Source organism: Eulemur rufifrons, chromosome 8 (assembly GCF_041146395.1).
Source record: "Eulemur rufifrons isolate Redbay chromosome 8, OSU_ERuf_1, whole genome shotgun sequence".
Lineage (NCBI taxonomy): Eukaryota > Metazoa > Chordata > Mammalia > Primates > Lemuridae > Eulemur > Eulemur rufifrons.
This window is the reverse complement of record NC_090990.1, coordinates 41,844,579-41,988,757: the sequence shown is the minus strand read 5'-3', so window position 1 is coordinate 41,988,757 and position 144,179 is coordinate 41,844,579. Positions and strand designations below refer to the sequence as shown.

Here is a 144,179-nt window from a genome sequence, read left to right as displayed (position 1 = left end):
TTTGAGGTTGCAGTGAGCTAGGCTGAGCTATGGGACTCTAGCCCAGGCAACAGAGCAAAACTCTGTCTCAAAACAAAACAAAACTGTTTGCGTATTTTTCTCCCTTTCCCTCCCTACCCCCATACACACACACACACACACACACACACATACACACAAAACTTATCTGTAGAAAAATAGTCCAGGTAGAAAAAGAAAATTGGGAGGAGTGAAGCAAATGCAGTGTGTTAGTTCTCCCATATTATAAATATAAATAGTTTCAGCACTGAAAAAAGAAAAAATAAGAACAACATATTCTGGATTACATATGCATGCCTTCATTTAGTCATTCAACGAACATCGAGTGCCCACTCTGTGTCAGGGATTTTATTAGGCCTTGGGTATGCAAAGATTAAAGATAACGTTCTATCTTCAGAAGTGAAAAATCAGAACGCACAATGACAAATAAAATGATAGAGATAAGTGCAAGGTATGAAGGAAGCCCCAAAGAGGTATGAATATGCTTTCGTATTATACTTTCTTAGATTTAAGTATTGTATTAGATTTCTTTCTCTAAACTTCTACTCAGGCTCCCAAACAATCATGTCCTTTGTAAATAGTGGTGCAAAGAAATATTAAAAATTTACAATGATATTTTAGTATTTAACTTTTTGTAACTCAGGAATATGATTTGACTTTTTAATCTGTAGTCATGGTAGATTGTGTTATTTTTCAGCTAGTATTTACTCTTTTGTCTCCTCCCCTCCTCCCCCACCCCATGTGGAATATACTTCACTACATTGACAAGATGCTTGGCCATATGACTTTCTCATATGAAATATGAGCAAATGTGATATATCACATTCTTCCAGAGGTTTTAAATGTGTCCGTATGATTTGGCTTGGCCTCTTGTTCTCCTGACTTCTGCCAAAAGAAGAGCTTTCCTCAGAGTCCCAGACAGAAAAAACACATAGAGCCCAGCAAAGCTGTAGCCAACTCACAGGCCTCTGACCGTGAAATAAATCTTTATTTGCCAAAGGCACTAAAATTTGGGGATTGTTTGTTACTGCAGCAAAAATTGCATAAGAATAGAGTCAACTTTATAAGCACACTTGTGTGAAAAGTCATAAGCAGTACAAACAAAAGGCAGGATATTTGATTTGACTTTCAAAACAAAAAGAAGCTGTTATACACAGATTGTGGAATATGTTTTATTTACATAATCCTTAACTTGATTGCTTTTTCACCTTTTAGTACCAAAGTGTATGTACGAGATGCAAATATTTAGGAGCCAGGCAATAACCTACAGGTATGTCTATGTGTCTACATGTTTGTGTAACTAATGGGTATGTATCTGTCATGATTCCCCTCATATTATAAAATTTAAAAGGATGAGTCATTTTTTACAATAAAATCTATTGCTGTTATTCTAATTCAATGCAGAAAATTCCATGAGAAAAAAATTTTACCCTAATAAAATAGGGCTTAAGGTTTATTAAATGCTTCAGAAAGCTTTCTTTCTGTACCAATGACCATGAGAAACAAAAGAAAAAAAGTGTCGTATAACTATAGCATTATATAACCACACACCACAGATATATGTGGTAATAAAAAGAATAACAATACCAAACATTAGTAATTTCCTCATTCAAGATTCTAATTCAAACACTGGGAAAGATTTCTTATCCAATACTGTGCATTAGTAGTGGATCCCAAAATTTTAAAAGCATCTATGACTAACACTTGTGTATATTTCTGCTATTCTCACTACACAGTAATTGCAATATTGTAGGTATCTGGCTATCTCAAAGCAATCTCCATGTTTAAAAATTAATTATAATGTCAAAGATTTGTATGTGTGAGTGGTGAGAATGTAACTATGTAAACCAAAATGATATTATGCCATTTCCAGGGTGAGTATTTTTATATACTCTGAAATCATGTAAGAAAGCTTATTTTTATAAATTGAAAACTGTTGTATAAGCACCAGTGGGATATAAACTTCCCTTCACAAAGACATATATTGGCTTATTTCTCAACTATCTGGTATTTGTCATCTAAATGAAAATTATTTTTACAGCTGATTTTTTTGCAACAGGTTTTCACTGTACCCTGCAGATGTATTAAGGTGGTTTTATCATGTTGACATCTTATTATAAACAAATTCATTTTACGTTAAACTTATGGTGTTTCTCCCATTATTATATTAAGAGGAAGTTGGGGACTAATTTGAATCAAGGAAGCATCTGTAAAAGTCCCTCCAGGGGTCCCTATAGACCTTTACCAGCTTGAGACTGAATGTTGGGGGTGGGGGTGGGGTTGGGATACAATCACCTAAAATATAAACAAAAATGTTTTCCTAAAGTTCTCTGAATCAATAAGAAAAAAATATGTTCTGGATACACTACACAGATTTATTTGAATTCCTTTGCCAATTCCAAGTGAACCCACAGCCAAACAAATGAAGCTTATGGTTGCACAGCTGGAGACTTATGGCTTCTTCATTTTATAAAAATAGAACGACAGGTGATTGTGAGCCAGTCGGTCTGAATTTGCACTTATAGAAAACAAGTATGAATTATTTCCTCCACTTTCTCTAGGTACTAAATAGAAGCATTTATCATAAATCCATCATATACTGAATGTATGAGACTGAATATTAAGACTGAAAATACCTTTTTGAAAGGTCATTTTGCCCATTCATTCGTTGATTTGTTCCTTTGTCCTTTTCTTTCTTTATTTATTCATTCATTTAATAATAAATATTTATTGAGCTCTTCCTGGGAAGTAGGCAGTGTGCTAAATTCTGGCAATAAGGTGGTAAATAAGCACAAGAGAAGCTCCGGAGACAATTCCAGATCCTTCTCAAATTTACTCATCCATTTATTCATGTTTACTTCCAACACATAGTACAATGAAAAGAGTCAAAAAGACATGAATTTAATTTGCATTTAACATCTGGGTGATCTTGGGTAAGTTGTTTAAATTCTCAGAGGCTCAGCTTTCCTATCTCCTATCTACCCCCAAGAATGACAGAGTGGATGTAAAGATAACATATAAAACTGCTTGGCATTTTGTTCTTCTCTACCCCCACCTCAAATCTCACTATTTCCCACTTATATTGGGTCCTAGGGGCATGAAATGGATAAAATACAGTTTCTAGCACTGTGCTTAGTTGTAGCTAAAACTATAGAGAAATAGAAAATGTAGTCCCTGCCTTCTGGAAAATTAAATTTAGAGCAATAATGACTAACATTTAATATATACCAAGCACTGTTCCAAGTACTATAAACAGATGAAATCACTTATCCTCACAATAATCTATGAGCTAGGAATTATATGCATCCTATTTTCTGGGTGAGGAAACTGAGGCACAGAAAGAGCAGGTAACTTGGCTAAAATCACACAAATAGTGAGTAGCAAAGTAGAATTCAACCCCAGGCTGCCTGTCTTTGGAAACTGTGTTCTTATACACTATACCTAAGTACCTCTCAAGGAGAGACTACTAAATACTACAAACTAGATGATAACTGTTTTATGACTGGTTCAAGTGGTAAGTGAATGAAGGAGAAAAAATCAAGGGGATTTGGTCCAGAACTTTAAAAATTGGTAACATTTTAATAGAAAGAAATTTAATCATAAACAGAGATACTATGGGCATTTCTGGAAGGTTTTATTTTATCTCTAGAAAATGAACCTTTCATACATCTAACCCAAATATATTATGTTGGAGCATAAACCATTCCATTTAGTGGAGATAGTGAACATCTATTTAGAAAAATAACTTAAAATTTGTATTGTTTCTGATTTACGAAGTACATGCCAATGATAGAAAAATGAATGAAAATAGTAAAGTATAAGGAAAAACATTTTTAAAAATCACCCCTAATTCCATCATCCAAAAAAGATAATCACCTTAATATTTAGATATATTTCCTTTAATTCTCTTTTCTATGCATATTGTATTAAATGTATTTTACATAAAAATTGGCAATGTACTTACATGCAGTTTTCTGTCCTCCTTTTCTCATCTAATGTTTTATCCAGAGCAACAAATGCTATTTATGTATTGATTTATTTATTTACTTATTTATCTAGAGGCAGGGTCTCACTCTGTTGCCCAGGCTGAAGTGCAGTGGCTCAATCACAGCTCACTGCAACCTTAAACTTCTGGGCTGGGCTTAAGTGATCCTCCCACCTCCTCAGCCTCCCGAGTAGCTGGGACTACAGGCATGTGCCACCATGCCTGGCTAATTTTTCTATTTTTTGTAGAGATGGAATTGCTCAGGCTGACAAATGCTATTTTTTCATTAATGCCCCAACAGTCCATATCATCCTTCCCTGATTTACTAATATCTAGTATTTAGTATCTAGTGTTTACTGACACTTATCACTACTTACATACTGAATTTTTTTTGACTTCTTTATTTTATCTCCTCTCCCACCTCCCTTACACATATAAGAAAATAATATATATGAAGGCAAGAATATATTTATTTTGTTCTCTGCTGTATACCACATGCCTCAGGTAGTGCCTGACACATAGTGGGTGCTTTATTTGTTGAATGAATAATCCCAAAGAGGAAGGTATAATAGCACCATCACAGGAGATAATACCCTAATTTAAAAGTTGGTTAGATAATATAAATACTATACTGAATGGATATGAATAATAATGTTCATGCACATTACGTAGCCAATCCTTCTTACCTCTTATACCAAGTACCCATTTCTAGTTATGTCAGCTAATAGGTAATGAGATGGACAGTTCCTCATGAATAATTAATTACAGGGTTGCTGCTTGCAAATATCATTTTTTTGTTTGTTTATTTGTTTTTTTTTTTAATATCCTGAGCCTCCCAGAGTGCTAGGATTACAGGCATGAGCCACCAGGCCCAGCATATACATAGTTTTGTTCTCCTCCAAATTCTCTCTTCCAGGCTTTTCTCTTAGCTTATCATCTCTGTCTTTTCCTTGTGCCTCATGCATTCCCTATAATCCTATATTCCTAGCTTCCCTGTTTTCTAAAAATTTGTGTTTGTTTTCATTGAGAGTCTGTAGTTTGTCATACATGTACACTTTTTCTTTGAACTTGATTTCACTTTGACCAATGTTTTGTTGGTGTGTTCAACTAGGTCTTGTAATACCTAACTACATCTTCAACGAAATTAAGCAATTCCCACCCTGAGCAACATAGCAAGACCCTGTCTTCACAAAAAATAGAAAAATCAGCCAAGCATGGTAACACATGCCTGTAGTTACAGGCTGCTTGGGAAGCTGGGGCAGGGGGATTGCTTGAGCCCAGCCCCAGAGTTTGAGGCTGCAGTGAGCTATGATGATGCCACTGCACTCTAGCCCAGGTGACCAAGTAGATCCTGTCTCAAAAAAAAAAAAAAAAGAAAGAAAGAAAAGAAAAAGAAAGAAAGAGAGAGAGAGAGAGAGAGAAAGAAATTAAGCAATTCTCAACATTACCCAGATGTTAGGTAGTGGGGCATGGACCCATATGAACTCCCATCTTCCTATGTGATTGAAATCTGGAAATGCTTACATTCAATAATTCTCTCATTTTTATCAATGTTTTTATTTTTCCTAGTCTTTTACATATGTACATAACAAGATGCATATAACATTTGCATTTTGGACTCAACTCAATGCTATAAAGTTATTTAAATAAGATAATTATGTGAAAGTGTTTGTTAAGCTTTCAGGCACTGCATATCCATTATGCCAGTGCAACCATCTCAGCTTAGTGGAGTGTGTCACTTACACACACCGTTCTCTGTGTGAAAACCCTTCACATGCTAGAAGGCTATCATCAGCTCCGCATTCTAATTTCCAGTCTGAATAGCCTCGCTTGTTTAAAATTTCCTCCTAAGATCTCTCTCAATCTCTTAATGATCCTTGTATTTTGTTACTTTTCTCTGATCTATTATCTTGCCTATTTTTGTTACCATGATGATCTTACAAGTGAACCTCACTTTATGAAATAAAGCTATGTGAAAATAAGAAATTTATACAAAGTGTGTCGTATTACAAATGTAGTAAGAGTGCTAATGTTGCTTAAGGACACTCTGTAGAGAGGAAAGGGGGATTGGAAAAGGATTTATGTTTATGGAGTACCTCATCCACTGCTGATCTGGTGTGTGTGTGTGTGTGTGTGTGTGTGTGTGTGTGTAGTAGGCTATACCATTTAGTCCACTGCTAATCTCTAATGTGAGCTTGTTACCTAGCTTCTGCAAGCCATAGTGTCATCATCTATAATAGAAGCTAACCATCTACCCCTCCTGCAGCGGCTCTCAATGGTTGAGATGATGGGGCGTATTTGAAAATGTGCGGGAATGGTTTCAGTCCTTCCAATGACTCTGGGTAGATATTGCTATTTATCAAGGAGACTGGGTGTGGGGGATAGTGAAGGGCAGGGATATACATGCCTGGGGCAGTCCCTCATAACTAGAAATTGTCCTGCCATAAAATGTTGGTAGTATTGCCATTGAGAAACAGATAAAGCAATTCCTTACAAATTTCCCTCTGATAAACTCGTGAGCACTAGATGGCAGGACAGAGATGCTTTATGAGTAAAAAGAAAAAAAAAAAAAAAAAAGCATTCAGAATCCATGAGACTCTTCTGCCCTGCTAAGATAATAATTTTAAAATTGTTTCCTGCATGTCTGCCCAAATCAGATCTGAAATTCTCCTGCTATCTAGAAAACATCTTAACATCTCTGATCAGCTCACCATCCAGATTAGGAAACTTCTGCTAATGACTTTAGAAACAGACTAGCTGATCTCCATTTTTGTCTATGCTTCTAAAGTATTACTTGGCTTCAGTCAAATCAAGTAAGCCATATTCCCAGTCGCAAACTGTATCAGATATTTCTTTGGACGTAGATGTTCTTTGTCTCATATTCCAGGGGCTGCTGGGCCAGCCAGCTCTGCATGGGCTGCCTAAGTTGAAAGCACTTCACCTTCTGGACCTTCCTCATACCTGTCTCTTCCCTTTGCGTTATAGCCCCTTCCTGACCCTACTAGGGGCCGGCACCCAGACATGTGCCACCTGGAAGGACACGGGGGTGAATATAAGATCTTATAGATCACAGCCAATGGATAAAATCTTCCCTTTTTTCTACCACCTCCTCCCCTAAGTGGGCAGTCTTGAGATATGGCGTATTCTGATTCTTAGGAGCATAATCTTTTGAATCCAGGAATCAATTGCACTTCACAGCAACTCACATATAACATCCTCACTTTGGCTTTTCCTCCTTCCTTGCTCCGCTGTCCTTGTCCTTAACTCGTCTTCTCTGGGATTGTACTCTTTAAAAAATAAAAGCACATGAGCTCACTGCTTCAAGCTCTGCTTTTAGAAGATCCAGGCTAAGACATAAATGAAACAGAGAAGTGAAACCATTATCTGGTTAATTCAGAACAATCTCTTATGGAGATCAGTTTGGATTAATTTACAACACAGGATGTTGTAAAGTACAGAAGAACAATCATATTGCCGATTGGCAAGTCAGATGAGCTGTCCATACTGTCCAACAATCATACTACATTTCTCTTATAAGCTCACTTTCCTGTTCATGGAGATATCTGTTTCCTAGAATCTCTATTCCCATCACTATCACGTTCAAATGACGACCTTTCTTCAAATTTAGTGGAGAAAGTAGAAACCACCAGAGGTGCACTCTCTCATAATCTTATCCCTATGTCAACAAACCTCCTTGTACCTGTCCTCATCTCCTCCTTCTCTCCTATTTCACCTGATGAAGTGTTCTTTCTCCTATTGTCAGCCAATTCTTCAATATAGATCTAATTCCCGCTGGCCTTCTGAGCGCTTGGTTCCTTGCTATTTCTCCCTTTTTCTTTCACCTGTAATCTCTCTCACTCTACTGAATCATTCCCATCTGTATTCAACTATTCTCCCCTCTTTAGAAGACCTGTCTTAACCTCACCTTGCCCTCCAGCTATTTCTACAATAGCTTGAGAAATAGCTGTACTTCCTTTTCCAGTCAAACTTCTCTACAGGGAAAGCCCTTTCAACCTCCTCATCTCCTTTTCACTCCTCAACTTACTTTAATTAGGCTTCTGCCTCCACTGCTTCACTGAAACAGCCCTTACTAACGTTATGAATGACTTCTCTGTTGCTCAATCTAATGATCATTTTTCTATGGCTTCATTTTAACTCAACCTCAAGCAGCAATCAACACAACTGAGCATTCTCTCCTTTGTACACTCCCTTTCCCTGGCTTCCTTTTAATCCTGCTCATGTGCGGCCATTTCTCTGTCTCCTTGGTGGGCTCCTCCTCCCCTTTCTGCTGTTCACGTTACCACTCCCCAAAGCTTGGTCTAGGCCTCTCCTCTGCTGATTACAGACGTTGGCATTCTCACATACATTCATGACTTCAAATTACACCATTTGCAGATGACTCACAAATGTGTATCATCAACCAAGACCTGTCCTCTGGCCTTTATTTCCATCTGGTGTTTACTAACTTATCTTAGTTAGAATCTCAGGTGCACCTCAGTCTCAGCATGTCCAAATAACCAACTCACATTTCCACTCCACCCCTCACTCTGCCCCAACCCGGCTGTCTTTCAGTGTTCCCTGTTTCAGTGATAGGAATCACTGTCTATCAAGTTATAAAAGCAGAAACATGGTTACAGGAAACACTCCCTTAATCAATCCATCATGAAGTACTATCTATTCTTAGATAGTTTTAAGCATTTAATAATATAATTTAATTTAACATTAAATCTACTTTAAAATATTTCTTCAATCTGTCTACTTTGCCACCACCACTGCCACCAGAGCGTATTGGTATCTCTTGCCTGGACTGCTCCAATTTTGGTTCACCCAGTGGCTAGAATGATGTTTCCAATCCCCAAATCCAATTGCGTTGCCCCGTTGCTTAATATTTTTAAATGATTTCTATATATTTTAGAATAAAATAAAGAATCCTTAATCTAGCCTACAAACCCCGCATGTTTCAGCCTCTACCTACCTCTCCAGTTAATTTTCTATTGCTTTTTGTGCTTTCAACTCATTGGCTTTCTTTCGGTTCCTCCTACTCCCCATAAACATTCACACCACAGCACCTGAGCATTTGCTTTTCCTCTGCCTAGAATGCCCTTTCTCTATTTAATGCCTGTTCAGCCTTCAGGTATGAGTTTAGAAATCGTTTTCTTATGTACTCGAATGTTTATAGCAGCACAATTCACAATTGCAAAGATATGGAAACAACCCAAGTGCCCATCAATACATGAGTGAATTAATAAAATGTGGTATATGTATACCATGAAGTACTACTCAGCTACAAAAAACAATGGTGAATTAGCACCTCTTATATTATCCTGGATAGAGATTGAGCCCATCCTTCCAAGTGAGGTATCACAAGGATGAAAAAACATGTACCACATGTACTTGTCATCAAATTGGTACTAACTTTTCAACACTAAGGTGCTCACATGGTAGCGATACTCACTGGGTGCCGGTCAGGTGGGGGGGTTGGGGGGTAAACCCACAACAAATGGAAGTGGAGCACACTGTATAGGAGATGGTCACACTTGCCACACCCTGGCTTGGGTGAGGCAAATGCATTACATGTAACTAAAATCTTTGTACCTCCATAATATCCTGAATTTAAAAAAAAAAGAAAAAAGAAATCAACTGTAGTATGTTGCCATTTATCTAAGAAAGGAAGGGGAGATTTCAAATATATATATATGGCATTTGCTTGAATTAAAAAAAACAAAATACCAAACCATAGACATTTTGAATGGTTACCAATAAAGGGAAAGCATAAGACTGCAATGCAGATCTGACAAAGTCTGAACCAACCTAATGAGAAGCTCTAGAGCAAAGATTAAGAGTTTTGATTGGTTATAAATGGCTCGGCTATAGCACACTGTCAGTCTGCTTGGACTGTCATAACAAAATTCCATAGACTGGGCAGCTTAAACAACAGAAATTTACTATCTCACAGTTTTGGAGGCTGGGAAGTTCAAGATTAAGGTCCAGCAATGCTCAATTCCTAGGGAGGGCTCTTGTCACTTTCTGACTTTGTCCTCACATGGTCTTTCCTCTGTACTTGCTGGGGATGGGGCCGGGCAGGGGGAGAGAGACAATCTCCGAATAGCACCATATTGTAGGTTAGGGCTCCAACATATAAATTTTGGGGGCACACAAATATTCAGTCCATAACATACATGTACCTTCTTTAGTCATTGGCATGTTGTTGCCTGGAAAGACCAAAGTCTCAGTTCAAAAACCAAAGTGAATCCTGAAAGTGGTGAAATGGGAGACTGTCAGATGACTTTACTCTTTGCAGCTACAGCTGAACAGCAAGCTCCTTCTTTTTTCCCCCTACTTATTTGTTTATTTTCTTTTTTAAAATTTCAGAATGTTATGGGGCTACAAACATTTTGGTTACATATATTGCCTTTGCATTGCCCAAGCCGGAGCTACAAGTGTGCCTATCCCCCCTTTTTGAAGGGAGAGCTGAGTAGTGCACCTCTATGGCTACCACAGTCCATCCCTCGTGCCATGAAGTCCACTTCCTCCTAGGAATTATGTCCTCCAGGGATCTTTGGGAAGATTCAGATACCTGATTACACAGCTTACTTATGCCCTGAGGTCCTACTTGGACCTAGTTAGGACCTACAGATCCTAATGCTTGGTCTCAGGTGTAACACTTCCATCTTATGATGGATTGCTACTGGGACTGCCCAACTTTATGACCTGGTGGGTTTAACAGAGCCCGGGTTATGATGGGCAGTTCTTAACACCTGGTCAATTAGTGTCCTGTAGTCACTCATTTCATATCTACCAGGACCTGGTAACATGCCAGGAACTGTTTGTCAAAAGGCATGCAATTATTTGCTGCAGATGTGGTATCTTTGGTCCAGAAGCCCCAGGGCCTGCATTGTGATTCTTCAGTTAGAGCTTACCACAAACTCTACACTACAATTTTTCCCACCACTGGTGCTTTCAACCCTGTAGGGTCTGACAAACTGTATGGCCCAAGTGGCAGAACTGCTTGCACCACAGCCTGATCTGCCGCAGAGCCCTTTTCCTATTCCAGGCCCCATGCAAATCTGACAGACTTTCATGACACCCAGTATTTGAGCAGTATTTCTAGGTGTGGAATGTGCTACCTTTACAACCCAAAGAAGCCTACCAGGCATTATGCTTCCATCTTTATGGAAAGACACAAGATCCATCAATTTGTCTTTTGCTTTGGAGGGGATGTTCTGGAATATGCCTGACCACTGGAGCTCTAAAGGCTTTACTGAAATGGCAGGTCACTGAATTATCATAGGATTTATCTCCTACACACTGGAGTGCACATGGCCTATCAAGGCTTCCTATTCTTTCTTATCCTGCCCAATCAGTATGATGTCACCACTGTAGTGGATTGATGGGATGTTTTACAGGATATCCAAAAATTCCAAATCTGTTTGGACTGTTAATGCCAGACACCAGAAGAGTTACCATAATCCTGGGGGCAAAATTGTGAATATATATAGTCGCCCATTCTATGTGAGTGGATTCTGATCCTTTTCCTTGATTGGGGTAGAAAAGAATATATCTGTCAAATTAATGGCCACATACCATGCACCTGAGGTCATATTAATCTGCTCTAATTAAGATACCATGTCCAGCATGTTAACTGCAGTTGGGGCTATTACCTGGTTAAGCTTGCAGTGGTTTATCGTCATTCCCCAGGATCCATCATCCAGTTTTTGCAGAGGCCAGACTGGCTGGACACATGGAGATACGATAGGGACCACTGTCCCTATATCCTTGAGATCCTTAAGGATGGTACTAGTCCATTCTATCTTCCCCAGGATACAATGTTGTTACTACTGATTTTGACAGTGGAGGTGGGGCAATGTTAGAGACTTCTACTTGGCTTTTCCTACTATCATATTTCTTACCCCGTAGGCCAAGGGTTACTCCAAATGCCAACTATATCAACCTTTTTTTTCTTTGTTTTATTATTATTTTTTTATATGAAGTGGGGGAGTGAGGAGGGGGGACATTCTCACTCTGTCACCCTGGGTAGAGTGCAGTGGTATCATCATAGCTCACTGCAACCTCCAACTCCTAGGCTCAAGCGATCTTCCTGCCGCAGCCTCCAGAATAGCTGGGACTATAGTTGTGCACCACAATGCACTGCTAATTTTTCTATTTTTAGTAGAGATAGGGTCTCACTCTTGCTCGGGCTGTTCTTAAACTCCCGAGCTCAAGCAATCCTTCTGCCTTTGCCTCACAGAGTGCTAGGATTACAGGCGTGAGCTGCCGCTCCCAGCCTATATCAATCCTAATTATACATTCAGGAATTGGGGAAATAATCACAAAGTGAATGTACAGACCTCGTATACCAATTTTAAGCCAGACTTTGTCCAAGAATCCATTTATCACCTGGCTTACTTTTGTATCCACTCTGCAAAGTGTTATAATGACACTGGGTTTCTAGGTATCTGTATTAGTCAGGGTTCTCCAGAGAAACAATACCAACAAGATGTGTGTGTGTGTGTGTTTATTCTGCTTGGTATTTGTTGAACTTGAATCTGTGTGATTTATAGTTTTCAACAAATAACAAATTTGGAAATTTTCCATTATTTTTGCTCTCCAGTGGAATTTGAATTACATGTATGTTACACTGCTTGAAATTATTCCATAAGTCATTGTAACTGTTCCTTTTTTTTTTTTTTTTTTTTTTGTCTTTTTTTCTCTGTGCTTCACTTTGGGTATATTTCAGTTTACTATGTCTTCAAGTTCACCCATCTTTTTTAATGTAATATCCAATCTGTTAAGCCCATTCAGTGGATTCTTTTTTGTTTTTTTTTTTTTGTTTTTTTTTTTTGCAGACAGAGTCTTGCTCTGTCACCCTAGCTAGAGTGCAGTAGTGTCATCATAGCTCACAGCAACCTCAAACTCCTGGGCTCAAGTGATCCTCCTGCCTCAGCCTCCTGAGTAGCTGGGACCTCGGGCATGTACCATTATTTTCTTTTTTGTTTTTTTGTAGAGATGGGGTCTCGCTCTTTCTCAGGCTGGTTTTGAACTCCTGAGCTCAAGCAATCCTCCCACCTTGACCTCCCAAAGTGCTAGGATTACAGGCGTCAGCCTGGCCCAGTGAATTCTTTTATTTAGGATATTGTACTTTAATTTCCATTTTTATTTTCATTTTTTCTGAATTAATTTGTATTTTCCTTTAAATTCTTGAACTGCTTTAAAGTTCCTGCCTGCATCTGTCATTTCTACATCATTTATATTAACTTATTTTTCTCCTGATTATGGGTCACCTTTTCCCGCTTCTTTGTCTAGAAATTTTAATTGGAAGTTAGACATAGTGAAGTTATGATGTTGGATATCTGAATTTTGAAGTCTTTTTAAAAAGAATACTAAGTTACTTTAAGACCAGCTTGATGTTTTTGAGGCTTGTTTTTAAGTTTTGTTTGAGCTGATCCAGAGTAGCCTTCACTCAAGGACTAGTTGAGCTCTACTACTACGGTATTAACTTTCTTGGGTTTCTAGTGTATGCATTAGGTGTTCAATAATGCCTCTTTCCTTTGGCTTGTTGGAACTTGAATATCTTTCCACTCTTCTGTGGGTTCTGAGAATTGTTCAGCTTGCAGCTCTTCAATCATTCTTTGTCCAGCCTCATGGAGTTTTACTCTAAGTATTCAAAACTTGGTATTCGATAACAGACTCAGTGAGTTCCTATGCAGCTTGCTGGAGAGTTGTTTCTGTGTAGCTCCCTCTGCTCTGAAAATTACAGCCACCTTGGCCTCTCTAACTTCTGATCTCTTTCTCTCCTCCATTCAGTGAGACTGCTCTCCTCTGTTTGTGCTTTTCTGCCTGTATCATATTTTGTAAAGTGCCTCCAAGTAAAAGAAAGATGGGGCAACCACAGGGATTTTCTTATCTTTTTCTCTTTTCTCAAGAATGAGAGACTTGTTGTGCTTATTGTCCAAATTCTGAAAACTATTTTTTTTACATATTTTGTCCATTCTTCTAGTTTTTGTTTTATGGCAGGAGGGCAAGTCTAGTACCAGTTATTCCATTTTGGGGGAAGTGGAGGTTTTTCCTCATAAGTGTTTTGATATATGTGGGCACACAATTAATCCAACCACATAGGTCTTATAGTAATCTCTCAAAAAGGCTTTCTAGAGAAAGTAATACTTCCTCTAAAAGAGAAGTCAAAAGGAGAAGGCACAAAAGATATTTTAGAATATTTCAAATAAGGAAACAGCATGAACAGAGGAAAACGGGCATCCTAGAATGATCAAAAGTATAGCTAAAGCCTAGAGGAAGACTTGGAGAGTGTTGGGGAGAGGAATAGATAGAGATTATTTGGGATTATTTAATAGATCATGAATTTTGTTTTGCACTTAATGAAGCAAAATGGACTAAAGAAAGGCTGTTTAATAAAATTAAGGTATAGCCACTGATTTGAACACTATAATTTTTTTTAAATAATGTTATACAGTAAGGATTTTTCATAATATGTTAAATGAGAAAATAAGAATATAAGCCTATTTGTATGCATACTGTAATTATCGTAAAAAATCAAATGCATAGGAAATAATATCAGAAGGAAATACACTAAAAAGTAAAAAGGGACTGTACTAATGTGGTAGAAAGTGAATAATGCCTCCCCTCTTTGAATCTTTGAAGCCAGGCATCGACTTCTCTTCTAGTTATGAAAAATCCTAGATGGCATCTTCTTCCAATGGAAAGCTGTTTCATCTACATTGAAAATCTGCTGTTTAGTGGAGCCACCTCCATCAGTGATCTTAGCTAGATCTTCTGGATAACTTGCTGCAGCTTCTATATCAGCATTTGTTGATTCACCTTGCACTTGATGTTATAGAGACAGCTTTTTTCTTAACCACATGAACCAACCTCTGCAAAGCTTCAACGTTTCTTCTGCAGCTTCCTCACCTCTCTCAGCCTTCAGAGTATTGAAGAGAGCTAAGGTCTTGCTCTGGATTAGGCTTTGGCTTAAGGGAATGTTGTGGCTGGTTTGATCTTCTGTCCAGTCCACTAAAACCTTCTCCATGTCAGGAATAAGACTGTTTCACTTTCTTATCATTTGTGGGTAGCACTGGAGTAGCACTTTTAATTTCCTTCAGGAGCTTTTCCTTTGCTTTTACAACTTGGCTAAGTGTTTGGTGCAAGAGGCCTAGCTTTCGGCCTATCTTGGCTTTCAACACGCCTTCCTCACTAAGCTTAATCATTTCTAGCTTTTGATTTAAAATGAGAGATGTGTGACTTTTCCTTTTACTTGAATACTTAGAGGACATTGTAGGGTTATTAATTGGCCTAATTTCCGTATTGTTGTATTTCAGGGAATAAGGAGGCCCAAGGAGAGGGAGAGAGATGGAGGAACAGCTGATCAGCGGAGCAGTCAGAACACATACACCATTTATTAATTAAGTTCGCTGTCTTATTTGGGTGCAGTTTGCAGTGCCCCCCAAATAATTACAAGAGTAACATCACTGATCACGGATCATCATAACAGCTATAATGATAGTGAAAAAGTATGAAATATTGTGAGAATTATCAAAATGTGACATAGAGACACAAAGGGAGCACATGCTGTTGAAAAAATTATAGCAATAGCCTTGCTCAACTTAGGGTTACCACAAACCTTCAATTTGTAAAAAAGGTAATATCTGTGAAGTGTGATATAGTGAAGTGCAAAAAAATGGAGTATGTCTGTACTCTTTATTTTGATCCTAAAAATTGGTTTTGAGGAAAATGCCTACATATATATATATGCATGCATACACAGGTAGGTCTTCCCCTCAGTGCATTGATTTCCTACTCTGTAAAATGGAAATTTTGATAGTACATATCTTATTTATTATGTAAATTAAATGGGATGTAATGTATTTAAGCATTTAGCAGCATACTGCCTGGGATATATTCAGTACATAATTTTTTTTCCAATAGGACCACTGTTGCATTTGTGCATGATAACTTATTATGTTGCATTTTGCAATATTCCTGGGTCCCAATCACTATGTGCACATAGTAACCTCCAAATGTTATCACGTTTCCAAATATTTTTGGTTGAAAACCACATGTAAATGCGTTATGGATTAGGAAGTACAGGAATAGATACAGGAAGATTCTTTCTTGCCTCTACTTCTCTGGTAAAACAGAATCCTTCACATGTGAAACAAAATAGAAACTATGTGGTACAATGGAAAGTGCACAGGAATGAGAAGATCTGGGATCCTGTTTTTCTCTGTCTTAAGCAAACCTCTTAGTCTCCTTCTTGTAAAAGGAGGCAGTGGTCCAAGCCACCATTAAGAGTCTTTGCAGCTCTGAGAGTTGATTATATTTATACATTAAAGGAATAATTTTGCTGAGGTGCTCTCTTTCTGTGGCAAAGGTGGACATTTAGACCAGTTTTGCAACTTGTAAATCGCAGAGGTGGGGAGTTTAGATTCTATCACACTTCCTCCTATTTAGATGCAATCACATAATCCAGAGGTCAGCATGACAAAGCCTAGGAAGAATTTAAACAGCGTCCTGAGCTTTTTCAGATAAATTTTTTATTGGCCTATATGAGCTCTCAGTCTCATTTTATCTTTAGCCCTTTCTGTTTGGAAGAATATGCTGGCCTGATATAGACGACTACACTTCTTTTGTAATTTGTCTATATTTTAGAAATTTGAACATTTTGATTAACTACCAAACGTGGAGTTAATCCTCTGTTACAAAATGTAATTTCTAAGGAGTAGTCCTGTTATGTTGCTGAAATATAGAATACCATGAATTGGGCATTTTATTTAACAGTTCGTGTATTCATTATTTAATCTGCACAGTAACACTGCAAAGCAGATATAGCTCTCCTTGTTTAACAGATCAGGACACTCAGGAGCAAAGAGCTGAAGTAACTTGCCCATGGCTAAACATGCCGGTAAATAGTAGTCTGTCTGACTCCAAACTCTTAACTATAACAATATCAGGATGAATCAAATGAATCAGTTAGGCAATTCAAGGAGGACAGCCACTCCCTTCCAAAAAAAGAATTCAGAAACATGTCTACTATAAGTTAAAAGACTTCCTCAAACATTAACCCTAGCATTTTTTTCCTAGGTTTCCTGTCCTGTTTAGAGTGAGAGTGTCTGTACCAAATCCTGGAAGCTGAATAATTAATTACTCATTATCCCTGAAGAGTGACCTACAAAGAATGCTCAAGGGCATAAATGCACTTTTATGTGTGATTACCTTGGGACATTTACCTTCACCTTCACTCCAGTGCATAGGTTAGGGCATTAGACAAAATTTTTCTCCCAGATTCAACTGTAAAATAATGTCTTCTTTATTATGATAATATGAACTGGGTTAATAAATAGGACAAGTTTGAGTTTAACTAATATTGTTAAAAAGGAGAGCTTTCTTTTTTTTTTTTTTTTTAAGGATAAATAGGCTTGTCATTCTTGTAAGAGATTGAAGGACAACAAAGTCCCTTTGTGTAACTCCCTTTTCTTGTTATTATGGTATTACCTTTGATATTATAACCCTTTTGTAGTGAAGTCACCAGGATCCCAAGCTGCCCAGGTGCCTGACTTCTTCCCTGGGATCCTGGATGAAGTTTTCCTCCTGCTGTTGCTGCTCCAGGTGTCCTTGCTGCTCTGGCACTTGCTGGGCTCCTGCCAAAGCTGCTGCTTCTTCCCTTACTAGTGTCATTGGACCTGCCAGGCAATGGAAAAGGATCTTCCTCTTCCAGCATTTATAGCTTTGTATTTGGCTCACAAAGAGCTTTAAAACTTCTTTGCGCTGGCTGGAGTGAAACACATTTGGTAATGATTCAATGTCCTACTCAAAACAATTCCTTTTGTCAAATGATCAACCTGAATACCACACTGACTCATGTGTCTTAACTCTTTCCTACCTGAGGATGATTTTGCCCCATAAAAATTAGGGATGATCATTGCCTTTTCCCCTCTTTTTTCCTTTAACTTTTTTCTAGTACTTAACACAGAGTAAATGTCCTTTGATGTTTATTTGAATAAATGGGTAAATCCATGAAACACAGCTGTTAAGTATGCATAATATCTATATACCATAAGAAAATTTGTGTGGCATAGCATTTATGTATTTAAATGTACCTAAGTAATACATTTGCATGTATTTTTAGACATTATAATTGATTTATTGGAATATGTTAATTTTAAACAAATTATAACCATACCATTGTTTCAAAACACTTCTTAATGGAGAATGAGATCCAGACCTACGTTAATAAAATGATGTGAAGCACCTAGGCCAAGGAGGGATGAACCTATATCTGTACCCCTCTCTCTCTCTATCTATCTATCTAGTTAGCTATTCCATCTCAGCTTAATCCTTTGAATATTTGACTCAATGCTTTTTCATCACATTTTTGGTATTAGTAATGATCAAGAGGAATATATACAGCTTAAGAATTCATTATGAATACACAGTATAACTCAAAACACTCAGAATTTATTAGGTGACCCATACTTAGTCTCTCAGTTCTTCTTGTAACTAACTACATGGATAACCACCAAGGCCACCGTGCTGTACCGCTCCAGGGGGCTCCACTGAGACCTTTGTGGATAGAGATCTTGGAATCTTGGAGCTGTGCTGCAAATGTGGCAGCCCTAAGATTACATAAATTTCCAAAATTGTTACGGATATATTTTTCTGTCCCCTTAATTGAAAAATTACTGAGTACGACTATCAGGTTAAAGTCCTATCAAATCTTAGGATTAAACTAGGAGCCTGTTAAATTATTCTGTTGAAGAATTTTGATCATTTTAACAGTAAAAATAACATAATAATGGTATGTCTTCTCAGAAATTATTTTTTAAAAAAGATGCTTTTTAATAGTCATTTCAGTCTGTGAAGAATTTTCACATTTGTTATCTCATTATATTGCCATATCAACCCAGTGTATAAAGTCTGTAATTCTCACTTTATCACATCGGAACTGAGGCTCTGGGAGAGATAGGAACTTACCCGAGGTATACAGCTATTTAGCGACAAATCTGGAATTCAGATTGCTGATTCTAATTGCAATTATCTTTCCACTATGCTACTTTTTAAAAAAATTAGAAATACCTTGCATGTGCCAGAGAGAATTCCAGTGACCTCATTGATGTGTATGAAATCAAAGCGGTTTAATGATAATATTTAATGATAATATTTAATGAGAAGAGCTCAAAAAGGAAAAAAACCACCCACAGATATCAGAAGTTTCCTTCTGGGAAATTTTATTTTATTGTATTTTAGATTTTAGAAAATTTATTTTATAGATGGTTTATTCAATCACTCATTACTTCGGAATAATATTTTGTTACTGATAATGGGGAAAATGAATATGAGACAATCACTGGCATTATGAAATATACAATCTCAGAGCCCACAAGTAACTATGACAGCAGACAGAATGTCACAAAGGCCATATCAAATGTATGAGCACAGAGTTATGAGAAATTAGCAAAGGAAAAGGAAAGGCAACATAGTTTGAGTTTTTGTCTACATTGAATTTGTATTACTCTTACAATAATAATAAAAGATTTATTTGTTGTTTAAAGAAGAGAGATTGTTAAGTTCATGGTAGAGAAACAACAGTATGAAAGTGGCCATGGAGAGTTAGGAATATATAGACCAAATTCTTTTTTCCTTGTCCAGTGAAGTAACAGCAGAAGGAAAAGGAGTTGCCTTCCCCAGAAAAGTTCCAAGGAAATGATGTCACCTGGAAAAAAACAATTTTCAATTGAGATGAGAATATTGAAGTATTTTTAGGAGTGTGTGTGTGTGTGTGTGTGTGTGTGTGGTGGGGGGAGATTCTTAACCACCTTCTTGCACAACTGCCCATTTTAAAGTTGACGGAACTGAGGCCTAGGTAGGCGAAGGTACTGGCCCAAGATCCCGTAAACAGTCAGAATAGAGATAGAACTGACATACAGGTCTTCAGCCCCATCACTGCCTTCCCTGATGGCTGGCAACATGTACAATACTATCTGAGGCATAAACAGAGTTAAATTACCCTTATTGGATATCTGCAGTTGTGCCTTACGTAGCATAGATAACTCATTAATTGTTTACTGACTGAATAAAAATTAAATTAGTAATGCTAGTTATTTCATGTTATCAGGACAAATAAAACGATATCTATAATATTAATATGTATCTATCTGTCTACTTCACATCTTGACACTTGGATATCTAACAGATATTTCAAATTTAATGTTCCCAAAACTGAACTCCTGATCTTCCCTCTCCAGATCCGCTTCAGTCTTAGTCCTTCTCATCTTTGTTGATGGCAACTCCTCATCCTTCTAGACACTCAGGCTATAATCCTTGGAATCATCTTTGATAGCTCTCTTTTCTCTTACCACATATTGATTTTATCAACAAATCCTGTTGGCTCTGCCTTCAAAATATATCCAGAAACTGACCACCCACCCCACCTAGTTTACCACTACCACCTTAATTCAATCCACAGCCTCCTCTCTCCTGGGTTATTGCAATAGTCTCTAAACCAGACTCCTTGCTTCTACCTTTGTCCACACCTAGTCTAGTCTCAAAATAGCCAGAATGATTTTTTTTTTTTAACACTTAAGTCAGATTATCACTTTTCTGATCCATGGTCTAAAATGAACTTTTTTAAAATTTAGAGTAAAAGCTAAAGTCCCTTCAGTGGCACAAATGATTATAGTATCATTATTCACAATAGCCAAGAAGTGAAAACAACCTAAAGTTACCAGATGAATGTATAAACAAAAATGTGTTGTACCCATACAGTGGAATAATATTTAGCAATAAAAAATGAAGAACTGATTTATGCTACAATTTGGATAAACCTTGAAAACATTATCTTAAGTGAAAGACGTCAGTCCCAAAAGACCACACATTGTACTAATATGACTCTTTTTATATGAAATGTCCAGAATAGGCAAATCCATGGAGACAGAAAGTAGATTAGTGACTACCAGGGAAGGAGGGAAGGAGGGGTTGGACAGAATAGGCAGTGACTGCTAATAGGTACAGGGTTTCTTTTAGGGATGATAAAAATGTTCTAAAATTGATTGTGGTGATGGAGCTCATCCTTGTGAATATGCTAAAACCATTGAATTGTACACGGTAAATGGGTGTATTTTATGGTATGTGAGTTCCATTTCTATAAATCTGTTTTTTTAAAAAGGGAGTTAGGTGAAAGAAGGGAGAGAAAGCACATAATAAAAGAAGCAGTGTATGTAAAGGCTCCAAATTGGGAAGAAACTTAGTATCTGTGGGGAATGAGGAGAAGGCCAACATCCCTGGAGTGCACGAACAAGGGGGAAAATAAGCTGGAGAATTAGATAAGGACCTTGATGTGAAGGATTCAAAATTTGATCAGAAGCCCCAAAGAAAGATTTAAGCAAGTAAGTGACATAATCAGATTTCCATTTCAAAAATTATACTGTCTGGCTAGTGTGTGGAGAATTCAACATGGACAAGTGTAGAACTGGGAGAGCAATTAAAAGTTATTGCAGGCCGGGCGCGGTGGCTCACGCCTGTAATCCTAGCACTCTGGGAGGCCGAGGCGGGTGGATCGCTCAAGGTCAGGAGTTCGAGACCAGCCTGAGCAAGAGCGAGACCCCGTCTCTACTAAAAATAGAAAAAAATTATATGGACAACTAAAAATATATATATAGAAAAATTAGCCGGGCATAGTGGCGCATGCCTGTAGTCCCAGCTACTCGGGAGGCTGAGGCAGGAGGATCGCTTGAGCCCAGGAGTTTGAGGTTGCTGTGAGCTAGGCTGACGCCACGGCACTCACTCTAGCCTGGGCAACAAAGTGAGACTCTGTCTCAAAAAAAAAAAAAAAAAAAAAGTTATTGCAGTGGATTGGGAAGAAAGGGTGGTTGAGGTGGAGACAGATAAGAGATGGGCTTTGGATCTATTTTGGAGAGAGAATCAATGAAGGCTGGTGACTGAGTGGATGTAGGGCATGAATGATGTGGGAAAGACAGAGAGTCCATTTACTTAGGTGGAGATCCCCGGGGGAAGAATGGTTTTGGGTGATGTAGTTCTGGATATGCTAAATTTGAGATGGGTTTGAAAACAACCAAGTAGATAAGTACACAGAGAGTTTGGAATGTGGTTTAGATTGGGTTCAAATATTGGCTCTGCCATTTACTAGCTATGTGACATTGAAAAAAGTTATTTTTCTTCCTGATTCCTTCATCTGTAAAATGGAAATAACATAACCTATAATAGCCAAATAATAATTGACTGGGTAATTACAGCTGTTGATTAAAAGCACAGACTTTTGACCCCCAGCTGCCTGCATTTGGATCCTGGCTCCAACATGATTATAGTTGTATGACCTTGGGCAAGTTCCCTAATCTCTTTGAGTCTCATTTTCTTAATCCCAAAATGGGGATAATAATAGCACCTATCTCACAGGGTTGTTAAATAAGGTTTGCATTAGATAACATAGGCAAGGAGCTTAAGGCTGGCAGATAGGAAGCAGATATAAGTGGTAGCTAATGCTATTATCTCACAGGGTTGACATGAAGAGATGAGATAATGTATATGAAAGGGACCAGTGTGTACTAGATGTTCAAAGAATGCTACTAAAGTTTCCTTCCATATTTTTCCACCTGAATTTTGTCTTAATTGAACTTTAAACTTTTATTTGAATTAGATTAGCCTAGACACTTTCTCAGTATCGGAAAGCCCACTAAATTGCCCAACAGTTGAAGATGGTAGATAAAAAACAGTGATCATTGCCTGAGGAGGGAAAAATGGAGAAAGAAATGTCAAAGTGGGGAGTTCTGATCCAAGTTGAGGGGACAGAATGCGATCAGGAAATACGGACTTTGGTGCAGGTAGGGAAGCGGACTAACTCATGAGAAAAGTGAAGCTGGGTTGGAACCCTGCTGCTATGAGACGAACCCCACCTCTGTGTTTTTTATCTAATGAACAACCTGAAGCAAGCCTCCTCAAGCGGGGACTCGAATTGGACAGTGTCTAAAAGTGTCATGAACCCTTCCTGAGGCCTTTGTGTTTGCCATCGCTGCTAGTCCTTCATTCATTCACTCACTCATTCATTCGCTTATTTTCTAATTTACTCAACAAATATTTACTGAGCATCAGGCACTAGGGAGATGACAGGGCGGTGCAGGGGGGTGCGGGGTGGGGAGGGGTAGGATGTTCTTATCCTAATGGAGTTTGAAGTGTAGCAGGAGAAGACAGGAAAGGAACAAGTACTACACGCCATGTCAGATAAATTCTATGAAGAAAAATAAAGCAAGGGCGTCACAGAGATGCAGACTTGGTGGATGAGGTAAAGGCCTGAAGGAGGGGAGCATTCAACACAGGGGAACATCCCGTGCAAAGACCCTGCTCATTAGGTCCCTGTCATTCTGTATCCCATTTTCCATCTTCCAAAATTTAAAGAAATTACAAAGTTTCCATTGGACTGAGGAAGATACTATACTTAGTAACTCAATGTATTAGTTTCTAGGGCTGCTGTAACTAATTATCACGAACTGGGTGACTTAAAAAACAGAAGTGTGTTCTCTCTCAGTTCTGGAGGCTGAAAGTCCAAACTCCGGCAGGGCCCCATCCCTTCAGGGGCTTGTGGGGAGAGCCGGTTCCTTGTCTTTTTTGCCTTCTGATGGCCATTTCGGCATTTCTGGCTGCGTCATTCTGATCTCTGCCTCCACCTTCACACAGCTGTCTCTGTGCATCCTTATCTTCTCTTTTGTCTCTTGCAACTACACTTGTCACTGGATTGAGGGCCCATCTGGGTAATTCAAGGTGATCTCGTCTAAACATCCTTCATTCAATTACGTCTCCAAAGACCCTTTTTACCAAATAAGGTCACATTCACAGGTTCTGGCCATTAGGACATGAACATACCATTCTGGGGGCTGCCATTAAATTTACTATACTCAACACGGGTGTTTTAGTTTTCTTTTGCCCTTGTCATGAACTTTCCCACATTTCTCCTCTCTTTTTTCCAAATGGAAAGGTTGTCTTTTCAAAGTGCTTTTCTTTCTTTTTTGTTTTCTTGAGGGAGTGTCTATACAGAACTAAGTGAGGTAGATGACGGAGAATTATCAGAGGTGGAAATGTTCATATGGCCATAGCCATTAATGTGGTCCAAAGGAAAGGTGGGGTTGGCATCTATTTTGGATTTGTGATGAGTAAGTGGGTTAAATTTCCAAAATAATTATGAATTCGCTGTTGGCCAAACATCCAATGGATAAATATAATCAATGTTAACAATCTGGAAAATTGAAGAAATTCTTCCATTTATCCCTTTTCCCATTCATACAATACATAGCTAAGTTGCCTTCCTTATTCATTCTTTCATTCATACTTTTTCTACTTTTTTATAGTTTAAGTCTTTGTTGCAGTACAACATACACACAATAGGTGCAAAACCTTTAAGTTCACATATTAATGTCATGCTATTAATTTTTACATATGTGTACAACCATCTAAATTAGGCATTCAGAAGGTTTCTTCTCACTTTATAATCCCCCCCACAAAGGTGACCTCTATTCTGAGTTCTATTACCATAAATTAGTTACCTGCTTTGAACTTTTTATAAAGCCATATAGTATGCATTCTTGTGTACGTTTCTTTTTTTCAACAGTATGTCTGAGAGATCCATCCAAGCTCTTCTGTGTAGCTGTAGTTTACTTTTTTCACTACTATGTAGTATCCACTGTTTAATATATCATAATTTATGTAATAATTCTAATTTGTGTTAATTTGCTCACAATTCCATTTGTGAGATATCATGAATAAAGCTGCTATGAATCTTCTAGTACAAGTCTTTTGGTGGATATATGCCCTCGTTTTTGATGAGCATAGCTCTAGGAGTGGAATTGTTGGGCCACAGAATAGGCATATGTTTAGTGTTAGTAGATTCTACCCAAGAGGTTTTCAAAATAGCTATATCAGTTTTCTCTCCAGTTGTTCCATATCCTCACCACTTGATATTGTCAGTCTGTGTAATTTTAGCCATTATAATGGGTATATAGCTATATATAGTGGTATTTCATTGTGGTTTTAATTTGCATTTCCCTAATGACTAATGATGTTGAGCACTTTGTCATATGCTTATTGGCCATTCATATGTCCTCTTTTGGAAAGTATCTATTCAAAGCTTTGGGTCTCTCCCTTTTAAAAAAATTTTTTTTTTTTTTTTTTTTAGAAATAGGGTCTTGTTTTCTCATCCAGGCTGGAGTGCAGTGGTGTGATCATAGCTCACTGCAGCCTCCAACACCTGAGCTCAAGTGGTCCTCCTGTCTCAACCTCTCAAGTAGCTAGGACTATCGGTGCATGCCAATATGCCTGGCTAATTTTTAAAACATTTTTTTGTTGGGGGGAGGGGTTCTCACTATATTGCCCAGGCTGGTCTCGAACTCCTGGCCTCAAGCTCTCCTCCTGGCTTAGGCTCCCAAAGTGCTGGGATTATAGGCATGAGCCACTGGACCTGGATGTCTATCTTTCTCTTGTATTAATAGATTGGTAGGAGTTCTTTATGTAATCTCAATATAAGTCCTCTTTGTAGATATAATGTATTGTTCCAATCTGTGGCTTGCCTTTTCACTTTCTCAATTGTATGTTTTAGATGTTAGCAAACCTTTACTCTAAAAGACTAATTAATAAATATTTTAGCTTTTGCAGGCCATGTGATATCTGTTGCAACTACTCAACTATGCCATTGTAGTGCAAAAGTAGCTATAGACACACTACATTTAAGGAATAAACATGGTTGTGTTCTGCTAAAACATTACTTATGGACACTAAAATTTGAATTTCATATACATTTCACATATTATGAAATATTATTTTTTGATTTTTTTAACCATATAAAAATGTACTAACTATTCTTAGCTCACAGACTTCACAAAGACGTGGCAGACTGGGTTTAGTTTACAGTCCCTAGTTTGGCAAGCTCTGGTGTATTTTATAAATACAAGTTCTCAATTTTAAAGAATTCCAATTTAACAATCTTTTCTTTTGTTATTAATACTTTTTATTCCTACACAAGAAGTCTTTGCCTATCCCAAGATTATGAATATATTCTGCTTCATTTTATTCTAGAAGCTCATTTTATTATTCACATTTATATCTATGATCCATCTGGAATTAAGTTTTGTGGATGGTGTGAAGTAGAGGTTTTATACTTTTGTTTCTATGTACTCAAGTTATGCAACTACGAATTATTTGCTCATTGAAGTTTTCCCTGATACCCTTATGCTGAGCTTATAACTTTCTTCTACTCACTCATTCAAAAACTACTTTTTGAATTCTTATTATGTACTGTGCTAGGCACATGGTTTTGTTTATGTCTGAAGGATATCATAGAGTTTTGAAAAAAATTTTAAATTTATAATAAAATAAGTGCAATGATGATATTGCAAATATTTATTTAAATGTTTTTCTCCTACTAAAAATGAGTTATTTAAAGAAAGAGGTCATAAGCTTTAATGTGATTTTCTCTAGCACCTAGCATAAATCCTAGCATAGAAAAAGTGCTCATGAAATTTGATGAGTGATTAAATGAGTGAATAAATACACATACACTTACAGTGCATAAATAGACATATATATATATACAATAAGTATATATATAGACTATATATACATATGAATTCAGTGAATAAATACACATACATGTATATGTATATACACACACATCACACATACACCCTTCCCCTCTTTCCTCTCATACATACACGGCTAAAGTACCACTTCAAAAACCACTAATCTTTCTCCTGTGTACCTTAGACAGAGGACAAAGTTTATCCAGTGTCAATTAATGTTTTAAGTCTTGGTGTCTCCTATAGGAGACTGCCTGGGTTCAAATCCAGGCTCGATCACTTAGCAGCCTTGTAATCTTTAACCAGTTACTCAACCTCCCTGTGCCCCAGTGGTCTCCTCTGTAAAATGGGAGAACTTTCCTCATAGAATTGTTTAGAAGATTAAATGAGTTAATACATGTCAAATAATTAGAAGCCAAAAGGCTCCGTGACTACAGGAATTTTTGTCTGTTTCATTCACTGCCATATCCTTAGCTCCTAGAAGAGTGGGCGGTACATAGTAGATTCTCAATAAATATCTATTGAATTAATGACCAATATCTGGATAATCAAAATCTAATAACTGTTGGCTACTATTTTATGTATAACATAAAACTTCTGAATTCCCATTTTAATCATTTCCCATCCCCCAATGACTACAATTTTCACTCTTTGGGAGTGATGGCATTTTCCTATAATGACACAAGGTGGCAGCATCAGTCTCCTTTTGAGATATGAGTCAAGTTCCAGTTTAACCAGCTCTAGAGAGATTCTCTGCAGCATCCATTTGCAACTTCCTCCAGCCCTTCTAGAGTCTGTTTTTTTTCTTCTTCTTTTTTTTTTAATGAAAAATATTAACTGTTTGAATTATCTTAAGCTTAGCTCTTAACGTGTCCAATTTCTAGCAAAAGAAAAGATTGCAGAAAGGTAAAACTGTTAAGATGAATCCAAGACTACTTTATAGTACCACCACTGTTTTGTGTTCTGAAAGCTCCCTATTTGTAACAAAAAACTGTTTGACAAATTATGAATCCAAATCTGCTTCAGAGACACAAGGTGCAACAATGTTCCCTTCCAAGCCTGTAAGAAACAACAAAACAATAAATCTTCTCTGTCTCTTACTAAAGACTAATTCTGCAGTGCCTCTAAGGCACTGTGTGAAATCACTGTTGAGAAGCAGAAATTTCTTTTTTTTTTTTTTTTTTTTTGAGACAGAGTCTCACTCTGTTGCCCAGGCTAGAGTGAGTGCCGTGGCGTCAGCCTAGCTCACAGCAACCTCAAACTCCTGAGCTCAAGCGATCCTCCTGTCTCAGCCTCCCGAGTAGCTGGGACTACAGGCATGCACCACCATGCCCGGCTAATTTTTTCTATATATATTTTTTAGCTGTCCATATAATTTCTTTCTATTTTTAGTAGAGATGGGGTCTCGTTCTTGCTCAGGCTGGTCTCGAACTCCTGAGCTCAAACGATCCGCCCACCTCGGCCTCCCAGAGTGCTAGGATTACAGGCGTGAGCCACCGCGCCCGGCCGAGAAGCAGAAATTTCTGAGCACCTTTGAGAGTGAGACTTTGTGGGGTAAAGAAAAAAAAAAAAATCTTAATTTAGAAATGAAGAGACCTGGGTTATGGTGGTGATTCAGGAATCTCCTCACCCCCAACCTTAAGCAAATCTCTTATCTTTCCAAGATTCATTTTCCTTATTTCTAAAACAAAGATAATAATCTCTGCTTAACCTACTTGGAAATGAGATCAGTGAATGTAAATGGCATTATAAACTGTAAAGGGTATAACTGTATTATAAATATTAAAACTATAAAGCATTATACACTTTACTGTGCATGAGCTAATGTTAGAATCATTTCCATTTTACCTATGGGGAAAACCAGTTCTATCCAGTTAAATGGGCTTGCCTCAGTTTTCTCATCCGTAAAATGGGACTAATGATAGCAACCCCACCTACTTCAGTTGAGCTGCGAGGATAAAATAAGATAATAGATGTGAAAGTGCTCTTGCCATGAAAATACTCTCACTTGAACAAGATAAGCAAATAGCTTTTCTTGGATTTCACAACATTCCTGATGAAAACAATATATAACTAAATTGTCTAAGAAAATAAGCATTTTGATTTACTATCTTCAAAAACCTGAAGAAATTGCACATTTAAAAAAGATAGTTAGGAACAGAGAAGCTGAAGGTGTTATTTCATTTATAGAAGGATGGCTACAATTAAATGGTATATTCAGAGTTGGTACTTGATAAATGCTTTTTGAATACCTGTATTTAACTTAAGTGTATTGTAGAAATAAAGTGTTCCTTTAAAACATTAACATTCTACTAATATTTGTTGACTGCCTATTGTGTACCAGGAATTTTCAAATGTATTATTTTATTTTATAATTTTTTAATTCTCCCCAGAACTACAGAGAAATGTCAGCTGCATTTAAAACCTAAGGAAATTGAAGTTCAGAGAGGTTACTCAGGTTGCTTCAGGTCAAACAGTGGATTCAAGATTTTCTGACCTCAAATCCCCTACTCCTTCCTGCCTTTTCTCAAGAGCGTTTCTGTGGACACCTCCATTCAGTCCTGGGGAAGCACTCATAATACCAAATCCAACATGGACAGCAGCAAGCCAGCAATTTTGTTAAAAACCAGAGGTGGAATGTAAATGCAAGTTTGGAAGAACCTGGATAAATGGGTACTTCTTAGCCAAAATCTCTGTATCTTCGTAAGTTAATTTCAATGGCTTAAGAAATTTGAGCTTTGACCTTTTGACTACACAATTTTATATAAAAGGACTCGGCTACTTTTCCCTTAAATATTTCCACAGTCAATTCATATCTTTTCTAAAATAAAAATGATTATTAAATGCTGGGAGTTAAAAAGAGAGAGAAAGAAAATTATGAGGTAACTAACAAGAGATCTTAGAAATGAAGTCCATTTAAATCTCTTGGGAGGTATCAGTTATTCAAGAATGATGTGCTGTTGTTGCCACACATAATAAGTTAATCTTAAAAAGGCATTTATCCCTGCTGATGTTATAGTTTTCATGCAGACTAGTTTAATCAACTGAATGTCATTTTAATGTGTGAATTTTGGTAAGCTATGTTTACCAAGAATTCTAATTACTTAATTACTTTGAAATGACACCATTCTAAGCTCTCAAGTCTATTCCATTGCATTTTATTTGCTGGTAAGATTGTTCAACTTTAGCAATTAAAACCAAGAGGCCTTAAAATTTATGTATCTGGTTAGGCACTTTAATTTCCTATTATCTAAAGAATGATATTGACACTATATTTTATGACTGGTTCAAGTCCTTTTTAACAAGTATGTGTAGTGTTCTGTTCCCTTGAAGAGTTATCCAAATATAATACTTGTTTGCATAGAACTACATGCACCAATTAACACTATGATCTTTTAGTTATGAAAAAAGTAGCCCACAGAGCCTTATAAATGTAAATATAAAACTCTTATTTAAACATCCATTGGCTTTCCCTTTCATCTGCTTTTGGAATAACAGATTTTTATCCTTTTTAACAGGTAGTTGAGTTTAATCCAGAGAATCTTAAAGAAAAATAGTTTCCTAGTGTTCAATCTCGTGCCAGCTAAAGTTAACAATCTTACTCAGTAACCTTTAAAAAAACCAACAGTGATTGCTGAGTTATGATATCATGTAACTATGGTAAAAGTCTGACTTTTAAAAATACGTTTATTCTTAAATTAATAAAAATCATTTCACAGATAAGGAAAAGCAGACAGGAAACATAAACATAAAGGAGGTAACTATAAAATTTACTTAGTCCCTGTTTCTTTCTTTGGCTTTGGATCTTACCACTATTTCTTAGGGCATCAAAGTCAAGCCTCTCCCCTCACGGAGGAGCTAACAATCTTTGAGAGATAAATGACAACCACTTGTGAAAAGTGAAATAAGATAGGGTAGTATACAGTGGAAAATAAGTGGCTACGTGAGTGGCACAGATGCTCAAAGACTTTCAGAGCTCAAAGGAGGGAAAGATCAGAGAGGGCTAAGGTTTGGAGAAAGCTTGCAGTTATTTTCAGATTGGAGTTCGAAAGACGTGGTTGAGTGATTTAGAATTTCAAGGATGATTATAATTACAAAAAGGGTTGAGTGGACAAGGAAAAAATACTAGAAGCCTGAATTCCTTTAAGAATGCAAATAATTATGGCCCGGAGAAGGATTTCTCACTGAAAAGCTCTCTGAAGGATCTGTCTTCTTAGTTACCCTGGTTTTTACCTGCTGCTATTTGAATAGAGAGTGCTGTGTCTGATTGGCAGCTGCTCGCTTCAGCTCCAAAACTGCTTTGGAGAGTCAGTTACTCTTGCTTCCACAAGACAGCAATTTTGCCAGTCCCACTTGCCAACCAGTCCTAACTTGAGCTTAATCCAGCCAACACCAAACCTTGTGCTAGGTACCAGAGGGATGCTGCAGAGCTGATAATCCATACAGCTGACTAGTTACTACTAACTATAACACCCAATCAGACTGAGATAAGTGTTACAAGAGTGTCATAAACAAAGTGTTGAGCGTGAAGTTAATTCTGTGCAGGGGTCAAGAAAGGACTCACAGAGGAGGTGACATTTCAGAGGACAGGAAAGGTAGGCAGAGAAGGGAAGGGTGTGCACTGTAGCAGAGGACGCAAGAGAGCAGGGCTGTGGAGTGTGAAAGGACTGTTTAAGGAAGAGCCAGTGGTTGAGGGTGGCTGCATTTAGGGTTGTCGGACTCCACAAGTCAGGGTAAGAAAGAACACCACCCATACAATGTATCAAAAAGCTACAACTATTTCCATTTCTAGATGCACAAAAAGAGACATCTGCAAGAAATTTGTATTTAGTGTTCACTGTGTGCCTGGCTCCATGCTAGGTACTATAAAAGATAAGGGAAGGCCCTTGCCCTGGAATTGTTTATTCTCTATGTAGAAGAAAGACTGACTCGTAAAATGATTAAAAATAATACGACAGCCTCTAAAGGAAAAACTTTAGATTGCCTGAAACTCAAGCGGGGGGGCATTCCTGCTGCTCTGGAATTCCCCATAGGGGTGCAGGTACCAGCAGACAGGTTGGAAGACTTGGGACTCCTTCACCGCAGAATCAGAAATAAGTGCAATAGCTACCCCTTGCAGAGCATTTCCTATGTACTGGACACTGTTGTAGGAGCTTACCTGGATTAGTTAATTAAATCTTCACAATTACCCACTTGGGAGAAAAAGTTATTATCGCTAGTTTACAAATGGGGAAACTGAGGCACGGAGGACACAGCTAGAATTCAAATCGAGGGGATGTGGCTCCAGAGTTGTGCAGTCTTTTTCATTTTAGTGCCCTCAGAACCTAGCACAGTACTCGGTGCTGGGTGTTAAGATCTTTAAAAAAACAGTTTTCCTTGAAAATTGTATTTTCAGGATAATAAAAGTAACACTAAAGACCTGAAAGTCTCAAATTTGTAAGGGAGAAGAAATGCATTTTAGCTGTACAACCCCAAGTTGTGCCGGACCCCAGGCCAGCAAGAAAATGTTTCTTTTTATTTATATATTTTTTTTCCTTTCGAGACAATTTGGTGTTTCTGAACGCTAGGGGCTCCCGGATTCTCTGGTTTGAGAGTAACTTTTCCTTTTAGGATTTTTTTTTTTTTTTTTTTTTGAAAGGGGGTGGGGGAAAATGTGGCCTTAATTATCCTACGTCTTAGGCAGCTTAAGAAAGGGGCTGTGCTTTCGGAATCCCATCCGGAGCCAAGTAAGGAGGTCCCTCTCCCTCCCTCCCTCTCGCTCTCTCTCTCTTTTTAAAGGATCTCGTGAAATAAAAGTGCAGAAAACAAACCCGGGCGATCACAGCAGCAGCCCGCGGCAGCAGCAGCAACAGCAACAGCAGGAGGAGGAGGAGGCGAAGTTGGAGTTGGGGCAGGCGCTCCGCAGTTGCTGGGCTCCGCGCAGCTCCATTCATTAAGTAACCAGCTGCGGAGGAAGGTGGCCGGGCGCCCACGCTGCCCACTCCCTCGCTCCCGCACACAGCCGTGCGCCAGCCCAGCGCGTCCCAAGCCGCGCAGCTCTGCAAAAGTTTCTGCTCGGGATTTGGCTCTCTTCCCCGTGGACTTTCGAGCGAGTTGGGGTTGAGAGAGAGGAAAGCAGAGGCGCGCAGGGGGAAGCAGAAAACACCGTCTGCAGTTGGAAGCAGGCAGCCGGGGCTGCACTCTCCTCGCCGCGCCCCGAGCCGGGGGCCGACCCGCCGCTCTCCGGAGTAGCCTCGGCCGGGAGGCGACCCGGGCGTCTGATTGTGTGGCTTCTGTCGCGGGGCGTCTTCACGGGGCGGGAGGCTCGCGCCGCAGCCAGCGCCATGCAAAACTACAAATACGACAAGGCGATCGTACCGGAGAGCAAGAACGGCGGCAGCTCGGCGCTCAACAACAACCCGAGGAAGAGCGGCAGCAAGCGGGTGCTGCTCATCTGCCTCGACCTCTTCTGCCTCTTCATGGGTGAGCCCAGCCCCGCGGCCCCTCGGCCCTCGGCGCGCGTCCCAGCCCGGCCCCGGGCCGCGCCGCGCTGTCAGCTCCGGGGGGCCCCCGCTGCCTTCCTGGGGAGCCTGCGCGCCGCCCGGGCCCCGAGGTCCCCGCCCTCCCCGATCCCACCGACTTCCCGGCCTGCAAATTAGTGCGTTTGGGCGTGCTTGTGCGTTTGCAGGCAGCTGTAAACCAGCTCCTTAAAAGTCGTCTCCAGTTGGAAGCCCGGGCAGGGATCTCACGAAAGGTGTGGGTTCGCTCTTGTAGCACAGGGGAAGTTGGTTGAACCGAGTTCTAAAGCCAGCGTAGAGCTAGCTGGTCGCCCTCCATCCAAGTCAATTGGATCGCCCGGAGAGCTGGAGAGCCGGGCTCCTGCCTGGAGCCGAGCTATCTTCCCCTCGCTGTATGTAAACATCCAACCCTTCCGCCTTTGCTGCCTGGCCTGGCCAGGCTTGGCAAGCTGATCTTTTCACTTGCTTCTCTCCTGAAGGTGCTCTCCCCGGGCTTGGTGCGGGGCATGGGTTCAGCAGTCACTTCCTGAGTGCCTACTGTGTGCCAGTTGGTAGGCTGTTCCCCGGGCATCAGTTGTAACTAGCCCTCTCCCTGATTGGGTGCAGTAGGGGCGAGGAGCCCCATTTCACTGGTGGGCGCACTGAGGCACTACTAGGACAGCAGCGAGTCACGGTCTTGTTTGGGGACCACAATTTAATTGCACTCGCAGAGAGTTGAGGCGCTGGTCTGTTTTCCAAAGATAGAAGCCACAGCTAGAAGAACGGTGGGAGTGAAAGGAATTGGAGTGGGAGGGTGAGGAGGATTTATGAACTCAGTAGGGGGAGGGAGAAAGCTATTGACACGCATGTACAGGAGTTCCAAGGTTGAAGTCAGCGTAGGATATTTTTTTTTTTTAAAAAAAACGAATCGTGGTGTAATGGAAAGTGCAGAGTACTTGTCATCAGAACACTGCCACTCTACCACTTGCTGGGTGTGCTACCTAACTAACTGCCTCGCTGGCCTCAGTTTCCTCAGCAGTTGAATGAGTGGGTTGAAGTAGATGCTCTCCAAGCCCCTTCCTGCATTAAGAACTCGGATTGGGTCCAGGAGCTGTTCTGCCAACTCTGCTAACTGAAGAAACATCTGTGTTCCCAATTCAGTTCCCTTAAAATAGAATTCCTGCATGGAGACTTAAGTCCCCTTTGAAATGGATTTGTCCATACAGATTGTGCAAACCAGAGACTTCTTAGGCTGGAGTTACACTTCCACTGGTGTTCATGACGCTCTGGAGCCGTGTCCTTATTGCACAGTGTCCACTTGACCAGCCATAGTAAATTTGAGAATGGAAGAAAGGTGGGAGTTTTAGAGTTTAAAAACAGGAATGGCCCCCTTCAGATGAGGAGAGACAGCTGAAGGTGAAATTGTGCTCTGTGCAGGGAACAAAGGTCACTGCAGTTTAGGTGGCGTATCCCATTTCCACCTCTCTTAATATTAATTCAACATTAAGATTCTGTGTAAAGAATTGTCACTGGGGGACCTACCTTGCTGAAGGCAGCTGGCTTAATATCATGCACAGTGGGACAGATTAGTACCGAAAGTCTTGTAACCAAGCTATTGAAGTTTTAAAAGACCCTCCCCCGGCCCAGGGAGAGTACAAGGAAGCACTAAACACATTGAAGTTGTTTGCTGTAAACTCGCCTGGGGCCTCCCAGTGTTTACTCAGTGCGTTTTGTTGGTGGTAGGGTAAGCGCTTTCCAGACTGCCTGGGCAGGGGACCCTCCCACCTCCTACTTTGTGATTAGGAAAGCAGAGCTTGAGCATGCTTGACAGCCTTTGTACAATTTCCCTTCCACTCTTGTGAGTTTGGAAGGCAGTCCCAAGAGATGGTTTATTCTTATTAAAGAAAAAAGAAAAGCAGTGTAAAGGAATTTGTAAAAAGAGACACACCCACCAGCTGTAGTTTAGTCAGGGACCTAGAAACCCCAAGATACTCTGTATTGTGCACTGACGGTACAGATAAGGGGGGAGGGCAATGCGTGCACATTTGCCCCAACTATCCCCATGTCCCCTCAAGCTAATAATCTAAACCTATCTGTTTATTTTGTTTATTCACTGTTGGTCTTATGTTTGAGCAGATGATTTTGTTTACCTCAGAAAAGCAGTAAAGTATCAGAACTCAGGACCATGTATTTTATCATAAGAGGCACATAACTCCCTGTTTTAAAGAGACATTATGGCAACAAAGTCATTTTCAAAGTGACTTATTGATCAGTGTCTCCCCAAAGCACAGGCCAAATGATCATATCACTAATTAAATGCCTCTCTAATGCTTTTAATAGGAAAATCTGTTTGTAAGATAAATATTTACTTGAGATATTTCTGCTGGAAAACTGTATTTGGCTTCCAAAAGAAAAATTAATAGCACAACATGTGATTTTAATATTCCACACACCGCTGTCCTAAAAAAAAGTATTTCTACTTAGTTCACTTTTTGCCTAAGACTGTCACTATGATTTAATTTTTATATAGTTTATTGATCATATGGTCTGGATTACAGGGCACTAATATATTAAAAAGAGAGACAGTTTTCTGTTTATTCTCCCACAGGAATATATACCAAGCTTCATCTCCTAGTATCTGGAAAAAATAAAAGCTGATGTGCTATGTGTTATGTAAGTGGAAATATGCAAGTAGTTTAACTTGTTTCACATACCTTTTCGGAATGTTAAATTCTTGGTGAAAAAAACAAAAGTCCACTCTTGTTTGAAGGCCAAAAGAATCTGGTGTCAGATAACACCAATGGGAGTTTGTCTCCCATTGAACAGCTATCTTTGCTGGATAATTGCTTTTAAATAGTTAAGAATCTTTGCATGATAGTTTTTCTGAAATTGATTTTGTTATCGTTTCAATTAAGTAATATTTATCACCTCCGGTTTTTTTGTGCATTGGTTCTGGTGTATGGGATTACATGAGAGCAGCAGAGACAGAGACAGTTCCCAGGCAAGGAGGAAGGAACACCAACTGTCTTTCTGAGCTCTGTTAGCCTCTTTTTTATATAAATTAACTTATGTACTCTTCAATGTAACCCCTATGAACAGATTGTCTCCATTTTATAGACCTGAAAACCACATCTCAGAGAAGGGAAGGACAGATTCACACGTAAGTCAATATGAGTTGATCTGCAATTCTCAGTTCAACCTGAGTGGAGTAGTTTCCCCCTCTGAAGAATCTTGAAACTCAGATTTGCATCAGAAAATCCTCAAGCTCAGTTTGCAGAAAGTCCTGCCTCTCCACATTTCCCAGTTACACATTTGCATCAAAGGAGATGAATAAAGGTGGTCCATGACTTCTGGTCAGTAATGTAAAATTTAGGTGGTCAGAATGCTATTTAATTTGGTTGTTCCAGAATGTTTTGGGACATTTTTGATTTGCAGTTAAATGGAGATAAAACTCTAGAACAGTTTCCACATATGGGATAGAGAGAGTCATCATGTATTATTACTAAACTCTTTGCTTTCAATAGTGAGATGAGGGAACATGGTATAGTGAATAGAAAGAGAGACTTGGAGTCAGAAGCTTTGAGTTCCACGTTGGCCAGTGCCACTATCTAATTGGTGTGGTTGTGGACAAGTGGGTTTTCTGTGGATCTCAGTTTTTTTTTTCCCCTCTGCAAAATGACTAGTTGGATGGGATTATGCCTAATGTCCAAGGTCACCATCAACCATGCTGTGACCCATTTCTACCAGAGAGAAAAGACACATTTATTGAATGTCTACCTCATGCATCCACTCTGTTGGGCTCTTCATCATACATTCGCTCTGTGAATCATCACAAAAATGACCAGCCTAGAGACATGAGTTCTGGTCTTGTGCTGCCTCTACGATGTTGTGCAACTTTGGAAAAATTCACTTGCATTCTCTGGGCTTCAGTGTCTTTGTCATTGCAATGAAGGGAAGAGATGAGAATCCAGATCATCTCTCAGACTCCTAGCTATAACAATTTTATGAGGTTATGCTGGTAAATCGTGGGATGTAGAAACCTAGTCACTGCTTCTCTTGCACCCAATAATTGAAGTGTTATATGTTTGACTACAGAATTAATGCTGAAAATTAGCTTAAGTTGGTGTTAATTCTGGAGGGAAGGTAAGCACTGCTTCTACTAGAGTTAATCCAATATGCTGAGAAACTGGCTAGATTCTTCCTTTGCCAGATGTGTCCTTTTACCTGCTCCCTGAACTTTGTAATAATCAAAAACGAACAAGTAAACAAGCACATGGGGTGACTCTTTCTCTCTTTTTTTTGCTCACTTATGGTATTCTGTAAGTATGTGTTTTTAATAACTCAGTAGGTTTTGATAATTTACCAGGTGAACCGTAGAGTATAGAAACATATTTTCATTAAACAACTGGTGAACTGCTCAGCCAAGCATCCTTCACGGATTGCCATAAAGTAGGGAAACTCCATTTAGTAGGTAAGCCCTGTTGACTTTCTCCGTGGTTGAAAACCTCTGTTTCCTTATTGTACAAAATGGCTAGGTTTTTTTTTTTTTCCTCTTAGCTCTTTTTTCTTTCTTCCTTAACTTTCTCTTACACTTAAGACATATTCCATAGGGGTAGCTGCCTTTGGGGGAGACTGCTAAAGCCTTTTCTACTTTTAGCCCTTTTGATTACCTGTCAATTTGAGATTCGTTCTTTGCCCCTTCCTATGCAGTGGTTGGGGCTGGCAAGCCCAGTTGGTCATAGTGTGATGCCAGTGAGACCAGAGTCAAGGGCTTCTTCCTTGTGTGGGTGGTTATTTTTATGGGGAAACCCTACCATATGTGTCAGTTCAATTCAGTACACATTATGCAAGGAGTAATATTATTATTATTTTGGGGATGCCTACTATGTCAATATTTCATAAACTAACTCAGTAAGGGACCCATCTGGTAGGAAATACAGATTCTCAGACTCCTTCCCAGGATATTCAGATTTATTAGGCTTTGGGCCAGGGCCTGGCATTCTGTATTTCATAAAAGCTGCGGGTGATTCTTATCAGGTCAATTTTAGAATCACTATGCTGCGGATGTCTTAAGGGCAAGTGAATTGTGTAGTGGGGCTTTTTGTCCCTGCACTGAATGTTCTGGCACTTTCTGCATTGTTAGGTTGTCTGTACTTTTTGTTTGTTTGTTTGTGGCCAGTGCACCTGTCTTTTTTGGTAAAGATAATCAAGGTTGTTAGAATTCTTTCAAAGGGAAATATTACCTCTGAGAAGTGCAGGCCTGAAGGGGTCCTGTGCCTTTTAATGCAAGGACTTTGTCTTGTTTCTAATTGCTGAGAGGCTGGAATCTTTATTTATCTTATATAAGCTGAGTTCTATGTAGTCGAAGTTGCCAGCCAGGTGACCACTTTGGATAAATGAGGTGGTAGCTCTAAATATTTTCTTTTGAGCTATTGAAGTTTGTGCATGAGTGAAAGGTGAACAGGAATAAATTAGATTCCTAAACAGACCTTTTAAAATATCAAAGTGAGTTTGGCAGAGCATTATAGAAACAATACTAGGTTTGGATTTACCCAGATCTGGGTTTGAGTCCTGACATAAAGCTAACACCGTAGGTGTGACTTGGGCAAAAATAACTAAACCTCTCCAGGCTTCAATTTCCTCATCTGTAAAATACCAAACCTAGTAACACCCTTGTGTGGTGACGCTCAGGTGAGATAATGAATCTGAAAGCATTTTGAAAAGTTAAAAAGCGCTTTCTTATTACCAGGTGGGTATTATGTTGCTCTTATGTATGGTAATAGGAGTATTTTCCTTTCCTTTTCAGTTTCTGTACTCCTCAATGGTTCTACAAAATCCTCCTTCAGTTTTTTGGCAGCAATATATATTAAGGAAAATATATTAAGGAAAAACATTCTGAGGAGAATCCTAAGAAAGAAACTAGGCAGCGTGGACACAAATGTTTTCCATTAGCTGAAGAAAAGCAGTGGCGGGTTTCTGACCCCGTCTGGGAAGTCAGAGTGCAAGGACCTCAGAAGCCTTTGGTGGTGGCATTATCCCCCTTTGAAAGGGAGAAGGGCGTATCATCTTGAGAGAAAGACAAATATGCCTTAGAAAGGGCGGGAGAGAATTTGGACAAATGGTCTGTTTGAGGGTCAACTCTTATCTGTGTCATTGGACAGCCCAGGAGAAAACCTAACTAAAAGAACAGCGATGATTGGAAATGGTCAATACGCTTGTCACCCAGGCACTCTCCATACGTCCCGAGGAAGGGAGCTGCTGTGTCAGTCGCCGTATTGATTGTTCAGGACAGTCATGTGGTATAGATATGAGATCCCTTTAAGAGATGAGAAAGCCGCAGTTCAGAGAAGTTTCTAATGAGGCGCCTCCCCAGTTAGAAAGTAGTCGCCAAGTTTCCCAAGCTCTCCTCAGTGTACCCTGCTGCCCACTGTTCAGCGCAGCCCATGCCATGGAGACTCACTGTTTTCTATTTCTTTCCATTTCATTTATTTCAATTTTATTAAATCCAAATATGTACAGCATGTTTTAGAGGGCCCATTATAAGACACACGTATGAGTCTTAAAGATATTATTGGGCAGCAGAGTAGACAAAGTTACACGTAAATAATTGCAAAACAGCTTAAAGGGTGATGAATAAGCCTCTCTGGGCATAATAAAGAAAATACCTTGCAGCAATTCTTCATTGCCTAGGTTCATGGACTCCTTAGTATTTGGAAGTACTTTGGAGATTTAATTATCAACAGTACCAAGGTCATTTTTTAGCTCAGAAAAATAGGGCTTTTTGAGTTGGGGAAGAGTGGGAGGTCTGAGGGGGGAAATAGCACACAGGCTTTGGAGTCAGATTGGAGTTTGCTGACCATTATTAGCTATAGACGCTTAGGCAAGTTACTTAATCTCTCTGAGGCCTCAATTCCCTCATTTGTAAAATGGGATACTATGCGCCAAATGGGATGCTATGTGCATTGTGACAGAGCAAGGGCATGCCTGGTATAGTGCATGGTACATAGATACACAACAGGTGATTGCTGTTGTCATCATAGTCACCATGTCCTGATCAGTGCCCTCCATTCACATACGGGGACCTGAAGCCTAGATTGATTAGTCCAACGATAGTGGAAGAGCAGGACCTAGAACCAAGGTCTTGCCTTTATACCATTTCGCTTTTCTGATGTTTACTTGCCAGTTTGAAATTTTATATCATTTACAAGGTACAGTTCTCCAGAGAGCTCTGTTGTCGTCTCTTGCCTATGTCAATTGAAAGAGGAACAAGACAAACAGGTTTAACTTTTAATCCAAATCAGTGGATGTTAGTTGAGTGAGGCCAGAGATACATGGGGCAAATTTGAAGGACTAGGCAGTTTTTTGCTATCTTACTTTTCTTCAAGCTGGTCTTTGTTCTAGAAAGTGCTTATTACCAAAGATCAGTGCTGAATGATTTGAGCTTGAGCAGGCGCCACCTTTTCCAAATGACGCATCTCGGGAGAGAAGAAAGGGAACCCATGTTTTCAAAGTTTTTGCTTTTTTAAAGCATTTCAACAACCTCTTGAGGTAGGAATTATTCTCATTTGACCGAGGATGAAACTGAGTCTCAGATTAAATAATTTTCTCAAGGTCATACATTAATTGGCAGTGCCAACCTTCAGAGGAAGGCCAGGTCAGGTCCTTGAACATCCTTGTGAAGCTCTTCTTCCCTTAGGCCCCGGTTAAATTATAAATTATGATCTGCATTAAAATTCTCAAATTTAAAAACAAACCAAACCAAACAACACACATAAGACTCTTTTGGAAACCTTTGAAAGGAACATGATTTCTGTGTGCGTTGAAAGTATATATTGCAATCAGGGTATTGGTGGTAAGTGTGTTTTTGAGGTTTGTCACAAATTAACAAAATTATATGCCTAGGGAGTTTTGCAAAGAAATGCAAATCAGCGTAAGCGCCTTGTCATAATAAGCAGTATGCTTTGGTTCCTGTTTATGTATCCCCTAAAGCACATAATACACATGATTACATTGACACGAAGGAAGCTGTTCTCATTGATGGTTTCTTTATATCTGGCCCTCAAATTAGTTTGCGGTATCAATCAGTATAATTTCTAGAGAGCCTATTTAATTAAGTCTATGTTTGTATCTGTCTTTCAACTATAAGTCTCATTTTCTGCAGATGTTTCTTGAGCACCTACTATGTACTAGTCCCCAGAATTTCCTTGCCCTTGTAATTGCCAGGCTGATGAAAGGGAAACAGACTTTTGCATAATGGCAAACACTATATTAAAGGATGCCCTCGGAGCCTTGAGGGAGGGCCCATAGAAACACAGTGAAGAGTGATGAAGTTTGCCTGAGGCCCTGGAGCTCCGTCTTGGAAAATAAATAATAGCTCCCAAGCCAGGAAAGGGGAGTGGGTATTGCAGCAGAGGGAAACACAGGTGCTGAGACTTGGAAGCGGGGACATATTTAGGAAGGGTGGGTAGCTGGAGGCTGGAATGTAAGTGTCATATATTTGCATTGTGTAGGAAAAGAAGGGAGAATGTTGAAGATGTGGCTGGAGAGATAGGTGAGAGCTAGATTGTGAAAGGCGGCTGTAAATGGCAGGCATCTAAGGAATTTGAACTTTATTTTGGAGGACCAGCACCGCAAATAGAGTTTTATTTTGGTTTTCGTTTTTCTTTTTATTAGGGAAAATTTCATCTAGAAGCCAACCACAGCATATACCTAGGAGTAGAATTGCTGGGTCCTACGGTAACTCTACGTTTAACTTTTTGAGGAGCTGCCAAACTGTTTTTCATAGCGGCTGCCCCGTTTTAGAAATATCATAAGGCTAGCTAAAATATACAAGGAAAAAATACAAGAGTTTTACAGCAGGCCTTTGGAATTAACATATTCATGAAAAGTTTTGAGGAGGGAATTTAAGCTGATTCGGGTGTGAGAGAGATGATTGGATTGCAGGGTAGGCGAACTGGAGGCAGAAGAGCCAGACGAGTTGGAAGGTAAGTGGGAGCAGAGCCTGGGGCCCTGTGCCTGGAGAAGAGAGAGCTGGGTGAGAAAGACGTTGCAGGTACTTCCGGACCTCCTGGTTGGGAGCCTCTGAACTGTAGTGAGGTCACACCCTCCATAAACACTTTACATACAGTATTTATAGAAGATTTATGAAACCCATATGATAGGATTAGCTAATGCTTCTTTATGTGCATAGCCTTATTATAAAGATGAGGCTCTGTTATCTTTTTTCCCCCCCTCTGGAATTTTTAAATTTCTCAGATGCCCCTTGAAATAAAAGGACTATAAATCCTCTTGGTTTAGAGAAAGGGTTTTACTTGGGTTGTAATGGTATTTTTAAAACAGCTTTATTGAGATATAATTCACATACCATACAATTCATCCATTTAAAACACACGAGTCACTGGTTTTTAGTATACTCACAGAGTTAGGTAACCATCAGCACCACCGATTTTAGAACATTTTCATCCTTGCAGAAGCTATACCCATAGCAATCACTCCTCATTCCTCTTCCACCTTCCCCCATTCCATGGCAACCACTGATCAACTTTCTTTCTCTATAAATTTGCCTATTCTGAACATTTCAAAAAAATGTAGTCGTATAATATGTCGTCTTTTGTTACCAGCTTCTTTCACTTAGCAAAATGTTTTTAAGGTTCATCCATTTTGTAGCATCATTTCTTTTATTGCCAACGAATATTCCGTTGTATGGATGGATGTACCACATTTCATTTATGGCCATATCACTTGATGAACATTTAGATCATTTCCACTTTTTGGCTATTATGACTAGTGCTGCTATGATGGTTCACATACATGTTTTTAATTCCTTGGGTCTATATACTTAAGAGTGGGATTGCTGGATCATATGGTAACTCCAGGTTTAACTTTTTGAGGAATTGCTGAGCTGTTTTCCGTAGTAGCTCATCATTTTAGAAATGTCTTCAGATGAATACAGATATGTTAGGAAAAAATGCAAAAGTTTTACTTAAGATTTTTGGAATTAACATATTCATGAAACCACCATAGTGTCACTTTGTTCTCAGGGACATTTTCCACAAAGAAAGAAAGTTTTTAATCAGTTTAGTGGTGTCTCTGGGTTTGAGATGAGTGAGCAGAGAACAATCAGCTGACTCAGAAATGGATGCCGGGTCGTCAGGCAGATTCTGCTGAGTAACACTTCCACAGAGCAGGCTGGGACACGCGGACGCTTGGCTCCGCAAAACAATCTTCGGAGTACCTTGAAAACAATTAAAAGTGCAAATATTTCAAACCTATATATTCCTAGGATCTGCTTTACAATATGTTAAAGGCCACGAAACAGAAATCTATCTATTCAGTTTCCAATAAGGCTAATTATTCACCTTTTTTTTTTTTTTTTTTTTTACCTCTGGATAGATGGCTATATGTGTAATTATCATCTCAGAAATTAGAATCACCATGTATCTTTTAGACTCATGTACTGGATACCAGGAGATAGTAAAGAATGTAAGACACAAGCACAGATCTTAAGGAATTCATTGGAGCATTGAGCTATAAATGCACTCAAAATCAAGCTATAAGTGTGTGAAAAATTAAACCACAAATATTTTAAGAGGGTGAAGAAGAGGTATCACATTTATTGTTAAATGCTTCACATGATATCTCACTTAATCTTTCCAATGACAGAATAGACCTGGTTTTGCAGCTCAGGCAGGGTAAATGATTTGCATAAGTTCATACAGCTGATACGTATTGGGGCTGGAGTTTAGACTCAAGTATGCCTAAACAGTGAGCATTGCTAACATTTATTGTGTGCTGGCTCTCACCAGGTTAAGCAGTGTGCATGCGTTCTGTTTAATACTTCCAGTGAACGTAGGAAGTACTTATTACTGATATCTCCATTTTATAGAACTGAGGTTCGGAGATGTTAAAAATAACTTAGAAGAGGTTGTATAGCAAGTGAGTTTGACAGCTGGGGTCCGAAGTTGGCCTGGTGAGGCCATTCTTAACCATGAGGCCTGACTGCTTAAGTTCTCCAAGTGTTCCGGGAGCCCATGCTTTCCCCTGCTACCCAGTGCTGGCTTTCATATCGGCAGCACCTGAAGAATTGTCCAAAATGAGTTAGACTCATGCTTCTCACCCTGGGTTCTCTGGACGTGTAAAGTCTTTTAGGGCAGTCATGGGACATCCTATGCTATTTTCAATACTTCAAAAATATCTCTGTATACTGGACTTTTACCAATGATTAACTTGCCAAGAGTAACTCAGAGCACCAGCTTCTGCCTAGACTGGTCAAAGCATCAGCATTGTACATTTGTGATTTGATGACATCTGTCCCTTCACTCTGGTCTTGCTGGTTATTTCCACTAATCAAGAGATGGGATTGGCACTTTCTATGCTTTGATCAATAAAAATGAAGAAATGCTGTAAAATATACTCTACTTGGTAAGTACAGACATCTCTAGATGTGTCACAGGGGGACAAGAAGGAACTGCAAGGGATCTCTGAGGGTGAAAAGGTTGGACAATCTGGAATGGACCAGCAGCTCTGTGAATTTAAAGAATAAGACCACTGGGTCCTGGATTATATGAGAGGGCTTCTTAAAGGGAAGAGGGACTTGAACTAGGCCTTCTGTCACTTGCATCAGGCAGCAATAATGGGTCACTCTGTTCGTGACCCTTTTTGTACCATGGGCTCAGTCAGCTGTCATTGTGGTTTGGTGTAACCTTTGGGTCACATGGAGAGATTTTGAGCTTCTCTGGTTAGTGGCTGCGGATGCAGCTCCTTCATTAAATGTAGTAAATGGAACTTCCACCAGTAGCCTCTTCCCCACAAATGACCCACATTGTTGTGAAGTTAGCAACCACTGACAGGAAGTGGCAGACATGCTTCCCAGCCACACAGCAGATTTCATTAGACACTTGCCGAAAGTAGCTGTTTTGGTCAATTTGGCCTCTATAGGGTTCTAGGGAAGAATGGCCTAATATAATATTTCTTAATGTTGCATTTGCCTTGCTATCATCTTGGCCTTAATGGATATTTTTATTAGATGCACAGTGTCTTCTTTTGAAGCAACTGCACATACTGTGATCATAGAAAGGAACTTCCAGCAAGCTGAGATTTTTAAAATATTTCCAAAGTTGTTACCGACTTGGCAGAGAGTCTTTTATTTAGTGGGCTTCTCATTTAAATGTTTGGTGAGAGTCGCCCCAAGAACACTGCAGGGGGCATGGTGGGCTGCACTCACCTTTGTGAATGATTGCTTTCAGAGATCAGTACTATAGATGTAGGACGAATGCAGAATTCTTAGGGACTGACTGAGCAACGAAAATATACGTCTTGAGTCAACGTGTTAAAAATACAGGGCTTTCAATCCCAGAAGAAAATAATCTGTCTTAATTTTAGGTTTAATTTTCTTAAAGCTGTCCATGGAGTTGAGGAACCTTTAATTATGATCTTGCCTTAGGTTGGTTGTTTGCAGTTGTGCTTGCCTCAGCTGTGAAAGCCAAGAAGTTATTGTTAATTAATAATCCCTGAACATTTCTACTAGATGATAACATATGCATCTGAAAGTCTGAATTTAAATATTCTACAATTTTTCTCATTGTAGATCTCCAGCTACATAGCCCCCAAAAGCAAACAAAATAAAACACCAAAACCACCACACCCAGAATACCATTCTCCACATGTCAACTGGAATAAGGCTGAGATATGAACATACACTTACACTATAGTCGGGCACACTCATGGATCTCATCAAATCATGCAAGCTTGAAGGGGAGATATTCCTCCAGCTGATTTTACAGATGAGGCAGTCACTGTTCAGACAGGTTGAGGGCCTTGCTCGGGATCTTGGGACCAGAAAATGGTGGAGCTGCTGAGACATGAACCAACCAACACCCATGCTCTTTCCTCCAAGAACGAAGGTTGGCATTTGAGTTTTCACCGACTACTATTTTCAATGAGCATGTGAAGAAAGAAGGAAACCAGAAAGTTTTTATTTTTTAATTTTTAAAAAAATTTCAATTTTATTTACTTTTTGTACAGTCAGGGATCTCACTATGTCATCCAGGCTGATCTCAAACTCCTGGGCTCAAAGCAGTGCTCCCGCCTTGGCCTTCCATAGTGCTGGGATTACAAGCATGAGCCACCACACCCGGCTTGTAAATCAGAGTTTTAAAATGAAATTATCAGGACTTGTAAAGTTTTGAAGTTTGACTTGAAGTTTAAAGGCTTTTGCCCATTTCAATATTTCCTGTTTCTCTGTAAATGCCTAGAGGATAGAGGTAGACTCAAAACTTTTAGGCTGGAAAGGAAAGGCATGAACTTTACTGAATACTTATTATATGGCAGGCAGTAAGCTAGGGGCTTTTCATGCATTATTAACTTGCTTGAATTTCACAACAGTCCTATGAAGGAGGAGGTTGGCATTCATTTCGGTTTTCTCAGAACTTGGTTAGCAGTGCCTGTCTCAGCTCTTATTGGTGGGTGGTGACCCGCTGTATTAATAATTCAACTAGTTAATCATTAGCAGATATCACCTACTAAGATTCCAGGGAAAGTGCTTCGCTAGAATTTGCTTTGAGCTGGTCACTTGGACTGTGCATCCACTTTTACTGAAAATATATCAAAGAAAATCTCAGCTCCAAGTCTGTAGCACCTTAGAAGAAAAGATCAGACGCTGTGGTAGGAGAATACTTTGCTGGTTTCATATAGAAATGGAATGACTTTTCTGCGGAGGGATAGCAATTTCAGATTGGATTGTTAATTCTTCTTCTTATCAGTCTTCTCCAAAGGAGTTAAAAAGCCAGGGAAAGGAAACATTTTAAGTGAAGGAGCTTGCACTTTGGAAAATGCTCTGTGTATTTCCCAGGCTATTGTAGGGCTCCTATTCAGCTGGGATTTGAATGGCGGTGTGATTAGCATGAGAGCAAGTGTATAAAATAGGTCTTTTTTCCCTTTCCTAAAAGAAGTTTTGTGGCATTTCTTTTTCTGACAGAGTTGGCATGAAGCTTTGACAAACACAGACCCATGGAAAAGTTCAATAGGACTGAGAGCAAGCCCGTTTTGTACAGATCCTTCGCACTTAGGATGCAGAGCAGCATTCGGGCTGCCTCAGACCATAGGAATCACAGCGAGGGCCGTTCCTCCGCTGTGGACCGAGGATGAATAGGAAGTACCCACAAGACCAATGGGAAAGTGTGTCCTTGGTGGTTGACCATTCTCTTTTGTCATAAAACTACAGCTGAGAACATGCCTGAGAGTCAGCTCCTATCTCATCTCTCTTTCAGTATTTACCGAGATTAATACAAAGTGCTGAGGGAGAGTCAAAGAAATACAGGAGGTGGGTCCTGCCCTCAAGGTGCAGGTGAGAAGATGAGAAGATAGATACACAAACATCAGATGGAAAAAAAACACGGCCAGATGTCTTGAGCTGATAACTACATGAAATTTTTAAAGAGGCTGCTTGATGCTGAGTCTGGGCTGCAGTCCCCACTTTGCTGTATTAGCTGGCTGACCTTGGGCAAATTGCTACCACTTTATGAAAGATAAAATGAGGATGCTGACTCCCTGCCTACCTCACAGAGCTGTTGAGACCAAATGCACGGTGTCCCATCTGGATAGGAAAATACTTTGCAGCTGTAAACTGATTTGCACAATGAATATACGTTTTTTGTCTTCTGAATTTGCTCTCTCCTCTCCATTCTACTCTGTTTTGGGCACACGTTATTATTCACCCAGATCTGAAAAATTGTCTTTACAGATTTTTTTCCTAGGGTGATATTCTCTCCTCCATATATCCTTTATGCAATGCATACACAGGAGTCATTTTCTGAAAATTGCAATTCTGATCACACAGGCCCTTCTGTTCAGAACAGGACTTTTATGACCCCTCGTTGACTACAGAATACATTTCTCTGTGTATTTGAGACCCTTCAGAATCTAGCGCCAATCAACCCTTCCAGATTCTTGCTTCTCATCCCTGACTACTCCCCGCCTCCACGCCCTCCTCCCAGACATCTCCATTCTGGGGCTATTCCAGGCAATTTTCTGCCAGGTCATTCTGGTGCCACCTGCACCCTCTCTGAAGCCTTTCCTGATTTCCTCTGGGCAGAATTAGTCTTTCTTTGGGCTCCCCTAGCACTTCGTGTTAACTTTTCTAATGTCAAACCTTTCGGTTTGTTTTATAGTTTTGTATAGTTCTGTCTTAATAGATGTTGAGTTCCTTATATATAATAGGTGCTAAAAATTTGTATTGAAAATATGCACATTAAAAATTTAGTTTAGAAAATATAGATAAGAAACAAAAAGAAAAATAAAATTTTTGTAGCCTGTAATACCACAATCCTGAGGTAGCCACTGGCATAGTATCTCTCTCTTCTTTCTATAAATAGCTGAATTATTATTAAGTGTAATTATGAAGCTAAACACTGGGTGCGTAAGACCTATTTCCAGTAAGTCAGTGTGATGAAATGGAAAAAACCCCTTACTTTCAAGAGATTGTAACAGCCCATAATAAATATTAACTAACCTGGGAGGATTGAGAATATGCAACTAAAGAGCAGTTAGGTATTTTTTAATACAATATTGTACTCATAGGGTGTTTTGAACATGGTCAACAAACTGAATTTGTGCCAACCATGACAGCTTCTATTAAAAAAAAAAAAAGTTTAACCTACCCTAGAAGCTAGGACTGTGTTTAGAAGGAGTGGTCTTTCTCATCCTAGTCCTTGCCTTAAAGAGGGCTCCAAGGGGGGAGGAAAACCTCCTAGAGAGCGAAGATACCCAAGCTGGGAGACAAGAAATCTGAGTTTATGCCCTAACTCTGTTTCTAACTGCTATGGTCTGAATGTTTGTATCTCTCCAAAATTCATATGCTGAACCCTAATCACCAAGGTGACGGTATTAAAAGGTGGGGGCCTTTGGGAGGTGATTAGCTCAGGAGGGCAGAGCTCACACGAATGGCATTGGTGCTCTTATAAAAGAGGCCTGGGGGAGCTGGTTCGTCCCTTTGCCCTTCTATCACGTGAGAACACAGCTGGAAGATGTCATCTGTGAAACAGAAAGCAGTTCCTCACCAGACACCAATTCTGCTGCTGCCCTGATCTTGGATTTACCAATCTCCAGAACTGTGAGAAATAAATTTCTGTTGTTTATAAGTTACCCAGTCTAAGATATTATGTCATAGCAGCATGAATGGACTAAGACACTAACTTCCTGGGTCACCTTGACCAAATAATTTTCTCTCCTTGTGACTCTGTGGCCTCATCTGTGAAATTTGACAGTCAAATCTTCTAGCATGAAGAATTCTCTAGTTCTATTGCCCCGTTGGACACTTCCTCTGAAATCTCTGTGCCTTAGAACAAGTTCACACTGAAGGGGAAGAAGGGAATGATTTTCTCTGTAACCTTTTCCTGTTTGACCATATTGCCATACTTGTTCTTTTTTCTGTCACTTCAGAAGTATTTAGTTCATTGCTCTTACCTGTTGGAAAACCCTTTAAAAACAATCCTGTAGTATGTTTGGGTCAATCTTGCTTCTCACAGTTCTGAGAAGGCTGAGACTAAAATACCAGAATACCTGATTTGGAAGAGAAAAGCACTAACATTAGAGAGCACCTAATGTGTTCCTGATGCTTCACGTGTTTTATTTGATCCCTGCCGTATGCTCATGGAATGGGTATATTAGTCCAGTTTTACAGATGATAAAAACCGAGGCATAAAGAGGTTAGGTATTAGAAATTAACCTCAGATCTATGTTTCTTATGTCCAAACTCAGGTTTTATTACCATTTAATTGATCCTCCCACTCCCACCTCCACCCCCATCCAGGGTACAACCCCTCTAAACCTTTTCTTGGTTAATATCAAGCCTCTGCTTAATACTTCCAGTGACGGTGAGGTTTTTCCTTGGAGGCAGTTCTAATTGTTCAAAGGCTTATACTGATATAAAGTCAACCTTCCTATAATTTTAACACTGCACCAGCTGTTTGGTACAGCATTGGTAAGTATTTATTAGCATTAAGAATAATATCTATCAATTTTATAATTAAAAGCACCTGAATAAATGGTGATGAGTCATTTCAACAAATATACATTGAGCACCTTTAATATGGCAGGTACTGTGGTATGTGTTGGGATCTAATGATGAATGGGATGTGGTCCCAGCCCTCGAATCCTCTCAAGCCTACACTGAACAGGCGAAGTTGTAGAAATATGTGTACTCTGTACAGAGGTAGCAGAATTGAGGGAGTTATTGACCCTATGTTTGAAGGTGAGTGGGTGATGGGGGAAGACTTCTGCAAACAATAACATCCCAGCTGTTTGGACAGACAAATTAGGAGAATGCTCTTAGGCGCCATTGTCAAGGAAGGGACTGCACTGAAGAAGTCCGTTTAGCAGAGTGGTTCCTTTGCCTCCCACTCTGCCCAGTACCAACGACCAACCTTTAGAATAACCTTAGAATGCGGGAGGTGGAGGGGGCCAAGCATCCAGAGTTCTCCCCTCCTCACACCCATTTGATAGATGGGAAAACTAGGCTCAGACTAACTGTCCTAGAAAATGGGCAAAATCCAGAGGAAACTAAACTCTTACCTTGTGCAGGTTCAAGTTCAAATCCAGTAAATACCATAGTTTTAAGCATCTGTTTACACTACGGATTTGGTTATTCTGCAAATCAGATATTGGCTCCATGTGTCAGTAATCTACAAAGCCTCTTAAACCTTAACATAACACCCCAAAACACAGTAATATGTTCTTATTTTAAAAAAATTCCCCAAATATGACTATGTTAAAAGGGAATAACCTTTGCTCACCATCCCTTTTAATTGCACTTTCCAGCGGCATCTACAGTTAACAGTTTGTGGTTCCTGCCAGCCTTACTGGTAATGCACAGATGTTCTCATTGATATCCACCATCATCCAAATCGGTCTCATTGCTTCCTGGAAACACCACACAGACGTCTGCATTCTGGCCTTTGTTCATGCTCTTTCCCCTCCTAAAGCACCCTCTCCTCAGCCCACAGGAAGAGCATCCGTTCTTAAAGCTGGTTTCTGCTCCCTGTACCGCCTTACTACTCCAGCCTGGGGTACTGTTACCTCCTGATCTCAAGTCATTCTAGTTTTGGCATTAGTGACCTTAAACAAATCACTTGCACTCTGTTGGTCTAAATTTCCTTGCCTGCATAATGGGGCAGTTGAATTAGATGGTCTTTAAGACCTGCAGAGGTCATCAAGTGTAAAAGACTCCCTGCCTAGGCCAGTGCTTGATGGTTGGAGGTCTTGACTGTGTTAAATTGCTGAATGTTGTCACGGGGTGCAAACAGGAGGAAAGGCTAGGAGATTCACCATCACAAGCTCCTGCAATTTTAACCCAAGAGTCAAAGTTTTTGAACTCTAAGAAGCAGTGTGGCACACGAGAAAGAGCATATGTCTTAGGGCCAGACAGTTCAGGGTTCAAATCTTGGCCCCACCATTTGCTAGCTTATAACCTGAGGCAAGTGTCCTAACCTCTCTGAACTTCAGTTTCCTCACCTCTAAATGGGGATAATGAGTTCTGCTTTACAGGGTGTCTGAAGATCAGAAAATGCCTGGCAGACAGTAGGCTCTTCGTCATTAATATACCCTGACCCCTAAGCGTTTGGAAACTGTTATCTGTCATAAATAATTGACAAACTTTTGAACAAATAAATACACGAGGAGAGTACTACCTGGATTTTTAACATGTGTAAGTACAAAGTACAGATTAGACACAGTTTATCTGATCTTGGGAAAGTAACTTTGGAGGCCTTCCGGAGAATCATATGGCGGCCGCACAGATGTAGCTACCTTTGCGTTTGTGCTCAGCTGGAGGCATTTTCCAATTGGGAAGGAACATGTTGGAAATTTATCTTTAATGCCCTTCCGGTGTTCGGAGGCAAAACCTGCCTGAGAGATTAAGCAGAGCATATTAACCAATATCATTTAAAGTTGATTAAAATTATCATCTCAATTAAAAATACAAGAGAACAAGAAGTTCTCAGTCTTCTGGTAGCAATTAAAGACTAAAGAGTCAATTCGAAGTTGTTTTCGCAGCTCTTGAAATAATACTCTCTCTCCTCCCTTCCATGAAAAGAGTTTCTTAGCTATAGACATGCCCTCACATTGAGGTTTCTGAAAGCTGTTAAGGACCGCAAACCTGCTGGCAAAGCGCGCTGCTGCCAAGGCATCAGAGTTCTCAAAAGTAAGGAGGTTCAGGCTCAGGATACGCTGATTTGGAAAGAGAGTCCAAACAAAGGGCCTTTTGAAGCAGGAAACTGGGCTTTGGCTTCAGCACAGAGCAATGTGGGATTGGAAAAGCGCCCTGGGACTTGCCGAGGAGAAGAGGCACTATGAGATCGATGGAGGAAGTATAAGGTTTCTCCATACAGTGAGGGTTTATATTTCAAAACCCTCGAAAATTGGATTCAGAAGCTATTATCTTTCCTCTGTCAGCTTAATCAGCGTGGCTATAAAACGTGGACTTGACAACATTATATGTTTTTGAGCAGGAAAGAGAAATGATCTGTGAAGGTATATAGACATTACCATTCTAGTAAAGATGGTAACGACATCTGACCTGGAGGCCACTGGTTTCCTTACAAGACCCAAAGCAGCTGTGTTCGTTTATTCATTCATTCACCTGCTTAATTAGCCGGGCAAGGTGGTGCGCACCTGTAGTGCCAGCTGCTCGGGAGGCTGAGGGAGGAGGATCGCTTGAGCCCAGGAGTTTGAGGTTGCTGTGAGCTAGGCTGACATCACGGCACTCTAGCCGGGGCAACAGAGCGAGACTCTGTCTCAAAAAACAAAACAAAACAAAACAAAAAAACCATTCACCTACTTAATCATACAACATTTGTCAATTGCCTGCTGTATACTAGGTATGAAGTTAAAAAGATCTGATTCTAAGTCAAGGAGCTCCACATCTAGTTGACAGAAGCTTGAGGATTTGAAGTGAAGGAGAGGCAGTCTTCCTTGATGAGTGCTCCCCACTGCACGTTCACCTACGCTCGCCCCTCCTGCCTCCACCACCCAAACTGGTTTTTAAATCTGTCCTTCCTTGAAGTAAAATTTCTAATATATCTTCACAGATACTCTAAACAGGAGCAAACTGCCCAACAGGAATTCAGCAGAAACAATTCAGTTAGATAACGGTAATAAATGGGAGAGTAGACTCAATTAGGTAACTCAAGGAAGAGAAAATAATTTAAAGTCTGGTGGATTCTATTCTTCCTTTTTTTTTTTTTTCCCCGTTTTTCATTTTTGTATAGCTAAACTTCACCTATTCAGCAAAAACTTGGATAACCAGAAAAGACCCTCTTCCTGTCAACTGCTTGGTGAGGTTGGGGTGGGAGGGGTCAAACACCAGCAATAACAGAAGGAAAAGGGTGGATTTGGCAGGGCCAGTGACGACAGAGCTTATGCTGGGAAGGCTGGATGGACTGAGCACTGTCACCAAAGAATGGTGGCTTTGGGTCACACATTTGGAAAATTAATTCCTCTGAACAGATTGGGCTCAGACATGTGAGGTGAGAAGAGACACTGTTTCAGTGAATTGGGGATCTGACATGTTTGCAGTGTGCCCAAAGGTGCACCGACGACCAGCCAACAAACACACCCTTGAATTCAGAGGTCCCGTGGCCTTGAGTCTGCAAGATGGCCTCATGTTAGCTGGATGTTGTCACGTGATGTAGCAATGGCTTTTCCCCCAATTTGGCTTCACACTGCAGGTAGAATTTTTGGCAACTGCACCTATCAGAGAGGCTACATGGCTGACTGGTTTATTGAACAACATTTGGAAGAAAACTTTCTGATGTGTTTAGAGGTACCTGGGTTACACACATAACTTTTTTTCTCTCTGAATGAGAGTATTTGCATGGTAGATTAAAGTTTGGAGAAAATGCAGTATTTCTACGTATATTTAGAGAGGAACAGATAGTAAGTATGAGTTTATGTAGAACCCTGACAGTAAAATCTGAGGCAGGGACATCTTTTTACTATATCCCTAAGTGGCTGGCATAGGGCCTAGTACATATAAGTTGTTCAATAAAAATGGAACAAAATCAAAAAACCAAGTCATTTTTGACACTAGCATACATTGTTTACCCTTTGTTTTCCTGAAAGGTAAATTTGCTTTCATTATTGGTGCTTTAAACTACATCACCCAAAACTTAGAAAAGACAGGAAAAATCACCCATAATCTACCACCTAACGTAAACACTGTTGCCATTTTGGTATATTTCCTTTTAGTCTTTTATACTTGATTTCCTTTCATTTATTTAGGTCTATATACATATGATTTTCTATGTTGTTAATAGTGTCCATAATTTAAATGATCTTATCTTTACTTAACCAAATGACACTTTAACATTGTCTCCTGCACCTTCACATTGTCTCACCTCTGTGCATCTCTCTGCATCCAAATTCCCCAATTTTATAAGGACATCAGTCATATCAGATTAGAGCCTGGCCTAATCACCTCACGTTTAGCTTAAATGCCTTGGTAAAGACCTCTATCTTGGCCGGGCGCAGTGGCTCACGCCTGTAATCCTAGCACTCTGGGAGGCCGAGGAGAGAGGATCGCTCAAGGTCAGGAGTTCAGACCAGCCTGAACAAGAGCAAGAACCCCGTCTCTACTAAAAATAGAAAGAAATTATATGGACAGCTAAAAATATATATAGAAAAAATTAGCCAGGCATGGCAGCACATGCATGTAGTCCCAGCTACTCAGGAGGCTGAGGCAGGAGGATCGCTTGAGCCCAGGAGTTTGAGGTTGCTGTGAGCTAGGCTGACACCACAGCACTCTAGCCCGGGCAACAGAGTGAGACTCTGTCTCAAAAAAAAAAAAAAAAAAACCAAACCTCCATCTCCAAATAAGTTCATACTCTGAGGTACTGGGGTTAAGACTTCAACATATGAATTTTGGGGGCGGGGAACATAATGCAACACATTAACACACCCCTCCCCCCATTTCTATGTGAGGAAATTGGGGCCCAGGCCAAGTAGCTAGAGGTTTGAATTTCGGCCTGACTCCGAAATGGTGCATTTGTATCACATCCTGTTTCCTACTCAGGGATTGAAAATACTATGAACAAGGAGAAAAGATTTCTTCCTTGATCTGAACTTGATTACTGTGAGACAATGTTTGATGGTTATAAACTGCTAAATTTAACTGAGTTTGGCCATTTGAAGCCTACATCATGGTATTATTTAAAAACCAGGTTAAGTGCAGCACAATAGGCTTAGCTACAACTTTGTATGCTATAAAGCATCCATCAAGCCTGTTGTACGGATTGTTCTACTCAGGAGTACAGTGACGTATAGGCTCTATGACATCCCAATAATTCCCTGGTAATTGAACCACATTCCATAACCATAACAAAACCAGTTGATATTAGGTATTGGTCATTGATTTTTCTCTTGTTTTTCTCTTTCTCTTTTTTTTTTTTTTTTTTTTTTTGGTAGATTCCTTCTTTTAGTTTTTGGTTTTCTGTCTTCTGTATGACTATGGAGATTACAACCACACGCCCCGACAGGCCTCAGGGAAGGCTAGAACCAGTATAGCAGTAACCATCCAGTGCAGCCAGTCCGAGGTCCTTAGGGTGTCCACGTTCGCAAGAACGACAGAAGCCCCTGCTGGAGCCATTGAGCAGAGGGGCTTGGGTGGTGCAGCTCAGCCTTCCCCATATGGAGGAGGTGAAATAGCCGTCCTTGCAGCCCCGACTGAGACTGAAGCCCCCGAGTGGTGTCCCTCAGAGTTGTGCGGGGCATAGCGACCTCTGTCCCTTTCCACTGAATGCCCTTGGGCAAATCACCACTCCTTAATTTCCTCACATGAATAAAAAAATGAAGCATTTGAATTATGACTGCTGTGTGTTCCTCATTGCTCTTAAGTCTGTGCTTTGTTCATTGTAGGTACTTAGTAAATATTTATTGGGAAGAAATGAATGAAGGGAGAGTGTTACCATCATGGGACAAAGATGGGGACTGACCACCAGTGTGAAGTGCACCAAGGACGTTCCAAGGTGCATTTCATTCATCCAGTGTGCAGTGCTAAGAAAATCCCGTTACTTCCTTTTAGCTGGAAATAAACATTGAGAAGACATTGGCATTTTAAAAACTCTACATATGCTGTTGCCTTTACCTGCTTTTATGGAAAGGAAAAACTCTTACACGGGGACAAAGAACTACCCTAGTCATCTTGCTTCATTCTTTCTCTGTTCTAATGTATTTTGTAGGGAAGACCATGAACCATCATAATAGCTGCCATGAATTGAGTACACTTCGTGTATGGTATGTGTCTCTAAACTTCACAGTAACCCTTTAAGATTGGTTGTTCTAGCCCATTTTACAGACATCCTACGGCAGTTAGCAGCTTGTTTGATATCGTAGGACTTAAAAAGGGCAGAGCTAAGCTTTCAATGCAAACCTGTTAGACCCCAAAGCCTGTGCTTTTTGTGACATCCATATTTTCAATCACCCACTCAAGTCTCATAACAAAAGCCAAAGGCTTGGTGACTTTCATAATACTTGTTCAGTAACTGCATGTGAAATGACAGTGGATCCCTAAATGGGCCGAGACAACACTTGTCTCTGTCCTTCTTGCAGAAGGCACAGCATCCCAAATTCACGGCAGTAACATTTACTAAGCATTGTCTGTGTGCCAGGCATTGTACGAACCATCTTCACACACTCGATCTTGTTCCTCCCACATGGCTGTGAGAGGCTAACTGACTTGTTTAAGGTAGAAACTAGGGAGCAGGTGTGTCTGGCTCCACGAGCCACACACGCAGAGGTCCACGTGCTACTTGTTTGCTGCTATCGTACCTCAGTTGCCAACAAATAGATTGCCCTCCAGTGGCTGTTTGGTTCTAATCTAGACCTAGGTCTGCCCCTGAACTGTGCTGTTTGTTAGGGGGACCTGAGAGAGTCTGTGCAGGGAGACTGCAGCGATCAGTTTCGTGGAGGTGTTGGAAGCAGAGGGAACTGCCCTGACGCTCCTGGAGAGCAGGCAGTGTTTATTTGAGTTGTGCTGTCCAGGACCTGGTGGCGTCATGGCTGCGAGAGGCCTTAATGCATCTCATTCAGGGTGGGCGGGATGTGTCTGGAAGTGCAGGAGACTTTGCCTTGGGAAGGTGGTTGGTCACAGCTGGGTCAGCAGGAGCCAGCTCGCTAAAGCCCCGTACCCCGGGCCATCTTCATCCTCCACGTGGCAACCTGGCCGTGCCACTCCCTTCCTCAGGAACAGTCGTGTGTGCAGTCTCTGCTGTGCATCCAGCACCGCGGGGCTGATAAATATCAATCATCGGCCCTGCTGGCAAGAAAATCAGTCCTGTTTGAAAGCCACACACACGGATCATCATTTTAGGGCCGAGGAGAGATCATTCAGGCCAGCATTTCTTAGAGAATGCTCTGGAGAACCCGGATTCTTCTGGGTCATACATTTCCCTGGTAAAACTCAACAGTAAACTTTGATGAAGGCTCCAGGGTGAGATGTGCATGCTGAATTTGCTTTGGGATGGGGCCAACTAGTCCAGCCTCCTCTCTTTAGCAGATAAGGAGGCTCGGTGAAGAAAAGGGACTTTCTTAAGTCACGGAAGAATCCAGCGTTGGGCTCCCGAGGGCCAGCCAGGCACAGAGGCCTTCCCAATTCTATTCCCCTCTCTGTTTTTGTCTTTAGACCAGGCAGGCCTAAGGCACATGTTTTCTCTGTATCTTGAAGCCATATGTTTCTCAAGCTTTTTCTCCTGTTCTAAAATAGGCCTCTGATGTTTGGCATCTGAAAGCATCCCCTTTCTTTCTTGAAGCTGTTCTGGCAAAAATATTGGAAAGCTAACTTCCCAACTAAGCAAAAGAGAAAGGGAGAGAACTGCAGATTGAGCTCTGCAGGGTCTCTGCCCAGGGAAGATTGATTTTCCTGTTGGGACAGGAAACTCTTTGAGGGCAGGAACCCTGTTTTAGTCATTGCAGTATTTCCCACCCCCAGCACAATAGATGCTCAGTAAACACTGGATATTCAATATGGTTTAAAATTATGTTTATTTGGTACATGCATATGTAAATATGCATGTTATATGTATTATGTATCAATTTTTTAAAAAGCCCTTTTATTCAAAAATGAAATTTTTACTTTTTAGAGCAGTGATTCCTGAATCACCTTGAGATAGAATCACTTGAAGGTCTTTTTAAAAATCAGAATTCTCAGGCCCTCCCGGGGAGATCATGAGTGAGTGAGTGAGTTGGTCAGGGCAGGGCCTGGAATCTATCTATTTTTTTTTTTTTTTTTAAAACAAGTGCCCTGATGATGAATGACCAAATCTGAGAATCACGGTCCAGAGGATAACCTTGTTCAATCCCTAGTTTTACCCTTTGGGAGGCAGGCATGAAAATATGCACGAGCCTTCGGGTCTGGAACCTTCAAACAAACAAACAAACAAACAAACAGTGTGCACAGGAATATAGAAAGGACATATCCGGAACAGTCGGCCAGTATACCTTGTGTCAGATTGTGAGGGACGATAGAGAGAAATGATTTGCAATCCTAATTAGACCTGCTCCCCGGTTCTCAAACCTGCAGCTCTAAGCCTCCTGCTAATTGGCAATCCCTTAATAGATTAGGACTTGGCATCAGGTTTGCATGTTATTATAAACCACACACAGAAAAACCCAGTGGCTGAGGAACTCCTGCCAAGCCCAGGCCTGGGTTTTTGTGAGGCTTTTGAAGTGCACTGGTCTTTCAGTATTTTGTATAGTCAGTGTACTGAAAGGCATCAAACCATTTCTTTGGATGGGATTTGTGAATGGCAAGTTTGTTGAATAATTAATTCCCCAAGACCCATTCTGTCATCTTGATGGACAGGCCGGAGCCCACATATACAGTTTGCTCTCAGCAATGCTTCGAGTGTGATAGCAGAGATTATTTCTCACGGATCCTGTCCTGTTCCCAGAAATCATCACTTTCCTTTTCAGGGAAAGGGGAGGAAGACACTTTAGTGTGCACCTGCTGCGTGGCAGGCTGGTTGACACATCCCAGGAAGTCCTCATAGCAGGACCGCAGGACCTGTTTTGCAGGTGAGGAAACTGAGGTCCTGAGAATTCGCTGATCTAGTTTCCCACACTGACACGACTTGGCAGACATGGGAGGGATTTGTATCCAGGTCTGTTATTTTCACACTGCCACAAAACCAAGCCAAACCCAGAAAACCATTTTTGATTTTTCTTGGTGTTCAGTTGATTAATATGAGCTGTGAAACATTGTACATTGTGCACAGGGATACCTGTTTGCATCTGTGGCTAATATAGGTACTCCTCCCCCTTGCATGATATAAGAGTCCCCATTCTGCAGTGAGCCTGCCAGTGACAGAGGGCAACATGCAGAGGGGTGGAGAGGGAGGCTGGAGCGGGTGGCTCTGCCAGAGGGTGCAAAGGCCTGCCAGCTCCCAAAGGCACAGGCAGGTATACCTATTCCTCAGGCTTTTGAGCAGTTCCAGAGCCTTGCTCTCCCCTCTTCTCCTTCCAATTAGATTCCAGTTGGAGATCCTTCCATTTCTTTTCAAGTCCACTTCCACAAAGGGGGAGCTGTAGTGGAAGCTGATACTTCCATGAAAACCTTCTATTTCTCAGGCAAACATACCAGGCAGCTCTCATGGCAATACCATGGTGAAGGGGAATAATGTTATTTGGCATTTCGCCCTTTAAAAGAGTGTATGCTTGGGGGGGGGGGGGAGGAGGAGGATGGGCAGGGAGAACAGTGGGGGCTTTGTAATTGACTGCAATCGGGGTCAGGTGGGCAGGGTCGGCAGGGGCCGGGGTGTGGAGAAGGCCTGAGCCCCCGTGGGCTTTGCAGCCCTCTTCTCCCCCTCTGCCTGATTCACACATTTTGAGAGGTTGTAAAGGGGAAGTTGGAGAGTTTTTATGTTTTGATTTGGAAGAGGGACTCTAGACGTTCTGTCCCTGTGAGGGAAGCTGGCTCCTTGCTGCTTTGCGAGGATTAAGGGCCTGGCTTCCAGAACTGTTGAAGAAACATCCCAGGAACTCCCCTTTTCTATCAACAGCTGAAAAATGCATCACAGAGCAGTGGCTTCCTGGGGAGTTTTGGCAAAAGAGCCTCCCTCTGAAACAATAGGGTTCCTACAGCAAACCACCTAGGAGTTGTGTCCTGCAGCCAGTTCTCCCAGGACATCTGAATGCAGTACGTTTTGTTATCCCATCAAGGTGGGGGAAAGGGTGGGGATGCAACCGAGGGTGATCCCAGAGTACCTGGCTTTCTGTCTGCAGGAGGAGGGCTGGCATTGGCGAGTGGCTCCCCTTCTCAGTTCCAAACCAAAGCACCTAAAGATAGAAAACGTGATGGTCACACAGCTCCATGGAAAGTTGGCCTGAGCCAGCATCACTCCCTGCCCTGCTGCCCTGTGACTTTGTGTCTGGTCTTCAGGTCCAGCCTTGGTAAAACCCAGGTCTTACCGCCTTCCTGGAAAGGATTATTGGACAGGACAAAAGCACAGCTGTGAAGCGCGGAGGATAGAGTCCAGTTTGCAGCAGTAGCTAATGTCAGTTCTCACCTCTCTCAACCCACCCCCCCCATTTTTGCAGATGCCTACTACTTTGACAGAGCCAAGAGCTGCCAAACGTTCATTTAGTTTTTATCTGAAGGTCTGCAGATGTAGGGGTGTTTTCTGGAGCTATTCTTTATAAATGAGCATCTTTGAAATCTCAAGGTCTCGGTTCAGCCAGTCTACCTTCACTAACTTAAAAGTAAGCTGTGTGCTCTGTTACCCAGCTGGATTTAGGGTAGGTGGTCTGTCCTATAAGGATGCCACAGAAATGAAGCCTTCTTGTTTACAATGTATGCTGTTCTCTTTGGATAAAGAAGAAAACTCTTAAAATTAGAAAGGTCCACAAGACACCTGTTAAAATCACCCCTTTCATTTTGCACATAAAGAAAAAGAGCCGGAGAGAGCAGACATGGCAGTATGATCCTGTGGTCACATGGGTAGTAACTGGCAGCCATGAGACTGATCAACACAAGTTATTATTACTAATTATTGTTGATGACTACTTGCTTGTGTAATCGTATTGATACCAGACTTTTTTCACTGAACCAAAAACTAACGTTAACTTGTTTTACTCTGCAGGGTATTGGCTGAGGCGACCCAGCTCAGATCACTTGAGACTCTCAGTCCTCAGAAAGATGGATGAGTTTGCTAGGGTAGCCACGCAAAGTAGAATGACTGCAGTCGATCCTATTCGGCTTCAACTCATTTCATTTTACAGTAATCCTAGTGAGGATTAAAGTAGACACCTATTTTCCAAGTAAGAAGATCCTTCTGGATTTAACAGCATTTGTAACTGCCAGTTTATTTTCCCTTTAGCATGCATGTTTTTGGCATCTGTGTTTTAGGAACTAGATGGGCTCCCTCAAACTACTTTTCTCATTTTTGGTTGTCCCTCCCACCGCAGGGTTAAAGGTTGGGGGAGGAGATGAGGGTGGAACAAGGCAGAAGTTTTGTTAACTTCTTGGGAAGAAAACCTCAGTTCTGGATTTTGCATTTTTTTTGTATAGCCTGAAGTACATCATTGATATTCAAATGACAGCAAGGAATCTTCCAAATACATTTATTGGGCTAGTCAGTAAACAGGTATTGCATGCCAAGTGGCTGCCAGGTCGTGTGCTGAGGGTGTCCTAATTGCTCCCTTTTTAGTAATGCCTCTACAGAAGTTCCTGTCATGCGGCTTATGGGTAGTTGTCCCCAGAGTGTGCATTCTTTGAGGGCAGGGACCACATCTTATTAATTTCTGTTGCCCATAATTCTCTCGGGGAGGAGTTTCCTCCTTCAAAGCAGCCTTTTTCTCCCTCATTTTCTTGCCACCCAGTGCCATTTGGAAAACTCACTGGGGCATGGACTAAGCCTTAGATGTCTGGGAAAGAAGTTTGAGCTGTAGTTAATCAGGTATTTTGTAATGCCTTTCACTCCCTGGATACTTCTAAAATGAAAATGTAGCCTGTAAGGACAGCACATAGAGAGGAAATCAACTACAAATTAAAAAGTGATTAGTGAGTGTTTAGGCAGAAGGTCAAAGGGATTATTTTGGACTTCAAACTTTTCAGCTTTCAGGGTTTGTATTCAGTTACAAAATTACATCCCCGAATTATTTGTGCAGGTGGCAGCTGTCAGATTTGAAGAAGGTTTCTGTGTTTTACAAAAGGAACATTGACAGGGCTGGGAATGGGGAGTGTGCTCCTGGGGTGAGGGTTGTCTTATCCACAGCACCCTGGAATGGCTCCAGTGTTGCTCAACGAAAGTGACAGTCCTTGTCTGAGCTGACAGGAGTTCCGTCCAGGTTAGTCCAGCCACCTTGGTGGGGAAACCAGTCAAGCCAGTCGATTGGCATCCTGTAAACAGCTGGGTAGTAGATTTTCAGGACTGGGAGGGAAGGGAACTAACTTTTGTTAAATACCTACCGTTGGAGATTTCATCCTCACAGCTCTTCAAAGTGGGTATTACTGGCATTCTCTTTTTACAGTTGAGACTCAGAGAAGTTAAGCAACTTGCTGAAGATCCACATAGATTAGAAGTGGCAAAACTGGTTTTCAAACCCAGATCTGAGTTGCTTTCTTGAGATATGTGCTCTTCCCCTTACTTGGAGCTTACTGTAGGGCAGAAATTTCCAAGAGGCTCATCACAAATGGGTTAGGGGTGTGCTGGAACGATCTCTTAGCCCTTGGGCAGAGGGGCCGGGTGAGGCAGGACAGCAGCCTCCTCAGCCTGCCTCAGAGGGTCCTGCAGAGTATTTTCCAATAGTGTCTCCACGTGGGAAACTGTGAAGATTGAGGGTTTTTTTCCCCCACCCCCAAGATAAAGAGTTTTAAAGGTCATCCACTTGAGACTTGAAGCTGGTTAGGTTCCCATCAAACAATTCCTGATGGAATTGTCTCCTCGTTATTAGGAAATGTGGTGTTGTGTTGCTTTGATGGCTTGGGTAAGAAAAACAGGATTTGGGATGTGAGAGAGATGAGATTAAAATTCAGAAGGGGGGAAAAAGGATCTGCAGGTCATGGAGTATATTTGGTGGGGAGCCAGGTCTTCTGGATTTTAGTTTGTGTCTTGTACATTTATTCAATACACGTTTGTTGAGCTCCCACTATGTGCCAGGAGTTACTCTTTGTGGCAGGGATACAGAGATGCATAACATATGGACCTTTTCCTGAAAAGGGTCTCAGCTAGTACAGGAGACTAAAGGGAAAGGAATAATTAGACTGCTAGAGTGCAGTGGGTCTCGGTCTTCCCATCTATTAAATGGAGTAAATGACATCTGACATCTCTTGTAGTTCTAAGATTTTATCAGGATATTACTGACATGTGCCTAACTCCAATTCAAGTAAGATTTGTAATAACACAAGCATCTGATGGGCTGTAATTTTTAAGCCCCTTCTCACCTTGCATTTGCTGTTTAGAATTAGTGAGCTTCTATCAGAAAGAAGTTGTTTTTGTTTTGATTTTAGATAACTATTGCCTTTAAAAACAGAACTTTCTGATAACCCCGCTTAGTATCACATAGAGAGTATAAGTGGGGTCCACTCATGTCCTCTGAAGCATAACCATGCGATGTATTAAGACAGACATTGTTTTATCTGGCAGTAAGGTAGTTATTCATTCTGGCTTCACCACCAACCTCATGGAGTCGGTGTGCTAAGGGCTTTGTAGTTTAACAAGGCTTCATTTCATATCCTTGTCCTTTTTACTAACTGTTTGACCTTTGGCAAGCTTCTGAGCCTCAGTTTCCCCATATCCAAAATATAAAAATGCACTGCCTTGCACTGGTGACTTGACAGAATCCTTGGATTTATAATTGAGAACATAGATAGGAGGCTTGGTCTTGGGTTAAGATTAAGACATATACATAAACACATGCACACACATACTCCATATACACATATACATATCTAATGTGGCCATTGCTTACTATGGGAGATATTATTAAATAAAGAGGTATTTCTATTTTCATAGGTTTATCTAAGGTCTCCCTTATTCTCTGGAGCAGAGAAGAAAAGTCAAATGTCTACATGGCCAGGCAGTTAACATAAATGACTAAAGTGGACTAGGTATAAGAAAACTGACCACACAAGCTCAATGACAATGGCAGCCCACAGGCAGCCTCAGTGTCAGGGAGGCAATAGGGAATGGTGGCCCCTGGAGAATGTGTGCTCCGCCTACAGAAAGGAGCCACTGTTACTGCTGCCTGCATCAGAGCTGGCTTCAGAGGCTGGGAATCTGGACATTGTGTGAGACTGCCCATTATTAAATGTTAACAACTAATTTAAAAATTGTTAAACCATAGGTGGGCTGAGCAGAACATCTCTATGTGCCTAATTTGACTATGGGCTGCCACTTTGTGACCTTTGACCTAGAACTGGAACCATGTAGCTTGATGGGGTACCTTGGAGTTCCCTGATGCCTTGGATTGCCTACCAGCATGATTTTGTTCTCATGGGGTGTCCAGTAATGCTCCAACTCTTTGTTTTTTGGCACTGCATCTGGCTCCAGTCTTGCCTTTTGATGGTCTCAAACTTTGGCCCTCCTAGGTGTCTGATGTCCTCCCAGTCCTTACGTTGTTTATTCTGCTGCCATGGGAACGTGGTGTTTTGTGGACACCTGGGTAGCATGGCTTGGATGGGAGAGCAAATGCTGACAAATGAATGTTTAACTGCTAGAAAAATAAAAATAAATGTTTTTCTTCACCGTAGAAAAACGGTGTACAGCCTTATGTAATCTTTTGAGAACGTATGGCAGGGTTCCTGCTGATATTTCTTCCCTGCGTTAGGGTTCCAGATCTTGCTAATCACAGTCTAAACCCTATCTGTTCACTTGATCCCAATACCTCCCTGGAATTATATAATCACAGTCTAAACCCTATCTGTTCACTTGATCCCAATACCTCCCTGGAATTATAAGATTTTATGAGCATACTTTTCCCTTGAGATCAGATTGCATTTGGAAAGTAGCTGGTGGCCCCACGGCTACTCGAGTGAGCTTTGGGAAGAATTCTGATCACATCTTACCACTGCACAAAAAGCTTCTGGTGACTCTCTGTCACATATAGAAGCAAGAACTGACATTTATTGAACCAGGTAATTACTGGGTATTTTATAAACTGTGTATTAGTTCTCACAATCAATTATGTACATTGGGAACTCTTGTACAAAATCTTACTGTACAGAGATGAAAACGAAGTTCAGAGAGGTAAAGTGGCTTGCCCAAGGTCACATAGCAAGCATGGCAGGTGGTAGAAATGCGGTATGAAATCCTATGTGCCTGACTCCGAAGTTCATGAATAAATTGGAAAAAAGGAAGGAGCAACTAGCCCTGCTGGGTTACATGGCTCAGTAAATCCTTTGTAGAAGAGATACAGAAAAATCCTGAAGGATAAATAGGAGTCTTCCAGTGGTACTTTAATCCAGATGTTAAAAGCATTACCTCATAGAGTTGTTAGGAAGATCAAATGTGATTACTTATGTAAGAGCTCTGACATGCTGTGTACACATATGATTCTTGTTGTGTCCTAGCTCTGGGCAGCCATATTACAAATGAACACATTTGGGTCATAAGGGAGACTGAGGCAGAGTGAGAGTGGCTGGATCTGTATAATTCTATCTCAACAGATAAGGTGAAGCCTTGGTTTCTGTCCTTGTTCAAGGTCGAGAGCTTTGTAGTTGACTTTCTAGGTTGCTTATACCTGCGTAGACATAGTTCATGTGTACTTCGCAATAAAAGCTAACTGGTCCCATCTCCGATTGAACTCTAGAGTCAGACTGTTCTATTACATATCATGTTTACACCTCTTATCAGCAGAGTGAACACTGAGACAGATTACAACCTCTCTGACTCTCAGTAATTTGGCTGTATCCTAATAATTAATTTATATGATTGCTTTGAGAGTTAAATCAATTGATACAGCCAAAGCTCCTGGCATATAGTAGGTGCTCAATGTATGTAAATTTACTCTCATCCTTATTTAAAAGAGGAATTGAAAGAAGTCTTGGGAAGTGACTCAGCTTTACCTAAGGTGGAGGGGTTTTGGTCCTGTTGGCTCTGTTAGTTGTGTTTTACTAGAAATAAAATACCTCATTTGTAAAATATATAATGGTGACAAAAGAGGTTTGGAGCTCTCAATGAAAGAACCCTGGGTTGCTGGTCAGTTTGTTTTATTTGCAGGTGAATGTGGCAACCTTTTAAAAATCTAACTGAAAAGGCCAAAATAGCCAGAATTGGGGGTTTTAAGAAGGCTGATATTAATTATTTTTAAAAATAAAATGTTTTCAGTTTAAGAACTTTCAAATAAGAAAGGCCATCCAAAGTTCTTTTTAATACCCAGTGTAGTATCTTGCTCATGTTTGTGTCCCCAGCACCTTACACAGTGCCCAATAGTCAGAAATTGTCCACACTTGTTTGTCAAATTGAACTAAAGACCTTGGACTTGGGGTCAGGAAACCCAAGCACCAGGACTAAATCTGCCATCAATTTCTTCATTACTACCAGTAGTTGCTTTGGGTTCCGACAGTCTTCTTTTTGTGACGAAAGGGCCTGAACTTTCCAGTACTGAAGAAGGAGCATTTGTCAAGGAAGACCTCTAGACCCAGAATATTGCATGCTCACACCAGCCAACAGCAAGTGTTTTTCATGGCAGCCTGTTTCAAAGGTGGAAAAACGCCTTCATAGTAAACTTAGTTTTGTCTCATCTGGATTGTGTCCAGTCTAAAAATCTGGACAAATATCGTAAACCAAAGAAAGTTTGCACACTTCTAAGACCAGTAGCAATTAATTACTTTAAATAGAAGCCCTGTCACTTATAAGCAACATAAATATTTGTATTTTGAACCTCTAAGTAGTAGTTGGGTTGACCATTCTGGCCTTCAGTGATTAAAAAAAAAAAAATCAGTTGGTCATATTTTAACAGGGAATACATTTATAAAGAAGGGGAGGGTCAGGCCACAGAGTAAGAAAACATGGGCCAAAAGACAGACAGACCTGGGTTCAAAACCCAGGGACCAATTTACTCGCTTGGGGATCTTGGACAAGTTATAAAACTTTCTGCCTCCATTTTCTGTTGGGCACTAATGAAAATAATAACCCATAACTTTTCACAGCTATTATGGAGATTAGATAAATGCTCAGCTTTTTTTTTTTTTTTTGAGACAGAGTGTTGCTCTGTTACCCTATGTAGAGTGCAGTGGCGTCATTGTAGCTCACTGCAACCTCAAACTCCTGAGCTCGGGCAATCCTCCTGCCTCAGCCTCCCAAGTAGCTGGGACTATAGGCTCTTGCCAAGATGCCTGGCCAATTTTTCTATTTTTAGTAGAAATGAGGTCTCACTCTTACTCAGGCTGGTCTCAAACTTCTGACCTCAAGAGATCCTCCTGCCTCAGCCTCCCAGAGTGCTAAGATTACAGGCATGAGCCACCTCGCCAGGCCTAAACTTCTTGAAAGTAGAAGTCCAGGGTCTTCAATATGTATTTCTAATATCTGGTTCAAATTGGGACCATTTTTCAGCTCTGCCTTTTAGGTTAACTGCTTAACCTTTCTGATCCCCAGTTTTTTCATTTGTGAAATGAGTAGAACAGCACCTACTCGTAACTCTGTACTGTAGGTAAGATGTGTAAAGTCTCGGTCAGTCCTAACAGCTGCCTGATTTGAGCAATTATGCTATAACGATGCCTACACAAGTATTGTATATCCAGTATTATGTTGTGGGTAGGTGTGCAGGCTTTTTGCAGATGTTAGCTTAATTATTACTCTCACAGATCCTGGACTTTGATCATTTTAAGGTAACTACAGATCGGTGTAAGTGGGAAATTGGACAACCCTGGAACAGCACTTGAAGGACTTTGTATATGGGGGGGATGGGAAGCCCCTCCCCAGTGCTCTGATTTTGGTCAGGCAAAAGTGCTACGATTTCTCCTTCACCTCCCAAACCCCCCACTGTCTTCCCACCCTCACCCAGGGCATTCTGGAAAGCACTTTGAGAGGAGGAGGCTGTCTTTAATTTTGTGCAAAGGTGAAGCTGTGGCTGCAGGGAGCAGGGCTTTGGGGCTGGGTCACTTCAGTAACACTTCCCACATGACTTTATCAATGGGTGGGCCACGAAAACCTAGCCTGTGTTTTTGTACACCCCACCCCCAAACCACCCAACCTGCCCAAGTGTTAGTTTTTCAAAGCCGGAGAAGTTTCAAAGGCCTGAACCCAACACAGGGCCTTTCTTCACACTTTGATTTTCTGCTCATTGAGTGTTTGTCCGTGAGTTCGTGTTTCACCTCCTCTGCAGCCTACATATCCCAGGAAGTCCCTGAAGGTATAGAAAGTTAATTGATCCTTGATTAAAAGGAGAAATGCTTGAGTCTGGGTCTGGGTCTCTCACCAGATTTTTTTTTTTTTTTTTGTCCTGCTTTGCAAAAAATCTCGTAAGGTACCTTTTATTGTGGATAAACCTAAATTTCAGGATATTGGCTTCAGAGTTTTGATTAAATTAGATACCTAGCACGTGTGTGGTACATAGTGAAGGTTCAGTGTACATTAGTCAGTGCTGTTGCCTTGACTATTTCGAACAGTGCCTTTTTGTCTTCAGAAGCCATGAGATTTGCTGAGCATCAGCTAATTTATTAACACTCAAAGGTGCTTCATTCTCTGTTTTAAGTGACTCATTTACTCTTGAAAGCACCCAAGATCATTTGAAATCTGTCCAGCTCCATCACTTCCTTGCAGAGTGACTCTAGTAAGTCACTTTAATCTCTTTGAACCTTAGGATGGCTTAACATGTTAGTTTTCAATGGCTGTTTCTCCTATTAGCCTTTGGGCCACTGAAGGTTGGAACAGCCTCCTTCGTCTCAGTAGCCTAGTTAGCACCTAGACCAGAGTAGGAGCCCGAGCTGTCAGCCGGCATAGTTTATGTGGGGATCCTCAACAGTTTATGTGTAGAATAGTTGTTTAGTAAATGTTACCTGTTATTAATACTATTCTCTGTGCTATTTTCCCTTTCTTCCCTTCATTATCTACTTGTATATCTCTTCTAGCTCTGTAGCAAAGTTTAAAACTGTATTCTTATAACAGCTATCAGTTTTGTGACTGCCGGTACTGGAATCCGTAAACTGCAGATTTTTCATAAGTGTATTTAGCCCTGGGGCTTCAGAAACCTCTCTTCATATATAAAGGTCAACTCAAACCTCCCACTCCCTGTGGGATACCTTTGGTGTCACTAGTAGAGCAGCCTTTTGTGCCCTCATGGTACTCTACACATACATCAGTCATCACACTAGCTATTTTAGTGCACTTATTTTTGTGACTTTCTTACAACACTATGAACTTCTTGAGGGCAATTACTATGATGTATTCACCTCTAGAATCCCATTGCCTGGCACTGGGAATTTTCTTGAAATGAAATGATAAGGGACTGTAGTGGGTGCTATTAAAGATGGTGCCAGTCTTGGAAATGGAGACTCTGCTTTGGAGAAGAACATCCTGTTTTCTGTGTCCTGGAGAGGCAAGGCATGGTATTATGTCTCTCAAGGACTAGCTGCCCAGTTGGGGGAATGTTTGTGCTTTTTCCATCAACTGCAGGGCATCTGTGGTTACTCTCTTCCTGGATCAAAGGCAAGATTTGATTGGCATCACCCACAATAATACTGCAAGTTTGTAGGGGAGAAAGAAAAAGGCGCTGGGTTTTCTAAATGCCATCTCCATGCCTTTTCAAGAAAATAAACAGGACATATTCAGCTCCAAGTTCTTGTCTGTTTGCGGTCATCATCCACACAATCAGAACTGGAAACCCTCCCCATGCCATAGGCAAAGAAGGAAGAAAAAGGACTGGGACTGTTCCCAGTTTGAGGGAGGGCAAAGAACTGACCAGACAGATTTTCTTCCCTAGCCATCTCTGGGGGACCTTTTTTTCCCCCTTCTCCCTTTTCACATTTATTGAGTGCCCACAGTGGGCCCCAGACTCTGTGCTGACATTACCCAATGCTGTTGCCTCGACTTTCTTCCACCTGAAACTTCCTGGACTGATTCTGAGTCTATGTGTCCTCCCCTAATGGATCGTAAGCTCCCTGAGGGCAGGATCTGGGTCACCTCTGTATTCCTTGTGCTTGATATATATAGTTAAGACTTGAGGCCGGGCGCAGTGGCTCACGCCTGTAATCCTAGCACTCTGGGAGGCCGAGGCGGGTGGATCGCTCAAGGTCAGGAGTTCGAGACCAGCCTGAGCAAGAGCGAGACCCCGTCTCTACTAAAAATAGAAAAAAATTATATGGACAACTAAAAATATATATATAGAAAAATTAGCCGGGCATAGTGGCGCATGCCTGTAGTCCCAGCTACTCGGGAGGCTGAGGCAGGAGGATCGCTTGAGCCCAGGAGTTTGAGGTTGCTGTGAGCTAGGCTGACGCCACGGCACTCACTCTAGCCTGGGCAACAAAGTGAGACTCTGTCTCAAAAAAAAAAAAAAAAAAGACTTGATAAATTTTTGTTGCATAAACGAATGAGTGAATACATCAACTTATAATATCATCCCCAAATCTCAAAGTTAGATTTCATTCTTCCCATTGAACGGATGAGAAAAAGCGCTTTGGAGATGTGAAATAACTTACTCCAGTAGTAAGGAGCAGTGTTAAGATCATTAACCCAGTTCTGTCTAACTCCAACGCTCTTTTATATGTGCTTTATTGTCCATAGAAACATATGTTTTACAGGCCTATCATGTGAGCACTATTAAAAGGAGACGCTAAGGGCCTGAGAGTGTAGCACAAATGTGCGGAACTTGGGATCTGTTCCCTTCCTGAGTTTATTAGCAACGCTTTGGCTCCTAGGCACCACAGAGGCTGCAGCTGAACTTTTTTACCGTGATACGTGGAGCTTTAAAAGCAGACTATTAATATCATACTGCTGGCTTCTCAGCTACTTCTGATAGCCAACTTGGTCACATTTCAAAAGGTTTAGGCAGTGGCACAAAGATGGTTCGGGCCCATGTGATATCTCTCCCAGGGCCCCAGCCCCAAAAGATCAGCTGACTGCCCTTGTCATTTCCAAGCCAGAACATTCATCCACTGCCTACCCCAGCCCCCCTCCTCCATTGCAGAGACGAGGTTTCAAAACCTAATGGCAAATGCCTTTCCAGGGCCCCTCTGTGTTTACTTTGAGAAGGTCAGGCACAATACCGTGGTGTGTTGCTGTTCTTTCTTTTCAAAGCACCAGTATGCATTTGATAAAGTAAATTGTTGTTCTAGCAGGAAGCAGTTAGGGGTCACAAAATAAATAGCCGTAGAATTCAAATAAATCTGAAGAATAAAACCAAATAAATCCATGTGTGTATGCACAGTGATACATAAATACACTTTTTAGAAAGTGAGCATTTTTATCGCTGCCAGTCTGGACCGAAGTAATTGAAAAATTGTGGAGTTCATGGTACATTCTTTTTAGAGGCGGTCTGGGGCTTTGAGCAACATGATGTGACTTTAGTTCTTTTGGAAAAACATGAAAATGGAATTTTATCTTTTAAGCAACCGCTTATCTCGGAATTTTTCAGCTAATGAAATTCACATTTGGATGAAACCAATTTGCAAAGTTAAATTGGGGATTTAGGCATTTGGAGGGTGGACTAAGAGGCCCTGAATGAGCGAAATACTCTGAGTCTCTGTTCTCTCACTTGAAGATGGGTGATGGTGGTGCTTAAATGATGCTTCAATGCAAAAATGGATGTAAAGTACCTAACACGTTGTGAGTGCACAGTCAGTGGTGGCTGTTACTACCAAGGTGTTTTTTTGTGGTCTTTTCTGGTCCTGAAATTCAGTCAAAGTCCTAGTCCTTTTACTTTGCGAAGTGGCATTAGAGCTTGGTGTTGCTCTTGGGTAGCAGGGGAGCAAGGGGTGATTCTGTTTAAGTGACTAGCACGAACCAGCACTGAGTCTCTGTGTGCTGTCTTCTCGGAGGGTGAGTGCAGGGAGCAGCAGAGCGTGACGCTGGAGAAATGTCCAGGTCGTGGAAACTTCTAAAGCTAAACTTAGAGACTTTATCTTACCCTGTGCAATGGGGAGTCTTTGAAGAGGCTTTAACAAGGCAGTGGGATGCTCATGGGAAGGGGCCCTTCAGGAAGCAAACTGGTGCATATAGGTGGGAGGCCAGGAGGCTATGACACTGATTAGGAGGCTGTTGGAGTGTCCAAACAAGAGTTATTGTGGGCCTTCACTTTTGCCTCAGGGTTCTGTGGACTTTTCCTGGCAGGTGATGGGCTCCATTCGCCATGACCTTTGAGACATGGCATCTGAGCTGGCCGGTGATAACTGGCAGCAGCTGCAAGAGCTGCCCGGTGCTCCCGGCTGCCCCCGGGCTCCTGTCCAGGTCTGCAGGCAGCAGGGCTGAGCTCAGCTCTGCTCAGTCTTGTTAACTCTTTGAACAGTGAAAGAAAAGGCTTGAAATGGCATTCATTGAGCAGCTACTATGTGCCAGCTACTGTGATCTCATTTAGCCATCACCACAACTCATTTTACTTGTGGGGACAGTGAGGCTCAGGGAGATGGAGTGTGGGGACCAGAGGCCACGCCACTGGGAAGTGGTGGATCTAGATTCAAATCCAGGTTATCTGACTCTGAGGCTGTGCAGCATAGCCTTAGGATGCACTTCTCAAAGGGGAGATGATTAAGACCTTAAAATGAATGCCTTTGGAGGCATAATGGGATATCATTAGATTTGGGGCTATATGAGTAATTATTTGAATGAGGCTTTAATTTTCAGCAGAGTATTGTAGAACAGAGGGAAAACCTCTGCTCTGGCTCTTCCACTGCCTCCCTCTGAGCTCCTGGGCAGAAGAGAACAATGCCACTCTCTCCTTAGGGGTGACGAAAAGGGGAAAGGGGATGCGAATTGCGTACTGGGAGCTCTGTAGACTGTAGATCGCTACAGATGAAAGGAATTAATGCCACCATCAGGGTTATTTGGGGTGGTCTTTGCTGTAGGTTGCCACTCTTTGGCTTCCTTGCATTGACAGTTTCTCTTCCCTTATCTTTTTTGCTGGTATATGCCCTGGTTCCACCTTGACCAGCGAGCCTACCCTTCCTCATCATCGAGACGAGCACCATCAAGCCTTACCACCGAGGGTTTTACTGCAACGATGAGAGCATCAAGTACCCGCTGAAAACTGGCGAGACAATAAATGACGCTGTGCTCTGCGCTGTGGGGATCGTCATCGCCATCCTCGCGGTAAGTGTCCAGACGCTGCCGCGGTCAATCCTGTCTGACTTCCTCCTGGATTATAATATTGTAGAACGTCTGAGCCAACAGAGACAGGTACCAAGTAGAATTTCATTTGATTAATACTATTTATTTCATGCAGCTAATTGTATTACTAAACGCCAACATTTCCTGTGAAATGTATATACATGCTAAGCCCCGTTCTCAAATATTTCACATGCATTATCCTCACAACAATCCAATGAAGTGAAGATATTCTTATCTTTATTCTATAAATTAAGAAATGGAGATCCACAGAGTAAAAGTAATTTGCCCAAGATCATGTGGTTAATAAGTTGTAGAGTTGAGATTGGACCGGGTGGTCTCTTACCCCAGAGTTGGAGCTCTGAGCCACTGTGCTATAAAGCTGAACCCCAGAGAGGGGGAAATACTTTGTCAGCTTCCGCAGGCATTTTCTGTGTTTTCTCCACACCATTGCTGTGCTGGTGTAATAGTGATAACGCCACTGGTATTCTCTGGCATACTGTTTAGTTCCCTTGGCTGTGCTGCCAAGGTAAATAGGACGTGGAATCCAGAGAAATAGGTTCTAGACCATGGCCCTCACTCACACATTGTATACAACCAAGGATTATCATTGTGCTTTACAGCATTGCAATAAGGCGCAAAATATTAGATCACAAATATTAAAATAATTTGCAACCTCTGAATCGCTGAGCAGATTACTCATATGCAGGTGTAAAGTCTAGATTTACATGTCCAGGTCTTTCCTCAAAGGGTAAGATCCTCACTGAGGATAGTGCAAAAGTGTGCCATGGACTTTGACAAGGACCAGAGTTATTGTGAGCAATGGTAGCCTCATGGGAATTGGAGTATGGCCTACCTGGGCCCTACGTGGAAGGTCAACACCCTGTTTTAGATGTGTCCACATAAGGAAGAGGAAGGAGAGGATAATTGAAATCCATTCTTATAGTTTGTGAGTTAGACATTCTCACAGCTATCTTTTCCACACCTCCAGTATTTTCTAAGTTTGTTTTTTGCTCTTAAATCCCCACCATGTGGGTGATAGGGATAGATATCATGCCCACCAGGGTCATAAATTCTCATCTTAGGTCCTTGAGTCACCCTTCTGTTGAGCGTAGCCTAGAAACTTATCTTTGGCCTGTGTTAAAAGCCAAGAAGGAAAGTGTTAATATTAAGGATATTTAAATATGAAATAAGTGCTATTATCCCCATTGTACAGAGAGAGAATCGGAATCCCAAAGGAGTTAAATGACATGCTGCAAGTCCACAGCTAGTAAAAATTGGGGTTCAAGCCTGTGCCTGGCTTATTTCAAAGATCTCTTTCCATCTTTCAGATTTACCTTTCAGGATGGCTAACCTACCCAAAAGAACTGCTCAGGGGGATAGGCGGTTAGCTTGTCTGGCCTACTCTGGATCAAATGTAAGCTGCTGATGTTACATGAACCGCATTTCATGAAGTTTTCCTTTTGACTTGCCCGTACTAGGGGTTGGTTGTAAACTTTGAGACCCCTCTTTGTTTTTTAATAACATCGTAAACCAGGCATACAATCAACAGCTTGAATTTGGGGAGGGGGAAGGGAGGCTAGTAGAATTCTTTCCAACCTTTAAAAGAAAAACAGTCCATTTGGCAACCGTAGTAGTTTCTTCAAGGTGGACTAAGGATCTTTGTGTTCAAAAACTGAAAAATGAAAGGTCTAATTTTGCTATTTGCTCCAAATTGACAGTTGTGGGATTGGGTTCTCTAGGAAGAATGGCTTTCCCTGAAAAAGGCGTTTGTCATGGAAGGCAAATAATTGCACGGTATCTTATGCTAAGGTTTGAACAGGTGTTTTTGACGGTTGGAGGATCAGTTAATTGAATGCTTTGAGGGAGGCCTGTAAACCCAGGAGTGTGGTGAGATAAGAGCAGCACAGGACGTGAATGTCACGTGCTTTTCTCGCTCTCTCCGTGGCCTTATTCCTGGCTAGTGGGCGGCTAACAGTCACAGTGCTGTGGAAAGAGACACTCTTCAGAGAGTCCGTGAACCAGGAAAATCACTGGTTTCTCCAACCCTCATTTTCCTCATCTGTAAAACGGGAATGGTGTTTGGATTCCCTCAAGGGGATTGCTGGAAGAATCAAATCCGTGCGATAATTGCTGGCAATGCTCTCTGTAGCAGTGGGCTAGCTGGAATGTGCAGATTCTTTTAGATGGGAGTGGTTCTGGTTTCTGACCTGACTCCAGGATGGGCAAAGAAAAATGCTAAAGTAGCTTCTTTGGGATCCATGCGTTCCTTCCCGTCCTTCCTTCTCCAAGCAAACCTCCAGGTCAGCAGCTCTTGCCCTGCTGCTTGCCAAGGCTAATCTTCTCCTCGAGGGATACCAGCATTTTAAAGAAAAATCTGCTTTGGAGAGCTTAGTTGTGTCTTGCCCCCTTCCTCATGTCATGTTGATGTTTTAATTACAATGCTTCCTGACCTCCCAGGTTTCCTTGAAACAGTCATGTGCTGGGGCCTTGTTTATAGGATGTCTAGCAGTGTTGCTTCCCCGTTCCTTACAATGTCAGCAAAATAGGTTTTTAAATAGTGCTATCTTATAGTGCACAGACACATCGGCCAAGAAATTACTGCAATAATTGTTATCTTTTGTCAAGTGCTACTGTGTGCCAGAGAAACACGTGAACTATGTTCATGTATTACACCTTTGAAGAAACCCCAAGAGCTAGGTATTCTTGTGGTTTTCAGCTGAGCATGGAGTTAAAGGCAAATACTTTGGTTCCCATCTGAACTTCTCTGCTGTAGAATGTGTGACAAGTTAATTAACCTCATTGAGCCTCAGTAAATTCATCTGTTAAATGGAGATAGTACATCTACTTACTAAGGTTTTGAGAATTAAATGAGCTAATGTATATAAAGTAACTCAGTGCCTGGCACCTATATTAATAGTATACTCAATAGATGTTAACTATTTCTGTTATAAATGAGTAAACAGTCAGAAAGTGGTGAAGTGACTTAGCCAGAGGTTGTATCTGGTAAAAATGGAGTCAGGAAAGGAACTCCAGCCTTTGGTTAGACGTCTCCCACTCTGCCCTTGTATTAATAGTTACACAGCAGAACCCAGGTCTCCTGACTCTCACTCCTCTTTGCGATAGTACTTTTACCTCCTGATCCAGCTGTCCTTGAACTGCAGCTGGAGGCACACGTGAAATGTGGGCTCCTAAGGAAGTCTACCAGCCTGCCTACCTGCCACAGCTACCACGAGTACTCACAGAAAAAAGGAACAGCAGAGACCTTGGTGGCAAAGGGAATCATTCGCTTTGTTATACTCAATTCTGGAAAAGCTATACAGCTTAAATGAAAAGACAACAACAACAACAACACATTTCACACTCTCCCGTCCTGACTGGCTGTAAGGGCCTGGCTGGCTCCATCCAGGATCTGCTTCGGATCAGAGTGCATGAGTGACAGTCTCGGAGGGTGGAGGGGCACAGAACTGGAAATCGAATCATCCTGCTACTTGCTGTGCTGGGCCTTCTCCTGTCGAATGTCAGGTTTGTTTAAAAAAGCAAGAGCAGCCTTGGCTGATGCGATGCCCTGGCTGCCGTTCGCACGGCCCCCACAACAAAGGAATGGGATGGCAATGCAGGAGACCAGAGTGGTTTAGAGATGCAAATCCTCAGAAGTTATGGAGAAAGCAGACACCTTTCCATGGCAGGAGATATGGAAAAACCTAGTCATTTTGACCTCTTTTTCAGATGTATCTCAGATTCTGGAATTATAGCATAATAGGAATTCCTTCCAAATCCACAAAGCAATGGTTCCTATCCCTGCCTTGCAAAGGCTTAATGACTCTAGCAGCAGTGAGATTAGGAGCAAACAGTAAAATATCATCTCCTATCTCGCCTCCTCTCAGTTTTGCCTTGCGCTCTACTGGGAAGAGTATTATGGGCAAATATTTTAATAGGGAAAAAATGTTCAGTATTCTTTTTAAAAAAACATGGGCTTAGTAGTTGTCTTGGTCGGACCCCGAAAGCAGTTTATGTAGATTCTTAATATCTAGGAATTGACACACGGGTGAATCACGGGTGAATTCCCCTCTCCCTCTAGCCATAAAAATGCTCCTTTTTCTCCCACCCCCTGCTGGAATCTGACTTCTGTAATGATATTCCTAACTACAGAAAAAGCTCAGACTTTGCTGTTATCTGACTTAGGTTCATGCCCCAGCTTCTGTGCTTACTCATTCTGTTACTCGTCCCTCAACCTCAGGCAAGCCACTGAGCCCCTTGAACTACACTTTCCTTTTCTGTACATGGGTGACAATAGTTCACCAACTCTATAGGCTTGTTTTGGTTGTCAAATCAAGTGATACTATGTGTGTGATCAGTGAGAATTATCCTTTTTATTTCTGTAATGTACAGTTTACAAAACGGCCTTTATGTGTACATTCTTATTTGCACCTGGTAGTAATCCTGGGAGGTTGAATGTTAGAGCTAAGTCAACTGGGACTCAAGGATATTAAGTGACTCTCCCATAACTAATTAGTGGCAGGGCAAGACTAGGGGTCCTCTGATTCCAGGGGCCTTTTAAGTCATGGCCCTACTGCCTGCCTTCCACACTGACTTATCAGGTACCTGTGGTGTGTCAGGTACCAGGGACATGGTGGTAAACTCCAGCTGGATGAGCTGCATGTTGTCTTGTGTCACTAAACTGCCAGTGGCTGCCCCATCTCGAGCAGGCAGATGGCACCTTTAATGCATACTGCCTTGTGGTGTGATTTGTGTACAGGGCTTGTCTCCCCTGATAGATGATAGGTTCCTGGAAGATGGAGGCCAGGTCTTTTCCTCTGGCATATGGTAGGTACTAAGTAAACACCAAGCAGACATCTTCTCCAGGAAGAATTCCTCGGCTGCCTCCTCCCCCACCTTCCAAAGGTCCTAGAGAACCCCGGGCCCACCTCTGTCCTTGCAGTTACTGTGCTGAATTGTCGTGTCTATTTAATTGTCTATTTCCTGGCTACCTTGTTAGCAGCACAGGGAAGAGACTGATCTGATTAGATCTGATATTGCTAGTGCAAGGCACAGACCTTGGTGCTCACTATAAGTCTGTAAAAATCATGAAGAGGCTGTAAATTGGGGTCATTAGGTCAGAAGATGTCAAAGGATCTGTGGAGCAGAGAAAAGTGTCCTATTTTCTTCCCTAAAATCTTAAATATGCTCCATGAGGCACATGGGAACACTCTGTACCACATGCAGATTTCTTGCTGGAGAGACAAGAAGAAGCGCTTATACCTCCAAGACTTGTTTATTCAGTATCAAGCTTCAGTTTGCCCACATCTGGACTTCATTAGTTCCTCCCCATCCCCCACCTCCCTTTATCTGCGAGAGGCCTGCCAAGAAAACAAGGTTCCCCAACGTTGCCTCCTCATTAAAGGTTAGTCGAGATTTCAACTCTGAAAAAAGTGAAGCTGTGCTGGCCCAGTGGTGCGTTAGTGGGAGACCCAGTCCCCTAGTTTACAATCCACTGCGTCTGTGCAATTACTGAGACCACCAACAGAGAGAAGCCACATTAATCCTGCAACTGTGTTGTCCTGTCCCCTGATCGGATGGCTACAGAGTTCTTCTGAGACCTTCTTATCCCTGGAGGGGGACGGCGGGAGGGGCATCATTTGTGACTTGACAGACACAGGCTTTGAGATTGCACTGTGTAGGCAGGACCTGGTTTGTTCCCTTTCCCCACCACCCGGGACAGCAGCAGTTCTTCCTTAGTTATGCACAGTTCTTAGGGATTCGTGACTATTTGAAACACATATAAAACATGAAGGTGACAATATTCTATGTTCCAAGCGGTAATGCTCAGGGGACTGAGAGATGCGTGCTGTGTCAGTCAGTGTGTGTTGGGGATGGGGTGGAGAATCGGGTGACATTTATGAGCTATTTAATGGACTGGAAACGAATATGCCTGATCTTAAATCCTCTTCTCTACTGCATTTTACAAAGGAGGGGCATGCAGAGGCTTTCAAGGGTGAAGTGACTAGTCCGCAGTTACTCTGCTTGGTGAATGGGGAGCAGGAATGGAAACCCAGGTCTGTCTGGCTTTCAAGCCCAAGTGCTTTAACAGACATTTCTGGAAGGCCCACTCTGTGCTGGGTGCTAGCAGAGTGCTCTCTATTTAGTTAGCTATAAAAGCTTTTACTTACTGGGCTGGAAGAGCTAAATGTATGGAGGAAGATAAAACAGCTAAACCACTGGACAGATAACTGCCTGAGATCAACAGTGTGCATCAGTGGTTTGCATAGAAGGCTACCACCTGCTGTATTTAGGCAGATGTTTGGTGAAGCAGGCATTGTGGTAGGCACCTCGGCCTATCAGCTGATGTGCAAACCACAGATTTTGCCCTTGGAGCTTGTGGCCTAGAGGGGATGCAAGACAAGAATAAGGCTGACTACACTCTTAGACCCTCAAGGAGAGGAAAGAATTAGTCTAAGAATAAGATGAGAGGCAGGGTAGTGCATGGTGGTAGGTCCTAGGGAGGTGAGAGCTTCAAGGACAAAATGTGTCAAAAGCTGTAGATCGTCTGAGATATAAATAAACAGCTTGGGAGTTCAGAGGAAGATGACTTAAGGCTATTGTCATAGGCTAAGTCTTTATCATCATCATGATCTTCATCATTCACTGAGGATCTCATTTAATTATTACAACAACCCTGCTTTTGGTACTGTCGTCATCCCCATTTTTATGGATAAGGAAACTGAGGCTTAGAGAGCTCAGTTGTCTAAGACTCATAAGTGAAAGAGCTAAAACTCTAACCCAGTACACTAGTTGGCACTTGAGCTCTGCTTTGAAGGATGGGTGGGATTTTCATCAGAGATCCCCACCTTCCAGGCGGGAAGAGGGGATTGCTTCAACAATGGCAGAGACTCTGAAACAATGAAAGGTCTTCAGGGAATGCAGAGCAGACCTATTTGGCTGGATAAACAGTTCAATGCTAAAGAATTTTTACTTCAAGTAATTGGCTAGAGAAATATGAGAGTATTTTAAGGTGGCTTGGTCAGTTTCCTAACCAAGGTAAGGATGAGCCTGAACCACAGTGGTGACCATGCAAGGGGAATAGAGAGAAAAAGATGGATGTGAGAGACCTTGCAAAAGTAGGATGAACAATGGGATCAGGCACAGGAAGGGGTCTAAGATTCCACATCTCTGCAGTTATATACCTGGTGGCATCTTGAGTAGAAATAGAGGGAAGAGAAGTGAAGTTTGGGCAGGAGTTGGAATGGGTGTGATCTTATACTTGGTTAGTTTGGTGTACTGATAACATCAGTTTGATTTTGAGTTGGGAGATTTAACAGAAGATTGGAATAGGGCTGATGGGTTAAGAGGTAGGCTGGAGAGAGAGAGAGAGATATGCCCTTTTGGGGGTCATCTTCAGAGAGGTAATCATTGAAGCTATCGAAGCAGCTGAGATCACAGCAGAACGCCAGGGACACAACCCTAAGAAGACCACATTTATTGGGTAGAAGCCAGATAAGCAACCACTAGAAGAAGGAGAAAAGTGTTTAGAAACAGAAAGAAAAACATGGTGGTGCCCAGGAAATTCAGCGTCAAAAAGGAGTAAGAGCTTGGCAGTAGGCCATGCTGTAGAAGAAAGAGCCAGGAGATTCTTGCATGGACTGGCAGGGCTGGCCATCTAGGAGGCCCATGGCTCTGAGTCCCTGACTTTTGGGAAAATAATGATGCTTCATGCTTCAGACTGTCTTCTTCATAAGCCTTATGGGCACAGGGTGGCCACTGCTGATTTCAACCATAAATAGCTCCTGTGGGCTCTCTCTGGCTTCTTTGCTGTCCATATTCTGTTTAATAGATAGTGGAGTTTTGACTTAGCCATAAAGCCCAGAAACTCCACTGGTGGCCTTGGACAGATCTATGTCCTCGTTACCTTTTCTATGAGGCACTGATCTCCTGCATAAGAAGCTAAAGATAGGCCGGGCGCGGTGGCTCACGCCTGTAATCCTAGCACTCTGGGAGGCCGAGGCGGGTGGATCGCTCGAGGTCAGGAGTTCGAGACCAGCCTGAGCAAGAGCGAGACCCCGTCTCTACTAAAAAAAAATAGAAAGAAATTATATGGACAACTAAAATATATACATACAAAAAATTAGCCGGGCATGGTGGCACATGTCTGTAGTCCCAGCTACTCGGGAGGCTGAGGCAGTAGGATCGCTTAAGCCCAGGAGTTTGAGGTTGCTGTGAGCTAGGCTGACGCCACGGCACTCACTCTAGCCCGGGCAACAGAGTGAGACTCTGTCTCAAAAAAAAAAAAAAAAAAAAGAAGCTAAAGATACCCAGGTGAGAGAAGAATCAAAGGTTAACTTTCTAATCAATTATTTCTAGTCACTAAAGATACTGTACTTTTTTGCAGTAGTTGGAGCATTTAGCTCCAGAGAAAATACAGCCATACTTCAGTCTCCATCCTTAGAAACAGGACTCAAGTACGTTACATTTTTCCTTTCCCTTGGGACTGAGACATAAACTGAGAAAAATGATTCTCCCTTCATGATTCCACATCATCAAATGTTTGTTGAATGAATCTTTTCTGGGCAGAAAGAAGTTCACCAACCCACATAACTGAGATGTGAAAGAACAACTTGGCCCTCTGTGGCTAGCAAGGACTTAGATGTACAAGGACTTACAAGATCACAGGACCTTACTGGGTATTCTCTATACACCTGTCTTGCTGGAGGCGTAGATACTGCTGCCTGCTGGGACTTCTAAGAAAAAGCCAGCTTGATGCCATCGGGAGAGGCACGGGAATTAGGATGAGGAGGTCCAGGCTTCAGTGATAATCTTGTCACTGCCTAATTTTTGATCTAAGGTGATTCACTGGCCTCTCTGGCCTTCACCATACTCATTTGTAAAGTGTTGCTAACAATTTAGGAATTCATAGTATGTTGTGAGAAGCACACAGCATGGTGGGTATGAAAGTGCTTTGTAAGCTGTCAAATGCTGTGCTAATATTACTACTAAAGCAGATCAGAATATAGGGAAGTTTGTCCTTCAGACTTAGCAGGGGAAGAAGATGAGTTCTCAGTCTCTAAAAGAAGGATTATTGAGACACTAAGTGCAAAAATATTACTTTTCTTGGGATAATTTGTAAATAATAGAGTGGAATGTTAAAAATAACACAGAACAGTACAACAGGGTTGTCCTTTCTGCACTGGGTTTAGACTTCTCTTCTGTTTTATTCCCCTGAAAAAGACATCCTGGATAAAGTGGTCAAAACCAACATCATCTATCCACACATTTTCTGGTTCTCCCTTGGTGGGGGTGGCACTTTCCAAACTCTTCCATTTGGAATGTTCTCTTCTAAGGCCCTCTTTTTGGAAAATATTTTGGAAGAGATACTCTCTACAAAGTATGCTTTAGTTTTTGTTTTTGTTTTTCCCTTTCTCCTGTGGAAAGAGAAAAGAATTTAACTTTTGCAGCACTCTCCTGATGGGTGCGAGGCATTTGGCATATCACCTTATTGAATTCCCTGGCAATCCTGCTAGGTAGGTATTCTTAATCTTAGTTTATAGGTGAGTACATCTAAGCCCAGAAAGGTAGAGTCACTTGCCTAAGGTAATAGACAGGATTATCCTTTACTGCTTCTTTCACCACCCCCTGCTCTGTCCTTTCCCAAAAGTCCATCCTAATGTGTTTTCATCTTTTCTCTCCAGAACAGTTTAATATTTAGGGAAATATGTGGACAGTTGAGCTCTTTTTCACCAGAAAGACAAGAAGAGGAGCTTTCTTGCAGTTGGAGACAACCTCCCTCCAAACTGCAGCCATTCGCGGGCAAGGACTGATCCCTTTCTGTCCCCTTGTAGCTTAATTGCAATGCTTTCCCATTTTATTAGTTTCCAGATTCTGTGCCAAATGCTTTAAAAGGCAGGTAGGGGAGAATTCTCCTCTGCTTGCCTGGCAGCTTGCCATCGCCCCCAGAATCTATTGCTTGCTGCTGCAGAAAGGGATCAACACTGAAGGCATTTTTCTCAGCAGTGAAATTTACATATCAGAACCTTGCTGACTGAGGCAGAAATGAGGGCTCCAGGGGCGGGAGTCTGGGGCTGGGGACAGAGCCTTTGTAGGGGGAGGGGGAGGGAAGAGCTTATTTTATTACCCAGGAATAAAAACATTGTGAGTAATGAATAAAGTCCGAAAGCAGTAAATCTGGGACTCCAGAGTTAGGTGTGTAACGTGTCGGAGAACAATTTAAGCCTTCGTCTCTTCTGTGGAGGTGAGGTATTCCGGCTGCCTTTCACAGCCCGAATTTCATTAAATGGCCTTTTAAGGGTTAGGATTACAAGAAGCCAAGTCCGGCTGGTTCATAATGATGATTTATGGCTGTGTTGTCGACTCCCCAACCCTTCTGTACAAAGGGATAGAGAAAATACATAATTTGTTGCTCATTAACTCCAAAATCTGTCAGGGCTGCCCCAGAAGCCATGTGGTCCTGGAGTCATGTGTCTGCTAAATGGCTTCAGCCTGGCCCTCTCCTTAAAAATCTGCAATTGCTATTCTACAGTGGAAATACAGAAATAATAAAATTATCTCAGTGGAGTCTGCTGTGGGTCTTTGAACGTAAGAGTCAGAATACCTGGGCTTTATTCTTTTTTTTTTTTTTTTTTTTTTTTTGAGACAGAGTCTCACTCTGTTGCCCAGGTTAGAGTGAGTGCCGTGGCGTCAGCCTAGCTCACAGCAACCTCAAACTCCTGAGCTCAAGCTATCCTCCTGTCTCAGCCTCCCGAGTAGCTGGGACTACAGGCATGCGCCACCATGCCCGGCTAATTTTTTCTATATATATTTTTAGCTGTCCATATAATTTCTTTCTATTTTTAGTAGAGGTGGGGTCTCGCTCTTGCTCAGGCTGGTCTCGAACTCCTGAGCTCAAACGATCCGCCCACCTCGGCCTCCCAGAGTGCTAGGATTACAGGCGTGAGCCACCGCGCCCGGCCTGGGCTTTATTCTTAATTAACTCTGTCACTTACTAGCGTCAGATCTTCACATAAGTCACCACTTCCCAGAGCCTTAGTATTTCCAGCTATAGAATGGACATATCTTCTTCATAAAGAAGATGAAATGAAACTAAAGTGCAAAAGAAATGTAAGTGATGGCTGCCATTATTCGCATTATTAGGAATTTGAGGTACCATAAAATGTTCTCCGCACCTCTTTGTCTTCCCCTGATAGGAAGAAGCATTTTAATTTGCAATTTATTCTCTTAAGACCATGGCCCTGAAAATGGAAATTTTAGAAGGATGGGATGTTAGAGTTGAAGAGTCCATGAATTGTGATAAACCCCCTTTTCTCTCTCTAAAGTGACAGAAGCAGAGGTGACTCATCTGAGATTAATCAGTAAATTCGTGCGAGAGATGTAGATTTCCAGTGGAAACCCAGGCATTCTGTATCTTAGCATCAAACAGGAAATTGTGCTGATGCTCAAGCTGAGCCTGTTTCTTAATCTGTGGTTCAGGGAACTCAGGAGCAACCCAAGGGCAAGGATTTTGCCTGGGGCCTTGGTTCTGCTCCTTGCAGGTGGTATCATCTTCCAGGGAGTAACTTTCCTCTGTCCTTGCTTATTACGTTTGCCTGGTTGGCAGGCTGGTGGTGGAAGTAGCACAGGAGAATCGAGAATAAATGTCATTGCAATTATGAAGTAATAAATCATGGAGTCTAATGCATTCATTCTGCAAACGAAGAACCAACTTATTCCCAATTCACTCCGTGAGCAGGGACTCGAACCCTGGCCACTTGACTCCTGGTTCAGTGTTCTTCCGCCTGCACATAAAGTCACATGAGTATGATTTATAAATAAAGAAGAATAAGAAAGTGTAAAAGAACATGGCTGTGGTATCAAACATCTGGAACTTGTTTGCCTGAAAGGTTACATAGGGTAAAAGTATAAACAGGTTCAAGAGGGGAATTAGATCATGAATGCAGGAAAGAATGCTGGGCAGAGAGTCAGTACACCTGGGTCTAATCTTTAGATGTGAGTTAATTTGGACCTAAGTTGCTTCCATGTATAATGGCCCCTTTCATTAATGACTTGCCATGCTTCTCAGGTTTTAATCTCTACAACGTGTTATCAGAGTTCTTGGTAATGTTTAGGGGATATTTCCAATTTTGCAATAGTCAGAGGACTACTGTCCTGCTCCCTTTCATTCATTTGTTCCTCCAACCAATAGTCTCTGAGCACCTACGCAAGGTCGGATATTAGTTCTGTTCTCTCAGGGACTGGCTAAGCCAGGTTGCTGGCTAGACTGGCCTTTGACCACGTCCCTGTGATATAGACTCATACTCAATATGGTCTGGGAAAACAAAGCATAGCACTTACAGATATCAAGCATTTGTAAACAGAGTCCCAGTGTAAACGTTGGCAGTGGTAGTAGTGTTCTCACTCCCGCACCTGCTTATCCCGGTGTTTCCATCCTACATGGCTGTCCTTCCCCCGACTTTGGAGCCCTCGGGGACCTTGATCAGGCCCCGTGCCTCGATGCCTTCCCCCACTGGAAAAGAGTAACGGGAGCCTTTGCAAAGGAGTGTCCGGATATGTCTGTCTATTGCTTCCCTTGTGGTCGTGAACATGCTCTCTGCTCTCTGAAAGGGCAAGGGTGGCTCCACATCCTGCCCCAAGAGGAAGTGTGAAAGGGACTTTTGTGGTGAGTGATGAGTTGACCATCACTGTCCTCGGGCTGCGGTTGCAACCAGGAAGTGGCCAGGGCTGTGCTGTGGAGTTTAGACAAGGGCAGCAGGCTGTGGTTGGACATCACCAAGGTGGAATCGATCCTCTGCTGCAGAGACACATCACAGACATTGACCTTGCAGAGCACCAGCAGGCCCCCAGTCTTAACATAAAGCCAGGCAGTTGCGGGCGAGGGACTTCCTCTCTGAGGCTCAATGTATCCATCTCTTGTTTGTTGGGAGGATTTCATGAAATGAATATAAAAGCAATGCCTGGTATACAGTAGGTAATCAATAATTGGTAGCTTTTTAAAATGTTTTGTAGTGAGAAATCTCCCCTAAGCATCACGTAGTAGACACGGTATGAAAGTCAAGACTCACTCACTGTCCTTTAGGATCCACGAGGACAACACAAGCTGACTTAAGGGAACTCGCAAACACTGAAGGGTGTTGTACGAAAAGTTCCTTAGTTTTTAGACTAGTGTTCCACTCATCATACCGTACTTCTAAAACGTAAAATAAAAGCATCACTTCTATGACCCAGGTCATTTCCTGTTCATGTTATCGCATTTACAACCAACAACTCTGCCAAGGCGAGCGGCGTCCTTTCCTGGAGAGGGAGGTTGCAGCTTGGAGAGGTTGTGTTATTGCTGAAGGACACCGGCGAGGTGGCAGAGCCTGGGCTCTCCAGGACTTGGCCGTGGTGTGTTCACCCCTTCACACAGAAGCCCCCACCACGACACGATGTTGGCACGACGGCTGAGGCACTTAGTAGGGTCAGATCATTGTTGGGGATTCTTAACCCCAAATCCCAGAATCCAAGATTTGCTCAGACTCGTCCGACCCCCAGACATCCTGGCCACCCTTAACCATGTTCACGATTCTTCACCTAACATTTTTTTTCTACAGCTAAGTCCTTATTTGTCGCTCTCTTTAAAAAAAAAAATCTACATCTTGATATATTTCATTGTCTAGTTTTCCTGTTACAAAGGTTTTATGTGGCCATATAGGACTTTAAAAAATAAAGCAATCATTTTAGAACTTTTGATCTTTCCTCTTGTGCCTATTTGTGTCTGTGCACTTCCTGAATAGAAATTGACATTTTATGGATGATAACCTGAAGTTAAATAGTGAATATTCCCCGATGTCATTAGATAGCCTTCACAGCATCCGTTTTGATGATGAGTCTTGATACTGCCTAATTTCCCTCTCGGATTGCTTGCAGATCATCACAGGGGAATTCTACCGGATCTATTACCTGAAGGAGAAGTCCCGGTCAACGATCCAGAATCCCTACGTGGCCGCCCTCTATAAGCAGGTGGGCTGCTTCCTCTTCGGCTGCGCCATCAGCCAGTCTTTCACAGACATTGCCAAAGTGTCCATAGGGCGCCTGCGTCCTCACTTCTTGAGCGTCTGCAACCCTGATTTCAGCCAGATCAACTGCTCCGAGGGCTACATTCAGAACTACAGGTGCAGAGGCGATGACAGCAAAGTCCAGGAAGCCAGGTGAGACACACCTCCCCGAGGCCAAAGCAGGCACCCCTTTGGTGCAGTACGGTTCAGGGAGCACTCACTAGCGGGGCCCTGGTCTAGGTGGGTGAGTAAGGCATAGTCCCAATTCTTGAGGAACTCACAGTCAAATGATTGAGATACATGTAAATAAATAATTATGATATAGCATTGGTAAGACCGTTCATTCATTCATTCTTTTGTTTATTCATGAATTCACGGGTGCCTGCTATGTTCCAGGCATGTGTCCAAAGCACTACCACGGATGCAAAAATGAACAAGACACAGTGCCTGCTCTCAAGGTTACAGTCTAGGGAGGGAAGACAGACGGACAAGTGTGTATCAGGGATGTGAATATGGCCCTTTCATGGCCCTCTCTTGCTCTTGCAGGAAGTCCTTCTTCTCTGGCCATGCCTCCTTCTCCATGTACACTATGCTGTATTTGGTGGTAAGTACCTTGCCTCTGATTCTAGTGGGGTCCAGCCCCAGCTTAAACTGCTGATCTCATAGCCCTCAGACTAGTTAGGGACAGACTTCACTGTGAAATCCTTGAAAAAGTTAGCTAGAAAAATTAGGTTTCATTCTGAGCTCTGCCACTGCCTTAGCAGAGGTTGCTTTACTTTCCAGGAATTTTCCCATTTTTCAAATAAAAATGGCATTTGCCATGGCTACTTGATAAGGATTGTGCCCCCTTTTTGAAATTATAAAGTGAGAAAGACACTTGTATAACATTTGATGGTACAAGCACTGTTTTCTGAAAACCCATGAACTCACTCGATTCTTGGGGTAACCTTATAAGTAATATTATCTCTATTATGGGAAAAGATTACTAAGCACGGGTCAGAGAATTCAAGCGAATTGCCAAAATTTACACGTACACCAGAACTGTTGCTCAAATCCAAGCCTTCTGATCGAATGTTTCGCAGTGTTCACCGTGTCTGTCTTCCTTCATATTCTCCTGATGAAAGGACTTTAGGGATTATCACTACCTGACTACTTAGAGTGATCTTGAGTTTTTCAAAATACTTGTGCATTCACGAGGACATGTGACCTCATAACAACACTGTGAAATATGAAATCCATGTCCTCGTGTCCCCATTTCTCAGATCCAGAGACCAAGGCCCGGCGAGGTTAAGCAGCATGTTTATTGTCAACTAGTGGTGGAACCATGGTGTGCCTGCCATGTCGCCCTTCCCGTGGCCGTGTCTGCTCTGATTTCCCAGAGATGCTTGGATAGTGCGGGTGAAGGGCCCGCTCCCCTCCAGCTGCCATGCAGACGGTGGGCTGGTCTGTTTTTCTTTGTCAGTTAAATACGGGCTTCCCTGCCTTTCCTCTCCCCTTGCATGAGGTCCGTTTGCCAAGGCACTTCCTGCTTTCAGCTGCTTTGATGGGAGTTCAGAGTGAGAAGGTGCCCAGAGGTCAGACATAGCTCAGAGGAGCATAAGCTGTTTGGAAAAAGAACATTTTGATTTCAACGTATTTAAAAAAACATAATTAGGAATTGGAAAAAAACAACAGAGAGGTTGTTTTGTTTTGGTTTTTTCCTAACCTTTTCCAAGTTTGGAGGCCTCTGGGCTTCCCGTTGCCTAGGATGCAGAGCTGAAAGGTGGGCCCAGCCTATGAAAACACTAAACATGGATTTTATTTATTCATAAATAGCACTTCCCTTCGTTCTTCATTTTGTGTGTGTGTGTGTGTGGTTATTTTTGTTTTGTTCTTAGAAAGAATAATTTAGCAAAGATATTTAGGTTCCTGCTCCATGTGTATATTTTACCCAGGGCTGGAAGCAATTTTAAAAATGTAATTTCAGTGTTCTGTAAAGGTGCTTTGAGAAGTTGGGTATGTGTTCATTTCTTTCATGTCCCTTCATTTTATTCTGAAAGAAAAATACTGGATTATTTTGACTCCAGCACCGTGCACTGCATCCTTTACAGCTGCCCAAGAGGTGAGGATGTTAGCGAATGTTGGGTGCCTTCTGTGTGCTGGGCACTGTGTCTGGATTATGTGACAACATGTGACAACATTTGCCTCTCGGTAACCTGATGAGATGTGTTTTCATTATCTGATTTGCAAATGCAAACAAACAAACAAACCCAAATCTAAAAGCGAAGTCATAAAAGTTCTACGGTCAGTAAGAGGTGGAAGAGATAGTTGAAGGCACTAGTCTTCATGATGTGAACATCGTTATATGTTCTCTTCATTGTACTGCACCGCAAATAAATGAAAACAAAAACAAACCTTTTCAGGATAAACTTAAAGAATCTAACCTCTTGGCCCTAATTTCAATGTCACTTGGCCTGCCTTTCTTCTTCTGTTTTAATGATTGAGATGTCCCCTGCCCCCTGCAACCACACCATCACCTCTCTACCAGCTGTGGTTACAGCCAGAAACCTCTGCGGGGTGACGGGTGAGTAGTAGATTTTGATTGAAGGTTTGTTTGCATCTCTCTGAGGGAGGAAAAATTAAAGTGACTTCACGTTGCTGAAAGGAAGGGAGGAAAAAAGAGAGAGAGGAAAGGAAGGGAGAGGGAGAAAAAGAAGAGCCTTCTTAATCCTTCATCTCCTAAGCATGTTATTACACCCCACGCCACCAGCCTGTCACGCACATACCCACACCTTTGGGACTCTGACACACACCCAGAATTCAACATTCACAGCTCGCAGACACCCACATGTATATACATACAACATATATATATATATATATATATACACACACACACAGAGAGCTCTATTTTTAGCTCTAAGGTTATCTTGCCCTAAAACAACCTCTGAAAATAAGAGCTAAAAAAATGCGAACAGCGCTCTTTGCCAGGGATTGTTTTTATGTGATATTACAGTGAAATCCCAGCCCTTGTAATGTCCAATTTGCAAAACTTTCTAAAGGAAGTTTGAAGAACACCCCTGCTCCCGCCAGAGGAGGTGGGAAATCCTGCAGCCCGTCCAAGAAGCCCTTAGACCCTCCCCCAGTGCTTTTATGTTGGGCTTCAGGAAGTGCTGGAGTTGGCGAACAGTTTCTGCCCACCCACCCCCAACCCCGCACCCTGTGCTTTTGTTCACGCAGCCTGTGATTCACAGCTTCCCCAGTGCTGGGGAGAACCACACTGGAGCCAGCTGGCCATAGCATTGCCCCCTCTTGCCTTTAGAATCAGACTGATGTGGAATCAGATCTGGCCATGTCCATTACTGGCTATGGAACCATGAGTGGGTCACTTAGCTTTAGAGCCTCAGTTTACTCATCTGTAAAATGGCAACGAGCATGTCTATTTGGCAGAGTTGTTGCCACTTTTCCTTTCTGGACCCCATTTTCCTCATCTCTCAAATGAAAGAGTGGGATTACACGCTGTCTGTTTATCTCTCAATCTCCACAGCTCTATTTGAAAGGAGTCTGAACTTCCCAAAGTGCTGAAAAGAAAGATAAGAAACCATCAGGGACAAACTTATGCCACATTACTATTGAGTTCAAAGAGAGCGGCAGACCCGAAGCACCAGCCATCTACGCTCCAGGACTTTCGGTGGCAGCCACTTCTAGAGCCTACACGGCTTTGAAGGGCACCCCATATTGGGAGTCATTCGCAAAATGCTTAGCTTGGAAAACCAGGCCCCAAACACTGATATCTCCGGGCACAGAAGCTTAAGGATCAGGTTTAGGCTCGTTAGAGATTAATGCAAATTCTAAACAACAACAACAAAAACCCCACAGCATATATGAGCATAAACTGTGCTTTCTACCTCTGAGTCCTGGCCTCAACCCCAGAGGACCACATCTGGATTGGCCCTCTACCTCCCTGGTCAGGGACTGAGGATGACGTGGTTGTCCGGATAAAATGCCAACACCAGGACAGGTTACCAATTCATGTAGCACACCCGGTGTCTCCTCTGTTGTGCCAGGTGCTCTGCTATCTTCTGGGGATACTGAGATGAATCAGATGTGGGCCTGTGCACATCTGCTCAAGGAACTCACTTGTGCATTCAGCCAGTATTCAGCAAATGTTTAGTGAGTGACTCTTAACGCATCAAGATAAGGGGTGGGCACGGGGCAGGACGGGAGATGTGTTGATTAGTAAGGCATAGTCACAGCCCTTGGGGGATTCTGTCTAGAGCAGTAGCAGATGATGATAATAGTCTGGTACATGGTGCAGCAGGGAGAAGGGTATATATAGGTTATCAAAGACACTCAAAATTGTGCCCCCCGAAGCTAACCTGGAGTGGAAGGTGGCAGAAGCCAGGGAAGGCCCCCAGTAGAGTCAGTCACGTGAGGATGGAGGAGATGTGCTTAGGGGAAAGGGAGGATGGTGACCTGGAGAAGTGCAGGCATTCAGTTCAGCGCAGCTTGCGTGGCTGGTGGGAAGCAGGGAGCAGAGGGCACCCTTGAGAGTGGAAAAGACCTTTGAGATCATGAGCCCCAGCTCCTCATTTTGCAACTCAGATTAGGCAGCAGCCAGTTTGTGTCCAGGCCTTTCCTTGGCTGCTGTGCCCCCGGGAATCTGCACCTTGCCACCTCACCTTCTTTAGGTCACTCTTCCAAGCAGTCTTCCCTGACCACCCTGTTTAAAATGACAGCCCCCTCCTTTGATACTATACTGTCTGGCCACCTTTGCAGCTACTTTTCCCGCCAACTTCTCACCCTGGGACATACCATACTTTCATTTGCTTGTTTGTTTATTTCCCTCAACTAACTTGTAAATTCCTTGGGGCGGGGAGGGGTTTTTATGTCTTTTGATTCACTACTTACTGTATCCCACTTCCCAAAACAATGCCTGATGCTCAGTAAGTATGCAATGAATATTTGATGAATGAATGAAACTCTGACGTTCCCAGGCCATGCTCCTTTCCATTCCAATTGGAATTATTTTTGTCTTGTCATCACTGACTTTATAGATCATTAAGGGTCTGTGTGGTGGAGGGAAGATCTTTGCGGCATTTTTACTGACCTCTTTACCTATTGACTCTTTACTGTGCTGTCCCACGAGAACTGTTTATATGTCAGAGGGTTTGCTGGGTGCCATGGAAACAGGGAAGTGGCTGTACTCTGACAGCCGTGTTCTCCGGGCCGTGCTTGTTAGTCATTGAGGTTTTGTTCCACATGTTTGGCATCCCAGAGCCTGGGGTCTGGTATACCCGCAAGGCATACCCACAGATCGTCTGTGGAAACCCCTTGCAGGAACAAGACTGTTGTTTCCAAGGGGAATGAACCACTGGACCAGATGTTTTTCCCCTTTCCTCCCTGCCTCACTCACTCACCCATGCACATGTCCACCCATTTCTGAGAACCTGTTTTGTGCCAGACCCCGTGTGAACACCTGGGGACCACAAAAAGAGCTCAAAATTTTGGGTGGAAAGCCAGAAAAGTAAACAGTTGCAAAAACAGTTGGATACATTCTCTGCTTGGAGATGGCCTGAGGGGACGGAGCACAGAGAAAATGGCTGTCACCTTTACTATGAGAACGTACTGAGTCAGTTCACAGAGCCCCCTCCGGGTCGGAGATTCTGCTACTCTCTTACAAAAGCTGTACACCTGCATTTCAGATGTGGGCGTTTATAAAAGTGTGTGACAGGTGGATTAGAGGAGCCTGAAGTTCCAATTGTCCCCTAGAGGTTGTCCTTTAGTGTAGTGCCCTCAACTCGCTTCTCTTCTCCAAAAACCAAGACAGTGCAAAGCAATAATCCCCCAAGGAAACCGGGTGGTTCTGTGGTTTGAATGTGGACTCAGAGGCAAACTTACTGTGTGTAAACCTGACTCTCTGTTACCTTGAGCAAGTGACATGGCCTTTTTTAGCCATGGTTTTGTCCAGCTCTGCTCACCCTTTTCTTCATCTGTAGAATGGGCACGATGGTGTCCACCTCACAGGATTATTGTGACAATGGCAGGCAATGTCATCTAAAGCACCTAGCATAGTATACGGAACAGTGGCAGTTTTCTTTTCTCCCTCGTAGGGACAGAAGACAAGATTCGATTCGATTTTCTTCTAAAAAAAGGAGGAGAAAAGTCAATCAAAAATTCTTTTTGTTCTGAAAGTTGTTAAATGATTTTCCAGAAAGAGGTTCTGGGTCTACACCATGTCTGGGAGCCACCAGGCACATGAACCAGAGCCAAATGGGAGCCCTGGAGGAGATCAGAGGAGGGAGAAAGTTTCTCGCTGTGGGTGTCAGGAATCAGGAATCCGGACGGGCTTCCAGGAAGAGGGTAGGCAGGGACATAAGGAAGGACAAAAGCCTCCTTTTCACTCTTAGCAGGGCTGTCCCAAGAGCAATGGAAATGAAGTGAGAGGACAGTGCAGACCTGTTCCACCAGTATGCAAATCGTGTAATGAGACACAAATGACTCAGCAAGAACATGCATGTGACTCACACACACATCTGACTCTGCTGGCTCAGATCATAGGAGTGGGCTCACGTTCAGTCGGACCTTTCTAAGGAGGTTTTGTTGGAATTCCATAGGACCCTAGTTTTGAAGCTAGCACCAGGAAGGAGAAGAGAATTCCACTTAGGGAGTGAGTTCCACATGCCAAGGACTTTCACATACATCGTTTGGGGGAGGGGAGGCAGACATACACTGTCCTATTGTAATCTTTATCATATCCACAACCAACAGTTTTATTTTAGCAATTGGAAGCAAAATCTTAGTACAAGAAAAGGACTTTAAGATTATATTCTTTTTTAGTGAAGGAGCTTATTCATATCTGTGTCTTTCATAGTCTTGAAGATAATAGATGTGTTTAAAAAAAACAAATCTCTTTATGTTATATATGAGAAAACAGAAATTCAGAGAAGCAGAGTGACTTGTCTGGGGCCATATAGCTGGTATGTAACAGAGAAAAGATTCCAATCTAGTTGCTCTGACTGCAAATCAGACACTTTCTGCAGTGTCACAGCGATGCTTGGGAAGTGGGTTCCAAGGGCGGATTCTCAGATGGGGAAGTGAACACAGGTCAGGCAGAATGCCAGCAGCAGCCTATGTGAGGTCAAGGTGATTTTGGCTTTCTGGTTTTGTCCAGCTCTGCTCACCCTATTCCTAAGCACCTTTTTCAGGGTGCTTAGTACTTTGCTGAAACCTCTGCAGGTGTTCTAATGCTGGAAAAGTCTCCTTGGCCCTTTGAGTGGGAATGAATGGAACCTCCAGAGTTACTCCTTGTCCCTAGGACCCAGAACAAACTTAGTGATCCTAGTGAGGCCCAAACCTCTGGCCTAGAACAGCTCATGTGAACTGGGCTCTCAACTGGCAAAATCCACTCCATTTAGCAGTGAGATTGGTGTGTGTTGGAGGGGATTATTAGATCCTTTGATCAACCTCAAAGCCTGTTGCCACCAGCTCACATCTCAAATCAGATGTAGCCACTGGGCGGAAGGTCATTGTGCAATCTCAGTCTTTAGCAACTTACTTACTTACTTGATTTGGTGATATCCCCATGGTCATTGAGTAAATCTCATTTACCAAGGCAAAAAGGCAACCTAGATTTCTCAAGAGTGTCTTGAGTGCTCGTCCTATGGCAGACAGGGTCTTCCGTGTTGCCTCCCTTGGTCCTGGCATCCCTGAGAAGGAGATACTATTCTGTCTATTTTACAGATAAGGAGACTTAGAGATGTTAAGTGACCACATAACTACTAAGTGGCAGAGCCAGGACTGGGATCAGGGCTGTCTCGCCCCAAAATGCACTTTACTATTGTACTGCTTTCCCCTAAATCCCCAGCTGTAGACACCAGTCCGGACCTGGAGGTGTTCCTCCTCAAACGTGTTAGTTACTGGTGGGTGTCTGGGAGCAAGCTCTCATCTGCTCACTGCAATTCCACGTCTGACCGCTTCCCAAAGGAATTCTTTTCCCAGGGCCGCCTGCTCCTTTCTCATTCATAAGCACTGCCTTCCTCCCTTCCTGGAGCTATTCTGATGACTGGTCTCTTCCTCCCTCCTCAAGTTCCTCTCCTGTATTTATTTTTTTCTTTCAGTAACCTCCAGCCTTAAGTATCTGAGTCAGTGAAGGGGAGATGTGGACCTTGTCCGGTTGGGAAACCCACCCTTCCTCTGCCCCGCCCTGGTTTCCAAGGCCTGCGACCTAAAGTCTGCATGCAGGGGGGGAGGGCAAGGGTTGGAGGATTTGTAACAAGCATTTTCTAAGAAGCTGCAGATTTTTCAGCGGGGGAAATAAGAAAATCTTGAGACTACGAGGTCCAAATTATGAAAAGTGGTTAAAAAAATAAAATCACCTATTTATTGAGTAGCATGTCATGCCATCCCCTTCATCTGGGTTTAGCAACCAAGCCATCCCACACCCAGCCTGGAAGATAGTAGTTGTTACATTTATTTTGTATGGGAGAAACTGAGGCACAGTGAGGTTTTTCTGATTCAAGCCTGTGCTCTTTCTCTTACCCACCCCACCCTGTCCACTGCCAAGAATAGCTGGAGGAAGGCCAGACCATAGTGGGCACACTGCAAATGGATGAGTCCACATCCTTAAATTTGCCATTGTCCTAAAAACTTGTGTTGAGTTGGAGCTAGACCAACATCATCTCCGTCCCCACTCCCAAAAGAAAGGGACCTTTTGATCCATGACTGCAGAGTCCACTGGTGGGTCGTTTCAGCAGAAATGAGGGAGTAGCCTTTGGCCTGTAGCTTTGGAGTCAGTGACTTTGGTGTTGCCTATTCTGACCCAACCTTGCCTAGATCCCTTAAAAAACACCCAGGTTAGTTTTTTATGGTACTCAGTGCCTTGCTTAAAAGCATATAATTTTTCACCATTGCTTACAGTAACATTTTTCAACTGTGATTCAATAGGTAGGTGTTCTGTGAAAATAGTGATTAAAAGTCAAATAAGTCTTTTTTCCTGCAGGACTTCTCAGAGCCTTTAGTAATCTTATAAGCATTAGGAGTGACAAAAATAAGAATTTAGAATAGAGGATTCATAAATCTTCTTTTTAATGACACTTAATGTCCCATGCAATATTCCACGACATCTGGTTTGGCAAACACTGGCCTACTGAACAAAGGCCAAGTTCCTTTGACACCCAAGGCCCTTGGTGAACTGGCCCTTGCTGGACTCTGTAGCCCCATGTCTCATCACCCCCCATACACCCTCTTCTCCTTTTATCCTGGACTATTGGAAGTTCTTGGGAACTTTGGTGGCAGGCCCCAAAGTCATGCCTCTGCCTAGAATATATACCCCTCACTACTGTCCCCTTAACTCCAGCAAACACCCATTCATCTTTAGGATTCAAGTCAAGCATCCATTCCCCTTAGAAACTGACCCTTTTTAGGGGGTCCATGGGAATCCAACTGAATTTACATATCAACTTCTGAATTTAAAAGTTGCGTGTTCTTATAAATAAAAATTCTAGCTTTCTTTCTATCCAAATTGTCCTTTGTGTCTCTCACTTTGTAAAGGTCCCATGTACTTCTTGTTAAGTTAATTATTATTTATTGAATCATATTTGCTATTATGATGACTTTGTCTCTTGTTCTAGATTTTTAACTATTATTTGTAGATGAGAAAACTATTAAGTTTTTATCACTTGTTTGGCCACCACTAACATCAATGTAATTGATCTCTTACCAGTTTTTTGTTGTTCTTAGATTTTCCAATAATATATTTATATAATTTTAAAATGATTATAAATTTGCTGCTGTTTTCCATGCCTAGCCTTTTTGAAATCGTTTTCCAAGTAGTTGAGGAGTCAGTCTTGGACGCTTCACGGCGGCCAAGAGTGACTCCAGGATCGTCCACTCTTCTGTCCCCTCAAGACTGGCAGCTGGCTTGCTCTTTCCTCACCCCCAAAAGAAGGTGCCCATTTGTCTCAGGAAGGGCAGAGTCACGCCTTTGCCTCTGCTCGGGGTCTATCTTTAGGCCATCGGCCCCCTCCCCTCCGCTGTCCTCCCCTTTCTCCTGGCCGTTGCAAGCGCTTTGATTTGTAGTGGGAAGTTCCTCCTGTCCCCTCGCCTCTTCCTCCTCACTTCCCAAGTTCCCACAGGAACCTGGGAAGTAGCTTGTGCCCAGAGGTTAGAACGGAAACGGCAGCAAGATAACTCCGAGGGGACAATGCCCGGCTGACGTCATTTCAACTTCTTTGCTTCAGCCAGAGGTGTTTTTTTTTTTTTTTCCATTTTTCTTCAGGTTACTCTTTGACCCCACCCAGTCCACTGTCCGTCAACCTCTGCTTGGAAGTTCTCCGGCATTGTCTGGTTGGTTTATGTGTTTCCTTATATTTGAATTCAAACTCCACAGTTCCAAGCAGTAACTCAGAAACGTGTCCTTCTTTTGAAAGAGAAGCATCTCACAATAACTTCTCCTTATGGCTGGGTATTTTATTACCGTGGCAATGCTGAGACGCCAGTAGTCTAGGGATTGTACAACCGTAATCCCCAGCGAAACGCCCCAATGTTGTTGAGCAAATTGTCATCAATTGTAAAAAAAAAGAAATCTTTACTAATCCTGGTTATTATTCTGTAATTAGTTTCAATCAAGAAGAAGATAAAAGGAAACTAACATTTATTAAGTGCCTACTATGTACTAAGCAGTGTGCTAAGGCCATTTGCACGTACTATCTTGGTTGGCTCTCCCTAGTTTATCTCCTTAGATAAACTATTTTTTCTTATTTTCTTTAGTCTGAGAACCAAAGCTGTATTTAAATAACTGGCTTAAAGCTCATGTGAAATTGAATGCCGCCCTCGGTCTGCATAGTTCCATTTAGCAGAAATATAGCATGTGTCCAACCCTGGGTCTTCATGTAGGTTACTGGGAAGTCACTTAGTGTTTATTCCTCTGGTCTCTTCCCTCCAGCTATACCTGCAGGCCCGCTTTACCTGGCGAGGTGCCCGCCTGCTCCGGCCCCTTCTGCAGTTCACCTTGATCATGATGGCCTTCTACACAGGACTGTCCCGCGTGTCAGACCACAAGCACCATCCCAGTGATGTCCTGGCAGGATTTGCCCAAGGAGCCCTGGTGGCCTGCTGCATAGTAAGTAGCATCTTGTCTTCAGTATGCAAGAGCCCTGGGCTCTTGCTTGTTGCTTGTTAAATGTTTCTAGCTCAGTGACCAAAGCCAGGGAACCCTCGTTCCTGTTCTCTGCTTGGTATCTGAAGAGCCACCCTGCCCTAGGATCCCTACAGTAAAATGAGAATAATTCCTGCTTCTTTGCAGTCTGTGAGTTTTGATCCCATAAGTTCTGTAAATCCTCTTCTCTGTAAACACAGAAGGTTTGGGCTCACAGAATATTGCAATTGGAAGAGATCTTAGATATTATCCAACTTGCTCATGTTGTAGATGAGGAAATTTGGGGAAGAAACTTGCCCAAGGTCACATGTCAATGGAGTAGCAGATCTAAGTCTCCTGACTCACGGTGCTCACATGCTGCTTTGGTGGACACTTAGTATGCAGCAGAACCTCTCAGCTTCTTGGGAAACGTCTACCCTTCCCTCTGTGACCTTTGGGGTGACTTGATCAGACCCTAAACCGAGTGTCGGCTGGAGAAGAGGAGGTTGGCTGAACCCTAAGGCCTCTCCCCGTCTGAAGGCCTTGCACAGCAAGTCACAGGGTTCCCTAGAGACTGAATGTGAGATGGGACACATGCTGATTTGTCCCAAATGGATGGGTTACCCTTTTACATATTTCATCCCTGACTCCCCGTAAAGGTGGGATAAGGCATTCTCCCTCTCTGTGTCTCCATCAGTAAGCTCTGCTTTTCCTGCCTGCTGAAAGTTTTGAGAGGCTTAATCAGCAAAGATGATGGAGCACCTACTTTGATCCATTGTGCCTGCCTGGGCTCTACTCAGAGCAGCTCACGCCAGTCCGGCAGGAATCCCAGCACACAATAAAGGCTGGATGTTTAAGCGCCACACATGGAGATCATACTGTTGTTAGTATTCTCCTTGCTCATTCACAGTAAGAATTATGAACAATAGAGAGATCTAAACCAACTTCTTATCCTTTCCTGGTTTCTAAGCCCGGCTGCAGGCCTGTGTCTCCCTACCACAGCCTCTTCCCCTCTCCTCTGTGATAGCAGTTACCACTCTGGATTGAAGTTATTGATGTGGCTTGCTTTAGGCTGTAAGTTCCTCGGGGGCAGGGACCGTATGTAACATAGATAGATGTTATTCTTCCTGTCTTACCAAGGCCTCTCCGGGATCTAGTGCAGAATATGTAAATGTGTGCTTAATAAGAAAAAAGCTAGAATCAATGAATTGACCTGACCTTTCTTGAGAGCACTATAGGGATCATTGTCTGGAAGGCACAGGGATGAATAAGGCCCAGCCCTCGTTCCTAAGGAAATCCGCTTCTAGCGGTTTGCACAGCCGGGCCCAGCACGGGAGTGACAGTAAAATGGGGGGCTGCAATAGAGACGTGCAGGGGCTTCAGCTGGCAGGCGAGGGCCTGACTCTGTGCAGCGGGCGAGAAGAGGGAGAAAGAGTTGCAGCCATCAGAGTGGGCACCACGAAGAAAGTAGCATCTGAACTGCCTGCCAGCCTGTGACACGGGAATCCTAGCCTAAGGGACTGGCTGTTCTGATGGCTTTCTTCATTGCTTGCTTTTTCTTTTCTTTTTACTTTTTTTAAGTAAAGGCCAGAAGGGAGAGAAATTGGGGGAGCAAACCGTTAATGAGAGCAGCTGTCACTGGCCAGCTTGTTCTCTGGTGCCTGGCCCTTTAATGTGAAGTGACAGTGGGGGATGGGTGTTTGCACGGAGGGGTAACCCTTTGCTGACTGTGCCCTTCTGAGCTTTGCTCTCAGCAGGAGGGCAGCTCGAGGGGGCCTGCTGTTGTGTTTCCTCCTTGGCGCCACTGCCCTAATTGGAGTCTCCTGCACCCCCAATTAAAAAAATTAAAAGGTGGGGGGATCCTTCCCAGCCTTCCTCTCTCCTATATCCTAGAGTACTGGCCATGAGCAATTAGGCAGAGTGTTTAGGAGGACCAAGGCTTGTTTTCAAGAAGTGAAATGGAGGGGTCTGACTTTTATCCTGCTTGGCTGTCACTGACTGCAGCAAGGGACAGGAATTTGGTCCAGGCACCGTGCTAGATGCTTTACCCATTGTCTCCTCTTAGCCACTTAGTGCCATTTTCCTCTAGCCATTTTACAGATGGAGTAACTCGGGCTCAGAGAGATAACTTAAGTCAAGGTCAACGAGCTAGTAGACAGCTGCCTCCAAGATTGTAACCAACTTAAAGCTATGCCCTCTGCACTCTGCAAGGAAGGGAGGCCCCTGAAGCTGAAGGCCGGCTGGAGTTGACTGGAGGCAGAAGCTGCATAGACAGCTGTTCAGAGAATATCATTTAAGTGTACACAGGGTCCTTCCCAACGCTTTGGGCTGATCCAGTTATTGCTTTGATTTTGAAAGCCTGTTTTGCAATGTAAAGATGGTTTGGAAAGGAGTGATAAATATTTTTCCCTGTCTTCGCCCACTCAGCTGTGAGCATGCAAGGGCAGGGACTCAATCGTATCACTTTTCTTCAAATACCTAGCACTCAGCCTGGTGCACAGGACATCCATTGGCTTAGAATCCCAGCACTGGCAGGTTCATTTCATTGAATCCATCAGGGAGGCCAGGGCAAGGAAGGGCCTGGAAGCTGTGGCTACTTCAGCATAAAAGTTTGTGAATGCCCAGCTGGGAGAAAAGAAAGCAGTGTATCTTTTTATTTTATTTTATTTTATTTTATTTATTTATTTTTTGATTGTACAATTTCAGGATTCTGTTGTCTTGGGTTTGATTATGAGGAAGACTGAAGTAAAGTGCAGGACCCTGGATTGAGCCAGAGGCGGGCTGGTCCCTGAGGAGGTGTGGGGAACCAGGAGGCCATCTGATGAGGACACTGGGTGCCCAGGAGAGGGAATTGTGAGGAGAATGAAGGGCATCTGCCTCGTGGGTTTTTCCCCCAAGTTGTGCGTGTAGCTCTCACATTCCGGGCAGAAGTCCGTGGCCTCTGCTTTGCCTGTGCTGTGTAGCAGAACGTTCTCCTAAGAATCAGGGCTGGCTGTCCCAGGGAATCCTGGCAAAAGCCAGGTTCTCCCCTAACTCATGACCATATGGCACAGAAACAGCAGCTGAGGTTAGGAGGCCTGGGAAAGAGGCACGACGTGGTACAAAAGCCACTGCATGGGGAGCCGGGACGCCCAGGATCCGTTTCCCACTCTGCCAGATAACCTCCTGAGCCACGCCCCTGTGGACTTCCTGTTAACTGAGGTGTAGCGTTTGCTGACATTTACTGCGAGCTCCGTCACTCGGAGAGAAGGTAGAGCAGCTACAGTTGAACCCCGGCAGCCCGACACGGAGCCCGTGCTCCAAGACCCAGGCTTCTACTGGCCTCATCTCTGGACAGCTCCCCACCTGCTGCCAGGGGTGCTGGACCGCTCCATATTTTCCAACACCCTGCGTGCTTATCTCAGATACCTGTCCCCTTCGATGGGGCGCAGCTCCGGTTTCACCTCATCTCTGATGAAACCTCAGTATTAGTTGCCTCTGCTGTAATAAATCACCACAAACCTAGTGGCTTAAAACAACACAAATTTTTCTTAACAGTTATGGAAGTCCAAAGTGGAAAATGGGTCTCACTGGGCTAAAATCAAGGTGTTAACAGGGCTCTGTTCCATCTAGAGGCTCTAGGGAAAATCCACTTCCTTGATGTTTCTAGCTTTCTGGAGCTGCCTGCATTGCTTGGCCTGTGGCCACTTCCTCTGCCTTCAAAACCAGCACATAGAACTTCAGATCTCGCTCTCTCATTCACTCTGGCCTCGCTTCCATGGTCGCATCTGAACTCCTGTCTCCCTCTCATAAGGATCCTTTGGTTACCTTGGGTCCACCTTGATAACTCAGGACAATCCATCTCAAGATTCTAAACTTAATCTTGTCTTCGAAGTCCATTTTGTCATGTATGGTAACATCATTAACCAGTTCTGGGGATTAGGACGTGGGCATGTTTGGGGGGACATTGTTTAGCTTTCCACACTTTCTCCAGTCCCTGAAGACAGCTTTGTCTCACTTCCTTCCACAGTCCTTTGCACTTTCTTCCTGCCATGGCTTTTCAGGTCTGTCCTGTCCAATGCCTGCTCATGTCTGTCTGCCCAGCTAGATTGTGGGGTGCCTTAGAGCAGGATCCATGGCTTAACCTCCTGGGTGCTCATTCTCAGTGCCTAGTTCAGAGGCTGGTTCATAGTAGGCGCTGGAAAAGCTTTGGGTAAGTGGTGAATGATGACTTAGCTTGTGTTTCAGGCCAGACACTCCCCCTCTGAGCCCAGTTTCCTCATCTGTGATTGAACTTGGAGGCCCTGTGGCTCCGTGACCTTTTTGCACAGAATTTCTACAGCTCAGCTGACTTTGTAGTGACTGACTGTGGTGCATGTGTTACCCTAGAATGTTGGGCCAGTCATTGCAGAGCCTCGGGCGACAGGCTGTGACAGCCAAGCACTTTTACCCGGGTCTGTTGAGGTAGATCCCGTCACAGCAGGCAGACTTGTCTAGACAAAAATCACATGCCAAGTGGGAGTGGATATGGTTTCTTCCCCCGTTGCTCACTAACTGAATGCTTTCCAGAAAGAGAAGACAATGAAACACAGCACAGACGGAAAACGTACACAGTGTTGTGGTCTCAACACGAAGACACAGGCACTTAGGGTCAGACGGGCGTGCACAGTGATGTACACCTTCAGAGACGTGGTTGGAGGCACACGGGACAAAGGCAGAGAGCCACAGCCCGGATAGACTGAGAGGCACATGGGCAGACCCAGTCACACCCAGACACATAGACATCCATTCTCTCTCTCTCGCGCCAGAACTCAGAACCACAGACACACATCGACAGACGGATGCAGACACAGGCACATACTGACCCTGCCAGCCCCCTCCCACCTACACAAAGTCACTCCTACCAAAGATGTGAACTCTACAGTTGGACTCACCCAGGGGCTAGGATGAAGGAACAGACATCAGTTCATTTCCTGTCTGGTGACAACTTGCATATCTGGTCACCTCCTCCCTGACCCTCTAACAGATGGCAAATTAGGGGTCCCTGGGAGGGGTCAGGGGAGGGCCAGGCCGCCATTGCTGTGGTTCAGCAGAGGAAGCAGCTGCTTGTGAATTTCATAAACACACAGCAGAGTCTTTCCTGGTTTTCCTCTTCCCGGGGGTGTGGCTCAACCAGCGGTCGCTCTTTTGTGTGCTGCTATCTTCCTCCAGATGCAGGGAAGGGCGAGGGCATTCTTTGTCTCTGCCCCAGTGAGGTGACCTTGGGAAAAGAGACCAACAAGAACACCAGTGTGAGGAAGAGTACAGTGATGACCACCCCTGCAAGAGGAAGCTGTGGTGCAGAGAGAGGGTGGGACATGCCCAAGGGCACACAGTGGCAGAGTAGGAACCACATCCTGGTTTCTTGATTCCATCTCAAAGGCCTAAACTAGTAAATTCCAAGCATGCTTGGTCTAAGTCATGAATTTCGAAGACCTCTTCCTTCTCTAACAGGGGAGATTCCCATCTATTCTTCTTAGATTTATTCCACTGATCCCTGGGCACAGGGGAATGGTGAAATGACCTTCCAAGTCTCTTCTGGCCCTGCAAAAACCTAGCTCTTTGCCCAGGAGGCCCTGAGGCTGACCTTGCCACCCAGGCCCCATGCATAGGTGGGCAGGAATGTGTATGTAGAAAAGGAAGCAAAGGTAGAAATAAGTTTTGGCCCCAAATAGGTGATGACAGTATCTTTGCAATACTCTACAGTTTGCAAAGTACATTTGACCTTGAACAACAGTGGGAAATTTGCATATGACTTCTGACTCCCCAAAAGCTTAACTATTAATAGCCTGTTGTTGACTAGAAGCCTTACTGATAAAATAAAGTCAACTAATACATATTTTGAATGTTATACATATTATATACTGTATTCTTGCAATAAAGTAAGCTAGAGAAAAGAAAATGTTATAAAGAAAATCGTAAGGAAAGAAAACATATTTACTATTCATTAAGTGGAATGGATCATCATAAATGTCTTCATCCTGATGTCTTCATGTTGAGTAGGCTGAGGAGGAGGAGGAGGGACTGGTCTTGCTGTCTCAGGCGTGGCAGAGGCAGAAGACAATCTGCATGTAAGTGGACCTGTGCATTTCAAGCCTGTGTTGTTCACGGGTCAGTTGTACTTCAGAAACCTCCTTTCTTATTCCCCTGCTGAGATGGATGGGCTGATGGGACAGAGGCTCAGACAGGGGTATTGTATTCCTGCCACTTGCTAGTTAGGCCTACTGGGCAAGTCACTTCACCCCGCAGCCACCTCTTCCTATTCTGTGAGTTGGGGATGATGATACTTTACATGATTTTTGGATTGATGATTCCGGGAATAGAAGATGCATTGTGCTTGGCACGTACAACATATTGATTGAATGTATATTGTGTGATCAGTACTATGCTTTCTTTTAAGGATTCTGAGCTAAAAGGAGTTGGTTCTTGAAGAGCTATGCAATAGCTTTCTAAGACTTGACCATGATCCATAATAAGAAATACATTTCACATCATAACCCAATAGAGGCTAACTAAAATAAACCACAGATAACTAAAACAAATATTTCACAAAATGAGACCTACCCTTACTATGTGTGAGATATTCTAATATTTTCTGTTTAACCTTTAAAAATGCTGGTGGAAACCATCCAATAAATTAATGTTGAAACTTACTAGTGGCTTGAGACTATTCTAGTGGGGACAGACATGTAAACAAACACGTGCAATAGAACATACTACTGAGGACAGTAGGGTTACAAGAGAAAGGGCAGTGAATTCTTCCTGAGAGTGTTGGAGGACTAGAAAGAATTCCTAGAAGAGGCGATTCTCAAAAGACGGACCGGAAATTTGTTGTAAGATACAAAAGATGAAAAAAGGAATTCTATGCAGAAAGGATAACACAAAGACACGAAGATGGAAAGAATATGGTATGTTTTGTGACCCTAGGAGCACAGAACAACAGAACCTGTGGGATAATGGGGGGAGGGGAACTCCCTTTCAGCTTCAAAATTGGAGGATTTCTGGGAGTGGGGTCTCTTCCTTTGTTCAGCCTCTGTCATCCCTGGGTACCGCATTCCTGAGCTCCAGCTCCTCCTAGATCTAGCACCTCATTGACAGAGCTGTCAGGCCCCTGGGTCCTCCTTACCAGATGCCCTCCTTGGGGATAGCCTAGGAGTACCTTTCTGGAAGGTCCCTGGGCTGGGCACAGATCCCTGTTCAAAATTGCCCACAAATTTCTTTCCTCTGCTCCTCCAAACATTCTTCTTTTTGCAGGACTAATGTCCTTCACATTCCTCAATACCAGTGGTGATCCTTAACACTGGTAACTGAGGTGGGATTTGAATAGCCCTTCATAGCTAAAAAGTGTTTTCACATAGATTATTCCATTTAAGACTCACAGTAACTGTGAGAAGGTAGACTTTTTTTTTTTTTAATAACATTTGCACACAAATACAGGGCAGATCCATCACCTGAAGTCATAAAACTTCCTTATTTTGTATAAATTCGATACCATAGAAGAGTGTGGCAGCCTGGGTCACAGCAGTAGCATTTTGGGCAGTAGACCCTGCTGCCTGACTCCGAATGTGACACTCTTTCCGCCTCATCATGTTCCTTCTCAGATATACCAGGAAGTCACTCAACACAAACGCTGGCAAATTCCCAGTGCCAAAACCCACTGAAAGCCTTTTATTCAGGTCAGAAAGTAATGATTGCAAGTGGGTAACCCCGTCTAGCCGAAAGTCAAGGCTGCGAAACATGGCTTTTCTTTAGATGGCACTTGCTATACTTAGAGAATGAAGGTAAGCCAGGCCCCAAGGCTTTCTCCCCCAAAGAAAGTTATTCCTTCCTTAATCCGTGAGAATGCTCAGTCTGGTAGGCCAGGAAGCTGAGAGGAAATCCAAGGCCAAGGCATATGGTAGTGTATGCCCAAGGAGCAGCAGCCATGGCCCTGTCTCACACAGTGGGGGTGGACCAGCTTTATTGAGAGCTACAGTTTCTGGGCTCTGAGCACAGAAATGGCTCAATACAGTCCGTTCCCTTGAGAAGATCACAGTCTAAAAGGGGAAATATGACATAGCATTTAACGCATCACGTAGCAAAGCCTTTGGCCTAATGCTGCCATGGAAGGTCATTAAACGTTCTACCTGGGTATCAAAGACAGAAAATGAAGGTGGCTCAGGGAAGGTATCAGGACGCCCAGTGTACAGGTGAAGGAGATGTTCTCCAAAAGATTATATTGTCTAAGACACATGGCCATGCAGTGGCAGATCTAGGGTTTGAGCCCATCTGTTCATCCACAGGCTGTCCACTGATGGCTCTCTTAACTTTAGTCTGCATAACAAATACCAGTAGTGTTTGTTAAAGTGAAAATTCCAGGCCACACTTCCGGTAAGTCTGGAGTGGGCTCAGGAATCTGCTTTTTCAAGAAGCACCCAGGTGATTCTGGAACAGATGGTTTGACGACAACACTTTGAGAAATACTGGAATAGAGGACTCTCAGTTTTCTTATAGTTTTAAGATTCTAAGATTCTTTAGCTTTATAGTTCTCTACCTTCATTGGCATCTAAGCTCAGTGGGAGCTTATAAAAATCTTAGTGTATGAGGGTGTGATTTCTATCTTCAAAGAGTTCACTTTTACACACTCTCAAGAGGACTCCAGAAACATTTAAAGGACAATTTTGTCATCATAATCTGTCCTTAACAAAATGACCCTCAAAATTTGCTGGCTCGGTTATTCCCAGCAACGGCAGTGGAGACCTGGTTACCGCCCAGACTTCTTGTCTCTGGCCGGCCTGGTGCTTGGTGACCTCTAGTGAGGCAGAACCCCACCGGGGCTGCACTGTGTGGTCCGAGGGCACTGACATTTCCAGAGTGGGTAGATCCTTTTGTGAGTGTGCTGGCTCTTCGTAGGGCTTTGAGAGCAGATCCTTTATGCCCTGTGGAAAATTGTCATCTACACGTGGTCTCTCTATCCAGCTTGAATCTGTGCAAGCTTTCACATGTTCATTCGTATTCTCAACTATTCCTATTTTTCCCCCTCTCTGTTTTTCCTTTTTCTAGTTTTTATCTTTTCTCTTCATCACAGTAAATGGGGTTCTTGCAGCTTAGAGGTGCCTTATTTGTGTGTACTCTTGGCGTTGCCTGGAGTGCTTGGGTAAATTAGATCCCCCTCCACCCTGGGACCACGGAATAGCCCACCATCCTGACCCAGGAGAGGGTCAGAATCACCACCCCAAGACAATATCAGAGGGAGCCAAAACATGAGAAACCAGAGGAAAGTGGACCTATACTTTTTTCCCTAGCATAATTACTGAAATTTTAAGAGTTTTTATGGGAACAGGTGCAAAAATGTCTAGAGTTGAAAACAGCTAGAAAGAAAAGTATTGCCTCCCCCTGCACACACACCCACCTACAATAGAAGAAAAATTAGCCGGGTTTGGTGGTGCACACCTGTAGTCCCAGCTACTCAGGAGGCTGAGGCAGGAGGATTGCTTGAGCCCAGGAATTTGAGGTTGCTGTGAGCTAGGCTGACGCCACGGCTCTCTAACCCGGGCAACAGAGTGAGACTCTGTCTCAAAAAAAAAAAAAAAAAGGACCAGCCTGGGCAACATAGCAAAACCCCCATCTTTTAAAAAAGACACCTACACATACACACCACCTCTGTCAGCCAGTCCTGTCCTCAACATTTCAGACTCCGTCCCTTCTTGTCTTTACTGCGTGGTGGTGGTTCAGGATTTGTCCTCTCCTTGATGCTGCAGTCCTGCCTGCAGGCTTATGGCACCTTTTCTGACTCCATCTCCAGTTTAGATACCAACATGATCTTAATGTAAGTCTTTCCAACATGATGCTTCCCTGCTTAAGCCTTGACAATGATTTCCTTGGGCCAAAAGGATGTGGCCTGAACTGCTTAACGTGTCCTAGGAGGCTTTTCAAGATCTGGCCTCATCGACTGCCCCAGCCTTGCTCCACTGAGCTTCCTACAGCTCCCGAACGTGCCGTACTCCCTCACTCCTGTGCCTTTGCACACGCTGTTCTCTTTGCCTGTAACAACATTCCTGGCATGCACCACCTGGGTAACTCCTCCTTATCCTACAAAGCTGAGCTCAAATATGCATCCTTTGAGAGAAGCGTTCTAAGGCTCGCTCCCCACCCTTTCCATCTGGGTTAGATAACACATTCTCTGTCCTTCTTTAACACCCTGGCTCCCATCATGATCCTTAATACACTGAGTTGTGATTGTCTGTCTGTCTGTTTACCTGGCTCTCTCCCTCACTGGCCTGTAAGCTCCCGAGGGGTAAAGGACTCTGTCTTATGTATATTCATCTTCATATTCTTGGAGCTTAACACACAGCAGGAGCCTAATAAGTGTTTATTGATTACATTCCTTTATTTTTTAAAAAAAAGTGGTTTTTTTTTTTTTTTTTTTTTTGAGACAGAGTCTCACTCTGTTGCCTGGGCTAGAGTGCCGTGGCGTCAGCCTAGCTCACAGCAATCTCAACCTCCTGGGGTCAAGCGATCCTCCTCCCTCAGCCTCCTGAGTAGCTGGGACAACAGGCATGTTAACACCATGCCTGGACTAACTTTTTCTATTTTTAGTAGAGATGGGATCTTGCTCTTGCTCAGGCTGGCCTCGAAGTCATGAGCTCAAGTGATCCTCCCACCTCAGACTCCCAGAGTGCTAGGATTACAGGCGTGAGCCACCGTCTATGCCCGGCCAGCCCAGGCTGGTCTTGAATTCCCAGGTTCAAGCAATCCTCCTGCCTCAGCATCCTGAGTTGCTGAAAAAAAAAAAAAAAAGTGATTTATAAAATTCAAATAAATGGAATTTCTTTGACTAGAGAAATAGAATTGAGCGAATGTACTGGACAGTATAACTTAGAACTCTTCTTGGTGCTTATGGTATAGTTTTCTTGATTGCTGAGACTGTATTTATTGTATAATGTGTTTTTTTTTCACATAGCAGAGAAGATCTCTGGCGTAGGGCTGTGGGCTGGGAGTGGGTTTATTCCATAGACCTAAGACAGGGACTTAATTTATATAGATCCTTCCCAGCCTGGGCCTCTGGGTTTTCTTTCTGGATGGAGATCATCTTCTGTAGGAAATGGAACTGCTCCAAGCCTAGAAGTTTTTACTTTTACTAGTTCTTTCTGTGTTCTGCTATTCAAACATTAAAAAGACTGAGCCCTGTTTGAGTCTTGACAGGATTATGTTTCATGATCCCCCAAAAGTGTTTGTGTAACCTCAAGCCATGCTGAAAGCGAAATGCAGCTTAAAGTGGGATTCTGCGGGACCCGACTCAGCTTTTCATCTTGCCACTTGACAGTGTGCGTGATGTGTGAGTATGTGGTTCCTCCTAAAGTCGATAGGAGTTGTATGTCAACGAGATCCAAGGCCAGAGTGCTTGCTTCCCAGCAAGTAGAGAGAATTTTAGAAATTTAACAACAAAAATTTATTTAGCTCCTAGTTTGTGCAAGGCCCAAAACTAGGTGCTATGGATGATACAGGTTGATTAGGGCCAGGGCTCCATCCTCAGGAAGCCTCCTATCTAGGAGAAAAGGCCAATAAGCAAAGTTTTGGGCACATGAGAGAGCATGACCTACTCCAGCCCCAGTAATTACTCTGGTGTCCAGAGCATTAGAGAGGGGAACACCCTTTACTGGGCTTTGTGTCAGACAAAGGTTTAGGTCTTCTCAAGTTCATTATTCCCACCTTACAGTTAACATGTAGTGGTCAAGAGCCCAGAAAATTAAGTTGGGAAATAAGCAAGTAGATTGAGGTGGTAGGCTATCCAAGCTCTTGAAGGTGTTTGACTGGGGCGGGGGTGTGGGGCTGTACCCTACTATATTTGCCCTTGGCAGATGGGATGGAGTCTGGGAGAAAGATCTCTAAGAAATTAGGGCTGTACGAGCTCTTATTTCATGAGTCTAGCTACTAAGCTGGAGTAAGTAGAGTTGCAAGCCAGTGACGGAGGGATGGATCAAAACCTCTTCTTCCGAGACAAAGTGAAGTAGAAAAGGGAGGATAATTTGGAGGTAGAGATGCGGATGTCAAGGCACCCATCAGATGATAATATCGTTTTCGTGCAGTAGGAAGTACAGCTACATGGGGGTGGGGGAGATAGAGTAAAAGAGGGGTCAGGTTGCGGTAGAGAGGAGTTGCAAAGTCTAATTATCTTCACATTGAACTTTAATCATGTCTGTTAGCATTACCTTACACTGGGAGCAGTTGAAAATCTTTTTCCAGACCTCTTGTAAAGGATTTTCTAGCAGGGGAGCCTAGAGCATCCTGGAGGTTGTATACAGGTCTTTTCTTTCCTGATTTTCAAGTTTGACTCTGACTAGGAGACAAACCTTTCTATACCACAGTTATCATTGTTCAAACCGCCTTAGAAAAGAAAGGGAGAAGCCTTAATTTTTTCCTTTGCAAAATGTACATTCGATGGCACTGAGGCTGCAAATGTATTAAAATGTTACATTTCTTGACTAATTTTTCATCTTCATGTAGTAGCCTAGAAACAGCCTAGCTTTCTTTTCTTTACCTTTTTTTTAAACAAAAAATAATAATAATTAAATGTTTCACTATAAGTAATGGGTACAAAATTCTAAAGGTACAACAGGTTTTACAGTGACCAGTAAGTCTCTGTTTCACCTTTGTCTTCTAGCCATCCGGTTTCCCTCCCTGGGTAACCAGCATCACCAGTTTCTTGCTGTGATTTTATGGCACGTTGTTGATTCCTGTGTTACTATAGAAGGGACATCGCGGAAACTGGTTTCACAAACAATTCAAGTCCCTACTGTGGCCAGGCCCTGGATGCTAAAGCCTTAGTTTGGTGAAGTCTTTTCTTGCCTATAATGTAGCCAGAATGAAGTCATAGCTCTATCTTTACTAGCGAGCACATTACCCTCTGTAGGACAAAGAATTTTCAATTCGGAAAGCTTTGGACGTAAGAACTTTGAAAGTGTTTTAGTCCCTGTTTCAAAACCCAGCCATGTGGTTCCTATTAAATTACATGACTGATAGCTGCCGCTTATGGTTATTTAATACAAGCTCCTGTTGCTATATAGCTCCAGTGGATGTCTGCGTGTTTATTTTGCCATCGAATATAAAGCATAAATTTGTCTTACTCCAGTAGCTCATCAAGTTCTTGAATCTTTCATCACAAGCTCGTTGAGACAGGAACTATGCCTGAGCCACCCTCACACCCTTGCAAGTGGGTGTTCAATAAATGTTTCTCCATGATTCTAAGAAAGACTCAGTGAGGTCACATGCCTGGCAGGAGGAAGGACGCTGGGAATGAGCGATAGGAGGTTTTCCATCGACCTTGCCTCCGGGTCAGTTGCTGACCGCCTCAGTAACGACACTCTGGCTCCTTGACCCCCATCAAATGGTCGATACCACTCGGTTTTCAGGAAAAAGTGATCACCGCTGCTTCCTTACTCCGGCCCCTGCTGAGAGGAATTCGCATTGGCTGAGGTTTTCTGGTTACACCCAGGATTCCTTAGTGAGGAAAGGGAAAGTAGAGTGAATTAATGACTCTGACTAATTATGACTTACTTCCTCTGCTTAGGAACTTATCTTTCACTGCTGTTTATTCGCCCTGAGAAGTAAGGAAGTACGGTGGCAGATACAGGACACTGGACTGGGAGTCCCTAGAACTGGGTTCTATGCCCACCTCGGTTGTGCAGCCTGGGGCACGTCACTGCCCTTTCCTGGGCCTCGGTGTCCCTATCTGTACAATAGGAAGTAGGAGTAGACTATGTGATCACGACAGTCCTTCCCTATTCAAAGATCTATGATGTGGGGCCCCTTTTCCTAAGCCTGTGCTCCTGGGACCTTCCCTTTGCCCTTGCCTATACTCAGACCCCGGTGGCAGTTACTGACTTGGATCTCCGATTTCGTGCTTCTAGGTTTTCTTCGTGTCCGACCTCTTCAAGACCAAGACGACACTCTCCCTGCCGCCTCCTACTATCAGAAAGGAGATCCTTTCACCTGTGGACATTATTGACAGGAACAATCACCACAACATGGTGTAGGTGCCGCCCACCGCCTGAGCTGTTTTAGTAAAATGACTGCTGACAGCAAGTTCTTGCTGCTCTCCAATCTCATCAGACAGTAGAATGTAGGGAAAAACTTTTGCCCGACTGATTTTTTTTTTTTTAAAGGAAAAAAAATAAGTTTTACTTTGTGGCCTTCCAAAATAGGTAGTGTTCACCTATACGGAAACAACAGCAAACTAACACCAAGTGCCGGAGTCCTGGATGTGCAATTAGTTTAAGTGTTCATGTTCTAGTGAACACAGGCTTGTTCAGGAACAAACACTAAAATGATCTGAGTAGAGGCTGCTGGTCACCTCTTGCGACCTGAGGAATCCCAGGCCTGTGAGAAAAGCGCAAATTCACATTGTAGCACACGATGCCAGAAACAGCACTGAGTTGAGAAAACAGCCCTGGAGGGGCGCCCGTCCTGCGTCCCTCTGTCCATCCCATTCTATCCTCTGCTGTGACTTTGGTTCAGGAAGTTTTGTTTTGTTTTTTTAAATATAAGGAAAGAGGAAGTTTGCTTAGTCACGTGATCAGGGCCTCATCACTTCCCCAGCCCACAGGCCAGCAGCCACAGTCCCTCACTTTAGTGATTAGGAGACTCTTTGTGGATGAGTGAACTTCACAAATAGCACAATTTCAGGAGCAATCGAGGGCCCACGCCCTCATTTGTCTTCTCTGGACGCTTCATCCTGTGATGTTGAAACGCCGATCGCGGGATGCTGCTGTGTGTACACCAATCACCAGACACTTGCACGCTCGTAGAGATGGTTAGACTTCGGTTACTGCTTTCTCCCTTGACGTCCTTGCTGGGTGCCTACTGGGATTTCCTGTGAGGGTCCGAGGATGAGCAAAGGCGCACGGTCTGCCACTGGCTGATGGAAAGCAGCCTTCTGTACAACAGATGGGGGAGCGAAGGGGGCAGAATGAAAAAGGAACCAACCTTTTGGCTACTTCCAAGTCAGAAGGGGTCAAGAGTAGTAGTGGTCTCAGGCTTGAGAGGCTGCCCTTCAAGATAACAGAGCTGAGGGTCTTTGTGGGAGTTGCTCTTGCTAAGCTTTGTAAAGCACTATTGTCTTGGGGTTGACCCCTAGGGCAGTTCTTGGTAGGTTCTGCTGGGCAGAACACATGGGTTCAATCTCTGTAGAGAGTTTTTCTCATCCTCTAACCGTAAGTGTCTTTCAAGCAAGGTCCCCCTGTAGGCGGTAGATAGGGATCCCTTCTACCGAACCTTTGAGGAAGGGAGGAAGGAAGAAATGCTTTTAGCTCTTGGATGCCAACCTTTCAAAGGGCTACAAGTAACCATATGGATCAACCACATGCACATCCTTACTACAAAATCCGTCCTCTCATTTCAACTTATAGCAAGCTATGATTTTTATATATAAATATTATATAAATAATGTATAAAACATTAAAAGTTAACTATGTAAAATATTATTTCTGAAACAATTTTAGCTATATCCACTATGATTATAAACTGTGTTTCGACCTGTGTTATTTACATTAGCTGCTTAAAAAAGCATTGAGTTCAATTTTTTTATAATATCAACTAAAATGTAGTTCTGTGGTAGACATTGTTTTGTAATGAAAAAAATAACTGCAACTAGAGAAAACTGTGTAAACATTAAATTGTCAGTATTTTTGTAAGGTTCCATTTTGTAAAGAGAATAATATTCAAAGACTTTTGTAGCATACAAAGTGAAAACTTGTATCTGCAAAACTATACTTGTATTAAATGTGCTTTTTAAATAAAAGCTCATAACACAACTAATTAAGGCATTGGAAGCGTGGTGTGTTTGGGAGATGTTTGTCTCAGGTGTGTGGGGGGTGGAGGAGGGGGGACCACGGGGCTGGCCTCTTTAAGTGGGCTGGCCTGGTCTCGGGGCACCGTCTCCTGGGTCTTGCAGTGGGAAATATGGGGGTCATAGTATAGATACCGATGTCTATGCTGCTCTTTCATCTCTGGAAGCCTGTTTGCAGGTTGAGGCTCTGGCTCTACGCTCATCAGGCTCTTCTAAAGAGCTTTTGTATTCTAAAGGGGGTTTTCTATCTGGGAGGAGGGAGCTATGGGTCACCCAAAGGCAGATAAGGAGCCAGTGGTCTAGATAAGGTGTGCTGGGAGCTTACTGAGGGAGGCCTGTACACAGCCCACATCAAAGGGAGGACCGCTGGGAACAGCTGAGAACGTTTGGCTGCTGCTGGCCTTCCTTGTGCTGCTCCAACCTGGAAGCTGTAAATTCACAATTATCAAGCACCTGGGTGCAGGAATTTCTGCCTGTTTGTTCCTTTGGAGCTTCACCACAGTTCGAGTTTGGAGAAATAAGGAGTACTAAGGAATTCAAAGATTAAATGACTTGTCTGAGATCCTGCAATAGTAAGTTGTAGGAGAGGCCTTACATTAGTTTGCCATGGCTGCAGTAACAAATTGCCACAAACTTAGTGGCATAAAACAACATATGTATTATCTGGCAATTTTGGAGCCTCTAGAGGAGAAGCTATCTCCTTGCCTTTTCCAGTGTCTAGAGGCCAACCACATTCCAGGCTCGCGGCCCTCTTCCTCCAACTTCAAAGCCACCAGCGACCTTGGGCCAAGTCCTCCCTGCCATATCTTTGGTACTCCTCTTCTGTGCCCTTTCCACATTTAAGGCTCTGGTGATGTACACGGGCCCACTCAGGTAATCTGCATAATCCACCTATGTGAAGGTCAGATGATTAGCAAACTTAACTCCATTTGCTACCTTAATTCCCCTTTGCCATGTAGCATCCATTCACAGATTCCAGAGATGAGGACCTGGACATCTTTGGGGGGTCCACTATTCTGACCACCGCAGTTTACCGTCTGGCCCCCAAAGATTCACATCTGTACCTCATGCAAAATAAATTCATCCTATTCTAAAGTCCCAACACATGACAGCATCAGCTCAAAATCCAAAATTTTATCTAAACCTTAACAACTCAAACATCCAAAATCTCATCATCTAAACTAAACCATCCAAATTAGGTAAGGATGAGGCTCTGGGTTTAATCCACCCTGAGGTACAGTTCTTCACCTGTGAACCTGTAAAACTCAAGAAACAAGTTATCTGCTCCCAAAATTCAGTGATGGGACAGGCATAGAATAACAGTTAAAGACATTTCTATTCAAAAAGGGAGAAAGTGGAAGGAAAAAAGGAATCATCACTCCCAAGCCATTTTAAAACCCAGCTGGGTAAGCTCCATTTGGTTTCAAGGCCTGGAAATAAACCCAAGTGGCTCGTGCCTTCTTTTCTTGCCATTAAGGCCAACCTGTCCTTTGCTGCTAGTCAAAGCAGCCCCCCTCAGGCCCCTGGACTAGTTCTGCAGTTTCTCAGCATTTTTCTGTTAAGTGGTGATGCACCTTTGGGCCCCGGGCTAGCCAGGGAGACCCTTGAGGCCAGAGTGCAAGTCTTCACTTGAAGTCTGAGGAACAGAGGTCCAGAGAGACAGAATAAGACTTGCTGGTGGGGGTGGGGGAGGAAAGGCACACGGAGTGGAGGAACAGGCAGGACCAGAACCCAAGTCCCCTGATGCTCCTCCCTGGTCTTCCCATTAAACTTTCCCAAAAGCTCCTGACAGACTAAACTATTCTCAGGAAGAAATAATCCATTTCAAGAGGACGTAAGGGGAAGATGGAGCTGCAGCCCACAATATCTGTGCCCTTGTGATGAGCAGTGTGACGTGGACTTTGGAAGTCAGACCCAGGTCGCAGTCTTGGCTCTGTCCCTTACTGGCTATGTGATGGCCTTTGGACAAGTTCCTTAACTTCCCCGAGCCCTGGGTTGTTACTCGACAGAGACTATGAGACCTGCTTTCGCGCCTCTTTGCTCATGGCATTCTGTCTGCCTTGCCCCTTGATTCTCACAGTGTGGTCCACAGACTAACAACATCTGTATCCCTGGGGAGCTTGGGAGAAATACAGACCTGGAAGCTCCCCGCCCCCACCCACACCTACAGAATCAGAATCCCTTTGAGCAAAAGCCCTAGGTGACTGATAGGCACAATAAAGTTTGAGAAATATCCCCGCTCTTTGCTCCAGGAACTTGCAGATTCTGTTCAGGTGTGCTCCCCCCGCCAGGCACGTCCCTGCAGGGCTTGGCTCAGTGCATGCTGTGCAGACGTCAGTAACCTCTTAGCTTCATGTACCAAAATGACGTGTGTAAAGGTCTGTATCAAGATGGTAAGATTTTCAGGGGCAAAAGCAAGTCTTACCCTCTTTGCCAGGTTCTACCTTCCTGCCTCGCACATTTGAATGGTTCCTGGTAATTGAACCAATTAATGAGCATCCGGTTCAAAAAGTCACATGACTGTTAGTAACCACCCCATTAAACAGGCCGCTGGGATAGGAGAAGTATAAAACATTGTCCTTCTCTTTCGGAATTAGTGAGGCCTCCTATTTTTTCAGAGGTGGAGTAAAAGAAGAAGAAAGCTTTGCCAGCTCTAAATCTGCATAAGATTTCTGCCAGTTAGAATGAATTCATATGTTCATTATCTTATTCCAAAATCTTTCCTAAAGGCCATTTATGTGCAAATCACTGGCCTGGGTACTTTCACAGGTTTGCTTCATTTAAATCCTCAAAAACAACTGTTAAAGTAGATATGACTTGGGGGGAAATGAAGAGAAGTTGGTTATTGAGTACAAAGGTACAGTTAGATAGAAGGAAAAGGGTCTAGTATTTGACAGTACAGTAGGGAAATTATAATTAATAATTTACTATATATTTCAAAATAGCTAGAAGAGAAAAATTGTAATGTTCCCAACACAAAAAAATGTTTGAGGTGATGGCTACTCCCATTACCCTGACTTGATCATCACACATTGTTTACATGTATCAAAATATCACCTGTACCTCCAAAATATGTACAACCATAATATATCAATAAAAAAATACAAAAAGAGAAAAGAAACAAAGAAGACATGATTAGCCCCATTTTACTGAGTGGGACACTGAGGCTCAGTTTAGAATCTTGTTTTAGTTCACACATTTAATAGGGGATAGATCTGGGATTCAGACCCAAACTATTTCAGTTACTTATTGATTGATATTTATTAATTACTTCCTGTGTACCAGGAACTGGTAAACACTTGAGGTAGGATAGTGGGTAAAATGGGATCCCAGCTTCAAGGAGCTTCTAGTCTAGAGGGGAATATGAACAATCCAATTGCAAATGTGTAATTATGAACTGAGACGAGCATTCTGAATGAAGAATACAGGAAGCTGGGAAAGTTTTCAGCAGGAGGACCCATAAGAGGCTTCCCTGAGATCCGCCTAGGGCCGAAGACTGTTTACATCACTCTTCTGCCTCAACAAAATGCATGGAAAGAGCTCTGCCAAATGTAGGTCTAGGAGAAGAGACAGATGAGTAAATAAATACTTAATGCTGGTGTGATATGGGAGGAGGCATCTTTATAAAGTTCTGTGATAGCATAAATGGAATCAAGTCAGAAAGACTATGCTATTCTCCATGGTGGACCTTCTTTCTGCCTTGTGTAAGCATCCCTTCTAGAACATCCAATCCTGAAAACAAATGCCAGTTTTTTTGCATGAACCCTTCCAGTGGTGATAAATATGCCTTTAACAATCCTTTACAGTTTTTAAATCACTTAAGTGCACACAATCACATTTGGATTCTCCAGACGGCCTTCTAGAAGAAGACAGTGAATGAACGAATGATCAGAGATAAATGTTAGTATCAGGTGGGCCTTGGTAGTTTTCTTTTGATTCCAAAATGGTGTATAAATAATAAGAAAATGAATATAATCTATTTTTACAACTTTATAACAAAGAATATACAAGTGGGAGATAAACATATATTAACAAAAGCATGCTCAACTTTTTAGTCATGAGGAAATGAAAATTAAAATCACAATGAAATATCACTGCATACCTATGACATCCTTGTCTAAATTAAAAAAAAAAAAAAAGAAACTCTCAACAGTACCAAATGTTGGTATAGATGTGAAACAACTGGAACTCTAATTCACTGCTGGTGGGGATATAAATTGCTAGATGCACGTTAGAGAATTTTGCCAGTATCTACTAAAGTCAATAACATACATACCTTATCCTCCAGAAATTCCACTCTAAAATATATACCCAACAGAAGAAAGTGTATGCTCAGCAGAAAACTTGTATAGGAATGCTCATGGCAGCGCTACCCAAAACTGAAACAAACCCAAATCCCATCAACAACTGAGTGGCCAACTAAATAGTAGAGTTAAATATTCACACAAGGAATGCTATTTAGCAATGAAAATGAACAAACTCCTGTACATACAAAGTGAATGAACTGCACAAAAAGAATACTGAATGAGGGAAGACATTGACAATGTCTTATCCTCCGTCGATTCCTTAGGAAGGAGCACAAAGGCCAGCACAGGGTAGGTACTCAAGAAACATCTTTTGATTGAATAGATGACTGAAGAGTCCCTCCTTTACTGTATATGTGAAAGTGCGTGTGTGTATGTGTGTGTATAATTACATGTGCAAATATATATGGATTTGCAAATATATGATTGGATATGCATGCAAGTTTTTGTGTGTGTGTGTCTAAGTATATGTGTGTATGTGTATGTTCACTCTGCTTCTCCTGAGTGAGTGATGCAAAACATTAGGTGGCATTTGTGGAGATGCTGCAATGTATGTGGTGAGAGTGGAGAAGAGAAATAAAGGATAATTGCCACTTTAGTGGCCAAACCATGGAATATGTGGTCCAAGCAGCTCTCAGTGAGAAACTCTTGCTATGGAAGGTGCCTGTAACGGGAGCTGGAATTCATTGTACCTAATAAACACCACACTGCTTTTGGGTTCAAGGTGTTGGGAGGAGGGGTGGAATGAGTTTTGACACCAATGAAACAGCCTCCGTGAACAATGGCTCCTATAGACTTGATCTCTTCAAATCCAACTGAAGCTTATGTGCCAAGTTTTCACTTTTCATTTTCTCTTTAATCCTTTAAGGCCAGTTCCTGCTGCACACATGGGCCTCTTTCTATTCCATTAAGCCTCTGCCTTCTATTTCTGTATTTCCTTTCCTCTTATTCTCTGGCACATGTGGGCAAACAGAAACTTTCTACTGGCATACTCTCTGCTCGATTCATGGGATGCCATCTGGGGCCCACCTTTATTGGCAAAGGAGTTCCATGACCATGATGTCACCCCTGCTCGGTTGGAAGACCCCAGCATGAATTGAGACATAGAGGAAATGAGTAGTGATCCCCCAAGGAGACAAGCTCATGAAGTCGTCATCAGTGACAGCAAAGGAAATTAAGGAAACCGAGGTCAGAGTTATGAGTGCAACCAGTGTTTGTTTATTCATTCATCGTTCACTCAATGAATATTCAATGAGTCCTACATTGCGAATTAGATGCGGTTCCTGCCCTCGAGAAATTTACAGTCTAATGAGGGAGATTAACATATGGACAAACAGAAAGACAAAGGTAAACCCGGGATGATATGCAAAATCCAGAGAAGAGAAATCAAAATGACAGGAAGATCAGAGGAAGCATATTACACTGATAAACAACGTGGGCATAGAGTTAGATAAACTGGGCTTTAAATCTCCGTTCTACCACTTAATTACATACATAAGCCACTCACTAATGGAGCAGCCATTTGTTCAGTTGGGCACTGGACATAACATACCTATGCAGAATGGCTGTGATGATTAAATGAAATGATTTTTTTAGCATAGAGATTGACTCACTGCAAGCATTTAAATGGAAGATATTTTATTATATATTTTACATAGATAATGCTTAATGCTAAATTTGAAGCAACAAGAAGTTGGCTAGATAAAGAAAAGGAAACAGTGTTCAGGCAAAGCACACAATCGTGTCCAGAGGTCTGACACATTTCATAAGCCGTTAGGTGGTTTGAGGCTCAAGTGCAGAAGTGGTAGAAGCTGAAGTGAAAGTAAATAGATGCCAACTCATGCAGTACACATACCCAAGGAGTTTGAACTAGCTTCTGAAATCTATCTTTAGACATTTTAAAAAGAGACTAACATGATTAGATTTGCATTTTTAAAAAGTTACTTCGAGGCAACTTGGCAAAATTATCAAGAACCTTCTATAATTTGATCTAATAATTTTACTTCTAGGAATTTTGTAAGGGAATAATCAGAGATGAAGACAAAAATTATATACAAGAATTTAAGCCTGTTTTATAATAATGAAATTAGAAACAATCTAAATGTTAAATAATTAGAAATGATTAAACAAATTATAATATATTCAATTGATATAATATTTTAAAGTTTGAATGTTTTCAACAATATTTAAGGGTATAGAAAAGCATTCATAGTAATTTCAGCCAGAAGAGAATTCCGTTTTGGTTTAAAAGAGAGAAGGAAAGCAAAAGAAATCTGTATTTGCACAGCCAAACTATTGGGAGGAACTGTAAAAAAAAAACCCAAAACAAAACTGTAGTTACTTCTGCATGGTAGAATTATTGGTAATTTCTGTTTTCTTTTTCAAGTTTTTCTGTATTTTTCATATGTTTACAATGAATATGTAGCTTTTACAATTTAAAAAATATTTTTTAAATGATCACTTTGGTAGGCATTGTACAGAATAGAACAAAAAGAGGTTTACAGGCCCTGTGCAGTGGCTCACACCTGGAATCCTAGCACCCTGGGAGGCCAAGGCAGGATGATTGCTTGAGCTCAGGAGTTCGAGACCAGCCTGAGTGAGAGCGAGATCCTGTCTCTATTAATAATAGAAAAATTAGCCAGGTGTCGTGGCCCACACCTATAGTCCCAGCTACTTGTGAGGCTGAGGCAGGAGAGCTGTTTGAGTCCAGGGGTTTGAAGTTGCAGGTTGCAGTGAGCTATGATGCCACCACTGCACTCTAGCCCCAGCAACAAAGTGAGACCCTGTCTCAAACAAAAAAAAAAAAAAGAAGAAGAAAATGTCAAAAAATAAAAAGAAGAGGTTTACATAGGAGAGACAGAAAGAAATGAGACAATTAGATGACTGGTGTGATAGTCCAGGGGAGAAGTGATGAGATTTTTAGCCGAAGCACACCCAAAGGGTATAGAGAAGCAGTTACAGATTCTAGAAATATAAAGAATTAGAACTGAGAAGATTTCATCACCTGTTGGATACAGGTGAAAACAGAGAGAAGAAATCAAACACAATGTCCACGTTTCTGACTTGGGCAATTGAGTGGAGTGTGGACTGATTTCAGAGGGAAGGAAAACAGGGAAAAGGCAGTTTGGAGGAGGGAGTGGTAGAGATCTGGAGTTCTATTTTGGATGTGTTAAATCTGAAGGGTTTATGGGACACTAAGGTGGACAAGTCCAGTAAATAGTTGGATAAACAGGTCTGCAGTTCATTTATTCATTCATTCAAAAATATTTACTGCGCAGCTAATGTGCAAGACTGCCAGACAATGCTTTGGTTTTAAACACATAGCAAGGTATAAAATAGAATAGACTTGCATTCTAGTTGGGAGTTAGAACTTCTAGTTTGCAGTAGCCATCTGGGCTACAGATAGGCTTTTAGGAGTCAACCTGGAGATGGTAGGTAGAAAAAGCCACAAAAAGAGGATGAGACAGATGGCCCAGTGGGGGAGTATAGAATGAGAGGAGTGGGCTTAGTTTGGATCAAATTCAGTCATGCTATTTCTCTTCTTCTTTTTTTTTTTTTTTAAGACAGAGTCTTGCTCTGTCGCCCAGGCTAGAATACCATGGCGTCAGCCTAGCTCACAGCAACCTCAAACTCCTGAGCTCCATCGATCCTCCTGCTTTAGCCTCCCAGGTAGCTGGAACTACCGGCGCGCACCACCACACCCAGCTAATATTTACTATTTTTTAGTAGAGACCGAGTCTTGCTCTTGCTCAGGATGGTCTTGAACTGCTGACCTCAAGTGATCCTCCCACCTTGGCCTCCCAGAGTGCTAGGTTTATAGGTGTGAGCCACAGGGCCTGTCCCAGTCTACTTCTTTTCTATAGCTCAGAGGATTGAACTACTTTGATAAATGTCTGAAAATCCCTTAAATCCAATAACTACTTTCTGATTATATACAACTCCCAGACTAGCTACCCCTTCTGTAAAAGGTGGGCAAATCACTGTATACTTTCTAGACTTGGTTGTACATCTTCAAAAAATAAATAATATGATGTTAACCTGCTTCAGTATAACTTTCCTGCTTCAGGTCCTCTGTACTTTCTGTTCCTTCTTCCTAAAATGCTCTTCCCTGTGACCTTCCTTGGATCCTTTTTGAAATTCAGATAGCTGCTTAACCAATACTTCTGCAAAGAAGATTTCCCTGATCTCAAGTATAAAGAGGTATAAAGCTAGCCCTTGAGACTGTAGCACCTTATTCTAGTCATTGTCTGGTATTTCTCTTATTGTTTTTACTTATTGTCGTTTCCCTAAAACCCAGCCAGAATGTGCCACGAGAGTATATATCAAGCTAGTTTGGTTTTTGTTGGGCCCCATCTCTTAGAACTGGGCCTGGCACATAGTAGGCAAACAGTAATTTTTTGAATTATTTTGAATTTGAATTTTGAACTATTTGAATAATTTGAAACAAATGAATAAGGCCAGCTTTAGGAGTAAACATTGAAAATCAACTATTGAGCATTTCTATGTGCCAAGCACCTTGTTAAAGCACTGGCGATACAGAACTCAACCACAGTTGTTCCTTATTTGCAAACAGGTTTACAATCTCATAAGAGACAGATACATATGCAGCTATTAAGAGGGAGTAAATAAAGGTGAGGCAGAAGTTTGAGTTGGTGCAGGGAAAGATCTGAAGATGTGTTGTATCCACGGAGGGTGGAGCTGGGAGTCTCAGGGCTCCAAACTGGAATACTGGGATTGAGGTGCCAACTTGATATTCTGACCCAGACCCTTGATTGATGGATGAAAAGATGAGACAAGAGAGTGGATATCCTTTTAAATCTATGTTAGACTGTGAGCTTGGTATCTTTCTGGCTCACATGGTACATCCAGAAATGTATATCCACAAAGATGGCAAGTGCTCAATAAATATTTGTTGAATAAACAAAAACTTCACCTCAGTATGAAATAAAATTTAGAATTGGCATATACATACAATGGGATATTATTCAGCCTTAAAAAGCATAGAATCCTGACACATACTGCTCTATGGATGAACTTAAGGACATTAGGCCAAGTGACATAAGCCAGTCACAAAAAGACACATACTCTACGATTTCACTTATATGAGGTACCTAGAGTTGCCAAATTCACAGAAACAGAAAGTAGAATGGTGGTTTCAAGGACAGGGAAGAAGAGAAAATGGAAAGTTATTGTTTAATGGGATTAGAGTTTCAGTTTTGCAGGATGAAAATATTCTGGAGATTGGCTGCACAGCAATGTGAATATATTTAATGCTACTCACTATACACTTCAAAATGGTTAAGATGGTAAGTTTTATGTTACGTGTATTTTCCCACATTTAAAAATAATAATGATGACAAAATTCAGAGTGTGTGGCTGGTGAGTTAGCTGCACCTAGATCTTATAAGTAAATTTATAATGAACAGTTTTAGATGCCACTTAAAAATGTGTGTTAGAGTACATAATATTTTCAAAATTCTCTTCCTCTACAGGTAGGTGAACCAAACGAGTTTGAAGACCATTGGCACAGACATTTCTTGATGAGTTGTCCTGTAAACGGGAGTAAAGAAATGGGTAGGTAGCTGGAGGATGATATGGAGCCAGAAGGGATTTTGTTTGCTTTTGTTTTTAAAGATTATGTAAATGATACAATGTTTGTGTGCCTAGGAGAACGACCCAGAGAGGGGAAAAGTGATGGTGCAGGAGAGAAGAGGTTCTGGGAGGGTTGCTGTGAAGGGTGTGGGCATGACGCCCAAGCAGAGTTTCTGCCTCCGACAGGGCAAGACAGCCACCCCACGCATAGTGACAGGCCTGAAGGAAGACAGGGTTGGCACAGGGCAAACCAGGATTAGATTGGGTGGGTGGATGGGGAAGGCTTGGGGAAGTTCTGGCCTATTCCTTCGATAAATAGGGGCAAGATTAGCCATTGTAAGAGTGATGGAGAGGTGTTGGAAGCTGAGGAGAGAGAAGGTGTACAATATTTGCTTAGAAGAGTGGGAGAGAATCCACTCGGGCAACGTAGTAGCACCGTTAGGCAACACTAAGTACCCGCTTGGGGTTGGGGTGTCAAGAATTTACTGGGGACCAGTCAGCAAGGCTGCGTGCTTCTCTGCCACATTCTGCCGGGCAGGTGTAGGTGAAGGGGGACAGCAGAGTTGGATTTAACCACCTTAGGGTCTGGCAGGTGCGTCCACTGTGGTGTGCGAGTGGCAAGGGAGTGGAGTCCGAATAATTCAAACAATGGTGGAGCATGGACTTTCCGGTGGGGAAACAGAGAAGGGACGGCACGGCGGTGGATGAGGGGTAGTGGAAAGGCGGGAGGATCGATGAATTATTGAGTCCCTGCTGGCTGACGAATGTTGCGGTTGGAGTAATGATTTTTCTTTCGTAAATATCAGCCTAGATATATGTATGTGTGTATATATATATACATACATACACACACACACATAAACACACACAGAGACACACGCATATGTGTGTATGTAATGTATATACATTACATTACATATATGCATATAGACACACATACACATTACATACATATACACATATATACACCCAAGATCACTTTCTGACTGCCCAGTTCTCCTCTTCCCTCTTCGGCAGCCTCTACCGTGGTTTTCACGGGCGGTTTCTGGAGGAAATCAGTGGCTGTGGTTGAGGCCCGTTGGTGCGTTTCCTCGGCACTGGCTTTTCTACTGGTTTTGGTCCCGGGCTCTGCCGCCGGGGCTGTGTCCCCGTCGCCGGCCCGCCGGCCCCGCCACTGGAGGAGGCAGAGCTGATTGGAAGCTCGTGCGCACGGGCGGGGCCTGTCAGCGGGAGCCGGGGAGGGACGAGACCCCCGGGGTGGGCGCGGCGGCTTTTCCTCGCGGCAGGGGCTCCTGCTGTCGCCCCCTTCGCCTCGGGCGGGGGCCTCGGGCGGGCCGGGAGGTGGGGGGTGGGGGCGGTTGCGGGGAGGGGCTCATTGTTCCGCGGGCGCTTTGACTGGATTCTCTGGTTTTCATTCCAGGCGGGGACGTTTTAGAATGCAAATACTGGCTGCTTTTGTAGCAGCACATTTGTCTGGGAGCCGTACGTTTGTCTGGGTTGAGATCACAGCAAAGGGGTTTTGTTTGGCTTTTTAAATTCTTTCTAGGAAGAGCGCGAGAAGCCTGGAGGAGCGCGGGGCGCAGACCTCCCCGTGGGACGGCGGGGCCGAGGGCCCCAGGGGAGCGGCCCGTACAGGTTTTGAAAGGAATCGGGCAGAAGGGTGTTGGACGTTAACTCTTTGTGGCGGTGGTGGTTTATCTGTGGGGGAGGCCTGGCGGGAGAAGCTTTGGGGTTCCTAAGCTGCACACCCAATAGCGCGCAGTCCACTGACACTTTATTTCGAGTTACCTTTGTGCCACACCCTGGGGACATTTCTGAAGAGAAAGGAAAGCTCTTTCGTGTTGCTGCATCTAAGTCTCCTCTCCTGGCACATGGACGTTCCGGCACTTCACCGTCACCTACCCCAAGACGTAGATATTATTGTCTCCATTTTTTAAAGGAGGCAATGGAGACTTAGAAAGTTGAAGTGACTTTGCCAACATCATGCAGAGACTAGAGGACAGTATTCCTTTTGGGCCCAGATGTGCCTTCAAAGCCCAGGCACTTTCTGCTACTCCACCCAGGCCATGCCCTCCAGAGGTACCCAGCTTGGTGGGCGGGGAGAGAACTAGAGAAACTAATGATAAGTGCTGTATCCAGGTAAATGCTCAAAGCAGTAGAAGACAATAGTGTTTTTTGTTTTTGTGTGATTCAGGGAAATATCCCCAGAGGAAGTTACACTGTTCCACAAGCATCGATAGGCATTTCAGGCCCAGGGAGTGGCAGGTTCAAAGGGGCAGAGATTCTGGTGCCCACAGAATGTCAGAACTGGAAGACCATTAGGGAATTCCCACCCTTAATTTTACTGAAGACATAAATGGAGACCCAAAGAGGAAGTAATTATTTAAGATCACAAGAGAGTGACAACACTGGGACTAGAACCCAGGTGCTCTACCCTTTAATGTGCTATTAATAACTTAGTTATAATGTAAGACAGTTCACATTTGTTTAGCACTTAACAGTGGGCTGAGTAGTTTATATACTTTTGTCTCTTTTAGTCCGTGTAACAACTCCATGAGGTAGGCACTATTTCATAAAGGAGAAAATAGACAAAGCGAAGTAACTTACCCAAGATCACGCTGCAAAGCAGACCCCAGAGTCCGTGTTCTTTCCTATGCTGCTATAGTGCTGGTAAGTAGAGAAGGCAAGAAGGGAGGCCCGGAGAGGGCAGTTGGTGGTGTAAGACCACAAAGCAAGGGAGTGACCAGAAACCCTTGCACCATAGAAATTTTTATTTCTTTATTTAGATGAGGAAACTGAGTCTCAGAGATGTCCAATGACTGCCCAAGGTCACAGAGAAAGTGGTGGAGCTGACACTGGAGACCATGCCTGGGTTCTCCCACTTCTATCTAGTGCAGCCAATCAAAATTCTCCTTCTCTTGACAGGCTTTCAAATCTTCCACAGGTAGCTCTGCCATGGGAGTGTTGACTTCTGCCGGTGAAGTGGCTCTAGTCCCGATCCGGTTGTATGGCCAAGTCTCCTTTGCTTCTCCAGTGAGAATCACCTGCCTAAATGCCTCCCTGTGTGCGTGGCGGGGCAGGGATGGGAACTGGGATCTCCCTGCTGCCAGCGGGGTGATTTTCTACACTCCTCGCTTCTCCTGTGCAGCATGTCACTGGGGAATCCGGATCATATTATCCCAAAAGACCAAAATGTGAGTTGCTTTTGGCTCTCGGGGCTCTTTAGAGAAGCTACTTGGTAAAGCAGGTTTTGTTTAGATTTGCGGGCTAAGAACTTAAGGGACAAAGCCAGGTCAGGACAGCCTGCTATTGGACGCACGGGGCCGGCTGGAACTTAGTTAGCACGTCTTAAATCTGGGTGAAGAGTGACGAGCAGGCAGAAATATGAATTGGGGGTGGAAAAATGAGTCTCCTTAAATACTGCTGTATGCCAGTAACCCTCACTGACCCGGTGGATAAGATGCATGAGAGTGCTCAAAATTAATTAAGTTCATCTGGCTTGTCCTCACCACTAACGAAGGTGTCTCTGAGGATTTGACTTCCAGAAGGAATGTTTGGAAGGAGGGCTTCCACTGGGGAAGGAAGCTCTGGACTAGCTTTCAGGAGGTGCAGGGGCTCAAGCCAGCTCTGCCACTTATTGGCTGTGTGACTAGGGGAAAGTCCATTCACCTCTATAGGCCTCAGTCATCATTCATTCATTCATTTTGGCATTCAGTAAACATTTCTCGAACCCCTGCTGTGGGCCTGGCCTGGTACTGATGTTCAGACAATTTCGGACAAGACAGCCCCTGCTGTGCAAGAACTCACAGCTTCCTGGGGGAGGTACACAAGCCCAGAGATTGTGAGTGGACCCTCCACTCCTCTGGCTACGAACAAAGGCCGCCTGGAGGAACTTATGTCAACAGGACCAGTTAGCTTACGGAGCCATTGTGAAAATTTGAAAAAGGTACCCCTTTTTCTGGGTGACTGCAGCTCCCTGCCAGGACACCCCGCTTGGCAAGCAGAGCACAAGTAGAGATTTTTTTCAACCTCTAGTTGCCCCCCTCGGCTGGTCACTCTTGACTGGTGAACAGTCTGCAGACTGGAATGTTAAGATGGAGACATAAAAGTCCAATAGAAGGCAACGGTGGAGGAGTCCATTTCAGGGTGAGGAAAGAGCATGCGTAACACTTGCAGGCTTGGCTGGCTCGGAAAGGAGCTTCCCACACTTGGCCACCTGCATGTGGTGCAATGTGACCAGCAGGTACAGTGTGTGGTATATGGGAGAATTGAAGACACATGAGTTAGGAAGATCGGTAGGGGCCGTTTATTACTCATTCATTAAATAAGCATTTATTGAACATCATTCTGAGTTGAGTGTTGTAAACACTAGGGAAATAGTAGTGAATGAAATAGATGAAATCCCCCTGATTCCAGTGAGATCCTGGCGGCCCCCAGTGTCATGATAACCTGTCAGAGGGCATATTAATTTATGTCGCACCTTCCGTCTAACATTGCACAAGCCCCCACATGATATAATGTGTGTAAAAGCCCTTTGAGAACTGGGAACATCTGGGCCATTCCCATGGGTAATCCCTTCTAACCTTAATGTCAGTGACCAATACTAGTGCCCAGAAATTGGGGGCCTGTTCCTGACACCAGGCACCTACCTGACCCCTCCTGGGAAGAAGAGACCTTTGGTCATGATGCCACAGGAACTGTTGGAGTCAGCTGAGAAGGCTGGGTGGCCCCTGACTTCCTGGGGCCTGTTTAGGAATTTACCAGCTCAGCCTCAGGCTGCGGTACCTACTATGGTAAAGGCTCTTCTTCTGGATGAAATACAAATGGAGACAAGAGTCATCTAAAAATCACAAACAGAAGAGCAGCTCTGTTTATGGGGTAAACATGGGCTGAGGGACTCCAGGAGGCCTTGCAGGTTATTCCTAGGTTAGAAGCCAGGTCTGGCCTGGCGACTAGGTCTGATTCAGGTGAAAGGGGCTGGTTCCCAGGCATGGGGAGCTTGGCCTTCCCCTCACTGCATGACTCTGGGCAAGCCACTTCCCTTTTCTGAACGCTAGCTCCTTCCTCTTTTAACCAGAGGTTAGACTTATTCAACCTGAACAACAGAGACCCTTGAATGCTTCCATGCAGCCCCGGTATCTGAACGAGATGAAAGCACCAGTGCGGTGTGACAAGGGTGGGGACCGGGGGGTTCTGCTGCTTCCACCTCCACCTTGTCCTGCCTCCTCCTCTCTGAACTTCTACCACTACCAGATATTGCCCTGGAGTCACTGAGGAACGTATTTGAAACTATTGGATTACGTCATTTTACTTCTCACTGGGCTCCAAGGGCCCCCAGCCTCAGGGTAGGGGTGAGGGAGATTTAAAAGTTCTGTAATAATTTATACAATTTTGTGTTTACATTGAAATGATTATCCAACCCTCTTCCCATTCATTATAAACAGTCTGGATTATCTAGACGATGCCCCTCCGTGCTCGATTTCCATCTATAGAGAGGTTTCACTGGCTCCGTTTGAATTTGTACTTATGACTGTGCCAGCACCATGAAAACATCTGGAGTGTTAGCATTTAACTTTCCATGTGGTATATTTCTCATACTGGGGAATCTGTGATTATTTTTTTTTTAAAGGGATGTATTTTGTTAGGAGACAATGACATAAGCAACTAGGAATTTATTTCTCTCTCAAATGTAAAGTCCAGGTAGGTGGTGCAGCTAGAATGAAGCTCCATAGTCACTGAGACCCCTGCTCTTGCTATCATGTTGCTCTGTAGTCCTCAACACATGACTTCTGTCTTGTGATCGAAGATTGCAGCTGCAGCTCCTGCCATCAAGTCTGCATTCCATCCAGCAGGAAGGATGAAAGAGGACAGAGAGCCCACCATTTCCTTTTAGGGACAGAAGTTGCACACATCACTTCTTTCCACATCCAGCTGCCCATAATTGGGCCATATGGCCACACCTAACTGCAAGGGAGGCCACAAAATCTCTATAGCTAGACAGTCTTGTAACCAATTAAAAATTCTATCACTATGCAAAAGAAGAGGAAAGATAAGGGAGGCAAAGAGAAATCTCTGCCACAATGGTCTAGCCATTTCTCAAGCTTGAGAAACACTTATTTCTAGTCCTTTCCAGGTCTGAAATTCTGTGATGTGAGTAGAATCTAAAGCTTAAAGCTGGAAGGAATCTCAAGAGTTTAGCTAATGCAGTCTTCTTCCTCAAATGATGAAGATATTATAGACCCATTTTACAGATAGGACAACTGGGGGCCCAGAGAAATTTGGTGACTTCCCCAGGGCTAACTCAGTCAGTAAATAGCAAAGGGAGAAGTTAATCTTGTGTGGATAATCATGGGGGTGGTACGATTCAGTGGGCTCCTGGCAAGGCTCTTGTCCCTGTGGTTCCTTACGTTCCCATTCCTGTGACATTCTGGCCACAGCTCTTCAGACTGTACCTTACCATTATGCCATCATTTGGGGGATAAACTGGACTCTGCCCTGGTGATTAGGATATGCTGAAAGGACCATGAGCTTTGGCATCGGACATAGCTGGCTTCAAATCTCATTTCTGCTGCTTATTAACTGGGTGGCCTGTGCAAAGCATTTCAGCCCTTGGCTTTAGTTTTCTCATGTTTAAAAAGAAGGTACTATCCATCTCACAGGGTTCTTCCTTCCTTCCACTCTTTCTTCTGCCTTTTCTTCCCTTCCCTTCCCTTCTTCCTTCCTCCCTTTCTCTTCCTCCTTTCCCTCCTCTCCATCCTCTTTCGTCCTTTTCTTTCATTCATGGAATAATGTCAGGAAAGGGACCTGGCATGCAACTTAGGACATAGAAGTATAAACCAAAGTTAGTTCCCTTCCTTTCTTCCTCCTTCTTTCCTTCTCTCTCTTCCTTTTCTTTCTGTTTTAACCCCCAGTCTCATATGATTTTGTAATTTTTTTCCCACTAAGCTTAATCACAGGACTGAATACATTGAGTTGGTATGCATTAGATTTTCTTCAGAAAGTTTGGTGCCCAGAAATAGTCTGCCCTGACTGATGAACTTGCACTTCCTTTTAGCATTTTTGCTTGTTTTTCAATCAGACAAGAACTACAGTACTTCTTGGGTTTCCCCCTTTGGCTGACTTATCACTAGACCCTGACGTGGCTATTTCCTCCTTCCTCTACATGACTTCTGAACTCTTTAAAATACTTATATAAATTTTATGCTTACTGTGGGATTTCCCCCCCTCGTCTTCAGCTACAGCATTTCTGTGGGCTCCTGGAGGACAGGGATGCACATGTGTGTATCCGTGCAGCTTAGCTCAGGAGCTGGCGCAGCGGTGCTAGGCATCTGTGCTGAACACGTGTGATCACATGTTACTGCAGGGAAACCGGCCGGGGAGGATGCGTCTGGAGAAATCACCCATTCCCACCTTCACATTTTATAGATGAGAACACTGAAGGCCAATTGGAGGTTGGCTACCTTTGAGCAAGGAGCCTGTGTTAAACCTCTTTGCATTGGTCACAGTACCTATGAAGAACAAGGGAAGAAAGAAGGCATGGAGGCAAGGAGAAAGAAAAGAAGATATGAAAAGAGGAAGAAAGGAAGAAAGTGGGAAACTGACATTTGTTAAGCCAGAAGTAACAGCTTTAAGTAAAGGCTATCTCATTTCATCTTGATAATGCTCATGTGAGATAAATGTTATTCTCCCGTCTTGTGAAGGATGCAATTGAGGCTCAGAAAGGTGAAGTGGCTCGTCCCAAGTTCACACAGTGCATACAAAGTAGAATTTGGAACTGGAACAAGGTCTGGGAAACTCTTCTTGAACCATGAGTCAGTCACTAATACGGTCAAGTGTGAGGATTAAATGAACCGTGTAGAAAGCTAGACCAATCTAAAAGTCCCTTTTAACAAGAGTAATAACAAAGTTGTTTGACCCTGAGAAAGTCACTCACTGTCTCTGAGCCTCTGTTTCCTCTTCTGTAGTGAAAGATGGACTCTAAGTGCCAAGGTCCCTCTCGGCTGTGGAGTGCTGAGAGTCAGGCTCACTCTCCCTGAATTCCTCAGCCATCGTGTGAGCCGTTTGCAAATGATAGATTCTTCCAGGAGGAGCGATGTCTCTTTAACTAGAATCCCCAAGGTCAGGCCAAACAAACTTATTTGGGGTTTTTGATGAGATCTCTCTTAATTGATTGGGGTGAAGAGTTCAGAGCTAAGTTGGAGGACTGGCTTTTCAGCTCTGATCTGGAAGAGACTGGGGCCTGACAGGATTTGCAGTGGTCTGGTGACAGCGAGGCCTTGGTTCATACCCCAGCAACACTCTGCTCCCTGGAGAGTAAGAAGGGGGCTGCTGAGCAGTGGATAAATGTGCTGTCTTGGTCACTGTGAAACGATGTCAGCTTTCTGGGGCTTTCCTATGTTTTATCCTGCCTACTGCCTGGAGGGTTTTCTGTGTTCTTTTGTTTAATGGTGTGTGCGCGTGCGTGTGTGTGTGTGTGTGTGTGTGTGTGTGTGGTTTGTTTGTTTTTCTCTTTCTCTCTTTTTTAAATGACTTCTAGCTTTTTTTTTTTTTTTTGAGACAGGGTCTCACTCTGTCACCCCTGCTAGAGTGCAGTGGCATCATCATAGCTCACAGCAACCTCAAACTCCTGGGCTCAAGCAATCCTCCTGCCTCAGCCTCCCAAGTAGCTGGGACTAACTACAGGCATGTGCCACCACGCCTAGCTAATTTTTCTATTTTTAGTAGAGGTGGGGTCTTGCTCTTGCTCAGGCTGGTCTCAAACTCCAGAGCCCAAGAGATCCTCCCGCCTTGGCCTCCCAGAGTGCCAGGATCACAGGCGTGAGCCACCGCACCCGGCCCAACCTCCAGCTTATTTATTCTGTCTATTGCATGGAATCCGTTCTTAACTCTCTCTCTTTATTTTAAAGATTATTTTTTGTAGTTTTAAAAGGAAGAATAGGCATTACATGTACTTGCCATTAAACTGGTACTGCCTGATCAACACTAAGGTGCTCACACAGTAGTAACATTCTTTGGGGGTAGGGGGGTGGGAGTGAGTAAACTCACAACTAATGGATGCGCTGAGTGTTGTGTGGGGAAGGGCACATCTCAAATCATGGTTGGGATGTGGCAAAGTCATAACATGTAACCAAAATGTTTGTAACCCCATAATTTCCTGAAATAATAAAAAAACTTAAAAATACTTAGGACAATGAGAAATTTTGAATTACTTTGCTCTCCAGTTTAACAATTTTTTTAGCTCTTCCAATATTTGTATTTTCTTTCTCTTCTTTATTCATTTAACCAAGATTTATTAATAATAACAGTGGGAGAACTTACCTATCAATGAATACCAGTCACCATTCTTTCAGATACTAGAAGGTATGACATTCTTTCAATCAATAAATGTTTATTGACCATCCAACGATTTCCAGGCCCTATTTTAGACACCAGGGATTCAGCAATGACCAAGGCAAAGCCTCTTTCTTCATGGGGCTTAGATTGTGGTGAGGAACATAGACAATAAACAAGTAGACGAATATTTAAGATAGTTTCAGGTTATCTAAATACATCTTCACTTCAAAACAACCTTAACATGCAGGTATCATAAGTCCATTTTTATGTTCGCAGAAATACTGAGGTGTAAATAATGAAGTTATCTGTCCAAAGCAAGATGAGAAGTTAGATTTAAATCCAGTCTGTGGTCTTTCTAGTATATATTGAGGCTTTTTATTGTGATACATCTTTACTGAGCCCAGAAGCAAATAAACTGTGAAGCTTTGAAGCTTAAACTCCAGGGCCCCTTACTTGCATGGACCCTGTCTAAATTCAACTTACAACTAATTTTTGATCCTTTTCGTAATGAAGGTGCATTGCATTTTGTAAGCCTTGGAGTCTCACAAAACTTGGACTGGTCCCAACTGAGCTACAGATTCAGAGACATTCCAAATCAAATTCCCTCTGAAGCCAGTGGAAGAGACAGATGTGAAAACAAAGAATCTTAATACATAGAGGTAAGAGCTATAATGGAGATGTTATGGCCTCAATTATGCCCCTGCCCTCATTCATATGTTGAAGCCGTAGCACCCAATGTGACTGCATTTGGAGATAGGGCCTTTAGGAAGGTAATTAAGGTTAAATGAGGTCATAAGAGTGGGCCCTAATCCAATAGGACTGGCATCCTTAAAGGAAAAGGAAGAAACACATCCTTAAAGGAAAAGGAAGAGACAGCAGTGATGCTTGGGCAGAGAAGGAAGACAGAGGAAGGGTATAGGGAGAAGGTAGCTGTCTGCAAGCCAGGAAGACAGCCCTCACCAGGAACTGAATTTCCTGGCATCATGATTATGGACTTTAGCCTCTAGAACTGTAAAAGAATAAATTTCTGTTGTTTAAGCCACCCAGTCTGTGGTATTGTATCATGGCAGCCCAAGCAGACTAATGCAAGGCAGATGGATTTGAGGGGGGGAGGGGCATTTCTGGCCGGGAAGATGGGCCCAGCAAAGGTAGGGAGGCTTGAGAGAGCACAATATATTTTGGAACCATAAGTCATAACAGTGCATTCTTGTGGAGTATGAAGGCAGAGGGGGAATGGCTGATGGGTGATGACAGGCGGGTGGGAAAAAGTCACAAAGGCATGGCAAGCCAGGCTGCAGAGTTTGGGCTTTATCTGATAGATGTGGGGCACCCCTGATTTGCCTTTGAGCAGAGGAGAGTCAGAATCCTCTTGGTGGCAGCATGGGGAAGATGGGTGGGAGGAGGGAGTCTAGGTGGATGACTAATGCAATAGCCCAGGTAAGAAGGGATGTGGCCCTGCAGTAGGCTAGTGGGGATGGAGAGACGGACATGTTTTGGAATTTGAATGAGAGCCCGGGACAAAGAGGGGGAGGAGCTAGAAGCACACATGGTTGCTAGTTTGGTGCCTGCGTAGATGGATGGTGCTTGGAATATTTTGACCGTATGTCTAAAGTAACTTGAGTATGTCCATGGATTTGGTTTACTTATGAAGAAAAGAGCTGGGCCTTCTGGTATTTCGAAGAACTCTCAGGTGGAGGCATGCTATGGTCCTAGGTCTATAGGTTTGGTCAACTGTATGCCCTGGTGTTTGGGAGCCAGCAAAGTAGAATTGGACTGGCCGGGAGGCATGGTGAACGATCTGCTACCAGGCTGCATTAGCAACATTATGCTGCATAATGGGATGCTGGTTTTGCATCCTACTTCTTTATATATATATAAATCTGAAACTTGGGCCAGGGAGGTTACAATCTCTTGGAGGGCGTCGAGATCAAACTTGATAACTATTTGGCTTGGGACAAAGAACACTTCCATCCTGACCCGAGTCTTGGTCCTGACCCAACTTGCTGTCTGCCTTTGTGTGAATCATTTACTGTCTCCAAGCCTCAGCTTCTCAACAATGAACCACTTGGGTTACATGATCTTTGGTTTCCCTTTTAGCTCTAATATTGTATGCCTTAATGTTTAACCAACTTATGTAAAAAATGTACAGAAATCAATAGTTGGGAGAAAGATTAAGGTCTCATTCCCAAGGACAATGCCTAATTCATTCCTGAAATAATAAGATTTAACTCTGTTTGTTTTTTGTTTTTTTTTCTGAGACAGGGTCTTGCTCTGTTGCCCAGGCTGACGTGTAGTGGTGTGATCATAGCTCACTGCAACCTCACACTCCTGGGCTCAAGCAATCCTCCTGCCTCAACCTCCCTAGAAGCTGGGACTACAGGTGTGTACCACCATACCCGGCCAATTTTTCTATTTTTGGTTGAGACTGGGTCTCGCCCTTGCTTCTGGCCTCAAGCAATCCTCCCACCTCAGTCTTCCAGAATGCTAGGACTATAGGAGTGAGCCACCGTGCCTGGCCAACTCCAAGTCATTTTATCTCAAGCTGGACTTATACACTCACAGACAACTCTAGAGAGGAGAGGATATTTGTTAACCATCCAGTCTAGCTTCTTTATTCTGTACTTTAAAAGACTGAGAAATATGCAGAGCATTAACCAGCTAGTTAATAGCAGAGCCAGGATGAACCCAGGTCCCCTGCCTGGAGCCACTAGGGGAACATGGCCACCAGGTTATTCAACAGACTCCCATGTGAGTGGTGCCCCCTGGAGTTGGACCTCCTTTCAGCACTCCTCTCACCCTGTGTATTTAACTGTGTAAAACTACTCCACCTCCTGAATACCTGGCACCCTCCTTCCTCCCTTGTACCTGCCTGGTGGAATCCTGTTGATCCTTCAAAACAGTACAAATGTCACCTCCCTGACAACCCTTTCTTCCCTTGGTACATACCTCTATGGCTTTATATACTTAACACATCACAAAGGAATTGCTCTCTTGTCTCTCCACAGTTGACCCAATAAGGGTGGGAACCATGTCTTATTTATGTCGTATGTCTAACATCTAGCCCAGGTGGTCAGTTAATGACCATGGATTAATGAATACAATGGATAAGTGATGGATTGAATAGAAACCGAGACCTTGGAGAATATAGAATCAAGCATAAAAGGCCAAGGAAGCCATGTCCCATGAGGTGTAAATGAGACTATGGTTTTCCTCTCATCTTTTTGTTTCTTGAACCTACAGGTCATCACCCTCATTAAGGACAGCTCCCCTAAGCTGTTAGCAGGAAATGCCTTGGTATCAGGCCTGATGGCCCATATTGAAGACATAATCCTTTGGCCCATGACTCACCAATGGATTCCAGAAGGCACCGTGTGGGTGGCCCTCCTCTATCAATCAATGGTTGGGTGTCCCAGCTTGTGATTGGAGCTCCATCTTGCCACCCAAGCTTATAGGTCTTTCAGATGCAGCCTGTATGGAGACCCCTGGCTATCGGGCCTGCTCCATTTCTAACCACCCACCAAGAGAGTAGGGAATTGTCCATAAAAACTAGCTTTTATGACCACTGACACCCCCTTGAGTATGGCCATTATGATTATTTAATGTTTATGAGACACCCCGGGTGCAGTGGGGGCAAAGGAAAGGCAGTTTGGCAGCCTCAAGGCAAACGGATGTTTCTATAGAAGCCCGAAGGTGCTCCCTCCCACTCAGCTTAGTTCATTTGCAGCTACATTCAGGAGCTCACACAGGCCAGGGCAAAAGCCACGGAATGTGTTCTGTGTAATATTAATTCAGGCATTTCCAAGGGAACCCCAGTTAACCAAAACCCAACAGAGGGGAACCTTCGATCAACCAGATTTTGAGTTTTGCACTTCTGTTTGTTCTCCAAGTGATGTTGATGTGCCAAGTCCTTCATTCATTCTTTTTACTCAGTGAAATATATAGACTTCCAACTTTATGGAGGACCCTGTGTCTGGTCTTGGCATGATTGAGTTATATAAGACAAACTGTGCCCCCAGAGAACTCAAATCTGTGGAGAAGATAGGCATGGGAACAAAAATACAGTCTTGCAGGTGGTGTGTAACAGCCAAGTTCACAGAAGCAGGGAGGCCCAGAGGAGGGAATGGTCAGCTCACTCCACTGGACAGGGACAGGTGAGGAAGTCTTTGCAAGAGGAAAATCTCAATATGGTATTTGTTGCATCTAATATTTTGGGGTGTGTGGGAGTGGACCTTGCAGGCAGAGGGAATGGCTGAGCAAAGCTACGGGAGGGTGAAACGGCTTGGCCCATGCAGGGAGCTGTAAGCCATGCAGACAGGCTAGAACCCACAGCATGAGGGGATGAGGCAGGATATACTGTCAAGGCCTAGCTCATAAAGGGCCTTGCCTATCCTTTAAGAAGGGTGGGAACCACCCTTTAAGTGTCTGCTGCACTTAAAAACACTGGTCATCCTTCTTGGAATGCCCTCCTCCCTGGGTTTGGGTGACACCACACTCTGCCTCTCTGGGCACTGCCCTGTGGTGGGAGTTTGGATGGGATGGTCTTTCTCCGTCCACCCTTTAGTGCCAGTGTTCTTCAGGGTTCCCACAATTGTTTTTCTCACTCTAGACCCCTCTCTGGGGAATTTTCCCACTGCAGAGATTCTCCAAATGATCTCTCTCATCCAGATGAGCTCTCTCCTGAACTCCAGAAGTGTACATAGACCCAACTGCCTAGTGGACGCCTCTACCTGGTAGGGGCAGCCATCTACTTTCTAAACTTTCATTCATTCTGTATGTCGTGTGCTCATGAAAAGCATCCAAATCTATGGACTCATTGTATCCTCAAACCTGGAGTTATGCTAGACTCCTCACTTTCCCTCATAAATCACATCAAGTCTATCAACTATTCATTCATTCACTTATTCTTTAGACACTTACTCTGTTCTTCTTTCTTGCCAGGGCTTTGGCTAGTGGCAGGTGATAGAGAGATGAGTAAGACAGAGTCCTGGCCCTGGAGGAGCTCATAGTCAAATGAGAAGAAAGGCACGTGGACAAGTGACTGTCACTCTGGGTGCACAGTGCAGCTGTAGAGGGCCACAGGAGCATGGAGAAGGCACCGATGCCAGCAGGGTGGGGTGGGGTGAGAGAGGTCTGGCAAAGCTTCCTCAAGGAGGTGATGCCTGTGCTGAGCCCCAGGGGATGAGCAGGAGTTAGGTGGGGTGACAAGGGGTGGGAGAGGGTGAGGGAGGGGAGGCATTCTAGGGAAAGGGAATTACATGAGGCAGTGAATGGGGGTGATAAATGGTACCATGTGGTTTTAACTACAAGCAAGTCAGAGCTGCAGAAGAGAAAGATGAAAGAAAGGCAGGAGTGGCTGAGATGAGGAGAGGAGGTTCCCTGATAAAGTTTGGACGTATCCCAAGGGAAATAGGGATGCAGCAGTTGGAGCAGGGGGCTGACCTGCCCAGGTGAATGGTGCAGGGAGGTCATGCCCACAGGTGGGGCAGGTTGGCAGAGGGAAGGAGGCACAGCTGCAATAAGAAGGTCAAGAGTGGTGGTGAGGCCTGAGCTAGGGCAGACGCTCCAGGAATATCACAGGAAGTGATATTGGGGAGATGTTTCTCAAGTAGAATCAGCTGGCTCTGCTCATCATTTGAATATGGGATGGACACAGAGATAGAATGAGACACTGAGTTTTTTTCTAGCTGAATGGTGGGTGAATATCAGTGTCGCTCATTAGGAACACAAGAGTGGAAGCAGGCATAGGAGGATGAGTACATGCCTTCAATTTTAGAACAGTTTTGAGATATTACACCCCAAAATGTTTTGTAAGCTTGAATGAGTTTTTCACACAAAAGATGGGGCTGACTGCAACTCCTGGATCTGACCTTGACCTCTCTAGATGGGGATCCAAAACCCTGAAGTGGGTGCAGAGGCCCAGGACAGAACAGTGGACTGTTGGGCAACATGGACACCCAGGATCAAAGTCGCAGTTGCCATCAGACTGAGAGGAGGCCTTTGTTACCTTTGCTGACCTGCTGTCCTCTGGCTGTGCTGTGGGCCTTCTGCCCTCTCCACGTCCCGCGAGGAATGCTGGGAGGCTGGAGACACACAACAAATCCCCATCCACACCAGAAAGGGGAGGAATCTCCTGAACTCTGCCCATCCCCGCCTTCCTTCCCCTTCACCTCCACGTGTTTCCCATTACGGGCTGCTGTGGTTGGTAGATTTATCATCACTCTGTCCTGCTCTGGTGCAATCCTCCAGGAAAGCTCATGGTCTTAAAAGGAAAGGGGCTTTGAAGAAGAAAGTGCAGTTGTCAGGGAAAAACAGATTTCAGGGTTATATCTAGATGGTGGTTTTCTTTCCTTTCTTCTCCTTTTTGGTTCTTCCTTTTGTTTTAAAGCACAGGTGTTTTCTGTTGTCTTCAGGCAGAGCAGCATCTCTGGCATTTCTTTGGGGCATGGGAAATGCGGCTGGCCTGGGGCTGAGGGTGGTGACCAGGGAGTCGCCAGCCCTGAGCCACCTCTTCCTTGTCTCCAGGAGGTTGGACCAGATGAAGCTGAAGGTCCTCTCAGTCCCGAGCATCTAAGCTGTGGTTCTAAGGGCCAGTGAGCTGGGGAGGCAGCACCGCGAATGAACAGTGTGGGTCACGAGTTCTCGCTCTACTTGCGAGCTGTGAGACCCGGGCAATTCGATTTACCTCTCTGAACCTACATTTTCTGATCTGTCAAATGAGGACAATTATCCTGTTTGTATATATTTCTGGCTGTTGTGAGGATCAAGTGGAAATGTCAAAGTGTAACTTGTAAAAAAAAAAAAATAAAATGGCTATGTACTTTCAATGAACTTGAGCCTAATTGATGACTTTGTCCAGATAGCTGCTTCACCAATTCAGTCCATTGGAAAGTACCCAGAGACCTCGAATTTGGTCAGTGTTAACAACCAAGATCCACTTTCAGTGGAACCGAGGTTTCCTCCTCTGTACCATGAGTCTAATGGTAACTATCTTATGAGGCTGTAATTAGTAATAAATGGCATAATTCCACCCTCCTCTTCTTCCATCCATCCATCCACCCCCAAACTTGTCCTGAACACCTGTTCTTCACCTCTGTCTGTGCTGAGTTCTGGGGACACAGAAATAAATAAGATGTGATCTTGTCCTCTATGAAAGCACAATCTAGGCACAGAGACAAAAAACTAACCAAAAAGTTATGAAACGATGTGAGAATTCAGGGAAACACCTGTACTTGAAGTATTCCAGAGCCCAGAGGAGAGCAGCATCCAGGTGGGCCTGGGGTGGAGGTGGGCATCACAAAGGCTCCTTGGAGGAGCCAGCAGCTGAGCTGAGACTTGACGGGTGAGTCGGCCAGGTGCGGGGTTTGCAGGGGACACAAGAGGTGGCCTGCCGGCTGGCAAAGGGACTGGTGTGGAATGTTCTTTCTCTATGACTTCATGTGACTTGCTTCTCACTTCTTTGGGGCCTCTGCTCAAAATGACGCCTCCTCACAGGCATTGTCTCTAGGCACCCTGGTCACTCCCTGTGACTTCACTTTGCTTTAGTTCCCTTTGTATCACTCGTCATGACCTGGAATCATGTGTGTTTTATGTACTTATCATCCGTCTTCCCTGATGGGATGTGAGCTCTATGTGGGCAGAAACCTCATCTGTCTCATTCAGTGCGGATCCCGGTCACTTAGGGCCTGACCCTGGGCTAACTTGTTGGCGCTGCCGTAACAAGGTGCTATAGACTGGGCGGCTCAAACAACAGAAATGTATTGTCTCAGGGTTCTGGAGGCTAGAAGTCCCTGATCAAGGTGTTGGCAGGGGTTGTTTTTTTCTGAGGGCTTTGAGGGAGGCTATTTCATGCCTTTCTCCGAGCTTCTTGTGGTTTGCTGGTGATCTTTGGTGTTCCTTCGTTCATGGACAGATTGTTCCACTCTCTGCCTCTATCTTCACCTTGACATTCTACCTGTGAGTGTGGGCCTGTGTCCACATTTTCTCTTTTTATAAAGACACAATTCATATAGAATTAGGGGCCCATCGTTTTCCAGTATGACCTCATCTTAACTTATTACATCTGCAATGACCCTGTTTCCAAACAAGATCACATTCTGGGTCCCGGGCATTAAGACTTGGACATGTGAATTTTGGAGGGATACAATTCAACCCACAAGAGACACACAGTATGTAGCCGAAATGTATTTGTTGGATAGAGGAATGAATGGACAAAGGCACAGAGATAAGAACTGGCCTGGTGCCTGCTGGGAGCTCTGGGTTGTTTGGGAGTTTTGGAGCTTCAAGAGCAAGGCAGGGCGTGGTGAAAGCTGACACCCCAGAGGTACGTGGTGCGCCTCTGTAGCACAGAGGAAGCACTCAGTAGGTGGTTGCTGCTGTGATTTTAATTTTTACTGGTTGTCAGGTCATTGCAGGACTGTCTCTGCAGCAATGCACCCCTGCTCCTAGAAGACTCAGTTTACAGCAAGCAGGCTGACCTGTCAGCAGTCTGGTCTGGCAGCATCCTGTTTACTGAGGGTCACATGTACACCAGCTTACTCAGCAGGTCCTCAAGGTCCACGTCTTGCACGAGGCCTCCTAACCTGGTCATGTTCCCTTTCTACCCTAACAATAGGCTGCACTCTGCCCCCTGATAAATAGTCTATCATTCATGAGCTGAGATCAGGGACCGGTTGGTGGGGGTTCCGGAACATTTCCTTAGGGTCGTAACCAGTGAGACACAATTTCTGACTAATCAACCCTTGTGATACAGCATGGGCAAGGTAACAGAACATAAATAGCAAAGGAAACCAAGATTAATGTGGAAATGTCCCTGAGATATCAGGATAGGAAGTTGCAAAGGAGCCGAAGGGGCTCCTTGGAGAATGAGCTGGAAGTTGGGGGAGATAACCTAATAGTGGGTGAAAAGGGGCTCTGGTGTTGACTGCCTGGCAGGGATCCAGCTTCTGCCTCCTATTAGCTGTGGGATCCGGGGCAAGTCATCCTCCCACTGTGAATCTCAGTTTCCCGAGCTCAAAGTGGGGGAGTAATATGATCCACATCATTGTGAAAATGAGAGAATGCATGAGAGTTTAACACAGGGCCTGACATCTAAAAGAACTCAATTCCCGGTAGCAATAATAATAACAATAGCTCACACAAATTGAGTGCTTACCGTGGGCAAGGCATTATTCTAACTGATTGTTAACCCATGAGGTCAGTGCCATTTTAACCTATGTGGTCAGTGTGATCATGAAACTCATTTGCAGTTGAAGAAACAAGTTTGGAAGGTTTAAGTACATGGTCCAAGTCACACAGCTACTGAGTGGTAGAGCTGAGAGTTAAACACAGGCAGTCTGCCCCAGAGCTTGTGTTTCTGTGATGCTAGGTAATTGTAGGTATAATTATAATTGAAGTTAGCATTCTTTAGCTATCAGGTGAGAATTTGGGGCTTTTTCAGTAAAAAAAAAAAACCCAAAAAACTGGAAGGAAGTTAAAAGTTATTAAGCAATTCTCAGGAGCCAAGTGATAAAATATTTATATTATCTCAGTTAACCCTTATGTCTGGCCTGGAAAAGATGTATCATCACTTGCATTTTAGAAACAAGGAAACCAATACTCAGAAACATGGCATAGCAAGGTTCAAATCCAGATCTATTTGGGTCCAAAGCCCAGCCTTTCTCATCACACCTGCTGCCTGCAGGAAATTCACTGAGAGCACATTGTAGGGGCTGCATGACATCCCAGAGCCCTGGCCGTAAGGGGTGACTAAATCCTGGGAGGCTTTTCCTGACTGCGTCAGAGCTGACAGGGACGGAGAGCCATGAGCAAGTTCCTAATACATTGGGTTCAAAATGAGTAACAAGCCAGACACCCAAAGGAAGTGTAGAGGGCAGTAGGAAAAATACTGCTGTGTTGGATGGTCCATGGAGCGCAGAGGAAACAGCAGAGATCAAGGAAGATGGATAGGAGAGCCTATATTTAAAACTGGCTCAAGGTAAGGAAGGAAGCGATCGACCTAATTTTAGAAAGCCTCAGACTCTGAGGCTCCTAAGGTACCAGACGTGGAAACTTGGGTGAGGATTATTTGTCATTTATCACCCGCTGGCTTCCAGAGGAGGGACTGGGGCTGATTCAGCTTGAAAGCATCCCCCAGCAGAATAGAAAAAGGATGCGCTTTGAAGTCAGATACATCTAGGGCTGAGCTGAATTTGGTCAAGAGGCTAATTTCATCACTCTGAGCCTTGCTGTCCTGATCTAGAAAATGAGACAATAATATCTGCTTGATAGAGTTAAGAATTAAATGATGCCGGGCGCAGTGGCTCACGCCTGTAATCCTGGCGCTCTGGGAGGCCGAGGGGAGAGGATTGCTTGAGGTCAAGAGTTTGAGACCAGCCTGAGCAAGAGTGAGACTCTGTCTCTGCTAAAAATAAGTGTGGTAATGCAAGCCTGTAGTCCCAGCTACTCGGGAGGCTGAGGCAGGAGGATCACTTGAACACAGGAGTTTGAGAACCCTTGAGGCGAGAGGGACTCTTTGACTGGCACGTGATAGACAAGCCCCCACCCTCTTCCCCAAAAGAATGAATGGTTCATACAATTTCAATGTCCTGGGGCAGCGTTTGCTGACAGGGGCTCACATGATGTCGTCAGGACCCCTTTCTCCTCCTCT

At 43.0% G+C, this 144,179-nt stretch overlaps 1 protein-coding gene across 1 annotated transcript; it reads left to right on the top strand.

The window, feature by feature from the left end:
- The first annotated feature begins 32,307 nt into the window (after positions 1-32,307).
- On the top strand, positions 32,308-112,777 carry PLPP3 (phospholipid phosphatase 3). Its single transcript, XM_069480053.1, has 6 exons — positions 32,308-33,048; positions 73,134-73,291; positions 87,218-87,498; positions 87,892-87,949; positions 98,270-98,446; positions 112,369-112,777. Exons 1-6 carry the CDS (start codon positions 32,910-32,912, stop codon positions 112,492-112,494), a joined length of 939 nt encoding a protein of 312 aa, XP_069336154.1. The 5' UTR covers positions 32,308-32,909; the 3' UTR covers positions 112,495-112,777.
- Positions 112,778-144,179: the final 31,402 nt, after the last annotated feature.

What these genes read in the sequence shown, in the direction of transcription:
- PLPP3 (XM_069480053.1), top strand. Translation starts at nt 32,910, where the DNA reads ATGCAAAACTACAAATACGACAAGGCGATCGTACCGGAGAGCAAGAAC. An exon ending in AGCAAAGTCCAGGAAGCCAG is followed by an intron (nt 87,499 to 87,891) that starts GTGAGACACACC and finishes TTGCTCTTGCAG; the next exon opens with GAAGTCCTTCTTCTCTGGCC. An exon ending in CCCTGGTGGCCTGCTGCATA is followed by an intron (nt 98,447 to 112,368) that starts GTAAGTAGCATC and finishes TCGTGCTTCTAG; the next exon opens with GTTTTCTTCGTGTCCGACCT.